The sequence below is a fragment of the Elephas maximus genome, chromosome 1 (assembly GCF_024166365.1).
Source record: "Elephas maximus indicus isolate mEleMax1 chromosome 1, mEleMax1 primary haplotype, whole genome shotgun sequence".
NCBI lineage: Eukaryota > Metazoa > Chordata > Mammalia > Proboscidea > Elephantidae > Elephas > Elephas maximus.
The window spans coordinates 118,443,593-118,587,771 of NC_064819.1; the positions used below are offsets into that span (position 1 = coordinate 118,443,593).

Genomic DNA, 144,179 nt, shown 5'->3' on the forward strand with positions numbered 1-144,179 from the left:
ATTATTTCTAACTAGTTGAACCATATCAGTCAGATTGCTTATATTTTTACTTTTTTTTTTAACTTACAAAAATGTCTAACTTTGTGTGTCCAACTTAATAAGATAGGGGTAACATAATCCTAGCATCCTTGTTTACCTGGGACATAAACTAAGGTAGCATTGTAAGGCTCTATTATTACACAGACTTGTGGAGAAATGAAAAGAAATTCTGCCTTTCCTTAGAAGTCTCTGAAATCATCCTATTCTTGGAGATCCTTAGAGTTGACTCAATCTTGGGACAGTCTTACTCCTAGTGTCTATATACCTCTCTGATATACTTTCAGAGGCCCTGGGAAGTTTTCTATACCTTTAACCCTTCCTTTGCCCACCCAGTAATGGGTAAATTTGCTGTTACAAAAATCAGAGCTTTCAATCTCATTTTAAGAGTTTTATAGCTGAACACTCCAGGAGGAGGGAAACAATTGACTTAAATTCAGCTTTAGCTATGTAAATGACTATAAATGACTGGTGTCAGACCCTATTCTAACAACAGGTTGTCACAGCAAGAAGGATGTCAGGGAACTTGAAACTGCAGGATTTGTGAAGGGGCAGGGTAGATGCAACAAGATGCCCAAGAGTTAGACAGATATTGACGACTACACAGTAAGGTCAGGAGACTTCATTGATGGCCAGGAGTGCGTTTAGGGAGTTACCAATACAAGGGTGATCAACAGATAATGGTTTTACAAGATTCTTTCTGTTTTGTGGAATCCTGTATGTACTTCATGAAATTATGAACGTCTTTTCAAGGTTTATATTGTTATGTAAATATGTTGTGAAAAGTTAAATAGTATAGGGTAATATTAATCATGATGAAATCAGTAACAAGAAATTGTTTCAACTTGGTTTTTGAACCCCTGTTCACCTAACTTGCTAAAAGCTGAACTAAAAAACCTCCACTTCGCAGGATTATTCTTTGTACTGCTGTTCTAAGCATACGCTTCCCATTTTAGGGCACTAATGCCGTACGAAGCATTAAAGAGAAGTTGTAAAATATCAAAATTCCAAATAAACAGATTAATATATGAATATTAGGAAATCCTAGTGTTATGTTTTGATGCTAAGGTGCACCTGACCCAAGCCTTGGTATTTTCAATCATCTCACAAACATGTGAAAGCTGGACAATGCATAAGGAAGACCGAAGAATTGATGCATTTAAATTGTGGTGTTGGCGAAGAATATTGAATATACTGTAGACTGCCAGAAGAATGAACAACTCTATCTTGGAAGAAGTACAACCAGAAGGCTCCTTAGAAGGGAGGATAGCGACACTTCATCTCACGTACTTTGGACGTGTTATCAGGAGAGACCAGTCCCCGGAGGACATCACGCTTGGTAAAGTAGAGGGTCAGCAAGAAAGAGGAAGACTTTGATGAGATGGGTTGACGCAGTGGCTGCAACAATGGGCTGAAACATAGCAACTATTGTGAGGATGGTGCAAGACAGGGCAGTGTTTTGTTCTGTTGTACACAGGATCACTATGAGTCAGAAACAACCTGATGACACTTAACAACAATGTTTTGATGGAAGAACACGAAAATAAAAACAGAATACTCAAACCAAATTTTTCTTAAACTGTAACTTTATTTGGAGCAGGAGAATTTGCCTTACGTAAAGTTAATTAATATTCTTAAACACCTTCAGACAAACTATTAAAAAAGCAACATTTTATTTCAGAAGGGTCTTGCTTAAGGATTTTCTGTCCTATCTTTTCATTATTATGAATATTTGCTTTATAGTCTCAGTTATTTACTTCTTTATAATCAAATCAAGTAACCGAGCTGAGATATCTGAAATCAGAAGACTTCGTTCAGGTCATTTTAAAGTCACATTAGCACAGTATCTATAAGAAACTGATAATACAGATTGTGATATTTGCCTCCAGTCTGTCTTCTTAATCGTTGCCATATGAAGGCCCTCATAATAAATTATATAAAATTACTGTACATTTGGTTAAAAAGTGTAAAAATCATTTTAAATCCTTCTAAAAATTAACATTTATTACACAAATAAGTCTCTACAGTATGCTTTAAATGATATAAACATTTGCATGTCAAACATTTTCTCATAAATGTAACTGTTTTTGGTCATACATTGAACTGTAACATATAGCCTGTATTCTCGTTTTTTTTCTCCCCTAAATGGCACAAAGCAATGACTTAAAAAAAAAAAAAAACCCACTGTCATTGAGTTGATTTCAACTCATAGCGACCCTATAGGACAGAGTAAAACTGCCCCATAGCATTTCCAAGGAGCGCCTGGCGGATTTGAACTGCCAGCCTCTTGGTTAGCAGCTGTAGCACTTAACCACTACACCACCAGGGTTTCCAGCAATGGCTTAATGGTAGGGAAATGCTACTTCATGAGAAAACTTGGTGTTCACTAACTCCCAGATTACCTGTATTTGCACTTGAAAACATAACATTTCTTGTTTTCTTTTAGATGTGTTGCCTTGATTCAATTTTTGCTAACTCCAGTAGAGGACATAGTATAACTTTATTAGATGTCTATAACCCTGTAGGCAAGAGATGTATCTAAGAAATTGTTTGAAAATCAATTTCTTCCAACATAAATCCTATTATATATAAGCTGGGTGAGGGCTTATGTACTTAATGGAATTTTATTGTAAAATGGACAAGCATCCCAAATATAGCTTTTATGTGAATGCAGCTTCCCTACTGTGCATGGTCTAGTAGGACCCGCCATTGTCACTGAACCTTTGGGCATGGAATGAGAGCCACCCCTGTACCATCTCCTGACATCCTAGAAAGCTTTCTGACGAAAAAGAGGTATGGTCATAAGTGGATACAGTTACAACTCATCATTCCTGTTGTCTTGCATTAGAAATAAACTCTAAAAATCTATGGAGCATTTTATTTTCACTTAACAGAAAATGGTCGTGATTCCCTCCTATAGTACATAGCTTGAATACACTACTTGTTCTGTTTCCTTTGGGGGAAAAAGAGTACTTTATGAGATGTTGCTAGCTCTTTAGAATTCAGATTGCTTTTTGGTCTTCTAGTTTTCTCAGCTGTACATCTGTTTTTTCACTTTTGTAGGAATAAGTGCATATGGCTTCCCAAGGGAAGGTGTTCGCTGGTAAACAAAGGAGAGGAAAATAGGAAGAAAAGTGAAATATTTTTCCAAAGTTAGGCTCTACGGAAGTATTAGAAAAACAATTCTATGGTATGTAATAACCAGACAACTAGGTTTGTCAATTCAAAAAATCTTAACATAAGCTAGAGTGCCAAGAATATGGTATTCACTGTCCATTTGCTCCTCTAGGGGATATTTACAATTTAAACCCAGCTTTCCAACAAGCTGAGTAAGGTTTCAGATAAACTTACTTTTTATACGTAACACAGAAAGGAAAAATAAATATTAACTTCATAGTAAAAGGCTCATCTCTGAAAACACATTTTCTGTTGCTTTAGATAATGAGTTGAGAATATAACACAGAAATGAATTCAGCTTCAAGTTGTGCTTGCATATACATATGTATTTTCTTAAGCTTTGCTGCCAGTTTGTTAACAGGAAAATATTACTTATCAAATCCACATCCATTATGTACTTTTCTCATGCCCAAGGACCATAGCTGTTTCCAAAAATCAAACCAAGGCCTGCTGCTGTACAGTCGATTCCTTAGTCAAGTATATTTTTGAACCAGATTCTTCAAAACATAACTTACTCCTTGATGATAGGTTAGGGCCCTTTGGAATCCATGCTAATTCATTCAGACTGCAGCACAGTATTCATACACCAAAGCAGTCATATACTGACTTATTGGGTCGAACCATACGCAAACGACAATATTTATCTTAACCTATCATACTAAAAAAAAAAAAAAAATTTTTTTTTTTTAATCATATTAACCTACAAAAATGATAATTTTATAGGGTTTGACTTGCTGTATCTTGGAATCTGTCAACCTCAAAGAGTAGCTTGAGCTCTAGGAAAGTATGAGTCAATATACTGTTGGAATAATATTGCGTTCCCTGGCAGTGATCTTCTCTCCTGCCTTTTGGGCCTTTCAAGTAACTGTGGGTGGAAACGAACGTAACATATAGAGATGGATGATAGTGGACTTTTTGTTTTTTTCTGTCTCCAAACTAGCTTTGTCATTTTCAAGACTGTTGTAAACATCCTTCTCAATGGATCAGCCTCTGCTCAATGTAATAGAGTTCTCCTCACTGCTGAAAGGAGCTACAAAAGGGTTAAGTGTGCAAATGTGGCACTATGAACACTAAGAAGGTGGCAATCGGGACTTCCCAGAGAAGTGGAACCTCTGCCATAAATCCCTGAGAATTTGACTAGGACAGAAACTTATTCATTGTCTGCTCCTAACCAGGTCTAGAGAACTGAGCTCAATGCACAATTCTATCAGTTATTATAATAAAAAATCTCCTGCTGCTCTGAAACTTAGCTTCTTGCTCATGCACCCTGGCAGGGACAGAAGTTTAATTGACTGTGTTAACCTTTATGCGGAGAACCTTTTGACTTGAAAAGCTCCCCTTTTGTGTGAACTTACTAATTTGATTTCAAAAATGAAGGAAGAACAAAAAAAAGAACGTAATGGCACAGTATGATTAAACTTGGCCTCGTTTGGATATCTCCAATCATCTTAATTTTTGCAATTGTTTTGTAAACATTTTAAAGAGTATTAGAGGTCCTTCATCTGAGAAATAAGAACAAACCAAATTACATAATAGCTGGTCCTTTTGGAACAGCACCATGGTGTCAAAAAAATCAATCTAATGACATGACATGGTGTCGAGAAAAACAGGTGATCACTTTTCTAATGCTAATGCCAGTCTAAGAAAGAATGAAGTACCAAGTGTGCCACATTGAAAATTCAACCACTTCACAAATATCCACACACACTGAGTAAATAACCCTTTATCATACAACCCTAAATTGCACCCCTATTGCAATACTGCATCAATTTCATCACATTTTTAAAAATCTGTATAAAATATTATCTGGAACCCCAAAGGAAAATCAATTAACCTTTAAAAAATTCATTACAAAGTTGACTGTATAAAATCCCAACATAATCCATATATACAAAATGCTGCTGTTTAAGAAAATAACAGGACCCAGTTTTAGAATAACTTTGTACAAAAAAAGGGTATTGCCTTCAAATCAATATTTAAAAAAAATAATAACTTAAAGAAAAAAAAAAAAGATTGAAATGTCTCCATTCAGAAAATAACTATAAAGTGTTCGTTTTCCATCGTCTGCACGTTTCTTGCAGGTAGAATACCACAGAGAGTCGAGGGAAAGTGTCCTGCTTTCCCTACAAGGGGCCTCTCCACAGTCACCGCCGAGACGCGTACTTGGAGGCCCAGTCCGTCCGGCCGTGCACCGGCTGGGCAGCCGGGGGCCGGGGCATCAGCCCAGGAGTACTTCGAGGTTGAGTGTGGAAAAAGGGCCGCCCAGGATGAGGTCTCACAGTCTTCAGAGACGAATAACCTGCACATGAAAGAAAAAGGATGGCCAGATTGATACAGGACTCATGCAAGCAAACTGCAGGTAAATGCATCTTGGTGACAAAAATGTCAGAATACAAAAAAAGTTCAACAGGAACATGTTGCCTCCCACTCAAAGTCTCAGAGTAGCTAATATTAGTTGATATACTGTACTTTGTTTTTATATCAATAATAAAAAACTACCGCTGTTTATTATATGGCTACTGTGTTGTTGGAGACTATATGCATGTTATTTCTAATCTTCACAATAACCTTGCAGCCCACAAGTAGACACATGAGACTAAATGGGCAGCTCCCGTCCTGAGGTGAGATGAGAAGTCAGAAAGGGACAGGATCTGATTGAATAAAAAAAAATTTTTTTTTGATTGAATGGACACGGGAAATACAAGGTGGAAAGGAGGAGTGTGCTGTCACAATATAGGGACAGCAACTAGAGTCACATAGCAAGGTGTGTATAAATTTTGTATGAAAAACTGACTTGAACTGTAAACTTTCACTTAAAGCACAATAAAAAATAATAATAATAAAAAGAAGCTGAGGCCCAGGGAGGGTGCCAGTGCAGTTTGGCTTAAGTTCGCTCAACTTACAAGTGTCAGAATTTGTCAATAAAAAGGAATATTATTTCTCCACATGGGAGACGTTGGAAGAAATTAGGAAGGCAAATTTTCAGTGAAAAGGAATTCTGAGGGGATTTCTCTGACAGAAAAAAGAATTTCATAGATCTAGCAGTGAGGAAGTTGAACATCATTCATTCATTCTTTCTGTCTTACATAGATGGTTTATAGTTACTGGGATCCCCAAAGCATACAGATCTCATACTAGATAGTGCTGTGGATTTCAGAAAGCCCCTGAGAAGTTTCTCCCCGTCAGGGCTCTTTATACAAGCTCCAGGACCCTGATAAGACCTCCCTCCATTCACCCCACATCTTCATCACTAACATTGGTAAGGTTGATGGCGGTGGCAAATTCAGGACATGTTTCATTTTGGGATGAGGGATTGTTAATCTATTTATAAATGTTCTAATGAGGCCACAGGGATTTGCCAGAGTGAATTTTTTTATCTTTAGGTCTTTATTTCATATGCAGATAGCTCAGAGAAAGAAATGGTAACATCGAGACAACAGGTCACTTTTGGTTTTGTGTTATGGTTAAACACAGCCCACTGTAGCCTCAGCCAGTTGCCAGGCAACTGTGAACTGATGCTGATCAAGGCTCCAAGCCCTCCTTTCACTAGAACCATTTGTGTCTTCCTTTCAGTGGGACTACCAGTCAGTTTAAGTCTGACAAATAGCCAAGGGCCACTGTTCTGCTCTTTTGTAGTCATTTGGGGAACTGGCTGGGCAGCAATGTCCACTTAGGCATCATCATTAATGATGAATATTACAACAGTCACTGTTGCATTCTGACCCACACTGCCTCATGAACAGGGGCTTGAGCTCAGGTATGCCTGAACTATAAACCGTGCTCTTTCCGCTTTAATCTCCTTCTTTCTCAGGAAGAAAGATGGTCTTCAAAACCTCTGCCTTGGCAGTTCCTCAAATAGTTAAACATAGAGCTACCATATGAACCAGCAATTCCACTCCCAGATATATCAAGGAAGTTGGAAGCAGCGATACCAAAAGACATATGTACATCAATGTTCATTGTAGCACTAGTCACAATTGCCAAAAGGTAGAAACAACCTAAATGTTCATCAACAGATGAATGGATAAACAAAACGTGGCATACATGCAATGAAATATTACTCAGTTATAAAGAGAAAATATCCCAACATGAAACCACCACTTGTCTGTTTGTTGTACTGTGGTGGCTTGCATGTTGCTGTGATGCTGGAAGCTTTGCCACCAGTATTTCAAATACCTGCAGAGTCATCCACAGTGGACAGGTTTTAGCAGAGCTTCCAGACTAGAAAGAAGGACTTGGCAATCTACGTCTAAAAAAAAGTGACCAGTGAAAACCTTATGAACAGCAGTCGAACACTGTCTGGTATAGTGACAGAAGATGAGCCCCTCAGGTTGGGGGAAGCACTCAAAACACAACTGGGGAAGAGCTGCCTCCTCAAAGTAGTCAGCCCTAATGACGTGGACGGAATCAAGCTTTCAGGGCCTTCATTTGCTAATGTGGCATAACTCAACATAAGAAGAAACATCCATTAATAATCGAAATGTGGAATGTACCAAGTATGGATCTAGGAAAATTGAAAGTCATCAAAAATGAAATGGAATGCATGAAGACCTAGTCCTAGGCATTAGTGAACTGGCCGTCTTGAATCAGACAATCATATGGTCTACTATGCAGGGAATGACAAATTGAAGAGGAATGATGTCACATTCATTGTCAAAAAGAACATTTCAAGATCTATCATGAAGTACAATACTGTCAGTGATAGGATAATATCCATACACCTACAAGGAAGATCAGTTAATATGACTATTATTCAAATTTATGCACCAATCACTAATGCCAAAGATGAAGAAATAGAGGATTTTTTTTTTTTATCAGCTGCTGCAGTCTGAAATTAATCAAACATTCAATCAAGAGGCATTGATAATTACTGGTGATTGAAATGTGAAGTTGGAAGCAAAGACGGATCAGTAGTTGGAAAACATGGCCTTGGTGATGATACAATGCCAGAGATCACATGATAGAATTTTGCAAGACCAACGACTTAATCATTGCAAATACCTTTTTTCAACAACATAAACTGTGACTATACACGCGGACCTCGACAGATGGAATACACAGTAATCAAATTAACTACACTGTGGAAAGAGACAATGGAGAAGCTCAATATCATCATTTAGGACAAGGCTAGGGGCCAACTATGGAACAGATTATCAATTGCTTATATGCAAGTAAAAAAAAAAAAGCTGAAGCTGAAGAAAATTAAAACAAGTCCATGAGAGTCAAAATATGGCCTTGAATATATCTCACCTGAATTTAGAGACCATTTCAAGAAGAGATTTGATGCACTGAATGCTAATGAGGGACTGAAGACCAGACAAGTTGTGGGATGACATCAAGGATATCATACATGAAGAAATCAAGAGGTCATTAAAAAAATAGGAAAGAAAGAAAAGATCAAAATGGATATCAGAAGAGACTCTGCAACTTGCTCTTGAACATAGAGTAGCTAAAGCAAATGGAAGAAATAATGAAGAAAAAGAGCTTAACAGAAGATTTAAAAAGGTGGCTTAAGAAGACAAAGCATTATAATGAAATGTGCAAAGACTTGGAATTAGAAAACCAAAAGGGAAGAACACACTTGGCATTTCTCAAGCTGAAAGAACTGAAGAAAAAATTCAAGCCTCGAGTTGCAATATTAAAGGATTCTATATTAATTTCAATATTAAAGGGGAAAATAATTGAACAATGCAGGATGCATGGAAGGAATACACAAAATCATTGTACCAAAAGAATTGGTCGATGTTCAACCACTTCAGGAGGTAGCATATGATCAAGAACTGATGGTATTTGTGATGGTTAAGATTGTGTGTCAACTTGGCTGGGCCATGATTCTCAGTTTTTATATGTGATCACCCACAGGATGGGATCTGCTGTGAGTAGCCAATTAGTTGAATGGGAGTTTCCTTGGGCATGTGGCCGGCATCTGAATATAAGTGGATGTTCTGCTGTTGCCTCCTCTGGATTCTGCAGCTGCCTCCTGTTCATCTGACCTCTGGTTCTTGGGTCTTGAGCTAGCAGCTTATCTGCTGATCTTGGGATTCATAGATCTTCGCAGCCTTTGAGCAGGAGCCCTACTCTCCTGCTGATCTTGGGTTTGCCACCCACTGTGGCTACGTGAATCAGGAGAAGCCGCTATCCTGATCCACGGACTTGGGACATTCCAGCCTCTACAATCCCATGAGCTGTTTCCTTGATATAAATCTTTCTCTCTATATATTTATACACTTTACTGGTTTTGCTTCTCTAGAGAACCCAGCCTAAAACAGTATCAAAGAAAGAAGGCCAGGCTGCATTGAAGACACTGGAGAAAAACAAGGCTCCAAGAATTGATGGAATATCAACTGAAATGTTCCAACAAACAGATGCTGAGCTGAAATCACTCAGTCATCTATGCCAAGAAATTTGGAAGACAGCTACCCGGTCAACCAACTGGAAGAGATTCATATTTATGTCCATCCCAAAGAAAGGTAATCCAGTAGATTGCAGAAATTATCAAATAATATCATTAATATTTCACACAAGTAAAACTTTGCCAAAGATAATTCAAAAATGGTTACAGCAGTACATTGACAGGGAACTGCCAGAAATTCAAGGCAGATTCAGAAGAGGACATGGAATGAGGGATATTACTGCCCGATGTCAGATGGATCTTGGTTGAAAGCAGAGAATACCAGAAAGAGGTTTACCTGTGTTTTATTGAGTATGCAAATGCATTTGACTGTGTGGATTATAACAAATTACAGGTAACATTGTGAAGAACGGGAATTTCAGAACACTTAATCGTGCTCATGAGGAACCTTTACCTATATCAAGAGGCAGTTGTTTGAACAGAACAAGGGGATACTATGTGGTTTAAAATCAGGAAAGGTATGAGTCAGGGTTGTATCCTTTCACCATACTTATTCAATCTCTATGCCGAGCAAATAATATGAGTAGCTGGAGCATATGAAGATGGATGTGGCAACAGGATTGGTAGAAGACTCATTAACAACTTATGTAACTGTTTATTTTGATATAGTTTAAAACTTATAAAACTGTTGCAAGAAGAATATAAGAAACTCTCATAAACTCTTACCATAGATTTATCAATTGTTTACATTTTCCCCCTTTACTTTTTCTATATATGCATTTTTTTTCCTAAATCATTTGAAAATAAATTGAAGGCACGATACCCTTTTCCCCCTTATACTTCAAGGTATATTTCTTAAGAAATTCATTCTCTTACACAACCATAGTACAGTTATCAAAATCAGGAAATTTAATATTGAGGTAAATCTATCTCATCCCACTGTTATTAATTGCCTCAATAGTGATATTCCCCAGTCCATGATCCAGTCATCTACTATATTTACTTGTCATGTCTCTTTAGTTTCCTTTAATCTGGAATAATTCCCCAGCTTTTCTTTGTGTTTCTTGATACTGGCATTTTTTTTGAGTGAATAGGCCAGTTCTTTTACAGATTATCCCTTTTGTTGAGTTTGTCTGTTTCCTCATGATGAGATTCAGGCCCTGTGGCTTTGGCAGGAATACTTCAGAAGGAAGGCTGCATCTTATTAGGAGGTACATGATGTTGGCTTGTCCCTGCATTGGGGATGTTTGGTTTGATCACCTGGTGAAGGTGGTATTCACCTGCTGTCACTACTGTAAAGTTACTATTTTTCCTTTTATAATTAATAAGTACCTATTCTTTCTTCAAGAAGCCCTGGTTTTGCAGTGGTTAAGCACTCAACCACTAACTGAAAGGTTGGAGGTTCGAACTCATTAGCTGCTCTGAGGGAGAAAGATGTGGCAATCTGCTTCCATAAAGATTTACAGCCTTGGAAATCCCACGGGGCAGTTCTATTCTATACTATAGGATCGCTATGAGTCGGAGTTGACCTGAATGGTAACGGGTTTTGGTTTATACTTTCTCTTTTTAAACCACTTTATTGAGCTATAATCTGCGTACCATAAATAAAATCCACCCATGTAAGAAGTGTACAATTCAATGGTTTTTAATACATACATATTCTCTTTTGAAGCCCCCGCCCATCAGTTTTATACTCTCTGAAACTTCTCTTGTCAAGAGCACAATGACTCCTCATTGCTAAATTCAGTGGTTACTTCTTGGTCCTCATCTTCTTTGGCTTCTCTGCAGCAACTGACACCCATGATCTCTCTCTCCGCCTTGAAGGACTTCACTTGGTTCCAGGACACCACTCTCTTGGTCTCCCTCCTACCTACAGATTGCCCTTTGCTTGTCCGTTTCTGGCTCCTTCTCATCACCTGAACCTCTTAATATTGTAGTGGTCCCAGGGTTCAATCCTTGGCCCTCCTCTCTTCTCCACCCACACTCATCTCCTTGGTACTTGCATCCAGACTCGTGGCTTTACTTCCCATCTATATATACTGGTGACTCCCACATTCATATTTCTAGCCCAGACTACTCCTCTGAGATCAAGAATCGCATACCCAAGTGCCTATTCAACATTTCCACTTGGATGTCTAACAGGTATCTCAACTAGGCATGCCCCAAACTGAGCCCCTGATCTTTCCTCCACAGTCTCCCCTATCTCAGTAAGGACAAGTCCGTTCTATAGTTGTCACTATACAACATGGACACAAAATATTAGTGTCATTCTTGAACCCTCTCTTTTTCTCACTTCCCACTTAGAATTTGTCAGCAAATCCTTCTGGCAAAATTTGATAATACTTTACCACCTCAACTATTACCACCCTGGCCCAAGCCAGTGTCATTTCTTGCCTGGGTAACTGCAACAGCTACCTAATTGGTTTCCTTGCTTCCCACCTTGCTCCCCTTCGGTCTAGTGAAAACCAGAGCCTGAGCGAGTCTGTTAATATGGAAATCAGATCACGTCACTCTCCTGCTCAAAACCCTCCAGTGGCTCTAATGTCACTCAGAGGAGATGATGGTGGCCTGCAGGGCCAACACCATCAGACCTTTTGGTACCTCGCTGACCTCTTCTTCCTGTGCCTCTGCCTGGTCCTCTCACTCATACCACTCTTACGTTCTAGCCTCCTTGCTATTCCTCAAAGCTCTTGCACTCACAATTCCCATGTCTGGAACTTTCTCACAGTACATGGCTCCCTCATACACCTCCTTCAGATCTTTACTCAACATCCCCTTTGCAGTCAGCTTCTCTGTCTACCCAATTGAAAATGGAAAACTGCACCCCACACTTTAACCCCCACATTCCCTACTTCCTGCCTACTTTATATTTCTCCTTAGCCCTTATGACCATCTGACATACTATATGCTATACTTATCCAGCTTACTGTTGTCTGTCTCTCTGTCCACAATTAACAGTGAAGCTCCACGAAGAGAGGGGCTTTTATCTCTCTCATTCACTGTGCACAGGCCTATAACATGCCTGGCACACAGCAGCTGTTCTATAACTATTTATTGAATGAATTCATGAATAATCTGAAATAGAACTTACCAGGGGAAGGATCTGGAATAGGTGCCAAGTGAACCCTTTGCATAGCAGAGCCGATTTCTTTTTTCAGAAAGGAAGGGATGTAGTTTCCAGTCAGTCCACTAGAACTTGTAGAGCTGGAACCAACTGATTTGCAAAAGCAAAAGCTTGTTATTACAAAGGCACGTATGCATGACACGAACAGGGATAAAGGAAAGCAGTGCAGAACAATCGTGAGTTAAGTTTTTCCTTTTAGGGGAAAAAGATGAATTCAGAGGAAAATGGTAGTGAATTCTGAGCAGCACATCCCACCATACCACACGGTCAGAAAGACGGCGGGGGGGGGAGCGGGCAAGACAGTGCTACGCCTGTAGGTTGCAACCAAACAGAAGTTGTTAATTTTGACATTTTTCTTTTTCCTTTTTTATAAAACTAGGTTTACTCTGCTTTGAAATTTCCTTTTTTTTTCACTCTATAATATAGACTGCTTATCCTTCCATGTCAGTACTTACAAACTCTAGAATACAGTTATTCTCTTATGGATCAACATACACATTCTCTTGACTACTTGGCTATTACAAATCTACACCAAATATTCTTGTCAACAAATCTTCGTGCATTATTTTTATAATCATAAAAATTACCCAGGATTAAGATAATTCACTTTTATGGCATTTACATACTGAGAGTGCTTTAATGGCCGGAACTGTATACTATGCGTCTTTGTATTCTAGGAGGTTAATGGAATGCCTTGCATATAGTAGATAATATATATTGGATAGATGGATGACTATATATAACCCTTGTTATTAAAGCTTAAAAGTACACATGGAATAATGAAGAATGTTATTCTTGGCCATTACATAAACAGAAGTTAAATCTGTTAGGAAAAGAGTTAATAAGAATTGCTTTCTGTCTTCACAACACAGTGTTCCTGGAAACTGCTTAAGGCAGAGTGGGAAGAATGGTCTGGGAGGAGTTGTGTTGGTCAGCTGGAACATGTTTTGCATTTTTGGTGAATAAATACATACAAAAATGGGTGCTGAAGCTGAACAAGCAAGTCACAAAAGGGAAGACACTTATGGTCAATAAACACCAGAAAAGATGCTCAATCTCATTAGTAAACAGGACATGCAAGTTTAAACCACAATAAGATAACCATTTCACACCCAGATTAGCACAAATTTGCAATCTTGACAGTACCAAGTGGTATCAAGGATGCAGCGTAACTCGCACACCCTGCTGGAGAGCAACTTGGCGATATCTGTAAAGTTGGAGATGAGCATATCCTTTAACCTAAAATAGTTACTCCTAGTTATTATACCCAGAGACACTCTCACACATAGGCACAACAAATGAGGTACAACAATGCCCATTTCAGCACTCTTTCTAATAGCAAAAATTATAAACAATCTACATGTTCATCAAGAAGAGAAGAGATAAATTATGGTGTAGTATAAATGTGGTATGGTATGGAATATACGTGTTTGTGTTTAACTGCTACACACACACACGTATTTATTCAAATGAGTGAACTGGAGATCCAGAATCACATTCATATAAATTTTAAAACATGCAAAACCATACTACATATTTCACGTATAGTAAAATAAATAAATGAACACATGTGTGGGGATAATAAACACCTAAATCAGGCCATTAGGGAGGGGGGAAGGGAGGAAAGAAAGGGCTAGATACTTCTCTTCATGAGTATTTGCAAAGTTTAATTTCTTAAGTTGGGTTGTGGGTGCCTGGATGTTGATGTATTATCTTCTTCTTTTTTGTATTTCTTAAAATAAATAAGCACATAGGACAAAGGCAGGGAGAAGTGAAGCCCACATGATTTACTTGGCAATATAGGTGCAGAAGCAGGGACTGCCACTGTTAGGAAAAAACCATGTGGACAACTGGTCTGCTGAGAGCAGGGTCAATCTGCCTGGAAGTCTTATGACATTCCTTCATCCATTCGAAAAAAACAAACAAAAGGCCTGCCAGTCCCCCTACCAATGTGAAGGGACATTGATGTCCTGGGCCTAAGGCTGGATCACAACGAGGGGAAGTGCTGGAACAAGGCAGGCAGAGACTGACTTCCATCTCAGGAGGTCAGCCTCTGCAGCCCAGGGCGTTGGCAGTCAGACTTTTTAAGTTATTTTTGTTTTTCCCTTGAGCAAGAGTAGACTATGCTCTACTGTCCAGCTACTCTCGAGGGGAGACCCCAGGGGGAGTTGGCTGAGTCCCCAGGGTCTGCTGCCAAGAGAAAAGAGGCCCTCTTGTCTCATGTCTCTCTGTACCCATCTTGCCACACCCAGATAATCTGCTTTTTGTCTTTAAAGAGTTAAGAATCATTGCTCACCTGAATTTATTTTGCTGATTACTGATACTGTCCCTGAAGATTTTCCAGACAAACCAGAACTAGACCACGGATTAGACGGAATAAAATCCTTGCCTGGATTTGGAAGTATGCCATTTCTTATATTTATTCCTAATAGAGAACAAATGATTTTAAAATGTAAAATACATATTTAATCTTGCACCCAACTTCAGAGATGAAATTCATGCAGAATCCAATTGATCAAAATTTCCTGTCATGCAACAATCAAAGCAAAATCAACTTGGATGGTGTCAGTGTGATAGATGGCAGAGGGAAGATGCTGCCTTTGGCAGCTGGGGTCGGGGGAGTAGTATGTTGTCTCACTTGTGGGTGGCCTGAGAGAGGTCTCCTAGGCTTCTACCAATGGATCTGTCTTGACTCTCTCTGGTGTTCACCTGGGCTTCAGTGCTCCCAGACATTCCTAATCGTCCCCCTTCACAGGCTACTACTTTTCTGCCACTTGTCCAAACTGTTCTCTACCCTCCACCTTTGCCTCCTAGCTCTGAGCCCTCTGCTCTTCTCTGTCTGCACTCTGTTCCTGAAGTCCCATCTTCTCACCTCACCTGGACTGTCACTGCCACCACGTACGTGCTGATGACTTGCGTCTGTACCAACAACCCTCACTGACTAGAACATGCCTGTTGAGTGAACGCGCCATCACTTCGACTGCAAGCCAAACCCTAACACCCCACTTTCCCTCCAGACCTGCTCACTTTCCCTCTTACATCAGGAGTGGCAGCTGCTTTTCAGAACAGAAGGATGGAATTCATCTTTTATCCTTTCCCTTTTCCCCTACAGCCATTTGGAAGTTGCTCTCCTACTCCCTTTTTGCCTGCTCCTCCCCTGCTCCGTTTTGCCTGTGGTCACTGTCCTTCGAGTCTTTGCCACTCACACTTGTATCATTGCTATACCCCGTCCTCTAGTCTCTCATCCTCGCGCCAATCTTCTTAAGGCCACATGCCAAGCCCGATAAAGTCTGGCAGTATTTAGAAGCGAAGAAGTTAACGCACCAGCAGGGCCTGCCATTCCCACCTCCATCCCTTCCTTCTGACTTCATTCCGGTCCAAGTCCATCCCCTCACCTGGACATGGCTACAGCTTGCCAAGCCTCACCCATTCTACACTCCAATTACAACCCTTCGAGAGCTTCCCACTGCTCATGAAAGAAAATCCAAATTTCTTACAAGACCCCAAAAGATAAGCCCCCTGCCCACCTCTCCAATATTGCCTTATATGACATTAACCAAACCAACCGCCATTGAGTTGACTCTGACTCATGGTGATCCCATGTGTGCCAGAGCTGAATTGTGCTCCATAGGATTTTCAATGGCTGATTTTTCAGAAGCAGATCACCAGGCCTTTCTTCCAAGGCACCTTTGGGTGGACTTGAACCTCCAGCCTTTAACAGCTGAACACATTAACAATCTGCACCACCCAGAGACTCCTCCTACTACAGCATCCTTCTCTTACTATGCTCTGGCCACACAGGCCTCTCTGCTGTTCTTCTCACAGGCCAAGCCCTTTCCTGCCTCAGAGCCTTTGCACTTGCTCTCTCCTCTGCCTGGTGTGCTCTTCCCTTGGCTCTCTGCATATTTGGCTCCTTCTCATTCTTCGGCACCCAGTTGACAGTCACTTACTCAGACAGTACTTTCCTGACGACTCTATCTAAAGCTGTGCCTCTTCCCCCATTCTATCAACCTTTATGTTATTTATCACCAATTATAATTACTGTGTTTGTCTATTTGTTTAATGTCTGCCTCCCCACCACTAGAAGATAAGCTGCACAAGGGTGAGGACATTGTCTGCAGGGCTGCTGTATAAAGCCATTCCATAGGCTATGATGTGGACGGAGCACCCTGGAGTTGTGCAATCAAGTGACTTTTGTTGGCTCTTTTGCTGACCAGATTTCCAGTGACCAGCACATAGTAGATGCTCAATAAGTATTTGTTAAGTGATTGAATTTGTGAATGAATGATGGGTTCATGCTTTAAAGCTTAGAATACGGAGAATCTAGAGAGAGGATTAGGAATTTATCAAACGATCATTTTAAACTTAACCCCTGTAGTACTGCCCAGATGGTGTGACCAAGCTTGTACCCTCTGGCTTCCTAAAACACACAAGACTGGCAGTTTCTCCTAATCCTTGGTCTGCTGGGAAGGCCTCAGATATGCTGTCTGGCTCTTGCCAGTTCCTCCTTTCTCAGAGGTTGGATCTGGTTTCCTGTGTCAAGTTTCTTATCTTAAGCACTATATAAGAAAAAAATATGAAGCTTGGGTTTCAGCAACTATTTCTCTGATGTTCTTACCAGTTCTGAAGAGATACCCCCAAATATCTGTCTCCCAAAACAGGATCTTTGTGAATATTTGATTCCAAGAAAATGATTTTTTATCAATGATCAAAGTAAAGACAAGGCATTTCTGTTACCAGGCAAGTATCGTGAGTGCTTCAAGTAATGCTGCTTGGCTGCAGATCTCAAGGTGGGCGTGTCTCGCCTCTGAGAGGAAGTCTGGGTGGGGGCACTATTTCCTGTACCCATGTGCTCAGAGGGCTTCAGGTCCAAAACACTCTCAAATCTGAATCAAGACAACATGTTTTAGGTCAGCATGAGCAAGTAAGCATCACCAGATATGTGAAAAATAATCTTACAAACCCCAGATCCTGTCTGCTTACACACATCAGCAGAACACTTGCCTGCAGAGAGTTTCGTCACTCTGTCTTTTCTTGTTCTTCAGGTCAATCCTGGTGAGGGCTGGACTGAAATCTAAGACATCCAAGTCAGCCCAATCATCCGAATCCTTTGTTGACCTGGAAACAAGACCCCACCTTCTCCTACTCTTTGGCTTGATCTCACCATTTTTGTGCTCCGGATCAGCTAGGATATTCTGTGTATGCAAGTAGAGAGACAAAAAAGCAATACCTGGCATTAATGGAGCTCACTCATGAGCAATTCTCATCTGAACTTCCTCTGTTATGCAAAGGAGGATCCTGGTCACATCATTCCCAAGATGCACTGCTTATCTGAAAGGGCAATCATGGAAAACACAACCCCAACCCTTCTATGTCTCATCTATCCTGACACATTTCATTGGTTTGCATCCAATGGGGCATGAAGTTGTATAAAACAAAGATTTTTTTAAAAGAAATTTAAGATACTTCTCATATATGAAGTGAGGAGGATGGCTGGATTCTTACTTAGGTCTCTCATTCTCATTCCCTGAAAAAGTGAACACGATGTACACTGTCGTAAGTACAGAGATAAGAGAATATGGTTAAGACGTCAGCCAATCTGCTGTTTTACAGAGAACAATGTAAATAATGTCTTCCTTGCCTTCACAGTAGACTACCCAGTAAGAACTGGCTATGTTCTCAACCACAAAATTAACAATAATAGGAAATTTCCTAACACACTATTTCCAGGTTGTAGGTTGGGATAAACTTAATAGCCTAGAGAGATCATCTCTGTAGCCTCTTTCAGTATCGCACACTGTGCTGGCTAGGAATCAACAGTCAGTGCATACTGTTGTTGTTGTTGGGTGCTGTCAATTCCACCTCATGGTGACCTCATGTAACAGAGCAGAACTGCCCCGTAGGGTTTTTTTGGGCTATAATCTTTACAGAAGCAGATCGCCAGGTCTTTCTCCTGTAAAGCTGCTAGGTGGATTTGAACCACTAACCTTTTGGTTAGCAGCTGAGTCCTTAACCATTGTGCTACCAGGGCTCCTTCAGTGAATACTAGTTGACAGAAAATGTGTGATTTTTACATAAAGGTGTTAGAAAACAGACTGTTCATACAGCATCACAAAGCTCATGGTAACAAGAATCCTTTGTCGGGTTATCACTTTACTGAATCTACTGAAAATCAGGCCAAAAGGAGGAGAAAGATCTGGGCTCAAAAAGAAATGCATTTGCATGAATAATAGTCTGTAAGTATTAGCACAGCATTTTATGATTTTCAAAACATTTTCACAAGCAGCATGACCCTTGATCCTCGTGATCAATCCCGCCTGGTGGGCAAGATATGCATTATGATCTTCCTTTTACAGATGGGGAAACTGAGCCCGTGGGGGTTAATAATAATGACTAACAATTCATCAGGTGCTAACTAGGCACCAGCTACTAGTTAAATTATTTTCTAGTATTAATTCACTTAGTCTTCAAAACAATTATATGAGGTAGGTACTAACATTATCCTTATTTTACAGGTGTGAAGACAAGAAGCAGGGAGGCCAAGTAACATGTCATCAAGCTTCTTAACTGCAGAGTGGGGATTTGAGACCGTAGCATTGCAGAGTCCAGCTCTCAACCACTACTGCACAGCTGTCCACGAAAGTGGCACTGTTATTAAGAGGCAGAGCCAGAACCTGAATTTAGATCTTCTCATTCTAAAGCCAAAGAGCGCTAGCAGAACAAAGTTTAAGCGTTCAGCTGCAAAATGTTGGCAGCTCAAACCCACTCAGCGGCTCTGTGGGAGAGAGACCTAGCAATCTGTTCCCATAGAGATTACAGCCAAAACCCCCCTATGGTGCAGTTCTACTCTATCGCATGGGGTCGCTGTCATTGAAAATCAACTTGACAGCACCTAACCATAACAACGATCAAAAGCCAAGGCTCTTTTCACAATTCCATGTGATTACAAAGACAAATCTACTATAATTAGACCTTACAAATTGAAAAATAAATACTTCACACAGTAAGTGGGGTGAGAAGAGGAATAAGCCAGACGCAAAGCCCACTGGTGACTCTCCATGGCTTACCGACTGAGGGTTCTTGTTGTGGAGGGATGGGAAAAGCAGCGGGCTTGGCTTGTCCTCCTGGAGATGGCTCAGGTGATCGGCCCTGGAGGCCTCTGCTTTGTAGGGGTACACGAGATGTGGAGGGGGCTGGCTGCCTTGATGTTGTCGTGAAGAAATCCGCGTGTGTGGCTTGATTGGGGGTTGGGCAGGAGGGACAGGTTTAATGTGAGGAGGTGGGCCTGCCTTTTCCAGAACGTCTTTCTGTGGTTTTCCTGAATTTTGGAGATTCTGGGTGGTGCTGCCCAGTGGGTGCCCGATCTGAAAGTAAGGATATCTAAGGGCCTGGAATGACAAATAAGGTTGCTTTAGGAGAAAAGTTTGGCCAGGAAGGCTAATACCGTCAGAATCACTGGGGTCTATTTCATGTGACCAGCTTACTACAGTTTCTTAGCCCCCCAAAACCAAAAACCCATTGCTATTGAGTTGGATCAATTCTGACTCATGATGACCCTGTATATTACACAGCAGAGCTGGTTCATAGGGTTTTCTCGGCTGTAGTCTTTATGGAAGAAGATTGCCAAGCCTTTCTTCCGTGGCACCACTGAGTGAAGTCAAACCTCCAACAATTACGCTCAAAGTTGAGCGCAAACCATTCGTGCCACCCAGGGGCTTTTCTTAGCCCAAGCCAACTATAAAATAGTATCATGAAAAAATGCTACAGTCTTAACTCAAAGATAATATATTTAAAAACATTCTCCAAATACAGATAGATACAGCTATTTATTGTGACGTACCATATGAATTATACTTTAATTTTCAAAGCAACTATACTGTTTAAATCTTAACTACTTTAACTACACACAATATGTTTCAAACTATTTTAAGTTTGTATATCTTATATGGTACACTTCTAGTGGTATTTGATACTACTTTCCACCCACACTATCAAATAAAATATTTCACATAAGACTTGTTGAAATTATTTAGTTTGGTATGAACTTCATAAGAAACATATCAAATGGAAGAAAACCTGACTAGCTGTTGGCCGTTTCTTCGGATCCCACTGAAGCATGTCTCTCATGAGCTGAATTGCTTCACTGCCAGCATTTGGAATCAGGGTCTTTAAATTATTGGGTACACACTGGGGCCAGCGGAAGTTCATAGCACTTGAAAGTTGGTAGCCCTCAGGCCAGTCGGTCTGAAAGAAGAAATGATGGAAGACCTCACTCAGCCAATCACTGTGACAGGAGTTTGTATCCAGGCATGAGTTCCCGTAATGGGGGGGCAATCATTCTGTTACCATACCCACATTCACTACTGTGGCACTGTGTGTGATGAAACAGAGGGGTATGCTGATAAAAGGTGAAAAAGAATATGAAGTCTGGGTAATAGTGTGAAAGATCATGAGTTTGCCACCAGCTTTATACCCTTTACACAAGAAAGTCCATCTCTTTGGGTTTAGGGTTGAACCAAATTAGTATTTCCCAACTGTGTTCCATGGGACAGAGCTTTTGGAAAATATTAATAGATATTTTCGGGAGGAAAACAAAATTCCTTGTTCCTGGTCAAACACATCTGTGAAAGCTTACATATTAATCCCCATCTTGATGATTCAACACATACATAAGGCTCTGAGAAGTCCTACAGTAGAGAAAGCTGCTTCACCCAGGCTTAAGCTCCCCAGTTTTTCAGGTGTCATACCTATGGGACCCTAAATACTAGAACAAATGATGGAAAACGCTGAACAAATGGTCTCTAGGGCTCCCTCTGGTTTTAACATTCTACTATTTTACAAGACACATCCTGATGTAATTGCTTCTCTCTTTTTTTTTTTTTTAAAGCAAAGTAGCTCTACGTATAGCAATCCCACTTATTCATTCACTTAGATATTTATTGAGTGCTTGCTACATGCTTAGTGCTGTTGGGTATCCAAAGAGAATCCAGTAAAAATCCTGCCCTTAAGGATATTACTGTTTAAGAGAAAAAACAAGACATTTATTGAAAAATACTGATACAGAGTAAAAGTTGAGAAAGGCCACCAGAGAGGTACAGATACAGGTATCCAGGAGAGGCAGAGCTTCCAGCAAGAGACTCTGGACATCTTGTTGAAGAGGTGGCCTTAGTGATTCCATTCAAATGATTAAAACATTTTCTGTGCCAGCAATGGAACTAGCATACATATAAACAAAGACAAATCCTTAACTGAATGAGCTTATGGCCCAGGAAAGAGATACGTACACAGATAATTGTATTAAAGACACAGGACACAGCATGCACAGAGTAACATGAAGGCCTAGAGCTTCTAAGATCCCAACGGGTTCTTGTGACACATAAGCTGAGTCTCAACATGGAGGGAGGCCTTCATACAGACCAAGGGGACAGACAATCCTGGCAACGAAAACAGTGTATGCAAACATACCAAGGCGTACCAGGCAGTTTACTTAAATAGTTGCGGGCGGTGGAAGGAAAGCAGAATGGCAAGAAAGGCTGGGCCAGGCAACTGGGGCCTTGCATGCCATGGCAAAGGCTTTGGACTTTAGGTGGTGCCTTTCATTCATTGATTCTTAAGCAAATATTTATTGAAGATTACTATGTGCTAAACATTGTTCTAGGCACAAGGGATAAGCAGTGAATAAAGCCGACAGAGTCCCCGCCCTCATGGAGCTTCTATTCTAGGGGTGGTCAAGTAATTACCAAATAAGTAAGTCTATAGAGCCCTGGTGGCACAGTGGTTAAGAGCTTGGCTGCTAACCAAAAGGTCAGCAGTTTGAACCCACCAGCTGCTCCCTGGAAACTTTATGGGGCAGTTCCATTCTGTACTATAAGGTTGCTATGAATTAGAATCAGCTCCACAACAACAGATTTGTTTGTTTTAAGTAAGTCTATAATATAATGAAGTGGCCCTGGTGGCACAGTGGTTAAGCACTCAGCTGCTAACTGAAAGGTCAGCAGTTTGAACTCACCAGCTGCTCCATGGGAGAAAGATGTGACAGTCAGCTTCCATAAAGATTACAGCCTTGGAAACCCTATCGGGCCGCTCTACTCTGTCCTATAGGGTTGATATGAGTCAGAATTGACTCACGGGCAGTGGGTTTATAATATAATGCCAGGCAGTAATACCAGCTATGCAGAAGAGTTTCTTAGGTGTGGAGGATGGACTGGAGAGTGTTAGATGGAGGCAGGAAGATCAGTGAGGAGGTGACAATGGCAAGTGAAAAACAGGGAGATCAGAGAAACAGTGAGAAGGTAGATTACAGAGGGGCCTTGGAAGAGAAGTAGAACTGGATCATGTGAGAGATGTTGACTCCAGGCAGAGGGTGTATTATGCAGAGGCCTGGAATGGAGAAATTCCAGGGCACATAGCCAACGAATACTTTAAGGAGGGGAGGACAGTACCAGAGCTGTTCTTTAGGAGGATTAGCAGGCCTCAGACTGAAAGACAAGCTGGAGGGAAAGGCCTTGAAGGCAGAAAGTTTGAGAAGATACTGCCCAGACACATGTGGGAGGTCATGACCCAGTCTGTGATGGCAGCAGTGGGTCTTGAAAGAATGAGACTCATGTGGGAAATGTTATGTAGGGAGTGTCAACAGGATTTAATGACTAGCTGCTTGTATTAGGGACAAGGGGGAGTTATGAATAAGAGAGAAGGTAAAGCAAACGCTCAACCTGAAAGGCTGGGGCCCTGGGTTTATGATGGAACCGGAGATGGAAATGGGGAATTAAAAGAAGGAAGCTAGTTTGGTGGCCGAAAAAAAGTAATCTTTTTTAGATGTGTTGAGTTTGAGGCGAGCATGAGAAAGTCAGGGAGAAAGCCCACAGATAATTCTAATCATGTGAATGGAGTAATCAAAGAAGGACTTGAGGGCTACAGATTACATTTAGGAGATTTAATAGGAGACTTCTGAACAGATATAAATGTTGTAGCCAAGAAGCTCTGCAAGAGAGGTGAGATGACACAGAGAAAAGCAGAGGCAAGCATCAATGAAGAAAAAAAAAAAAAAGAAGGGACAGGAGCTGGTTGGAGGGACATAGGAAACCCAGGGTAGAAAGGGGGAGTGTACTGTCACATTATAGGGATTGCAACTAGTGTCACATTACAATATGTGTGTAAATTTTTGTATGAGAAATGAACTTGAGCTGTAAACTTTCACCTAAAACACACACACACACACACACACACACAAAATTAAATAAAAAGAATTATTTGGGATTAAAAAAATAAAAAGCAGATACAACCATGACATAATATAGCATAATTAAGAGCAGAAGGAAGAAAGGAAGCCAGCAGTGTCAGAGAACATGGGCAGTGGAGAATTTATGAGGCCAAAAGGAAGACTCTAGAATGAGCAGGTGATCAGCAGTGCCCATGCTGCACAGGGGTTGAGGAGAGACAGCATAGGAAGCCACTGGCTTGTCTCGCAGGCCTTCTTTCATTCCACATCATTACCTTTTTTGGAGTCCCCAACACTTGGCAAATTTTGAATATGGTGTCAATTTCACTGGCCCCAGGGAAGAGTGGCCTCAGAGTGTACACTTCTGCCATGATGCAGCCCACAGCCCAGATGTCAATGGGGGAGCTGTAATTGGTAGACCTCAGGAGTACTTCTGGAGCCCTGTACCTGGGGGGACAAATGTTAACTGCTAGTGATTGCTTCCTCTGGTCAGAAATTAAATTAAATAGTATAGCCAAGTCTCAGCAAGAGAATTTATACATTTCTATTTTCTGTCTAGTTCAGTGTCATTCATAGACTCATGGAGGAGTTGGCAACTGCCATGGCTGCTATGGCAAAGTGGCAGTTCTCTACTTCATAGTATTTCCCTACAGGATTCTTTCAGCTGCCTTGTAGTATCTTTGAGAAACACACACATGAACAGAGAAAGAAACAGAGAGAACACAACTTGCTGAATGTAGGCTATTTCTTGGTCATGTCAAACTGCTTAAATCAAATTCCTAGGGGCTGAAAGTTTTTAAAATAGCAATTAGCTGGGTTTCCCCACAGGTTTATGGAGAGTGTGATTTTTTACATAACTCCTGGGAAACTGTCCTCAGGCAGGCCTATATACAAAACATTATTTTATATCATGAAAAAGCATAATGGGTTGCTTTTTCAAATTAATTACAGCACAAGCTTTTAACCTTGTATAATGCCAACCTACCAACAAATATGTGTTTCCAACTGCACTGCTTCTCCTACTGAAAAGTTAGTATCTGTGACTCTAATCTTACCCTCAGCATAATGGGAAAGTTTTTTTAAAAAAATGCAATTAAATAATTGTGAGAAAAACAGTATTCACCATCTGGTAGACACATAGTCTGTGTATGGAGGTCTTGATCGGATTTCTCGGGCCAATCCAAAGTCTGCAATTTTCACAAGTTCAGGTCCCATGCAGAGGAGGTTCTCGGGTTTTAAGTCTCGATGGAAGAAGCCTGTGGAGACAGTGGAGAAGGATCCAAAGGCAAGTTTGCTCCTTCATTACTCTTTGCAGCTGTATCATTCTTTTCATAACAACTATAATTTAAAAAGTAGCCTGGCATGACAGAGAAGGCTGTATGTAATCATCCCGCTGATAATGTAGAGCCCTTTGGGCCTCTCTACAGACTTCATTCATTTCCCTTTGATGAACTCAAAATGTAAAATCATTCAAAATTTGTAATTTTTTTCTGAGAGTAAAAACTTCTTTTAAAATATCCATACTCAATAGCCGATGGGGCTGCTTATGTGTGCAACCAAACACCTCATGGGATCTGGTTCCTTGGTTTAGAGGTTTAGGGGCATGGTTTCATGGGACATCCCATTTAATTGGCCTAATAATGCGTTTAGTCATTCTATTCCACCTCCTAATTTGTTGCATAGTTTCTGGGCATCTTAAAAAACTTTGCAAGTGGCCCTCCAAGGCATAACAGTTTATTCGCCTGGAGCAACAGAGGAAGGAGAGTCAGGAATAGGAGGATGAAAAGGAATGTGTGGCTAATTGCCTCCATGAACAACTACCTCCTTTGCCATGAAACCAGAAGAAATGGATGGTGCCTGGTTACCATTACTGAACATTTTGATCAAAGATTCTATAAAAGAATCCTCATCAAAAGGGGGAAAATGCAGTATAGAATTTCAAATTCTCATGGACTCCTGACTTTCTGGAGCCATGGAGGCTGGATGAACACCTGAAACTATTGCCCTGAGATAATCTTTAAAACTTAGACCAAAAAATATCCCTTGAAATCTTCTTAAAACAAGTAAAAAAAAAAAAAAAAGTCTGCTTTAAGCATTATGCCCTTTTAAGATCTACCTATATTCGTTCATATTGACAACAGCAACTCAAAAGATTAGACAGGAACCTTAGGGGGCAGTGAGTTTATGTTAATGGGGGAGGAACAACTCAGAAAAGGAGGGAGAATAGTTGTACAACTTGCAAAATGTAATCAATGTCACTGAATTGTACATGTAAAAACTGTTAAATTGGTGTATATTTTGCTGTGTATATTCTCAACAACAGCAAAATAAATAAAATTCTAAATAATATATCAATACTCAGTTACGGGGTGAGATAACTTTGCAAAAAGAAATTGTCATTCAAGGAAAAAATATCATTCCTACCCTGCTCAAGTCAGTCAGAAAGAATTTGAGATTAAAATCATTTCCTACAGATACTGAGACATGATACCACAGCAGAAACACACATCATTGTTGCTTAAAAAAAAGGATTTAGGAATATGGCCTACCTACTCATATCTGAGATTCCGGGGAGTGCTGCAACAAATGTGTAAATGTTAAATATTTACTACTTTGCCTAACAAAGAAACACAAAGGTACATCTGCAGCTCATGTCACGAACTACATCAGATGGGAAGCTTGCCTCAGCTATGGCAGAGCCCTGGAGGTTCATGTAGGAAATATTCAACATGGCAGTCTTGCAGGTGCACTGAAACACCCAATGATCAACAATATATGCCTCTGAAAATCCAAAATCTTCCACTTCTTGAGAGTATCACCAACACAGACAGACACCATTTTTTGTGACTCTAAATCTCCACGAGACACCAATATTGGAAAAACAACTCAGATAATACTGCTGATAGTGTTATTTGTAATGTGCTATCATCATCAATGTTGTGAAAGTTGGATTCCAATTAGCACATTATGGGAGAAATTAATAACCATCACTGAAGAGCTACACTATGCCTTAAAAACCTCTATCCTGATAATACTCAAATCTGTATCTCTAACGTGCCTTCTCTACCCTTCTCTAGACCGATGTCTCTAACAGGATATGAGTCGGATGTTACTGTCGTACCCCAGTCAATACGTCCAAGACCTTTTTCCTCCTCTCCCAAATCATCTCTTTTTCCTGAATCTTTTAATAAGATATCTTGGTGCCTTGTAGTTATCTTCGCTCCATCCTTCTCCAGTCATGGAACTGTGTTGAATTTCCATCAAAGTATCTCACATCTGTCCATCCCTGCTCTTTCTCACTGCTCCCTCCAAATCATTGCCTATCCCTGTGCTGTGCAATGGATCACTTTTATATGGCCTTTCTTGAAATGGTCTTATAACTTTCACCGAATGACTGGGTAGGGCTATCCAAATGAGGTGCTTGTGGCCCACCAAGGGGATTGGACAACTTGCTAATAATGCAAAAAAGGTGCATGACACCCTTGGGGGGTGGAACCATGCAAATAAGGTATATGAGACCCTAAAGAGGGGATTGGTCAGTTTTGCCATCCTGCTAGGCTTAAAATGAGCCATCCCAGAGGCAGACGGCTGTGGGATGAGGGGGGGACCTCACTACCACCAAGAATAGATGGGAGTGGAGCATGTCCTTTGGACCCTGGATCCCTGTGTTAAGAACCCAGGAGACAGAAAGAGAGCTGTAACACGGATGACAGGGAGAGGCGGTGGTGCAGCAGTAGTAAGAACAGTAGCAGCATGAGACAGCTGTGGTGGGGCTTGCTGACCCTTGGAGCTAGTAGCTTTGTAACAAATGCCTGAGCAGGGCAGAGCCAAGAGGCTGGAGAGAGGCCTGCCTTTGGGCACAATTAAGAAGAAACTGTCCTGATTGAAGAACAGTATCCTGAGCTGTTTCTGATCCCAAGTTGTTCCCTGTTACTTCCCTAATAAACCACTCAACTGTAAGTACAGTTCGTGAGTTCTACGAGGCATTGCAGCAAATTACAGAACCCAAAGGCCAGAGGAAGAGTACTGAGGGGAGGAGGAGGAGTTGATGTTAGAGATGATGGGGTGGTACAGCAATTTGGAAAAGCTGGACATTTGGGACATCTTTAACCTCTGCCTCATAAGAACCAGCTTTGTGCTGATCCTTATAAAAGAAATTATTCATTTACCCTGCATCACCACTCTCTAACAGGTTTTCCTTACACCAGCTTCTCCTAATTCTCACTCATCCTGATTTATTTAAACACTGTCTTTCTCTTGTCATTCTTCCATCCACACCAAAAAAGTCTTTAATGGCTCCTTTTAAAAGTTTTTAATAAGCCTGAACTTCTCTCATTCTACCCAAAAAGATACAATTTATTTCCAATACTTATCAATACATATAAACGGTGTTCCAGTCAGGTGAAATTTCTCATTTCTTCTAAGCTTATTGTACTTATTCCCATGTTGTACCCTAGTTCCTTTTTATCTATATCGACCCCAATCTTTGGATCCTTCAAGATCTGTTTTGAGTTTCCCCCCTTCGATGAGGCCATTCTAAGGTGCCAGCCACCTTCATTCATTCTTTCTACCAACAAATACTCACTGAGGGCCTGCTCCAGGGCAGGCACTGGGTAAGGCTTTGTGGATTCAAATGTAATCCAAATGGACCTGGTTCTTGCCCTCATGGATGTTATAGGTTCACCTCTCTGAACTTGAGTAGAGTTGAATCATTTTCACATATATTAACCTTCTCTCACTACTTAGATGGAATTACTATAAGGGTAGAGACCACATTAACATCTCTTCTGAATGCCTAGCATAGTGGCAGACACATGGTAGTCTCAAAATACATTCTTGTTGATGGATCAAAGGACTGGGATAATTTTGTAGGGAACATGAAGAAGCTTAATGGTGACAAATTTGCTTAAGCCTATCCAGGCAGGGGCCACAGACAGCAGACCAGAGCTGTTGGGAGGGTAGAAGGGAGGAAGCCCCACAAGAGTTCTACTGAGGACTGAGAGAAGAACAGCGACCCTGAAGTACTGTGTGTATGTGGGCGGGGGGGGGTGGTGGTGGTGGTGGTGGTGGTGGTGGTAGAGGGGTGGTGGGTAATGAGGCCTCAGAGCTAAAATTCCTCATCACAGAGAGTTCCAAAAGAACTACATTTATTAATCAAGAGTATTTTCCAAAGACTTTCTCTGCTCTAGGAAGGGGAAAGGGTGATTGTGGTGTGGCTATATGTGAAAATGTACTAACTGTCATATCTTATGGAAAAAAGTTCCAATTGGATAGCATTACGGCATAATGAGTCTGCAAGGTGAATGCCTGGTTAAGGTTGACAAAGTGAATATAATTACAAATCCTGGAACCCAGTGTACCTGGAAGAGGCTGAAGGTACAGAAGTGATCACATACATTCAAGAGGGCCACAAGGGAAAGAGGAAGTACTTCCTTCCTATCAACAAGACGGCTTCTACTTCTATTTTCCATATCCGGGGCATGGATGAGAAGCTCTGGTGGTGGAACAGTTAAGTGAAAGTTTTGTGATTCGAACCCACCCAGCAGCAATGTAGAAGAAAAGACCTAGCAATCTGCTCCCATTAAGCATTAAGATTACTGCCTTCCTGTTCTACTCTGCTACTTGGGCTCACTCTGAGTAGGAACCAATTCCATTGTACCAACAACCAGGAAAGGATTAGTACAAAGGAGCTAGACCTGGGTTAGATTAGAGATAAGCACACCATTTTGCTAGTTTTTTATAGCATTTTTTTTTTTTTTTTAATGTATATATGAAACCCTGGTGGTGTAGTGGTTAAGTGCTACAGCTGCTAACCAAAGGGTCGGCAGTTCAAATCTACCAGGCGCTCCTTGGAAACTCTATGGGGCAGTTCTACTCTGTCCTATAGGGTCGCTATGAGTTGGAATCAACTCGACGGCACTGGGTTTGGTTTTGGTTTATGTATATATGTGTTATGGATTTAATTGTGTCCTCCCAAAATATGTGTTGTAAATCCTAGCCTCTATATCTGTGATTATAATCCCATTTGGGAATGGGTTTTCTTTGTTATGTTAATAAGACAGGATTAATGTAGGGTGTAATTTGAGTCTTTCTATTTTGAGATATAAAAGAGATTAAACAAGCAAGCTAAAGAAGCAGAGATGAGGGGGAAGAGAGATGCCAAGCCACATGAAGACCGCCCAGGAGCCGAAGCTCAGGAGAGACGAGGACTTTTCTGCAAAGAAAGCCTTCCCCTAGAGCCAGCACCCTGAATTTGGACTTCTAGTCTCCTAAGCTGTGAGGAAATAAATTTTTGTTAAAGCCACCCACTTGGGGTATTTTTGTTATAGCAGCACTAGATAACTAACACGTACATATGTGTGTTTGTATGTATACATATATGTATGTATATGAAAAAATATATATATATATTTCATTGCTTCATTCTTTATTCTGCCCTTGTGTGTGTGTATGTGTACATGTAGATTGATAGATAGAGATAGACAGATATAGATATAACCAGCACCTAGCTGCCATCGAGTTGACTCTGACTCATGGTGGTCCCATGTGTGTCAGAGTAGAACTAAGCTCCACAGGGTCTCCAACTGCTGATTTTTTAGAAGTAGATCACCAGGCTTTTCTTCTGAGGTACCTCTGGGTGGACTTGAACCACTAATCTTTCAGTTAGTAGCTGAGTAAATTAACCAGTTGCACCACCCAGGGACTCCAGATATAGATACATAGACACAGCTAATGGCCTTCCACATACCAATTCCTTGAAGTATCTTAGATCAAATTAATAGTGAACTAAGTCTTAATTATACTAAGAACTTAACTTGAGGCTGTTAACAAATGCAAACAGTAATTCAGTATTAGTCAAAAATGGCCTTTAAAATGAAAGAAAAGAATTTATGATGTGGACAAAACTGGATGGCTTATTATCAGCCTAATTAAATAAAGATTATCAACACCCACCAGAGTGGGTGGTGTCTGCTCTATGACTTGGTATAACTGAGTCATTGTGTTTGGACACTCTGTTCTTCAGAGCTCCCTGCAGCTCCCAGAAGGCCTGACTGTATGTTCGCATCTTGGAATTGGCTTAAGAACGTGTAAAGATATAAGCAGTCAGAGTAATCTTTGTTAATGCATCTAGAAAGAATCTCACAAACCCTGAAAATATATGAACTGTGACATCATGGTCTCTCTTGGTAAAAACTCAAAGCATTAAAAACACTCCAGTGAAAAAAGAAATGGCAGATATCATATTCTTATTGAACAGATGGGAAAACTGAGTCAAGGGGTGGTGGTGGTAGTGGTGGATGAATAATTCACAATCCTACCAAGAAATGTGTCATAGCTGATACACTTTTAAGCTCTACCCTTTCCCTCTCAATCTGTATAACTGAATCTTGATTTGTGGTTTTGGTCCTCAAAGTCTAAATTTATTCTGTCTCTCCTTGCAGACTCCCTTTTTCTCCTTGTGTGCACAGCAGAACTGCTGTATGGGGTTTTCTTGGTTGTAATCTTAATGGAAGCAGATTGCCAGGCCTTTTCTTCCACAGTACCACTGTATGGGTTGGAACCACCAACCTTTAGATTAGCAGTCCAGTGCAAAATGTTTACACCACCGAGGGAACTTTTCATCTTCTAGCTGGGCTAAATTATTGTTTCTAAAGTTATGTGGCACTTCCAAATGGTACAACCATTTTGGAAAACCATATGGCACTTCCTTAGAAAGCTAGAAATAGAAATGCCATATGATCCAGCAATCCCACTCTTAGGAATATATTCTAGAGAAATAAGAGCTGTCACACGAATAGACATGTGCACATCTATGTTCACTGCAGCACTGCTCACAATAGCTAAAAGATGGAAACAACCTAGATGCCCATTGACAGATCAATGGATAAACTATGGTACAATGGAGTACTACGCAACGATAAAGAACAATGATGAATCTACAAAGCATCTCACAACATGGATGAATCTGGACGGCAGTATGCTGAGTGAAATAAGTCAATCACAAAAGGACAAATATTGTATGAGACCACTACCATAAAAACTCATGAAAAGGTTTGCACACCAAAAGGAACAATCTTTGATGGTTACAAGGGAGGGAAGAGGTAGGGATGGAAAAACACTAACTAGGCAATAGATAAGTGGTAACTTTGATGAAGAGTAGGACAGTGCACAATACTAGGGAAGCCAGCACAACTTGTACAAGGCAAGGTCATGGAAGCTCCACAGATACATCCAAACTCCCTGGAGGACCAAATTGCTGGGCTGAGGGCTGTGGGGACCATGGTCTCCAGGAACATCTAGCTCAATTGCCATAACATGGTTTATAATGAAAATGTTCTACATTCTACTTTGGCAAGTAGCATCTGGGGTCTTAACAGCTTGTGAGTAGCCATCTAAGATACTCCACTGGTCTCACCCCTTCTGGAGCAAGGGAGAATGAAGAAAACTAAAGACACAAGGGAAACGTTGTCCAAAAGACTAATGAACTACAGCTACCACAGTCTCCACCAGACTGAATCCAATACAACTAGATGGGGCCTGGCTACCATCACCGGCTGCTCTGACAGGGATGACAATAGTGGGTCCCAGGCAGAGCTGGAGGAAAATAGAGAACAAAATTCTGACTCACAAAACAAGATCAGACTTGCTGGCCTGACAGAGACTGGAGAAACCCTGAGAGTATGGCCCCTGTACGCCCATTTAGCTCAGGAATGAAGTCACTCCTGGGGTTCATCCTTCAGCTAAAGATTAGACAGGCCCATTAAGGAAAAGAAGACTAAAGGGGCACAACAGCCCAGGAGCAAGGACTAGAAGACAGGAGGGGACAGGAAAGCTGGTAAAAAGGAATCCAAGGTCGAAAAGGGGAGAGTGTTGACACGTCACAGGGTTGGTAGCCAATGTCACAAAATAGTATGTGTACTATTTAACAAGAGCTAGTTTGGTCTGTAAATCTTCATCTAAAGTACAATAACAAAAAATAATAGAGTTATGTGGCAATTCCCTTATAATGAGTCACCAGATTTCCAGCACCCACCCCCACTGCAGCTCCCTCTGCCCCATCTATAATACCCACCTCAACAAACTCAAGTCTTCCCCCATTCAGTTCATCCTACCACACTAACTTGTACTCAGACACAAGCAGCATTCCTGCACTCCAGTCCTGATGCTGTGCTTCCACCCTGGGTCACACCCCTGTAAACACCAACTACCTCCTCCCATAGGCCTAACTTTATCCTTTCCCTCACTACAAGCTTCTTTAATTCTATGAAATCCTTTAATTTGGATGAGATAAAGAGAATGACAATTCTGGTTGCCTATGTGTCCCTCTAAGTATCTTCCCTTTTATAGACAATACTTCAGGCCAAAAACAAACTGTCAGAGGGAAAATGGCTAGAAAAAAAAATTTAATTGCAGACTCTTAAAAACAGGAGATGAAAACTGTATCTGTCAGTTGACATATGCTAAATCTGTTATACTGTCTGAGAAGCCTTTACAAATAGGAAGCATTTGTGAAATGTCTGTAGGATATTTAGCCCTCTACTCTTTTCATTATTGAATAACAGCAATTACCTATTATTATCCTTATACCCACAAGTTCTATTCTTTGGTAAATAAAATACAAGACCTTGTCTCTATTTGCCTGGAGCAATAGAAGACGGAGAGTGTCTTGGTTATCTAGTGCTGCCATAACAGAAATATCACAAGTGGGTGGCTTTAACAAACGGAAATTTATCTTCTCACAGTTTAGGAGGCTAAAAGTCTGAATTCAGAGTGCCGGTTCTAAGGGAAGGCTTTCTCTGCCAGCTCTGGAGGAAGGTCCTTGTCTCTTCTGAACTTCTATTCCTGGGCAACCTTCAAGTGGCTTGCCATCTCTCTTTTCCCATCTCTGCTTCTAGCTTGTTTTTTTAAATTTCTTTGTATCTCAAAAGAAATTGAGTCAACATATACCATACACTAATCTTGTCTCATTAACGTAACAAACACAACCCATTCCCAAATGGGATTATAACCACAGGCACAGAGGTTGGGATTTACAATACACATTTTTAGGGAACACAATTCAATCCATAACAGTAGCTAAGCCTGTGAAATTATAGGACCCCATCCCACTAGGAGTATAAGACTCCTCTCTTCACACGCTTTGATCTCTGCCTGCCTGGACCTGGGACAGAGGAGTGCTGTCTGCACCTCTCAAGTTACCCTTCCTTCACCCCTAAAGATCTGTGAGTAATCAACTTCTTTGAATCTATTTTGTGTCTTGGTCTTGAAGCGCACCTAACAATATTGAATCTAACATTCTCTGGGAAGAGAAAGTTTCCCCTTGCCATAGGCTCCAGGAGGCATAGCCTCTCCTGGTGGGCCTATCTCTACTAACACAGTGGTTATTAGTTTACCTACTGATGTTGTCTTTACATTAAGGGAGCTCACCCTTAAGACTCTAGACTCAAAACAGAATGGCTGCACAACTGAAAGAATGTAATCAATGCCACTGAATTGTACAGGTAGAAATTGCTGAATTGGTGTATGCTTTACTATGTATATTCTCTACAACAACAACAAAAAAGTATGACTCCCCATATAATATACTATTTTAACAAAACATTACTGTTTACATACAAGAAGCAATACATCACAGTGATTAAGCGTGCAGACCAGCCAGGTTGCCTGATTTCAAATCCCAAGTCTGTTATGCACTTACTGGCAAATCACTTAACCTCTCTGTGCCTCGGTTTCTTCATCTGTGAAATGGGGACATAACAGCATCTACCTCGTGGCGTTATTTTGCAGGATTACATGGGTTAAGATTTGTAAAGCTGTGGGAGCAGTGCCTGGCACCTTGTTACTAGTAGTATGCATCTTCTCATTTCACTCTCGCAGCACCTGGTGACATGGACAGGCAGATATGGCCCTATTTTTTGCAGATAATAATTAAAGCTCATGAAGCTAGTAACATGCTCTGCCTACGAGGCGGTTGCGCTAGAACTCTGATCTGATTCCTGATGGGTACATGTTCTGCTCATGTGGGCAGTGCTGCTCCTAACAATGAGCTCGTGTCTTCCTCACAGCTTCTGATTCACAAAAGAACCCTTATAGCTGGTCATCTAGAGATCCTGCCACAGCAAAGTGCTGTTAGGATAAGAACTTTCCTGTTTAGAACTGTTTGGCTTCCAGAAGACAGGGGCAGTCCTTCAATTTAATTTCAAAGCACAGCACGCCAGATGAATAACGGAGGAGTTTTTTCTTTCATTCTGGCAGAAAATGTGTTATGCTTACTTTTTATGAACAACCCTCAGGCAAGGAAAACATCAAGCCACAAAGAAGGCTTTCTCCCCTCCATCACGTTCTGTTAGTGATGAATCTGATATGAATATGTGGAAACAACCAGAGAATACTGAAACACTATGCATTTATGGAGCACATCTTCCTGCTACGGAAGTTGTAGTTTCACAAATGTTACTGAATTTAAACCCACAGAGCTTTTTATCAAGAAGGCCACAGGCGCAATCTCTGAGTTAAAATATGAGAGGACAGCAACACACAGAAAGGCAAAGGACAGTCTCAAGGTCATGGGCAGCAAGTCTGTGGTCAAACACAGAAGCAGAGAACCACCTCTTAGGGCAAAACATTGTCCTCCAAGCCACCCAGTGCATTTTTGATTGCCTGTGTGGGTAAGTGTGACCTGGAAATTTGTTAGGGCAGGCCAAGGATACAATGTGCTTGTATTAATTACTTAATTTCTGCAAAGTACATATGCTTTGGCATTGCTCAACCAGAGTCATGCTTTAATTCCCTGTAGAGGGAAAAGGACTCAGTGACATGAACTATGGCCATAGCAACTACCTACAGCGCTGTTCTGCCCTCTCAAAGGAGCCTAGTCCCCAAGGGCAGAGTGTACCTCCTCACAGTGAGAATGAGCTACTAGAGAGAAGCCTGAAACTCACAAGGCAAATCTGTAAAATGCTTTAGATTATTTATCCCATTACTGGAGAAAAGGAATAATATGGAGTTAACTGTGCATTACCAAAGTCAAGTCAATGCCATATGAAAACCACTAAAGTTTCCAAAAATGATTTATCAGTGGAAATGGGATTAAACCAAAAAACCACACTGGGTGCTATCGAGTCAATTCCAACCCATAGTGGCCCTAGAGGACAGAGTAGAACTGTCCCATAGGGTTTCCAAGGAACAGCTGGTAGATTTGAACTGCTGACCTTTTGGTTAGAATCCATACCTCTTAACCACTGTACCACAGGGCCCCAAAAATGGGTTTAGGACCTATAAAATTAGTATCCATTCTACCCACAATTATTACTGCCATTTTTCTTCACCTTTTATTCTCTTGCTCTCTTTGAGAAAGACAGGTTTTTCTAGTGAAACGTGGCAAAATGGCAGAAAATCTGAGCTAATCTCTATCACTTCATTGCAGCGGGATTTTTGACAGTTCTTTAAACCTTTCTGAACTGCAGTTTCCTCTTCTTTGAAATGAATAGACATCATCTGTCCCTTCTATCTGAAAAGCTGTCAGGAAACAAATAAGGTAACAGATGAAACGTTATTAAGCTCAAACTAGAATTGGGAACTTAACAGTTGGAGAGAAGAATCAACAAGAATCTCTGTTAATGGCAACAGTGCTAGGGAGAATGTGGGTTATAAAAGCAGAGGTGGGCTGACCTCCATAAAATGAGCCTTCCCTCGCACTGCTTCCATATGCAATCCCAGTGTCTAAGACATGTGAGGGAAACTAATAGCTCAGAGTTTCAAGGAATTGTATGTGATGAATTATTGGATATAAAAATATATGCACCTAATGGGGGGCTGTATGTGGGAGAGAGAAGTGTATGTATGTGAGTATATATGTGTGCATGGGGGTATGTGTACATGTGGGTGTGTGCATGTGTATGCAAATATGTGCGGGTGCATGCATACACACCTGTGTGTATCTGTTTATGTGTGTGGGTCTGTATGTGTGTGCCTGTGTATATACATTTGATAGAATTAGGTAAACACCTAGATAAAAGGCAACAAGTTCTTTTGGGCAATATCAAGTCTTGTGAAAAGCAACAAAAAAAAAAAAGAGAGAAAGCCAAAGAATGTTAGCTTTCTCTTAGGTTCAGTACTAAACAAATAACCTGATTTACGAGACAATGATTGGTCGCTGTTTAAAAATGTGCTGGTTGAGTTTTCTCATCTGAGAGTCCCTTTGATTTCACATCATTTCTTTTTCTTAAGCTCTTAAATCTAATAAGTGACCCTTCTCCTTCTATCTGTCCCTAAGAAACCATACCAGAAGTTTTTAGTGTTGGGTAAACTCCCATTGCCCCGTGTGAATTCTTGTAAATAAAGGCTAAAGTGCTAATTCTATCAATGCCAGTGGAATCAGAGATACTTTTTACTATAATTGGTTCACAAGTTGACTCCGTCTTGCATATTACTCACTGATCACTCAGCATGTACCAAGGCTACCAAGGATGTGCGCAGAGAGCCATGTCTGTCTGTGGTTCATCTTTAACTAGGAGGGGTCACTTAAGGGTTAAAGAGCAGACTGGTAACCATCCCAGATGTGCTATGCCATATGCTGCCATACGTCAGGTCAAGGTCTTTTCTCGTCACTGTCAATTTGCATCAAATCTGAACAGACTATTGGCAAAGGGCTTCAACCTGGCCTCGTTAATGGGTAATGAAACACATTTGTCGGTGTATCTGCAATGGCAACACACCCCTAGACTGAAGGGTGAAAGGATTTCTGCCTGTGTAAAAACAGCTACTTCATCCATCTGTCTGTATGTTGAAGCAACCTCAAGTGACTGCCTGAAGTGAGTCCTGGCTCCACTTGCAGATATGTCCATTCAGGCAGCTCTCTGTGAACAAGAAAATATAAACCCACCCCAGCAGGGCCTGCATCCAGCTTGTAATGAAAACTAGAGATGCTCAAGGTGCTTGCTGGAGAATAGAATCACAAACTCATTGCTGCTCAGTACCTTTCAAAAGCTCAGCTGGTGATGTAGGACTTCCTGAATGGTATGCAGCCATCTGCTCCTCCAGGTACTCTAGATCTCTCCCTGGACTAACCAGACCATCCCTAGAGTGAATCATACCGGGCCCTAGTAGAACTGTTCTCTCTCATCCGGTAATGTCATTGGTTTATATGGAGAAAGATGACATGAAACTGCCCGATGTAACCTTTCACTGTGTTTACAATGTAGTCATGTTACATACTGGCTTCTTTATGAGGATCCATGGGAGAAAACATCTCTCTGGTCTCAGTATCAAGAGCAACTCTGCTTCTCTTGGGCAGCCGATTTGTTTTTACCTGGAGGGAATTCTGCATGTTGTAATTGGTCATGTTCCATATTTTGCATTGACTGATAGCAAGCTCGGAATAAATTTGTGGCTTGCATCTTGTGTTTAAATAAAACTTTCTGGCATGCATTTTGAGTATTAACCTCAATCCTGGCTATATCATGCCTTATTTTTCCTCTGCTGCTTCTCTATTTTTTCTTTTCTAATTTTACTCTTAACCACTGTGCCACTGGGGCTCCTACCTAACAGAATAAAAATCTGTAGCATGATAAATAATGAGGGAAATTCAGAAATCAAGTTACAGAAAATGACATATTCCAGAATCCACTGTTAGTCTCTCAACTCTTCAGTCTTTTCTGGGAGTCAGTTACAAAAGACAGTGATGCCTCCTACGTCTTCTACCCGACAATGCCATTTCACTGTCATTCAAAGGAACAATCCTCCACATCACCTACCGTGTTTGTGAATAAACGCGAGTCCTTGCAATATCTGGTACATGATATTCCTTATAGCAGACTCGGGGAACAACTTATTTCTGTATGTGACAGAAAAAAAAGTTACAAATCTGGGCTTACATATGAAAAAAAAATCCCCTTTTTTTAGTTTTTTTGATTATATGGAGTAAGAAAATAAGAAAACAGCTGTATACATACTAATCTTTTTACTTGATCCTTTGGTAGTAAAGAATAAAAAAAAAAAAACAATCATTTATCATTACAAGAGAGCTGCTTTGCAAACACTGAATACATTCATTTATGCTACAAGAAGAAAATATACATTTTATTGTAAACAAAAAGTTGCCTCAATATAAAAAAAAAAAAAATTATATCATACATAAATCTAAAAATCTCCTCTCCCCATAATATAAACTAAAACTTTTAAAAACATTCAGCGGGGAAAACTTGAGGTCTTCTAGATGAAGGTCTTATGAAATACAGTTAACAATAGCATTTTCCCCCTGTTGGGCAAATCACACAGCTTTATTGCTGTTATTGACAATAAAGATGATATTTGTTCACTGAAATCACTCAGTGAGATGCTATGAATGACATTCATTTTGCCACCAAGAAAACATGCCCAAGAGGCTTTACATGGTTCACTTTTAAAGTTCAAAATTACCATACCCGGTAAGTTTATTAGTCTTCTTCCCATGAGACAAGCCCCCAAGCATGGTAGAAAGAGAGGAACAGAAATAAACATGGAAGCCTTCAATGCCGGCTTTAGGAGAAATGAAGCTGTACACACCCGACTGTGGCTACTCTGCCCATATGTCCCTGTGTGAATGCAGAGCTGCAGTGTGTTAAATCTCTGAGCTGCTCTGGGTAAATATCCTGGTAAAACATGAAAATGGCTATGTTGAAACTATATAGTTAAACCTGTGAAAGCTGGAACTCCGCAAGGCTGCCTTGTTTTCTGGGGCCTTGCAAATTTTCTGCCTTTGACAGGGTACAGTCTTACTACTTTTCTATTGCTCATTTTAATGAAAAATACTTGAGTTTTCCTTCTCTGACAAGCTTATGCCTTCCACAGTTTCTGGCTTTTGCAGACTCTACTGTAGTTTTTATGAAGATATTGTAAGGCCACGGTAGTAGGAAGGTGGACCAGGCCCCTCATCTAATAGGCAACAACAAAGCCTAAGTAATATGTTAAGCAATTAGAGAAAGTCTTGCGAGACTGCAATAAGCATCCTTTGTGCAATATTTATTTCTAAGATCATGACCAAACTGTACCTTTCTTTAATGAGCTGGTAAAGGTTTTCCTTCATGTATTCGAAGATAAAATAAAGATGATCATTTTCCCTGATAACTTCTTTCAATTTTACGACATTGGCATGGTTGAGCTTCTTTAAAGACTGAAATACGAGGAAGAAACTCATGAGAGAAAATCTGTTGTTGAAAAAGAAAAGTAATCCCATATATGCTTCAGAAGAAATAAAGAAATATCTTAAGAAGAAATACTACTCACCTATGTCACAATTAGTATTTTATGGACAATTTAATAAACAGTATTTCTCTGAAATCAATAGTAAATGTACATAGAAAAACTATTGCGATTAACTGACTACAAGGTAAGTGCTTTGCCATTAACTGCTATTTACTGATTGTCCCAAGACCAGGCAATGCCCCAACGGGCTATGGTTGGCCTGCCCCTTCCCAAAGATGCAATTTATGCTATGACCGTGGCCAGAGAGGAGCCAATAAAGGGAGCTGAGCCTTTGAGTTTCCTGGCATTAGAGAAGGCAGCTGCTTCGGGCTGAGATCCCCAGCTAACAGTCTGCAGTCTCTGAACTGAAAATTGTTCAAAGAGACTGAGGCTGATGGCCTGATTCTCTCAATTTCCAACTTCCATCTGACTCATGTGTGTCCATGACCCATGCAGTGCTCCTCCTTACAAAACCAGTTGCCTTGGAGTCGATTTCGACTCATAGCGACCCTATAGGACACAGTAGAACTGCCCCATAGGGCTTCCAAGGAGCGGCTGGTGGATTCGAACCATCAACCTTTTGGTTAGCAGCTGAGCTCTTAACCACTGTGCCACCAGGGCCGCCCTCCTTACAAAGGGAGTTTTAATTACACAGGACATGTTCAAGAAGAAGTCTCACTGTAAAGATTCTGCAGTGAGATGAGAGAAATCCCCCAGATTCTAAGAAAAGCAAAGGCAAAGAGAGTCAGGCAGCAGACAAGGAACAAGAGGGTGACTGAAAATGGCTAATAATCTCTAATTACTCATCCTTCCTTCCACACAAGCAGTCTTCCTCCTCTTGGAACATAAATGTGAGTACAGCCATATGCGCATTATTTTCTGTTTGCATCACTAGTGCTATTGATGGTGAACAGATAGATTTTTGTATTAGTGAGCAGCAATCTAATTCATGTACAAGAGTCAGAGAAATCCACATGTTGGTTTGCTCACAAGACAAATTCTTTAATGATCAGATTTTAATAACTTGTTTTATGAGTCAAAATTAACTCAACAACAATGGGTTTGTTTTTTTTTTTAAGTTTTTCCTTCAAGGAAGTCTCAAAACTTTGTCCAGTGGAATGAGCTCTTCAATTCAAAAAGCCTTCTCCTCACAGAGAAGTGAGGCCAATAATAACAAATGGTAAAACTCTATCTTTGAATTTCATTTAAAAGAGCATCCTTTTTATGAAATAAACAAAAAAGGTTTGAAGATGAGAATTTTAAAATAAGTATCAAAATCTGGAAGAAAACTTCCAGGGATCAGAGTTTGGGAATGTGGAATAGGATCAAGCTACTTCAAGCAGCTGGGAAGAGAGAAGAAACACAGCAAACGAGAATAAAATAAGACTCTTCTTAAACCTCTTTGCTGGAAAGACAAGCTCCTGGCAAGACCCATCTCTGGCTGGGACTCCTCAGCTGTTCTGTCCAACTTGCCAGATCCTTCTAGAATGATCCAACCAGGCTGATTACTACTTTTAGTTGGGTTGGATTCTTGGCTCTCCATGGGTAATAAACACAAGCATTGCTACCTTGTAAGTACTCCTTGGACTTGAACGGACTACAGTCATCTTTTCTTCCTGTTTACTTAAAACGCATCACCAGCAATAGCTGAGATGTCCAGTGGATGAGCAGCTTCTGAGTAAATCCACTTAGAGTAAAATGAAGTTGGTTTAAAGCTTTTCAAGAAGAGATATCTAGGCAGGGAATGAGGTGCCTTCAGGTCTAAGCCTGAATCATTGGCCCCAGTCTAATGGATCGGCTCACAGCTCTTGCTTCTAAGTGAGGATCATGGTCGATAAAACCTTTATTTGTATAATATGAAAAGAATTAATTTTGTGTAGGAGACTTCATTTGACTCACTTTACAGAGGTATATTTCCAGGAAGAAGGTGTCTTGCTTTGACTCAGAAAAAGTTTGCAAAGGTGAGATGCAGGCTTTCTAAAAATATATATGTTTCTAATATAATAACATAGTAATCTACTTTCAGCTATTAGCTACATAATGCTATCATTTGCCCCTTTTGGGGGGCATTCGAACAAATTCAAACAGAATAAATGCATCAACTATAAACCTAAGCATGCATAAAGCTATTTTGATACATAAATTATTCCCAAGTGTATTAATAAATACCTTAACCTCCCGAAGGTTCATGCATTCCTCCCAGGAATAAAACTTTCTTTTCATTCTAAAAGAAAGAAACAGATAGCATGCTTACTTCCAATAAAAGCCTAAACTTTATATTTAAAAAATGTTTTAGTTCATACAAGTTCCCAGACGTGACCAACACCTTGATTGCAGCCTTATTGGAGATCCTGAAGCAGAGACCGAGCTAAGCCCTGCCCAGATTCCCAATCCACAGAAACTGTGAAATAATAAATTTATGTTGTTTTAAGCCACTAAGTTTTGGGGTAATTTGTTACGCAGCAACATATAACTAACTAATACACTGGGTCTGGTCCCAGGCTGCAAAGGGCAAGTGGGCCAGGGTAACAAATCAATAGCCACCAGACCACCACCCATGTGAATGGCCCCAAGTAAATCACTTAATTTCTCAGAGTATCAGTTCCCTCTCCTGTAAAATCAGGTTCATTATACCTGTCCATCACTACCTCACAACAGGAGAAAGCACTTTCAAAAAGTACATAGTGCTATATGCAAAGCAGTAAATCTAAAGTGAGAATGTTTTTAAGACAGCATCAACGTAGAACCAACCATCATCTAATTCATAGAGATCAGTATCTATAGTTCTTCTCCACTGCCTCCTCACCACTCCCTGTTAGAAATTTTTCAAAGACATGGGATGGAGAGAGTAGAGTTGAAACTCTGTTGATAATGTGTAGTTCAGGACCAATTCATGAGAGTAAAGATGAAACTTACTTTTTAATAGCAATCAGTTCCCCAGACTCGATGCTTCTCCCCAGCAGGACGGAACCGTAGGTTCCATCCCCAAGCTGCTTGATCGTTGTGTATCTATTCATGGTGTGCCTGCTCAGGCCGGTCACTCATCTCAGGGCTGGGGCGGTTCAGTCCTGCAGCGGTAGCAGGCCTCCCCGGCGTGTAACCAGACTTTTCGATGGCAGCACCAGCACAAGGGATTCAATACAACGCAACTGTCTCCCAAATACATATTTTCAAAGATCAGTCTTCTGCCTGCAGAGAACAACAAGACAAGGATAAATGCTAATGCCCATTTTGAGTTGTGGGTTATGTGCATTTTTATAGTCTGAATCAAGAGCCAGCAAACTACAACCCATGAGCCAAACAAGCCCACTGAGTGTTTTCTTTTTTAATAAAGCTTTTGGAACACACTTATGACATTCATTTGTATATTGTTTATGGTTACTTTTGCACTACAACAGGAGAACTGAGTAATTGCAACAAAGATTATATGGCCCACAAAGCTTAAAATATTTACTATCTGACCCTTTACAGAAAAATTTGTCAGCCCCTGATCTAAATAACACCGTTCTCCAATTTTCTATAAAACTAGAGATATCATGCTTGAAACGTGCATTTGTCACTTACTCCAAAATAAATCAGCTTTAATTCAATGCTTTTCTGCAGACTAACCATTCTGGGCAAACCCCTCATGATAACTATACTCAGTGCTTACAAATTGCTGAGCTCAGAGAAACTGTGCTAAATATAATTTGTTCTGTGCAATTTAGCTACGATTAACAATGTAAACAAAGAAAGACAAGAAATGCTAAAATTAAAGTTCCCCTAATAAAGAACTACACCTGCTCCACAAACTATTTGTGGTTAGGCGTCAGTAGTATTATTTTTACCACTAGACATTTACAAGCTAAACAAATAGCTACCAATTCAGGGCCTGCGTGTAGGGTGTGCCTCTTTAAAAGTCATTCAGTTATTTTTTCTTTTTTTTAATAAGTCACTGATTTTTTCATTTATAAAACTGAGAGAATCATCCAGTCTGCCTATAATAAAGGTAATGTAGTATTAACTTACTTAAGCGATTGTAATGCTTTTAGACAAACAATGTTGTTGAGTGCCATCAAGTCAATTCTGACTCAAAGCAACCTTAGAGGACAGAGTAAAACTGCCTCATAGGGTTTCCAAGGCTATAGTCCTATTTTTGTTTTATTGTGTTTTTGGTGAAGGTTTACACAGCAGTTTAGGTTTCCATTAAACAATTTCTACACAAATTAGTGACATTGGTTACATTCTCCACAATGCATGAACATTCTCACTATTTCCATTCTGGTTGTTCCATTTTCATTAGTCTAGTTTCCCTGCCCCTTTACCTTCTCATATTTATTTTAAATTACTGACCATTTGGTATCATGTAGAGCCCTGGTGGCACAGTGGTTAAAGTGCTCAGTTGTTAACAAGAAGTTCGGTGGTTCAAACCCACCAGCCGCTCTGTGGGAGAAAGATGTGGCAGTCTGTTTCCATAATGATTTACAGCCTTGGAAACCTGTGGGGCAGCTCTACTCATCCTATAGGGTCACTATGAGTCGGAACAGGCTCAAGGGCGATGGGTTTGCTTTGGTTTTGGTTGGTCTCATATAGATGATTTTTTAAAAGGAGCATATAGTACTCAAGTGCAATATTCTTTTATTTTATAAGCCAATCTGTTATTTAGCTCAAAGGTGACTTCAGGAGCTTATTTCGGTTCAAAGCTTAAAGAGTATTTCAGGGCAATAGTCTCAGTGAATACTCCAGTCCCCACTAGTCCAGTAAGTCTGGGTTTTTTTAAGAATTTGAGGTTCTGTTCCATGTTTTTCTCCCATTCGATCAGTGGTCACCATCTAGTTCTTAATGGTCTCGGGGTAGATAAGGCTGTGGTTTGTGTAGATGAGTTTCTTCTTTGAGTCTTAAGTTTTATTTTTTCTCTTTTGCTCCAGACGAGTAGAGACCAATAGTTGTTTGTATCTTAGATAGCTGCTCACAAGCTTTAAAGACCCCAAGGCTGTAATCTTTATGGAAGTAGGTTGCCGCATCTTTCTCCTGCGGAGCAGCTGGTAGGTCTGAACTATTGACCTTTGGGTTAAGCGCTTAACCACTGCACCACCAGGGTTCCTTAGACAAACATTAATGAGATGTAAATGCTTAACTAAGAATCAAGGCTTGCTTTTTAAGCATTTGGTTGTCAAGCTACTAATCCCAAGAATCAAAAGATCATAAAATAATGATTCAAAGTATGTGACATTCTGCATTTAAAACCATTCTATGCAGCTCCTCCTTCCAGAAGAATCCTAATCCTGTAAATGTGGAAAGAAAGAGGGAAGTAGAAACTCATTACTAGGCAAACACCACAGTAATATTGCAGACGATCCACTGATGAATGCTAAAATGAGTTGATGAAACTCTAAATAGAAACAGTCTCAAAGTGTTTCTAAGATGTTTATAAACTTCAAAGGTAAACTTGGTAACTTTATAGGGGAGAAATCCAGCAGAAACCACCTTAGCCAAGTGATCAAGTTGAACATCAGATGTAATAAGACATATTGATGCCATGAACCCACCCCTTGAAATGATGCACTGAGAAGGGAACGATATCACTTCCATGATATTCTTATAAAAAATATATAAACTCAATTTAATCATGAGAAAACATCTGACAAACCTCAAATGAGAGACATTTTACAAAATAACTGACCCAGTACACATCAAATGTATTAAGATCATGAGAGACAAGGACAGACTGAGGAACTGTCACAAATTAGAGGCAACTAAATGTAATGTGGGGTCCTGGATAGAATCCTGGAAGAGAAAAAGGCCATTAGTGCAAAGACCGGTGAAACTGGAATAAGGTCTGTAGTTTACTTAATAGTACGGTACAATGCTAATTTCCTGGTTTGGGTAATTGTAATGTGGTTATTTAAGATGCTAACATTAGGGGAAGCTGAATGAAGGGTGAAAGGGGTGGCAGTCTGCTTCTGTAAAGATTTACAGCCTTGAAAACCCCATGGGGCAGTTCTGCTCTGTCCTATAGGGTCACTATGAGTCGCAATCAACTTAATAGCAGTGGGTTTGGTTTTTTTGGGTTTTGGATGAAGGGTTTACAGAAATTCTCTGTACGACTTTTATAAGTACTATTTCTGTAAGTTTAAAATTAGTTCAAAGTGAAAAGTTAAAATTCATCTGCTCTATGCTCTTGTGAGGGCTGTGGATGAGCTTGAGAAACGTCAAGAAATGTGAGGGTTATGCCTGATTTTACCACATTCTTATAACTGGAAGAACTTTTAGAAATCAAGCTCCTCCCCACCTCATGCTCCTTTCCCCCCTAAGCATTCATTCATTTATTATTGTGGTAAGATACACATACAATAAACATTTCCATTTTAACCATTTTTTATTCTCCTTTAAAAATTTTATTTTGTTCTTACTGTTGAGAATATACATAGCAAAACGTACACCAATTCAACGTTTCTACATGTACAGTTTGGTGACATTGATTACACTCTTCGAGTTGTGCAACCATTCTCACCCTCCTTTTCTGAGTTGTTCCTCCCCCGTTAGCATAAACTCACTGCTCCCTAAGGTTCCTATCTAATCTTTCAAGTTGTTGTTGTCAATTTGATCCCATATAGTTCTTAAAAGGGCATAATGTTCAATGCTGAATTTTTTTACTAGTTAAGCTACGCTAAGCTATTGTTTGGTTTTAAGAAGACTTCAGGGGATATTTTCGGTTTAAGGTTTAAAGACTACCTCAGGTAGTAGTTTCAGGGATTCATTCAGCCTCCATGGCTTCAGAAATTCTGGAGTCCATGAGAATTTAAAATTCTGTTCAACATTTTCCCACTTTTGATCACAATTCTTCTACAGACTCTTGGTCAAAATGTTCAGTAATGGCAGCTGGGCACCATCTAGTGCTTCTGGTCTCATTGTAAAGGTGCCAGTTGTTCATGGAGGCAATTAGCCACATTTTAATCATTTTTTATTGTAAAATTAAATGGCATCCATTACATTCACCATGTTGTGCGACTATCACCACTAACCATTGCCAAATATTTTTCATCCTCCCAAACAGAAACTTAGTACCCCTTCCACAATAACTGGCATTCCCTCCTTTCTCCAATCCCTGTTGTTGTTAGGTGTCATCAAGTAGATTTTTGACTCATAGTGATCCTATGTGACAGAGTTAGAACTGCCTCATTGGGTTTTCTAGGCTTAATCTTTACGCGAGCAGACTGTCAGGTCTTTCTCCTGTGGAGTTGCTGGGTGGATTTGAACTACCTACCTTTTGGTTAGCAGCCAAACACTTAACTGTTATACTACCAGAGCTCCCTCCAACCCCTGGTAGCCACTAATAAACTTCTGTCTCTAACCCCCTAAGCATTTTAAGGACCGAGGTTAGAGAGGCATTTTCCTTCTTGAAGCTTTTCAGGGTCTGACTCCCTACAACTTCCTTCAGCAGCTCTTTACAATGATGCATCTAGTCCCTGATTAACAAATATGTATAAAGCACTTCCCACATGTCAGGCCCTAGGTTAAGCACTGGGGATACAAAGACCAACAAATGTGACTCCTTCTTTCAAAGAACCTAGAGTTTCACAAATGGGGATGAGAGTAGGATATAAAATGGGGACAGATACGTACTCATGAATACTCAATAAGACAAAAAAAAGACTCATAGTGACCCTACAGAATAAAGGAGAACTGCCCAATAGGGTTTACGAGAAATGGCTGGTGGATTTGAACCACTGATCTTTTGGTTAGCAGCCAAGTTTTTAACCACTCCACCACCAGGGCTCCAAATACTCAACAGGACGTTTTAAGTACATTTAGGGTAAGAATGTGGGGAGGAGTTAAAGAAAAAGTCCCCAGGCTTCCTTCCGGCTGTGCCAGTTCCACTTGGGCTGGTGGGGGGGGAGGGGGGAGTAAGAAAAGTCTTCATAAAAGAGATGACCCCAGCTGAGTCTTGAAAGAAAAAGAAAAGTAGGTGTTTTATCAGGTAAATGGGGTTTGGGAAGGTGGGGAGCTTGGAATTGGATAAAGATAACCCCTCAGTTTTGTTTGTAGAAAAGCCCCAAGTGCCATTTTTAAAAACATAGGCTTTGACTGGATCCTGTACTGGAGGGGAATAAAATGCTACAAAGGGCATTATTGGGTCAGTTGAAACAATAGGAATATGGACGGTCCATTAGATAAAAATATTGCATTTGTGTTAAATTCAGGGAAGTTGATGCCCATCTCGTGGATTTATAGGTAAAGGGCCTTAACGTATGCAATGTATTCTCAGATGGGTAGAACAGAAACTATACACCCATATGTTAAATATGTGCATATTTAATATATTTGTATATAAAGAGAGCATGCATGCAAGTGAGCAAGCACACACAAAAATCAACTGCCATAGAGTTGGTTACGACTCGACGGCACTGGGTTTGTGTTTCACAGCAACCCTATAGGACTGAGTAGAACTGCCCCATAGGGTTTCCAAGGTTGTAAATCTTTATGGAAGCAGATTGCTACATCTTTTTCCCAAGGAGCAGTTGGTGGGTTCTGGTGGGTTCAAACTATCAACCTTTCAGTTAGCAGCTGAGCATTTAACCACTGGGCCACCAGGGCTCCTTAAACACACATAAATGGGGTAAAATGTATACAGGTATTCTTTGTAATATTCTTGCAAGTTTCTTGTAAGTTTGAAATTATTTCTAAATAACATATTAAAATTTTTTTTTCCTTAAAATGGTAAAAGAAGGGAATCATTAAAAAAGACACATATTATTATATTATTATCCAGTCCCGTTGAGTTGATTCCGACTCATAATGACCCTACAGGACACAGTAGAACTGCCCCATAGAGTTTCTAAGGAGCACCTGGTGGATTCGAACTGCCGACTCTTTGGTTAGCAACCGCAGCACTTAACCACTATACCACCAGGGTTTCCACAAAAAAAAAAAAAAAAAAAGATACATACATATATTAAACATTTTGTTTTACCTTAAAACAAATGCAGATTTATTTAATCTAATACTAAAATTTGTCCAGAAGTCAAAACACTATCATCCAGCATGGCTCCTCCACTTTATAACTACCATATTGTGGACTGCTGTGGATTCAGACTGTGCTTCAACATAACAGCAAAAGACCCTATGGCCACAGTACAAGCAATTTTTGGCTCTGGGTTTGCTTTTCTCTCTTTTTCTTCTTCTTCATAATCATCTCCATCTATTTTTGATATCGCATATATGATTCCTGCATCATTCACAATTTCATTTTTCAACAAATATAACTCTTAAACCATTGCTGAATTTCATCTTCCTAAAAATCACTTGAACCTTTATCTGTCAAAGATCAGCTAGCTACTAAACTACATGTCTTATTAAAAAAAAAAAAAGTCAACTTTGACCCTAGAGGCAATGGGAAGTCAATTAAGGTTTTGTTTTTTATTTTTTCCCCAAGGAAATAACATGATCAGATTTGCCTTTTGTAATCCAATGCTTAGAATATTTTTCTTCATGTCCAACCAAAATTCACCTACTCTAATTTAATCTAATTTCTTCGTTCTTAGTTTTTTTGTGGAGATAAACCATCTCATAAAAATGTGGATGTATGGCCTGAGACCAGAAGAACTAGATGGTGTCCGGTTACCAAAAATGACTGCCCCTACAGCGAACACAACAGAAAGTCTCAGATGGTGCAGGAGAAAAGTGAGGTACAGAACTCAAATTTTAGTAAATAGACCAGATTTAATGGTCTGACTGAGACTGGAGGGACTCTGGAAGACATGGCCCTTGGACTTTCTGTTAGCTCAAAACTGAAACCATTCCTGAAGCTAGCTGTTTCAGACAGATTAGACTGGACCTTAAGACATAAAATGATGCTCATGAAGAGTGGGCTTCTTAGCTCGAGTAGATACATGAGACCAAATGGGCAGCTCTTGTCCAAAGGTGAGATGAGAAGGTAGAAAGGGACAGAAGGTGACTGAATGGACATGGGGAATCTGGGGTGGAAAAGAGGAGTGTACTGTCACATTATAGGGAGAGCAACTAGGGTCACATAACAATGTGTGTATAAATTTTTACATGAGAAACTAACTTGAACTGTGAACTTTCACTTAAAGTGCACACACACACACACAAAACTGTGATAAAGGAAAAAAAAAGTTCCAATTCCCACCCCACCCCACACACACAAAATGTGAATGTACATGCAATTAGTAACCAGATGTGCGGCCCAGGCTCCTACTGCCTTAACTATACAACTTTTCCTCATAGGACCTGTTTTAAATTTTCCATGCCTTTAATTATGTTTGGCATTTATCTCAAAATCCTCTCACATTTCTCTAACTCCTTGATGATTTGTGGTGACCAAATCTTAATAATGATCCAAGAAATTCATATCACAATCTTTTAATACCTTCCAGTAGTATCTGGAATCTTTTTTTTTTACAATGGTATTATACTACTGACTCATATCCACCAATTATTAATCATCGAAGTCTTTCTTTGAGAGTTAAGGTCCTACTACTTCCTCATACATATAAATTGTAGAGTTGGGACAATGCTTTTCCAGATTATCATTGAAAAGCCATTGGGAAGGAATTAAGAGCTTTATTGAAATCAAGACAGATTGGGTCACTCATTCAACAATTCTTCCTTGTTACAGCTTGTTGTGTTTACAAGGAATAAAATCAAATTATTTTGGCAAGCTTTGACTTTTCACAACGCCTTTGTTGCTTTGTAGTATTTTATGTTATTTCAGGACATTATATAATCATATATAATGATTATATGGCAGATCAGACTAGTGTCTCTTGTAAGTGTTGATGTCACGCTTTACTCAACCTTTATTGAGCACATACCATATGGCAGGTAGTATGCAAACCTTTGGCGACACATTATAGACAGGGTAAGGGCCCTTTCTTTAAATCACTCCAATCATTATGCACGTGAAAAATGTAGAAAATGCTATGAGAACATGGTAGAGAGAGCAAACAACTCCTGGGAGGAGAGAAGAGATCTGACAAAGCTTCAAAGGAAAGGCAATACTGAAGTATTGAAGAATGAATAAGGTTGCCGTTAAGTTGATTCTGACTCATAGTGACCTTATAGGACAGAGTAGAATTGCCCCATAGTTTCCAAGGACAGCCTCGTGATTCTAACCGATGACCTTTTAGTATCACTTAACCACTACATATTCCTGAATTACTGCCCAATTACGGATGCCAAACTTCAAGAGAAATCAAAGAACATAGGAGGGAACTAAACAAAAGCACAACAAGACTGTCTTAGTCATCTAGTGCTGCTATAACAGAAATACCACAAGTGGATGGCTTTAACAAAGAGAAATTTACTCTCTGACAGTCTAGTAGGCTAGAAGTCTGAATTCAGGGCACCAGCTCCAGGCAAAGGCTTTCTCTCTTTGTCAGCTCTGGGATAAGGTCCTTGTCATCAATCTTCCCCTGGTGTAGGAGCTTCTCAGTGTAGGGACCCTGAGTCCAAAGGATGCTCTGCACCCAGCACTACTTTCTTAGTGGTATGAGGGCCCCCTGTCTCTCTTGTTTCCTTCATATCTCAAGACAGTTTAAGACAAAACCTAATTTTGTAGATTGTGCCTTGCCTTATTAACATAACTGCCTCTAATCCTGCCTCATTAACATCATAGAGGTAGGATTTACAACACATAGGAAAATCACAGCAGATGACAAAATGTTGGACAATCACACAATACTGGCAACCATGGCCTAGCCAAGTTGACACATATTTTGGGGGGACACAATTCAATCCATGACAAAGAGTAATTGAAGAAACACCAGATTCTTAAAGCAAAAAAGAGTTGGGAAATCAAGATAATTGTTTCAAGTATACAAATAAATACCAGAAAAAGATTAAGTTACACTCTATGGATCCAGAAACACAGAACCACGGCCATGGTCTGAGCTTTCTACTTTCTAGTGAATTATTTCCCATGCTAAAAAAATGAAGTGGTATTAGCCAAATTAGTATTAGACAAGAAGCATCACTGAACCCATACTTATGTCTAACCATATCCCAGCAAGAAGTGGTTAAAGCGGTTGAGGTCAGTATTGTTCAGTTGTTCATCATTTTTGTGGTGGCCCCAATATGATGACTCATATCATAATCTGACTCATCATAATCTGAAAGTAAAGAATAAAAACTCACTCTTGCCCTGGGAAAACAACAGGGAGACGGACAATGCACTAGAAAAAAAGTGGGGAGGTGTGGCAGACGCCATGGCTGATCTACCCAAAGTACTGCTCCCCTTCTTCCTTAATTTACAGAACACTGATTTTATTCAGGATTTAACATACTCAGGGATGGTAGGCATATACTTCCAACCCCAAGTCATGAACTGAAATCAATCTAAGTCAACCAAAGTAATTCCACTCCCTACTAAAAACTGGTTTATGAGTGGGCCTGTGGCTCTGACTTCTGAGATGGAAAGGGGAGAAAGCTGGGGATGGAAGAGTAATGCTTCTCAAAAAGAATCTACTTACTGATAAAGACAGTTGACAAGGATGTCTGCTCCATCTTTCTGCCTTAAACATGATTGTGTGTAAAACTGTAGTAGTATGTAGGGATGAGGCAGCTTTCTTGTGATTATGAGAAGTCAAATCTATGGATGAGAATCCCATCTGCTGAAAATGGAAGGAAGGAAAAAAAGAAGGAAGGAAGAGGCTGAGTCTTTGATCTCAGAAAATGATATTTTCAGATGATATCACTGGGCTGCCACATGATCTCTGAAAATATCTGCCTTAGATTTCTTGTTACATAACAAAGGTCTTTGTTGCTAAAGCCACCGTTACCTATTCTATTAAGTACAGCTGAAAGCATTCCTGATACAGAGGACAAAAGATATACTGACATATTCTCTGTAGGAGGTGAGAGATAAATAGACCTTTTCTAGTTAGAATAGTTTTGAATACTGAAAAAGGTGTAGAGCTGGAGGGAAATTAGAAGTCTCTTAGTCTAAGGTTAATTTTCTATCCACCATTACCTCCTTCCATTTTGGAAGGACATAGGACTGCAAACCTATTGTGGTGTGAAAGGAGGGCTGTCTGAGAACAGTGCTGGGTATCACTTGGGGTTGCCTGGACAACACAACAGCTGGAACTGGGGGGTTCCCAGAGTGTATCCAAACCTAATTTTCTTTGGGCCTTGAGGATCCCCACATGCTGGGCAGAGAGCTTTCTCAGACAATTACTACCTTCAGCTGGCACCTTAACCCAGAGTCCACAGTTGTCTGATTATGTCCCTATCGGCAAGGCTGTTCTCACACCCAGACTGCATGCTCACGCAGAGCACCATGGTCCCAGCACAGCTCTCCATGGGGATGGTAGGAAACTGGGACACTCAGTGCATCTCTTCTCTTGCTATCCCTTGATTTGGAAGTTTCCGCAATCATCTATTTCTTAACTCATGCTGTGTGAGCCTGTTGAATTTTGTCCCGAGCCCTGTAGCATGGCAGGTGGCAATCATGAAAGGATCTTGCTGGACAAGTGAATCCCAAGGTGAAGCCCATTCTGCATGTCACTGATAATGAAACTTATCACTTGTGGCAACAGAGTTTAAATCACAGGCAACTAAGGAAATCACGGAACTCTCGATTTGAATTTTAGCTGGAAACGATTTTTTTTTCCTTGTACATTCTTCTTTGATACTTCATAGGAGACAGCTACATCTACAGATGTAGTTTCTTCCTTCAAAGAAAGAAGCAGACAAATGACAAAGATATTAAACGCATATGTGAAACAGCTATTCTTTTTTTTAAAGCTGGATACTTCAAAGTACCTTCTTTACTCAGTATTTTGGAATGCTATTTAGAACAATGGCTGCCAAGCTACTCTATGTCTTTAATTGTAGCTAACTCAGTATAGAAACAAATCAACATATCATTCTGTTTCCTCTCATGCACATCGCGTCTGCTTCTCGTCACAACATTTGACCTGTAAGTCATTCCGCTGAGACCTCGGTCCATAAGCAGAAGACAGTTTCTACTGCTGGGTTCTTTTTAACTTGGTATAAAAGCCAACTATCATCTTTTCTAGGGCTATGTGGTTTACCTACATTTAGCCTCCACAGTATAGAAATATGTGAAATATATATTTAAGTAACTATATATATATTTGAGATATACAGGTATCTGAAATAGGATCAAGAAGTTAAAGCATCAACAAAGTATCACTAGAGCGAAAAACTATGTGTACGACATTATGCTCAGTACTGAGACATGGTCCTGACTCTGGGAACTTCCAACCTAACTAGAGACATGGAACATACACAAATGACCAGGAGACATGGCTTGTTGACCCCATGTATGCTGGGGTGAATTGCTTCATAGGGTTTTCAGGACTATGACTCTTCAGAAGAAGATTGTCAAAACTGTCTTCCGAGGGTTCTCTGGGTGGGTTCAAATTGCCATCCTTTTGGCTAGTAATTAAGTGCTTAATCATTTGTGCCACCAGGGACATGGCAGTTGGGGTAAATTCCTAAAAGGAGTGGAGACAACAAGAGTGCTTCAGGTGCACAAGGAAGGAGAAGTCACTTTGATTGCTGGCTAGGAATTTCAGGAAGGCTCTGAGCCACGAATCTCTAAATAATAGCTAATTTCTCTTAGTAAGCATGGTCACTTATCCGTATGCTGATCCACGTACCATTGACAAAAAAATTATTCTAAAAAAGTTTAAAATGTTTTCTTACTGGCAGTATTCATTTCCTGTGGCTGCTGTAATGAATTACCACAAATTTAGTGGCTTAAAACAACAGAAATTTATTCTCTCACAGTTCCAGAGGCCAGAAGTCTGAAACTAGTATCAGTGGACTGAAATCAAAGTGTAAGCAGGGCTGTGGTCCCTTCCTTGCCTCTTCCAGCTTCTGGTGGATGCCAGCATTCCTTTACTTATGGCCACGTCACTCCAGTCTTGGCCTCCTTAGCCCCACTGTCTTCTCTTCTTCTGTCTGTCTTCAAATTTCCCTCTACCTCCCTCTTATAAGGGTACTTGTGATTACACAGAGCCCACCAGGATAATCCAGGCTAATCTCTCCATCTCAAAATCCTTAATTTAACCATATTTGCAAAGTCTATTTTGCCAGATAAGGTAACATCCATAGGTTCTAAGGATTAGGACATTATATCTTTGGGGGCCATTATTTTGCCTACCACACCGGCCAAAGAAAACTCCCCAAATTTTCATACACTCATCTGTAGTTTCCATCCATTCAAAATGGAATATTTTAGGAAGGAAGTCAGAAATCTATGCTTACTTACCCAATGAACCAGGGTACCTCAACAAATGTTAATTTTGCCCAGTGGAGAAGACTTCACAATTCTGGCTGATTCTCCAAGTATGTGACATTAGCATACAGAGATTCCAGACTTGTCAGGACCAGAAGCTGCAAACTGGTATCTTGGGGGCTGAATCCAGAGGTGTGCTTTGAGTCTATATTTAAAGATAGGAAATTTCATATTTAAAAAAAATCCAGATTTGGGGCTTCTATGGAAAACTGAAGAGCTAACAACACAGGGTCCTTAGCCCTCCATGGTAATAAAAAGCTAGAGAAGGCTCATCACTACCCCTTTAGACTGAGCGTGTGCTCTGTGGCTCATCACAGTCCCCACCCCTCCCTGATGTCCCCAGAACAGATGAGGTGTCAGCTGCCATTTATTTTTCTGTTTTCACGACTATTGTTTTACTAGAAGATATTTATCTGTTTCTGTGTTTCTATCAAAAGTCAGAAAGACAGCCTAAAAAAACCTCATGTTTAAAAAAAAATTGGAGAGAACTTGTTTTTAGAGGAGAGGAGCAATTCTGTTCTGTTTAACAAACACATACCCAGCTTCACTGTGTCTTTTACACTTTCTCCTACATCCCCAGAAAGCATTTGGATTAGAGCTCCTGCCATAGATGGTTGACAGTGACTGAGAAGTGAATAGAACGTAGCAGCCCATCCATCAAGTTGGGAATCAGTATCTTAGAACTGACAGCACTTCTAGATACTGCTCTGACTCTAGGAATTAACTTGGAGAAAACACTCACTATAACTAATCCATACTTAGCTTACTAATGTATCAAAAAAGCCAAATGTATAATAATAATAATAATAATAATAATAATAATAACTTTAGTGCTTAGTATGTTGTACACAGTGGGGACCCTGGGTGGTGCAAACAGCTGCTAACACACTTGGCTGCTAACTGAAAGGTTGGAGGCTCAAGTCTACCTAGACACACCTCAGAAGAAAGGCCTGATGATGTACTTCCAAAAAATCAGCCATTAAAGACTCCACGAAGCACAGTTCTACTCTGGTACACGTTGGATGTGTCAGGATCTACTTGACAGCGACTGGTTTTTATGTGCACAGAACTGCTGTAAGTGCTTTCTTTGCATATGTGAGTTCATTGATCCTCACAACTGTACAAAGTAGGTACTGTTATTATCCCTATTTTACAGATAAAAAAATAAAGGCACAAGTATCTTGCCCACTGTGCAATTATTACCATCCTTCTCATTTTATAGGTAAGGAAACTGGGACACAAGTTACTCATCCAAGGTCTTACAACTAACAAGTGGTGGAACTAAGACCTGAACCCAGGCAGGCTATACTAAGCTTAAAGAAAAGGTTGCAAAAGATCAAAATATCACAAGATCTTTAGAAGATCTGAGAATGAGAGGAATTAGAAGCACTTTGTATCTCAAAGGCCAAATGTGAAAACCAGTGATGTAACCATGCTAAATAGTTGGCCTCATTCTGCAATCAAACATCAGCAAACTCACTGGTGACTTTGCCTGCGGTGGAGGTGAAGTGAATGTAGACAAAGCAAAGTCCTGATTTTAACTCAGCACTGACCTGCTGTGACTCAAATCACCTCTTGGTCCTCAGGTTTGCTTTCTGTAAAATAAAGGCATTGGAGTTTATGACCTGAGATGGTGTCCTCCTCTAGCACTCTGTGATTCTGTGACTCTGTGTCAGGAATCAAGCTAGCATTTAGCTAAGAAAAAAATGGATAAATGTTTCCACTTTCCTTTTACATGCACAAAAGTAAGCAAAGAGAAGAGGGTGTCCCCAAGGGACCCTGCATGCTATGCAACATCTCTCTTTCAAGAGAGGAACAAGAACCTTGGTGCCTCAACCAAGCTCAAGGTTAAAAAATCTACTCCTTCCCTCTCCCTAAAGTCCAGCTCACACATCACCTCTTCAGAGCCTCCTGCCCCAACCCGCACAGGTAGACACAGATAACGACTCTCTCCAGGGTGGCACAGTGCCCTGTCCTCACCTTATTGCCCGCTCCTTCACCCATGGTGACATGCAGGCCTGCCTCCCACATCAGCTGGGACACTCCTCACACTCCGTTTGCACATAGCAGGTATTCAAAGATTCTGAGTGACTGTTATGGACTGAATTGTGTCCCCCCAAAAGATGTATTATAAATCCTCACCACTTGTCCATCAGTTTGTCACTGTGGTGGCTTGCATGTTGCTGTGATGCTGAAAGCTATGCCACTGCTATTTCAAATACCAGTAGGGTCATCCATGGTAGATAGGTTTCAGTGGAGCTTCCAGATTAAGACAGATTAGGAAGAAGGACCTGGCAATCTACTTCTTAAAAAATTGGCCAGTGAAAGCCTTATGAATAACAGTAGAACACAGTCTGATATGGTGCCAGATGAGGAGCCCCTCAGGTTGGAAGGCACTAAAAATAAGCCTGGGGAAGAGCTGCCTCCTCGAGTAGAAAACCAAAAAATCAAACCGTTTGCCGTCATGTCAATTCTCACTCATGGCAAATCTATAGGACAGAGTAGAACTGCCCCATAGGGTTTCCAAGGAGCGCTGGTGGATTTGAACTACTGACCTTTTGGCTGGCAGCCAAGCTCTTAATAACATGGATGGAGTCAAGCTTTAGGGAACTTCATTTGCTGATGTGGCACAACTCAAAAGGGGAAGAAACAGCTACAAACATCCATTAATAATTCAAACATGGAATGTATGAAGTATGAATCTAGGAAAATTGGAAGTTGTCAAAAATGAAGTGGAATGCATAAAGATCTACATCCTAGGCATTAGTGAGCTGAAATGGACTGGTACTGGACATTTTGAATCAGAGAATCATATAGTCTGCTACGCTGGGAATGACAAATTGAAGGAGGAATGGCATCACATTCATTGTCTAAAAGAAGATCCAGCCTGAAGTACAGTGCTGTCAGCGATAGGATAATACCCATACACCTACAAGGAAGGCCAATTAATATGACTATCATTCAAATTTACACACCAAACACTAAGGACAAAGATGAAGAAATTGAAGATTTTTACCAGCCTCTGCAGTCTGAAATTGATCAAACATGCAATCAAAATGCATTGCTAATTACTAGAGATTGGAATGTGAAAGTTGGAAACAAAGAAGGATCACTAGTTGGAAAATATGGCCTTGGTGATAGAAATGAAACCGGAGATCGCACAATAGAATTTTGCAAGACCAAGGACTTATTCACTGCAAATACCTTTTATCAACAACATAAATGATTACTATACACATGGACACCTCACCGGATGGAATAGATAGGAATCAAATCGACTATATATATAGAAAGACAATGGAGAAGTGCCCGGCTACTAATCAAAAGGTGGGCAGTTCAAATCCACTGGTCATTCCTTGGAAACCCTGTGGGGGCAGTTTTACTCTGTCCTGTAGGGTTGCTGTGAGTCAGAATGGGCTCAAGGGCATTGGATTTTTTAATAACAACAATACACCTGTGGTTGTAATCCAGTTTGGGAATAGGGTTTTATGTATTTATTTATTTTGGTTAATGAAGCCGTATCTGTGTAGGGTGTGTCTTAAACCAATTACTTTTGAAATATAAAAATGGCAGATTAGGCACAGAAGATAGATGATACCTGGAGATGACCAAAAGGAATGCCAAGAAGGATACTAGAGAAGCTGAGACAAGGATTTTCTCCAAGAGTAGACAGACAGCGCCTTTCCCCTAGAGCCGGTACCCTGAATTCAGACTTCTAATCTCCCAAACTGTTAAAATAAATTTCTGTTTGTTAAAACCACCCACCCACTTTTGGAACTTCTGTTATAGCAGCCCTAAGAAACTAAGACAATAGTCAAAATTTGAATTTTGGTCTTTGCTAGTTACTCTTGGTGCCACCTTCGGTGGTATCTCAAACTCTCTGTGCTTCTATTTCTTTATTTCTTCCTGTGCAAAGTAGAGATAATCAAATTGTTTAACCTACAGAAACGTTTTGAAGTGGAAGAATCCTAAGTACTATAGAATGGATTTAGCAGCCAGGCCACCTGGACAGTAATGCCGGACTTACCGAGCCTCAGAATCACGAAAGGCCCCGTCAAGGCTACCAGATCCTTTAGCCTCTGGGCACGGGATACCCTTTCTCTCTCTTTCAAAGATTTCCAGCAAATCTTTGAAACAAATGGTATGATTTTCCTGGCCTAGGTGGCTTTGGGGAAAACCTCTCTGCAATCTGCCCCAATTCTCTCCCCTCGGGCTCAATTCTCAGTGGAGGCAAAGAACATCTGCTAATGGCCAGCAGCTCGTGTCCGTGTCCGAAGCCCTGCTCATTCACAGCCTGGAAAACAGACCTGGGCAGGGAGTAATGTTGTAGTTGGTTCTTTAGTTTGAAACCTTGAGAGTCACTGAACTAAGAGCCACAATTACTCGTTTTTTAAGACAGAGAAATGTATGCAAACTTGTAATACACTTGGAGGTATGGTTAACCAGACACATTTATGCTTAATGACAAGTATGAATGAAAAATGAATTGGTAAATTCCCCTGGTGACGATAGGGGAAGCCCTGCCACCCTCCACTGCCTCCTTTAGAATTTACCTTAGATAACTTCTAAACTATTTGTCTTTCTAAAAAGTGTGTAAAAGTAAATTCAGGCAATTCTCCTCTCTCTACATTCCAGATTTTCCTGGAAGGAGATTAGCATCAATCGGGTGGCCCAACACTTTATCTTAAGGCCAGAAGGATTAGAAAATAATTATCTTGAAAATACAAATGTAATGATCGTAGCCCCTTACCTATATAATGGTTAAGATTTCTGCTTTTGCAATTTCTTAAGTGGATTGCCTGTGATGTATCACGTGCTGGTTTAATTTTCATTCAATAATAAAGCTTTTCTTTCTCTTCTATTTTTGCAGAGATGGTTTCTAGTTGGGAGTAGATTTCAGTACTAATAACTTTTCCCCAGCACCACCATTCAGACCTTTGTGAGGAACTTTTCTCCCTTACAGCCTTGATTGTTTCAAACTGAAAAAATTCCGTTATTTTCATCTGTTCTCATAGGAAACCCAGATTAATTGCAAAATCATTTAAATGACATGCTCATGACATTTCTGAGTTCTGTAAAGGACCCCAAAACTCTAGGTGCTTGGCTTAAGGAGGGGCTTCTGCCCAAGATGTAGGCCAGACTCCATTTTTCGCTGTTTACTACTCAGTCTGAGCTGACTCTCAAAAGTCAGTTAGCCATAATACCGCAGGAAGCTTGCGGGGGCGGGGGGGGCCCTCTCCATCCTCTCACAGCATGCTCCCAAGAAGAACACTTACTCAGGCTGGCCCCCAAAATAGCCACAGATTAACAAGATGTTAACTGACCCAAACTTTATGATTAACAAAACAATGTTTAAGGGATCTCGTAAATTGCCTTGTGTCTGTTAAACATGATTTTGTAAATGTCAAAAATGTCCTGCATTTTATGTACTTAAACTTCTCAAAAAATTCTTTTTTGCCTGGAATACTCTGGTGAATTCTCACGAAATATGGCCCGATGCAGAGCGCTTCACCTTCAATAAAAGTCTCTGCTTTAATTTTAACAGAGACTTCACTTTGCTCTTTGACAGACCCATTTTACCTTTACTAGAATGAAATTACACACCCTATTCTAGGATGGAAAAACTCAATATCATCAGTCAGAACAAAGCCAGGGCTGACTGCAGAACCAAACAATTGTTCATATGAAAGTTTAAGTTGAAGCTGAAGAAAATTAAAACTTCACAAGAACCAAAATACAACCTTCAGTATATCCCACCTGAACTTGGAGACCATCTCAAGAATAGATCTGACACACTGAACACTAATGACTGAAGACCAGACAAGTTGTAGTATGGCATCAAGGGTGTCACACATGAAGAAAGCAAGAGACCATTAAAAAGACAGGAAAGAAAAAGAAGGACAAAATGAATGTCAGAAGAGACTCTGAAACTTGATCTTGAACACAGAGTAGCAAAAAGCAAGTGGAAGAAATGATGAAGTAAAAGAACTAAACAGAAAATTTCAAAGGGCGGCTCAAGAAGACAAAGTAAAGTGTTATAACGAAATGTGCAAAGACCTGGAGTTAGAAAACCAAAAGGGAAGAACGCGCTTGGCATTTCTCAAGGTGAAAGAACTGAAGAAAAAATTCAAGCCTCAAGCTGCAATTTTGAAGGGTTCTATGGTCAAAATATTGAACGATGCAGGAAGCATCAAAAGACGATGGAAGGAATACACAGAGTCACTGTATCAAACTGAATTGGTTGGCATTCAGCCATTTCAGGAGGTAGTATATGATCAAGAACTGATGGTATTGAAGGAAGAGGTCCAAGCTGCACTGAAAGCACTGGCACAAAACAAGTCTCCAGGAATTGACAGAATACCAGCTGAGATGTTTCAACAAATGGATGTGGTGGTGGAGGTGCTCATTCATCTATGTCAAAAAATTTGAAAGATAGCTACCTGGCCAAATGACTGAAAGAGATCAGTATTTGTGCCCATTCCAAAAAAGATGCTCCAACAGAATGCAGAAACTATCAAATAATATCATTAATACCACACACGTAAGTAAAATTTTGCTGAAGATAATTAAAAAATGGTTGCAGCAGTACATCAACAGGGAACTGCCAGAAATTCAAGCTGGATTCAGAAGAGGTGGGATATCATTGCTGCCATCAGATGGATCTTGGCTGAAAGCAGAGAATACCAGAAATATGTTTACTTGTGTTTTACTGACTATGCAAAGGCATTCAACTGTGCTGATCATAACAAATTATGGATAGTACTGTGAAGAATGGGAATTCCAGAACAGTTAATTGTGCTCATTAGGAACCTGTACACAGACCAAGAGGCAGTCATTCGAACAGAACAAGGGGATACTGTGTGATTTAAAACCAGGAAAGGTGTGTGTCAGGGTTCTATCCTTTCACCACACTTATTCAATCTCTATGCGGAGCAAATAATCCAAGAAGGTGGACTATACGAAGAACATCGTGGAAACAAGATTGGTGGAAGACTCATTAACAACCTGTGATATGCAGATGACACAACCCTGCTTGCTGAAACTGAAGAGGACTTGAAGCACTTATTGATGAAGATCAAAGACTACCACCTTCGGTACCGATTATACCTCAACCTAACGGGGGAAAAAAAAAAAACCTCACAACTGGACCAATAAGCAACATTATGAAAAACTGAGAAAAGACTGAAGTTGTCCAGAATTTCATTTTACTCGGATCCACAATCAATGCCCATGGAAGTAGCAGTCAAGAAATCAAGTGATGTATTGCATTGAGCAAATCTGCTGCAAAAGATCTCTTTAAAGTGTTACTTTGAGGAGTAAGGTGTGCCTGACTCAAGCCATGATATTTTAATCACCTCATATGCATGGGAAGCTGGACAATGCATAAGGAAGAATGAAGAAGAATTGATGCCTTGGAATTATGGTGTTGGCGAAGAATATTGAATATACCACAGACTGTCAGAAGAATGAACAAGTCTGTCTTAGAAGAAGTACAGCCAGAAGTACAACTATCCATGTAAGTAAGGATGGCAAGACTTCGTCACATGTACTTTGAACATGTTATCAAGAGGGACTAGTCCTTGGAGAAGGACACCATGCTTGGTAAGGCAGAGGGTCAGCGAAAATGAGGAAGACCCTGGACAAGATTGATTGACACAGTGGCTGCAACAACGGGCTCAAACATAGCAAGGATTGTGAGGATGGCACAGGACCAGGCAGCGTTTTGTTCTGTTGTACACAGGGTCGTTATGAGTCAGAACCAACTTGATGCCATGTAACAACAACAATTTTAGGTTCAAACATCATAAATTTACAAGAGTAAGCTAATACTGTGTATTTCACTACCAAAAAAGAAGCACTACAAATACTATATTTGTGTTTCTATTTTTCTCTCTGGGGCCTATTTCTTCTGTACATACAGATTTTATGAAAAAAAAAAATGAAAAAACTTTTAAATGTTTTGTTTTTTAGAGATGCTTTTTTCTGCATTGAGGACAGCAGCTACAAAGCCAAAGAACTTTCTTCATATAGAACTTGCTTTGCTTTTATCTTAACAACAACAACAAAAAAAAGCTGTCAGTGGAGTCAATTCCGAGTCATGGTGACCAGAGTAGAACTGTGCTCCATAGGGTTTTCAATGGTTGATTTTTTGGAGGTATATTGCCAGGTCTTTCTGAGGTGCCTCTGGGTGCACTCAAACCTCCAAGCTTTTGGTTAGCAGCTGAGTGGTTTGACCATTTGCACTACCCAGGGACTCCTACTTTCACAAAGGGGGATACGTTAAAGATGCTTTCAGCTACTTGGATCAACTGGAGTAAAGGGTGAAGAAAATCAGTTATCTGCTGTGCCCTTTTCTATTCCCAAGAAATGGATTTATGCCTTTACCCCCTTCTCCTTTAACCTAGCTTCTAAGATCTCCACAGGCATCTGGGTCCTTAAACCCACGAGAAGGATTCACAAATTTCCATTGTTTCTCCTGCAATACCAAGGATGTTCATGCCTTAAACTTTAAAAACAAGTCTTCAATAACTTGCAGATTATTTTTAAACTAGGACACATCACTACGGACTGTGGAGAACTGGGGGAAAAGTGAAATGTTAAAGACCTAGATGAAGAATAACACAGCCCTGACTTGCGTGAAACTGTGGATAAGCTGGAGTGAGGGTTCCCTCGCTTAACGAAGGCTGTTGAGGGTGTCACTAGTCCTGGCCCCAGCTCAGAGCTTTGCCTGACTGCTATCTCATGTTCTAGGGGCAGGCAAGGTAGGAGGAGGCAAATATGGAGGAAGTGAATATGAACATAACCATAATCCATTGCCGTCAAGGTGATTTCGACTCATGGAGACCCTATAGGACAGAGTAGTACTGTGCCTCACAGGGTTTCCAAGGAATGGCTGGTAGATTCAAACCTACGATCTTTCGTTGGCAGCCAAGCTCTTAACCACTGCACCACCAGGGCTCCAAATATGAATATACCATAATTTAAAGCTCCACACAAGTATCACTGCACATTTAACTTTGGACGTGATCTCCCTTAGAGTAAGGTGCTTCACTATCATGTAGAGCAACAAACAATAAAATGTATTATGAGGCAAAGGCTTAATATAAAAATAAACTAGAACAGGGCTGGTACTTTTTTTCTGTTAGGGGCTGGAGAGTACATATTTTAGGCTTTGTGGGCCACATGGTGTCTGCTGAAACCACTCAGCTCTGCTGTTGCAGCACAAAAGCAGGTATAGACAATACCTAAAGGAATGGGCACGGCTGTTTTCTGTACAACTTTATTTACAAACACATGCAGAGGGCAGGATCTGGACAATAGCTTGCCGACTCCTGATAAACAAGAAATCCTGCAAATAAGTAGAAACAGCTCAGCACTCTCCACATAACCTTCATTGACCCCTGGGTTACAGGGTTATATACACAAACTGTGCTTATCCCTAGAATATAGCCCCTTCAAGGGCAGGAATTATGTAATCTTCACAACTGTACAAGCAGTCCCCGGATTATGAAAGAGTTCCATTCGTAAATCTGTCTTTAAGTCGAATTTATTCATAAATCAGAACAGTTAGGTACAGTTCCTATCTAACCTCAGTTAGTCAAATGTTTGTCTTAGTATGTAATATATGGCGTACCTTTCTATGCATAAAAAACATTAAGAGCTTCCAGATACACTAAAACATCTTTAACCTTATGATACAGTAACAATAATAAGTTACAAAGTAGCACTTATTTGTTATTATGAACCATTGTATGTACCTATTTTAATAAAATAGACTTTAAGGGAGTTGGTTCTTAACTACAAGTTGTACATAAGTCAGGCGTAACTCAGGGACTACCTGTATTCCTAGCATCCAGAAGGATACCTGGCCTACAGTTGCCATAACGGGTGCTCACAATAAAGATCTGTTGAATGAATGAATGAGCAACTTACAGATTTGTCAAGGGCACTTTCGGCCACATATGATTTTCCTGTACCACCAGCCCTACCCCACTGCCATCCCAGACCCTCACCCCTCACTTTTTTGCAAAGCTGGACAAAAACATTGTACCGTACTGAAACTAAAAAAAACCAAAACCAAACCCGTTGCCATAGAGTCAATTCTGACTCATAGCGACCCTATACTGAACTAAAAAAAATAATAAAAATTATAGCCCCCAAAATATGAATTCATCACTATTCCAAAAACATTTTTTATACCAATTTAGAAAAACATTTGCTTTTTAAGAGTCAGGATAACATGTAGGTGTGTGTATCTTACTTTTTGCTTGTCTCAGCTTTGTCAGAGCTAAATCAATCTCTAATAAATTCACTTTTAAAACAAAAGCAGCACCCAAGACGACAAAACCATTAACTGTTATCTTCAGGGAACGACAAGTTCCCTGTAACCAAGTTCAGTAACCAAGTTCATGCAGATAGTAACCTTTATGATATCGTCAAATATGCAGTTGGAGAATATACCTTAGCACTTTATCTTTTTGGTTCTGGGCCATTACCTTGTATGGTAATCATGAGGGCAGTCACATGTTATCAGAACGTTTTCACAGATCATACTACACCTATGGAAAGGTAAAAAATGACTTACACTGATCTTTCCTCAAAAATGTGTGGGTCTCTCAAGCTCTCAGCCACCATGGTAAATTTATCAAGCGGCTGCCAAGAATCCCCAGCACTGTGGGAAAAGTACCAAATGAAACGTAAGGCACTATTGTGGTCCTTCCAATTTTTAAAATTTGAGTTAGGTTGGTAAATATAAAATACAGGAAAAATCTAAAGTAAGACAGCATATAACCACATGCTAATTAGTGTGGGCTTAATTTTTTTTAAAGGCTAAGTTCAATAGGATGTAAATTCAACACGGGTATACCATTACGTTCAGGAAACTGCAGATGAAAAAAAAAATTAGAATTTTTGCCTGTAAGGGACCCTTGCTTTATAGATGAGGAAGCTGAGATCCAGAGACCTAACTAATAGTAATAGAATTCATGTGACCTTCAGTGTGGCATATTTTTCAAATGCGTAAATACAATAAATGTTTTAATTTTTTACTAAAAATGTATCAAATCCTTCCCACTCCCCCACTGATAAAAGGTATATGCATATATTGCTAATTCTGCACCCACAAAAAAAAAAGGCCAATCTTCAAAGGTGTGCTTTCTTCAAACTGAGACAACTTCACAAGTCAACACACAGAGGATTTGATTCCAGTCTGCACAGAGGAGCCTCACTGTAAGACACTCTTTCTACGCAGGTTTCAATTTTCCAAGTACGAAGGGCCAGGCATTTACTTCATATGCAAAGACATTTCTGTTTTCTTGGAAAGAAATCAGAAATGGAAACTTTCCACTTGTACTGAGTATTTTCCTAAGATCTGTCAACAGTTCACAAGAAGCAGAAAAACTTAGAGTGACTGCCCACATCAACCTTGGGGACCATCTCGGGTTGAACCTGCGCTGCTTTTTTTTTTTTTTACTTTTTTGGGCTGCAAGTAAAGACATCCTGGTTTGTTTTGTTTTCTTTCCCACCGTAACACTTCTTTAGCATTTTAGGGGTATTCACCCCAGGAAATACTTTGCTTTACCAAATTCTTTTTATAAAGCAACCTTCTAGAAGACATACATTTTGACAAGGAAATTAAAACTGTATTTCAAAAGTCAGCACAACTATAATCTAGGACACAGTTACACTATAACCCCAAGACAATATGTGTGTAAGTTATCAGCCACACCTCTGTTTATGCATTCCCCCAGTCAGCCACATCAACCACAAACACTGAGGTTCACAGAGAGGTTTCTGAGACTCTAGTCCGGGGCCCTTCCCACAACACTGTGGTTGTCAAAGACCACTGGTGGAAGAATCAACAGTGAAGTGAGACACCATTCACAAGATTAGAGATCAGCCTATACAGAAAGGTCAGTGTACTGAGGGGTCTGCCAAGAAATCACTAGAGAGGTAGCCCTGCCATGAGTACACACACACTTACACATACCCTACATACAGAAAAATGCATTTTATAAAGGCAGACATCAATAGAAGGGTTAGGTACAACTCCAACTCTGCAAGATTCTGCAAAATGAAATGGAGGAGCTTGACACAAGAGCAGCGCAGAAAAAGTAAAAATAAAGAGGCAGTAGTTTTCCTGGCAAGATTCAGATGGAAAAATAGCAACAGATTCCAGAAGCTGAGCTGTAGCCAGGAATAGCCTAAGCTCAAGCCATTTTAAGGAAGGGCAGGATAATACTAAAGATTCACTGCAATGTTGCCCCAGGTCTCTGGGTCTCCAGGCTGAGCCACCACTGTGGTCTACAAGTCAGGTCAACAAACATTTATCAAATACTGCATATGCTACATGTTCAGAACTCTGCTAGTCATTGTGGAGGAATAAGCAAATCTTTGTAAGGCATATACCAGGCACTGTGCAGACACTGTAAATCATCTTCACCCCACAATCAGTGGCGGGAGGCATCTCGCCTATTTTACATATCAGAGGACTGAGAATTCCACCTGGCCACACAACTAAGTGGAGCCCTGACCCCCATTCTGCTGACTCCAAAGTCCATAATATCACATTACCATGCATGGCTCCTGTCCTATAGAGGCTTAAAATGAACTAAACCAAGGAGAGATCAATGCAGCCAATACAATGAAAGGCTAACAAACAAGTATCTTAGGAATTAAAAGAAAAAAAAAAAAGGGAAATAAGTAGTTAGAGAAGATATTATGAACGTTTTAGGTTCCTTTTGGGAGGATGGGTAGGATTTGGGTAGGAGAATGGAGAGAAGGATTTTCTAGAAGAGCTACATGAGCAGTGACACCCAGTGGGAATGAGCCTGACCCCTTGGCAGGATAAGAGGAAGACCAACCTGCATAAAGCACAAGGCTCTAATGGCTGAACCGAAAATAGGATTTACTTAGAAAGGGTGAGGCCCAATAATTGAAAGCCTTGAAAAATCAGGCCAATTATTTTGGTCTTGAGATAGTAGACAATGGAGAGGAATTGAAGGTTACAAGGCAAGAGGAAACAAGATGATGAGATCATTTTAAAAAATTAGATGGGCAACAGCATGCTAACCAGATCAGAGAGTAATGCCATCTCATTCATTCATTCATTCATTCAGCAAATATTTAACTAGGTCTTACCAGGACCCAGGCTTGGGAGGCCAGGTCAGAGGCTGCTTCAGTATTGTAAAGAGGAAGGGCAAGGCCCTGGATTAGAACAGAGGGAGGGATCTATACGCAGCACATCTCAAAGGTCTTGATGACTCATTGATATAAAGGATGAAGGAAATGGAGAAAAGATGGCTAAAGTTAAATTCCAAAGTTTCAAGACGGATATTACTTCAACCTTTACTAAAACCAAAAAAACCAAACCCACTGCCGTCGAGCTGACGCCAACTCATAGTGATCCTATAGGACAGAGTAGGACTGCCCCATAGTTTCCGAGGAGTGCCTGGCGGATTTGAACTGCTGACCTGTTGGTTAGCAGCTATAGCACTTAACCACTATACCACCAGGGTTTCCACCTTTACTAGATCCCTCAGAAAGTAATATGAACAAAACACACAATGAAAAAGTACAAAAAGAGGTTTGATAATTTTTGCTTTAAAGGCAGCAGCTTTGATGATGCTGAATAATCCACAAATAAACGCCCAAGTGTCCCATTCATTATCCTGGTAGCTTATTTTGCACATAATCCGTAGGTGAGAGCCTTCAGTAAAAAAAAAAAAAAAAAAAAAAGACATTTCTTTGTGACTAAATGCTGAGTTCCCTTGGCAAGGATTACAGGGGTCTGCCTACTCAGACTAGCTCCTTCAACCCTCCAACATACCCTCCACCCTCTGACACGAGACCTGTCTCATTAAGATACGTGTCTGCCCCACTCCTGCCAAGCCACCAGTTCTGACCTTGGACAAGGCAATAAGGCAATGTGGGAAGAGGGAAACAAAAAGTGGGCAGGGTCACTGCAAGTTTTGCACAAGTGATGGTCCTCAAGTAAACAGAAAGGCCTTAAACACTCTTTATTGAATTACAGCACTTTGTTGAGAAACTATTTCAAATGTGCATATATATGCATACATTAACTTCTACCATAGATAACATGATTATGACACAAATTCTTAATAACTTATACGATGACTATGTAAGTTTAAAGCTCGTTTTAATTTTATATTTAGCAATGGTACAATTCACTATTGGGGTCACATCCTGAAAGCACACTCACTGGAAAATGTGAGAAATGAAAACTGTAACTCTTCCATTATTAGAAAAGAGTGCTCTGGGCCAAAATAAAAAAACACAAGCACCAGTACCTTAGAGCAATCAGCCCACACGCAAAACTCAAGGTGGTATTCTCTCAGCATAATCCAGCTTTGGCAAAAACTGATTTTCATTTTATTACAAGTGGAAATGAGTACTCTTTTGCATAGAATGATGCATTAAACTACCTTAAATATAAACCTGAAAATAGCCTTTAATGTTAGTGTCAAAGTCAAACTTTAAAAGGTATATTACAAAAGAAATGATCGTTCTGGAAAAATCCTTCAACATCCTTCCCATAACATCTACTCAGACTAGTAAGAAACCAGAGCAGAAAGAAATCCAGTGAAAAATGGTTGCACATAAGTGTGTGAGGATTCTTGCTCAGACCCCTTTTGGGACAGCTAAGGGCCTAGTCTGGAAAATTCCAAGAGCAACTCCTTAACAGCCCCCCAAAAGGGGCTTAAATCAGGCAAGGATCATCCCATTTTTTAAGTCTAAACGGTAAACACCCACCACAACCTTACAGGCTCCGAGAAACGGGAGTTTTCATGCCAGAAGGGAGAGATCCACAGGATCGCTAAAAGAACTACAGCCCCATTAACCTCTTCCTCCCCTCCGATCCCTCGCGGGGTCGCCAGATAGTGGTCCCTCCGCAGCTCCAGTCAGTTACCCCAAGTGACAGGTCGCCGAGCAGAAGCCCTTAAATTCCCGACCCCTACTTACAGGCGCCACGAACGCAGGCGGGGCCCGCCCGTGCGGTGAGCGCAGCTCCTCTGCCAGTGGGGCGCAGCAGCCCGTTCGAGACCTGGAAATGGGGACGATCCCTGCTAGGAGAGGTCGAGGGGTCCTTGCAGGGACGCCCGGGAAGTCCCGCGAGTCGCTCGGGCCGCGCGGCGCATGGCAGTGCAGCAGGAACTCGGCCGCTTTCCAGCCTCCGGCAGGAAAACAAACAAAAGGCAGGGTGGCTTCTAGTGGGGACGACCGGCCGCTTTCCCTGGGAAAGTTACCCTGCAGCTCCCCTCGCTGGCCCTGCGCGTCCCTGCACCGTGACCAGGCAGGCCGGGGGGCGCGGAGCCGCTCCGAACGCTCTGGGCAAAGGGCAGGACAGAGCCCGAGCTCCCCGCAGCGAGCCCACCCAAATGTGAGCTCCAACGATCGGCTGTAGCAAGTATAAAAATTCAGAAATGGAAGCTGTGGATGGATGCTCAGAGAACATTTAACCAAAGGTAATCATGGTGAGAACATTTTCCTGATTTTAAAAAACGCAACTCTTTGCCTGGTAGCATTCGTTTGAACTTTGAGGGTTTTTATTTAGTTAGCGGAAACCCTGGTGGTGTAGTGGTCAAGTGTTATGGCTGCTAACCAAAAGGTCAGCAGTTGGAAGGCACCAGGCGCTCCTTGGAAACTCTATGGGGGCAGTTCTACTCTGTCCTATAGGGTCGCTATGAGTCGGAATCGACTCGACAGCAGTGGGTTTGGTGTTTTGGTTATTTAGTTAGCAACTTTAGATTGGAACACTGGATTGTTTTCCAGGTGGGAAACTGACCAGATATCTTCTACACAATTGTCCTTCTGTGTGTAACTAGTTATATGAACACCACATGGTTTTAAAACACATTCATTTATGTCATAATTGCTAGTGGAGAGGAGACGTTACCTTAACTCATCCGTGTAATGCCTTCCTCAAAGCTTCGAGGAGACCAGGTTTAAATTTACATAATTGCTCTTAAACAATGGCTCTCAAATTTTATCCTTAGGCACCAGAATCACCTGGAGGTCTTTTAAAGCAGATTCCTGCGACCCATCCCTAGAGTTTCCGGTGCTGATGCTGCTGGCCAGGAAACCACACTTTGGGAACCAAAGCTACAAATTTTAATCAATAAGGCAGTAACCCTTTTCCAATGGAACTGACTCAATGGCAATGGGGGTAAACCCTTTAACAGGGAAGAAGGGGTTGGCAGTCTGCCCTTATTTCCAAAATATCAGCCAGCGAAAACCCTATGGATCACAATGGTCCAATCCAGCTGTTCACTGGGTCACCATGAGTCAGGGGCAGCCAACAACAACAACCCTTTAACACACTGTGGATCCTTCTCTGAGTTTAAATCTCCCAACTCATCACCATATCAATTTTTCTCTATTTTTAATTTTGAATTCTATGGCTAATGAAAAGAGAAAATTGTTATCAACGAAAAGATAGGGAAACAAGAAATCCCCAAATTCTTAAGGTCTAATACTAACTATGCAAATCCTGGTGGCTAGTGGCTAAGAGCTACAGCTGCTAACCAAAATGTGGCCAGTTCGAATCCACCAAGCACCCCTTGGGAACCTTATGGGGCAGTTCTACTGTGTCCTATAGGGTCACTATGAGTCAGAATCCACTTGATGGCAACAGGTTTTAATACTGTTCCCTTAAAAGGAAATCCTGGTGGTGCAGTGGTTAAGAGTAATGGCTGCTAACCAAGAGGTCAGCAGTTCCAATCCACCAGGCGCTCCTTGGAAACCCTGTGGGGCAGTTCTTCTCTGTCCTATAGGGTCGCTTTGAGTCGGAATCAACTGGACTCCAAGTTTTTTTTTTTTTAATCCAAAAGGTGGATCCTACTATTAAAACACGGCATTTATAGCTTCTTTATTATAGCTCACCATTCTATCCCTTTATCTTTTTTTCTTTTGCATCCATTTCTCCAGCGAGAATCTACTGCTTCTAAACTTTCCAAAATAATAGATTAGAGATTCAAAAGCTGTGAGCTTGTTGAACATAGCATTTTCGAATCCTGTTGACTATTATTAGTCCCTGGCACCTAGAAGAAACTTTAGACATTCAGTATATGTTTATTGAATAAAGGTAAGAGGCTATGACGACTATGGGTTTTCATATAACATGCAAACTTCCGTATTTAAAAGTATTTTAAGTGTGGACAAATAAAATATCGTCGGATCAATAAGAGGACCTTCAGCTGCATTAAATGCGGCACTTGTGCGTTTGGATTTTAAAAGGTGGGGCGAGGAGCGTGTGTAAATTCCCGCACGCAACGCAGGCCATGAGACTACAAATCCCGGAGTGCCTTGCGAGCTCCGTTCCCGCAGGACTGGGTTTTCAGGCCCTGCAGGTCCCACCAGTTACTCTTTGGGATTTGTAGTGACATAAGCTTTGCCTTAGGCTCAGTGCAGCCTCTGACGCTCTCCTAAGCGCATCGTTTTATCAACCCCACAGACCCCACCTGTGTTCTCGAACAGTTTAATTGTCTATAGCAGTCTTTAACTATTACAGAGGCTCACTGTTTCCCAGCATTCGTGGCGCCAAACTTTAATCAGAGTCGCAGAGGACAACGCGGCGACTGTCTCGAGCGCCCAGTTCGATGCTCCTTAGGGCGGCCCGCAGCACGAAATTTGGGTTACGAATATTTTTAGAGATAATGCGTGTCCAAGTTTGCGTAAGCCGTCTCCACTGAGCTGAATACGTGGGCTGAGTTTGGGGTCCGGAAAGTGGTACCCTCACCCCCGGATCTGGCTCGCGCACACAGTAGGCCTACGCCACTTCACACGCCACTAGGCGGCGCGCGCGGGGCTGGGACCCGAGCCGCGCAGGCGGACGGGCGGCGGCGACACTGCGCATGCTGGGTGCGCCGGCGCAGTTTTCCGCAGCAGAGGGGCAGCTCCCCGGCGGTGTCTGGAGTCCCTATTAGGGCCGACGCTCTAGTACTCCCACAGTTCTCGGCCTCGGCTGGCAGCGGGTGCCCCTTCGCTCCCCGAGTCCCCCGGCCGCCGCCAGCGCGCCCCAGTCTGGCCCCTTGCCCCGCGAAAATGGCTGCCGTACGCCGGGCCCGCAGTTACTGCCGCTGCCTGGTGCGCTTCTCCGACCGAGAACTCTGCTAAGCCCCGCTGCAGCAGACAGGCAGGAGTAGACACCCGGACACCCAGCACCCCTCACTAGAGGGGGCGGTGCAGAGGGGGCGCGGAGAGCCCCTCGACCGCGGGCGACCGCCCCGCCAGCATGGTAACCTGGAGAGGAGGCACGGGAGTACACTGGGTGGAGGGGGCGGTGTACGGGGTAGGGCAGGCCTGGGGAGACCCACGAGAGAACAGGAAGTGGAGACTGGGAGGAGTGGGAGATGCACGGCCGCCCCCCATCACAGGAGCCCCTGGCACGAGAGGGAGTGGAGGAGGTGCCCAGCTCTGACCGGTCCTCAGGGTTCCTTCCTGCTGACTCCCCCTCAAGCCGGGAGGAGGGAACAGGGTTTGCTAGACAGCCGAGAAAACGCTTCTTTTAGACCCACTGAGGATACTGAGCCAGTGAGCATTGAAAGGAGCTGTCGTAGCGTCTGAAACGGGGGAAGAACCTTGGCATGCGGAGACACTTGTTGATTGCTCCCCCTAGGGAAAGCTGTGCCCACAGAGAAGCCGTTCTAGCCACTTAAGGAGGCCTGGGTTTAGGACGCACCTGCCCCGTGAGGCGTCAGTGCCTTGGGGAGGTGTTGGCAGGCGTTCTTGGCAGCGTGAAGTTGGAGGTACTGTGTCTCACTCAACAAACAGCAGTGAGGGCCTGAGCAGCGTCATTGCCATCCAAATGAGGAGACTGAGCTAAGCTCCAGAGTTTGGCAGCACAAATTCCCTAGGACTGTTGCATGTTGAAATATGTAGTCTTTGCTCTATGCAGTCTGATTTGTGCAAGTTAGATGCCTCTCTTTGACTTCGAAATTTGGGATACTGACCTATGGCCAGGGTTAAACATCAAGAATGAAATGATCCAGGGACAGATTAACCGGTAAGCAAGGTACTGCCTTGATGGCTCAGTGGTTAAAGTGCTCGGTTGCTAACCTAAAGGTCAGCAATTGGAACCCACCAGCTGCTCCATGAGAGAAAGGTGTGGCATTCTGCTTCCTTAAATATTTAGAGCCATGGAAATCCTGTGGGGTAGTTCTGTTATGCTCTGTTCTGTATGGTCACTATGAGTTGGAATTGACTGCACGCTGTGAGTTTTTGTTTTTTTTTAAGGGGCTTTAAGATATCCACAGGCTTACTTGTGTTTACTTACTAATTTGTAGTGCACAATTTCACATGGTTTTCACCACATCAGTAGAAACAGGAGAAGCTGTGCACTACAGATTAGTAAGTAAGCCCGTGTGCACCCCTGCTTATTGGGTAACCTGTCCATATCTGATATCAAACTGATTAGTTCATAGTGGACAGCCAAATATTTATTGAATAAATGAATGGTTGACTGAATTTTTTAATTAATCTGTGTGGTGCCCTGAATTACTTAATATGGCTCGTCTAGCCATAGTCTTTGTAACTCCCACCAAGTGACTGGGTGGGACTATGCAAATGAGTGCTTGTGGGGGTGGGACCATGTAAATAAGGTGTATAGAACCCTAACAAGGGAATTGCTCAGTTTTGCCATCCCACTAGGCTTAAAGACAGACACAGAGAGAGAGAGGAGCTGTACGCATAAGACAGAAAGGTAGCAGAACCAGGACAGAGAGGGAGCGGTGTAACACCAGAGACAGCAAGAGATGGTGGCAGCAGATTGGGAGCAAGAAAGCTGAGTGTCTTTGGGCAGGAGCCATCCTGGTGGAGTAGGGTGCCTCTGGGCACTTATTGGCGGAGCTGAAAGAGCTTTGTAACACTTGCCCGAGGTGCCAAGGGCCAGAGAGAGTCCTGCTTGTAGCACTGCTGAGAAGAGTCTGCCCTGATGAAAAAACCGTACCCCGAGCTGAGCATTCCTGAACCTGAATTGTAACCAGTACTTCCATCATAAACCCCATAACTGCGTGTATGGTCTGCGAGTTCTGTGTGGCTGTTGCAGTCAATTATCGAACCCAGCAGAGAAGTAGAGTGTGCCCTGGGAGGGATGGTAGGTGTCAGAATTGGTGAAAAGGCTGGAGGGTGGCGTCAACGTCTGACATCTGCCTCGTAGGTATCGGCTTTGGGCTGTTGATGCTGATGATGATTGTTCCCCTTGTGAAGTTAGGGGAGATGTGACGCTGCCACCATGCCTTTTTTACAACCTGGAAATAGAAAAAGCACTGATTGACTTTGCTCCTAAACTTTCAGAAGTAATTCTAGTGACTGGATGAAGCACGTAATCTTATAATTAACCCCATCTGTGAAACAGGAGTAAGTGATGAATACAGGAGTTACTCAAGTGAAAGATGATGATTAGGTCAAACTCTTATGAAAAAATAAATGATACAGTTATAATCTTTGGATGACAGCTGAGTTCTCATTTCAAGTGGTACTTGATTTGATAAAGTGTAATAAAACCCCACATTTGATAGTTTCTTAGTGTTTTTGTGGTTATATTTAAACTGTCAAAAATCAAAGTAATAATGAAGTAGAGCTCTTATAACAGGGAGCTCAGAGGAGAAGAAAGGTGAATAGAAATAGCAAAGTGAGGAAGAAGGAAAAGGCATTCCATATGGAGAGAACTAAAGCCGTTTAGTATGACTGCTAGCAAGAGTTAGAAGGCTAAATAAGAGCCTTGAAAGTTATCCTGGGGAACTCAGGTCTTGTCTTATTAACTGTACTTATAGATAACAATAATAAATTAGACTCATATTTGAGAAGAAAGAGATACACTTTTCAGTGGGATCTGTAAGTTCTGAGTCTTTTATTACTGTAAAACCTACGAAAGACGAAACGTGTAAGATGGAAACCTGTCAGAGAAGGAAAACTCAAATATTTTCCACTGATAGAGATACAAGAATGTAAGACTGCATCCTGTTGAAGGCGGAATACTTGTGAGATCCAGAAAAACAAGGGAGTTCCAACTCCCACAGGTTTCGCTATGTATATTTTGACTATTAGTGATGTTCCTAGTAAGAAAACTTTCCAGCGTAAAAATATTGTACTTGACAGTATTTTAAGAGATTACATTTTCTGTTAAGTTTCAATTTTCTGGAAATTCTTACAAGTTCTTAGCCTCATTTATTTATTCACTGATTTAGCCTTTACAGTGTGCCAAGCACTGTACCATGTCCTAACTAGTGTAAGCTGTAAAGGCAATTCTGCTTTGAGCCTGGTTGCCAGAGATAAGATAGGAAGGAAGACTGACTGACTTTGAGCTGTAAAATAGCGGAAGTATGTGTGGTTGCTGCATTCAAAAGATATCATTAATATGAACTGTTTTGCCCTGGAAATGAACTTACTCAACTAAAATTTGCAGCTCACCATCAATTTGTGGCTTACCATCTTTAGAACTAACAAAGTTAAATAGGCTTTATTATTTTCTGGTTTCTTCCAAGGTCATTTCCCTGATTGCCACATTTCTTCATAGGACTGAATACATTTAAATATTGAGCAAGTTCAGCTTGCTAATAAGACTATTAGCTAACAGACTTACTAAAGAAACATTTTGTTTTCACTGGGTGGTTGGATTCTGTTTAATTTAGTAAACATTTATTGAAAATGAAGGATAAAATGAAGAAGTCTGACCTGAGAACTCTTTTAAGCCCCAAGCCATGCACAGTAATTCCAGTCCCACTTTATACCACTTTAAGCCAGTCTAATATATAAAAATCTGGATTTATAAAACAGATCAAACAGAAGGGCTTCTTTACAAAAGCATTTGCTAATGCATGTCTTTGACTAAAGAGCTTTCCTAGGGTGTTTAAAATATTAATAAACAGACAAAAGTCATATATTGACATGGAACACATTTAACAGCACGCCAGTTTTGTAAAAGGGGCTACACCTGTATCTGGATTATAGTCGGTAAGTGATCAGTGAAGTAAAATCCATGTGCTGAACTCTGTGCCATAACTAAATGTTTTGGGTTTTTTTCTGGAGCAAATTTTTTTTTTTTTTTTAAATCAAACTACCAAAACATTTCAAACTGGAGCCTAGTGTATCAGATTTTATCTGACTGGAGTCACTAAATTTATCTGCTGAGAAGGTATCTAGAGAGAAGCAACCATACACTTCATTGGCATGAAACCTACAGTATTTTCTGTTTTGGTAATTGCTGAAATTTATGAACACTAAAATTATTTGGGATTGGTTTTTTGTTTTGTTTTTACCTCAGTTGGACTCAAACAGTTACATTTGGAGCCTCTGCCATACCACTCTGACAACTTACTGCATTTCAAAACATTTCCTGATGGGAAACATAACATTCCCTCTGAGGTAGTCTTGCCCCCCCCCCAAAAAAAACAAATAAACAACCTATATCTCCTTATCTAATCAAACCTTTCTAGATCCAGCTACAATTTACAGGAAATAACTCAAAAGGAACATATTTACTAACACCTCAACAAAATCCAGATAGTGGAAGAGTATAGAAAAAAATGACTTGGCTTGTCAGCAAATAAATTGCAAGAAAAAAGCAAGTGAGAGGAGAGGAAACATTTAAATTATAATAGAGTTAAGAGACATATCACCCAATTGCACTATGTGAAACTTACTTGAATCTTGATTGCACATACTGTAAAATATATGTATTTTATACATATGACATTTTGAGACATTGGTAATATGAATACTGTGGGTATTTGATAGCAAAGCATTATTTTTTACACTGGTATTATTCAAGTTGAGTCATGGGTACTTGAGGGTTAATTTACTATTCTTTTTAATAGGTCTAAATGTTTTTCTTATTAAAAGTTATAAAATTCACACTTCTTTTGTGGTAGAACTAAAAAAGAAAACCAAAGACCAAAATCCTTTTTTTCTGTATTTTAGTGTTGGGGGAAAAAATATAATCTTCAGCAACTGATAATGAATTTTTATTTTCTTAGAGATTTACTTTGATAATGCATTGCACTGCTCTGAGCAGTCAAAAATGTATTCAACCAGTTAAAAATTGGTGTATGTAGTAGACAAGAATCAATTTCAGTGAAGGGAAGGACAACACACAATACAAGGGAAGTCAGCACAGTTAGACCAGAGCAAAAGCTATGAAGTTTCCTGAACATACCCAAACACTTTGAGAGACAGAAAAGCAGGGGCCTGGGGACCATAGTTTCAGGGTATATCTTGGTCAATTGGCATAACAAAGTTTATTAAGAAAACGTTCTACGTCCCACTTTGGCGAGTGGCATCTGAGGTCTTAAAAGCTTGTGAATGGCCATCTGAGATACAGCAATTGGTCCCTTCCCACTTGGAGCAAAGGAAAATGAAGAAAGCCAAAGACACAAGGAAAATATTAGCCCAAAGGACTAAAGGACCACATGAACCAGAGACTCCACCAGCCTGAAACCAGAAGAACTAGATGGTGGCCAGCTACTACCAATGACAGCCTCTACAGGAAACACAACAGAGAGTCCTGGACAGAGCAGGAGAAAAACAGAACAGAGCTCAAATTCAAGTAAAAAGACCAGACTTGAGGGTGTGAAAGAGACTGGAGGAATCCCCGGAACTGTGGCACTTGGACACGCTGTTAACCCAGAGTTGAAACCATTCCTGAAGCTTACTCTTCAGACAAAGATTAGACAGGACTGTAAAACAAGAAATAATACACGTGAGGAATGTGCTTCTTAGTTCGGCCAGATACATGAGACCAAATGGGCAACTCCTGTCCAAAAGCAGGATGAGAAGGCAGGACGGGACAGGAGCTGATCGAATGGACATAGGGAAACTGGGATGGAAAGGGGGAGTGTGCTGGCATATTGTGGGATTGCAGCTAATGTCACAAAACAATATGTAAATTTTTGAGAAATTAACTTAATCTGTATACTTTCATCTAAAGCACAATAGAAAAAAAAAAATTGGTCTAAGCCTTGCTGTGTGTTATTCTCAACAGCAATAAAATAAATAAAATTTAGGAAAAAAAAAACCCAGGAGAAAGTGGGCTCCTGGAATCCAAAGGAGAATTTCAGGAAGGAGAGAATGGCTGAAGGAGTCAATAGCACACAGAAAAGGGTACCTCAGATCCAGCAGCTGGAAGGTAACTGTTGACCTTAGCAAGAAGGGGTGCTGGGTCAAGAGCCATGTTACAACTGGTTGAGAAATGAATGGGAGGGAGGGAAAGGGAGACAAGGCCAGTAGGTCCCAACCTAGGGTCTGCCAACAGGTGCTGGGCTGGCTTACCTGGGAAGCTTGTCAATAATACAGATCCTTGGAGGCAGCAGACCTGGGTTTGAGACCTAGCTCTGCATTTTATTAGCTATATAAACTAGGGCAAATTTCTTATAGTTTCATTAAACGTTAACTATTTTTTTTATAAGTCATACTACTTACAGGGTTCCTGAAAAGATTGAACTAGTTAACAAAGCATTAAAAAAAAATGCATTAAACTAGAAGAAAACCTGAAAATAATGTTTATTATAGATTATCAGTAGTTACATGATGTGTATTGATGAAGGAGTTGGTTTCATTTACACCATTACATTAATCATATATCAAATGATTTGTGAATAGTAATGAACTTGGGATGATATATATAATTACATTGATTTTTGGATGAACAATACTGATGTTAAATTTTGGGGTGAATGTTGAGGTTCACAGACATTAATCCTGTATTTTGGAATAGAGGATATGCTTTTGACTCATTTTCCTCTAGAAATAAATACCCAAAAGAAACCAAACCCGTTGCTCTCAAGTCGTTTCTGACTTATAGTAACTCTATAGGACAGAGTAGAACTACCCCATAGGGTTTCCACAGAGCACCTGGTAGATTTGAACTGCCAGCCTTTTGGTGAGCAGCATAGCTCTTAACCGCTGTGCCATCAGGGTTTCCTAGCAACAGGAAGGCCTCAGATCCAATCTAGAGCCTTGTTACTCATGGTGAGGTGCTGAAAGTGTTGACATTATGGTCCTAAATAGCAGGTAGCTGATAGGAGGTATAGGTTACAAAAGGAAACTGGCGATTGCATATTCTTGATCATTATTGTGGTTTTCTTTTCTTTAGGCAGAAGCTGAGGAAGACTGTCATTCTGATTCTGTCAGAGCAGATGATGATGATGAAAATGAAAGCCCAGCTGAAACAGATCTGCAGGCATGTCTCTGAACTTGTGTCCTTGTTCCATGCTTTCCACACGTAAACAGAGATCGGTCATAATTATGAAGATTTGTGGGTTCTTGTTTGTGTTGAATTAACTTTATTTTCTTACCAGTTTATAGAATACTTTATAACTATGTTTTAGATTTCTTTTTCTGTAAAAAGAAGTATAAATCATTGCTGTCTTGTAGCTTGGTATATGGGGTTAAAGTATTCAAACCAAAGCTTAAATATGACTCAAGCCCATAGCCTTAAAGAAAAAGATTGAGACTTGACACCTAAAAGTTGAAGACTTCTGTATATGGCAAGAGATAAAAACTTAAGAGAAATGGTCGCCCAGAAAAATGGCCCACAACATTTGTTCAGAGGATTGATATCTTCAATATGCAGAGCTGTCTTACGAATTAGTAAGAGGAACACAGAATAGAAAGATAGGAATGGACAGTTAATGGAAAAAATAATGCAAATGACTATTAAACATTTGAGAAGATCAGTCTCATTAGTAATGAAAAAAAGCTGTGGTTGTACAGCGGGTAAGTACTCAGCTGTTAACCACGCAGCCGTTAACTGAAAGGTTGGCAGTTCAGACCCACTGGCTGCTCTGCAGGAGAAAGACCTGTCAATGTGTTCCCATAAAGATTACAGTCAAGAAAATCATATAGGACAGTTCTACTCTGCCACATGGGGTGCCTATGATTTGGAAATCAATTTGACAGTACCTGACAACTACAGTGATGAAAAAAATACAAATTAAGTATACAATAAGATATTTTTTAAAAATAATCAGGTTAGCGAATAATGCTCATTGTTCTCCAGGTTTTAAGGACCTTATGCAGTATACATGAAAACGTAAATTGCTGTAATTTTTCTGGAGGGCAGACTGGCAATATGTGTCAAAACGAAAAACATATGTTCCCTTTTATCCAGCAATTTTGTTTCTGAGAAATTGATTCTAAATGGGGAAAGTGAGTAAATTCGCATGTATAAAGATGTTTATTGTGGCATTGCTTATATGGAAAAATGAAATACAACCTATGTATCGCTTGTGTTAAGTAATGGGAGCCCTGGTGGTGCAGTAGTTAAGAGTTTGGCTGCTAACCAAGAAGTTGGCAGTTCAAATCCACCAGCTGCTCCTTGGAATCCATATAGCACAGTTCTATTCTGTCCTATAGGGTCACTAAGAGTCGGAATCGACTTGACAGCAACGTGTTTGGTTTGGGTTTTCTTGTTAACTAATGATGCATTCATACAGTGAAATGCACTGGAGCCACTTAAAACAGTGAGGTAAATTTTTATACATTGAAAAATATTCTCTAATTAGTTCAATGTGTCTCACTTATTTAAGAAGAAAAATCAGCTGTCTTCAGATCAACTTCTGGTGACCCCATGTGTTGCAGAGTAGACTGCATAGGGTTTTCATGGCGGTGATCTTTCGGAAACAGATCACCAGGCCTTACTTCCAAGGAGACTCTGGTTGGTTTCGAATTGCCAGCCTTTCGGTTAGAAACTGAACAGTTAACCATTTGCACCACCTGGGGACTTAATTAACTTATAAGCTTTCTCATATTTTTTTATTTGGAATACATCATGTAGTAGATGGGAAGAGTGCTGCTGAAGATTCTGAGATCAGAAGTGTGTGTGTTGTGTGTCGGAAGAGAGAGGGTGTGAACGCTGTACAGAATGTATTGACAAGTTACTTCTAAAATTTTATACCTATGTATCTTTTATATGTGCTCCACTTTTTTTAAGCCAAGAATAATACACATATTACTGTTAGCAGTGGCCCTCTTTGGGAAGAAGGCTGTCCTGAATTTTCTGGGAAGGTAACTCTGAGGTGGAGATTATCGTGCAGGAGGTTTATTAGGGTGTCGTCAACTCAGTCCAGGTTTTCCAGTGAGATATATAAATATATTTATAGATTAAAAAAAAAAACCATACGCATTCCCGTTGAGTTGATTCCGACTCATAGCAACCCTATAGGACAGAGGAGAACTGCCCTATAGGGTTTCCAAGGAGTGGCTACTGGATTTGAACTGCCAGCCTTTTGGTTAGCAGCCATAGCTCTTAACCACTGTGCTGCCAGGTCTCCTTATTTATAGATAGATACCATATTTTTGTGTACATAATGCATACCTTCTACCTTTGTTTGCCAACCACGCCCTCCCCCTCCCCAGAGAAGTATTTTTTTAAGCGCCGCTGTGCCAATTTTTTTTTACACATTGCTGTAAAAATATTAGCATAGCATGCTTACAGAAATACCTTGTGGGGAGAGGATGCAGTCGGCAAACAAGCATAGAAGGTGTGTGTTATTTGCGTAAAAATACAGTAAATATATAGATATAAAGATACATATATAGAGAGAGATTGCTTTACTTCAAGGAATTGACTCACGCAGTTGTGAGGGGCTACCGAGGTCAGACAACAGTCTGGAGACTACTGCAGGCTTACATCCTGAGCTCTGTAGGTCAGGTGACAGGAAGAGTGAGGTGAGAGTGCCGCCAAAATATACTTTATACTCTAGAGGCAGAACACATCCCAGGGAAACTCTTTTTGCTCTTAAAGGCCTTCAACTAATTGACCATATTACTTGTGATTACACTAGATTAGATATAAAGTTACTACATTACAGTGTTGAAGGTGATCTGCTTTACTTAAGGTGAACTGATTTAATCACATGTAACTTAACTCAGCAATAGCAACTAGACTAGTGTTTGGCCAAACAACTGGAAGCGTGCTCTTGGAATCAACACCTGTGGAAGGAAGGAAAGGAAGCAGGAGTGGGCAGAGGGAGAGGTTAAGTTGGGATGCAGTCTAAATGGAATGCTTTAGCCGATGGCTGTGGGGAGTTCAAAGATGGAATAACATTTCAGAGTTGGCCTGACTTACAGCAAGGAGGCAACAGCCAAAGGGGGTGACCACTGAGGGCTGTTATTCATTAGTACTCCCAGCAGTTGGGGTGATAAGTTCTTATTCCTGAAGGGAGACGTGGGCAGCACATCAGAGTTTACCACACAGTTTTTCTGTGTTTTAATATTTTTAAATGATATGTCCTAGAAAAATACTCCTTTTTTAGTAAAAGAATGTTTGTTAAAAGACTTCAGACAGAGAATCCCTGATGGAGCAGGAGAACAGTAGGATGCAGATCTCAAAATTCTGATAAAAAGACCAGACTTAATCGTCTGACTGATACTAGAGGGACCCCGGAGGTCATGGTCCCTGGACCCTTTGTTAGCCCAAGACTGGAGCCACTCCCGAAGCCAACTTTTCAGACAGGGATTGGACTGGACTATAAGACAGAAAATGATACTGGTGAGGAGTGAGCTTCTTGGCTCAAGTAGACACAGGAGACTATGTAGGCAGCTCCTGTCTGGATGGGAGATGAGAAGGCAAAGGGGGTCAGAAGCTGGCTGAATGGACAGAGGGAATACAGGGTGGAGAGGAGGAGTGTGCTGTCTCATTAGGGGGAGAGCAGCTAGGAGTACATAGCAAGGTGTGTGTAAGTTTTGATATGAAAGACTGACTTGATTTGTAAACTTTGACTTAAAGCACAATAAAAAAAAAAAAACTTCAGGCACACCTACAGAATTTTTAGCAACACTGGTAGTGTTTACTAGATGATTCATTCCAAGTAAATATTTAAAAGCTGGTAAGTTCATCCCTAAATGATAGCTTATATTTTAATTGTAATTAAAATTTGATGCACCAATACCATTAGCCCTTTGAGGTATGTTGTTGTCGTGTGTTGTCAAGTCGATTCTGACTCATAGTGACCCCATTGACAGAGTAGTGCTGCCCCATAGGATTTCCAAGGCTGTAATCTTTACGGGAGCAGATTGCTAGGTCTTTTGTTCCACTGAGCTGCTGGTGGGTTCAAACTCCCAACCTTTTGGTTAGCAGCCAAGCACTTAACCATTGCACCACCAGGGCTCCTTTTTTGAAGTATAGACAAACTTACTTTAGGCTTTGGCTTTTAGGCAAATTTTTATTATTTCTTTAAAGTTTTAAGCAAAAAATTATTTTGAAAGGTAATAGGTGTTTAAAGAGTTTTGATTTAGTGATTTAAAAATAGTGTTTTTTGATCTTAGAATTTCTAATAAGTATATAAATGGAAATAGATGTCAGACATATTGATAAATTGCTCCAGAGTCGAGCTACCCCTCATTGAGCCCTAAAATACTTTTCTCCCCTTAGGCACAACTCCAGATGTTCCGAGCTCAGTGGATGTTTGAGCTTGCCCCCGGCGTAGGCTCTAGCAGTTTAGAAACTCGACCTTGCAGAGGCTCAGCAAGAGGCTCTGTACTGAAAGCAGATACCAAAGGAAAGCAAGAACTGGCTAAAGAGGAAAAGTTAAGTATGATGGACGTTGCTTCCTCCAAAGTACATCTACTGAAAGGGACAGCTGATGACAGCTCATGCTGCCTCGGCAGCTTCAGAATTATCAGGGAGTCTGTATAACCATAGCCTCCCTTGTAATCAATTTTATCCCCCACATAAAAATTTTAATTGCCGTAAATAAGGAACCGTTATTTGGTTGTTGTTCTCTGGTAATATGAGTATGTAACTTGTAAAATAAATCTTTTTCTCATGTGGAAGAATTTTAACAAGTATGTCAGTTTGTACACCTCTCCCTCATTCCAGCTACTTCAGATGCTACCGCTCCTCTGCATGGCTTCTTCCCTGGGGGTGCGCTATTTTCCAGCTCTTCGTCACACTGTCTTCTGTTAATTTATAGACCCTTGAGATTCACCTGGTCTCTAAAAGATGGATGCCACTGCATTTATTAACCGAAGCCCAAAAGGTGGGAGGGAAAAAGTTCAGATGTTAGTACCTTTTCCAGCAGTTTTAACTTAACGCGATATTTTGTTGTATTTTGAGTCAAACACATCTATAATGATTCATTAATGTGTTACATTTCCTAATTTTGGAAAATTTTGAAAGTTCTGACAGTGAAAAAATTTTGAATGCTGTCTTCCTCATCACCTCTTTCCTAGTACTTCTTCACGTGAAATAGGCACAAGACATTTTCGCTTTTTATTGTTCTATTCCTTAGAGACTGTCATCCTCATATCATCAGATCTCGGTTTTTGTTTACGAATAATTTGCCATTAAATAAGTGGCATTACTGTGATGAGTAGAAACTTCTACAGTTTTAACTTTTTCTTTTGAAATAATCACAGATTCACAGGTACAGAGAAGTCCCCTTTACCCAGCCTTTCCCCACGGTAATATCTTGCATAACTGTAGTATAATATCAAAACCAGGAAATAGAGATTTTTACAATCCATGGAGCTTATTCAGATTTCCCCAGTCTTACAAGTACTCATTTTTGTGTATGTGTGTATATAGTTCTATGCAGTTTTATCGCACATGCAACTTTGTGTAACCACAGCCACAATCAAGATACAAAACTGTTGCATTGCCACAAAGCTCCCTCATGCTACTGTACCTTTAGACTTAGACTCAGCCCTCTCCCCCTCCTAGTTCCTGATCGTGGCAACCATGAATCTGTTCTCCATCTCTGTAATTTTGATATTCCAAGACTATTGTATAAATGAAATCATATATAACCTTTTGAGGTTGACTTTTTTCACTCAGCATAATTTGAGTCTGTCCCAGGTGTGTATATCGATAGTTTGTTCCTTTTTATTGGCCGAATAGTTTCCCATGATATGAATGTACCCCAGTTTGTTTATCCATTAACTTGTTGAAGGACATTTGGGTTGTTCCAGTTTTTGGCTATTACAAAAAGAGCTGCTATGAACATCAATGTATAGGTTTTTGCGTGAACGTAAGTTCACGTTTCTCTGGGATAAATGCCCAAGAGCGCGATTGCTGGGTTGTATCGTAAAAGTGCATGTTTGGTTTTAAAAGGAGCTGCCAAACTGTCTTCTAAAGTGGCCATACCATTTCACATTCCCACCAGCAATGTATGAGTGACCTGCACCTGGTTTTATCATTACTTCTTAATTTTAGCCATTCTGGTAGGTGTGTGGTGATATCTCATTGTAGTTTTAATTTGCATTTCCCTAATGGCTGATGATGTTAATCATGTGCTTATTTACCATTTATATGGTGTTTTGGGGTATTTCTTCTTTGTAATATATCAGTTTACGTCTTTTCTAATTGAATTGCTTGTTTTTTACTGTTGAGGGTTCTTAATATATTTAGATAAAATATTTTGAATATATGATATTTTAGATATTTGGTTTGCAGGTATTTTCTCCCAGTGTGTAGCTTGTCTTTTACTTCTCTTAACCAGGTCTTTTGCAAAGCAAGTTTTTAATCTTCATGAGGTCCAATTTATCAGTTTTCCTTTTATAGATCATCCTTTTGTTGTCAAGTATAAGAACACTGCCTAGTCCTAGTTCCCAAAGGTTTTCTTCTGTTTTTTCTAAAAGCTTTATAGGTTTTACATTTAAGTCCTGATTCATTTTGAGTTGATTTTTGTGTAAGATGAGATGCTTAAGTCAAGGCTCGTGTTTTTGCCTGTGAATGCCTGATCATTCCAGCACCATTTGTTGGAAAGTGTATCCTTTTGCCATCCGTAACCGTTTTTAATACAGATCTCCAGATTATTTTTCATGGTTTATTTTTGTAGGCCCGAGAACTCTTCCTAAAAGCAGTAGAAGAGGAACAAAATGGAGCTCTCTATGAAGGTAAAAACTCAGGGCCCAGGATCATAGTATATTTCTGAATAACAGCTCTTTGTTGCTGAATTTTTTTTTTTTTAACCACAACATATTTGGTATGTTCAGTCTCCCTATTTTTGAAAAAAAAAACATTTTTTTTAATAAAAACTAAAAATTATATTTCTGTATAACCTGTCTCTTTCCAAAAAAATATGCTTGGAAAACATCATCATCTTGGTAGGATGAATAAAAAACCTTTTCTCTCAGTTTTAGTATTTAGTAATTCTTCATTAATAAAGCTTTAAAAATGTTGTTACTCATTGTAAAATAGGATATGACCCTTTTACAGGCGAAAATTACTTGAGAGGAAAGGAATATAAAGGAAAGGTTGAGGAACACATAGTTTTTTTTTTTTTTTAAGTTCTAATTTAGTTTCTACTAAAAGGAATACCCTTTAGCTTTATCTCTTTTATTGACCCGGTAGAAACAGATGGCAGAGCCATGGGACCGTTGACTGTATTAGGTTTGTAATTATGCTTTCATTATGTGACAGTACAGTTAATAATTAGGGCGTGAGAAAATGCTTGTACTTGAAAATGCCCCCCAGGCTAACATTATTCAGAATTATTTATTTATAAGTGTCTCATAGGAATATTTTTACTCTCAGATTTTAAAAGTGCCCAACTGGTCAAGTCCCTTTGCAATCTTTATTAATTTTTGAGATTCCCATCTCCATTTAGTGTACAGTGAGTTACCCTGAGTAGTAGAACATGGCAGAATGTATTGAATAGACTCCATCCAAGGGAAAAAGAACTAGTCGGCTTTTATAGCCCAAGTTCTACTGGTGTATCTCTGTAGGAGAGATTATTAAATATTATTGCTCTGAACCACCTGACCAGGAGATTGATTTAAAAAAAAAAAAAGTTTTAAACGGGAGGTAAATAAGAGGTAGATGGGCTAAAGGGAGTTGAATTTGAACCATAAATTCAAGAAAAAAAAAACCTCTTTATTCCACCCAGTAGGAAGCATTTGATTTTCCTCAAGTCTCCATCCTAAAAAGAAAAGTTTACTTAGAAGTGTTTTTGTTGGGGCTGCAGCAGCTGCATTTTCAGAGTCCGAAAAAGGACAACCACATAATTTCAGTTCCGAAAATACATAAGCGGGTGAGGAAAAACACAGGGAGGGCTAAAAGAGTGAAAATACAACATCTTAAGTTTCTATACATTAGCTTTAGAAAAAAGAAAATTCTGAGCAATAAGGTTTAGAAATAAGTTTGTTTACTGAACTGTTGTTGCACGTAAAAAAGGGCATTTGGCTGTTTGTAAAGAAAGTTACCAAATTAACCACAGTTAAAGGTAGTCAAAGGAAATGACAAAAACATGGGTCACAGACTTGCTGGCCTGACAGAGACTGGAGAAACCCTCAGAGGATGGCCCCCAGACACCCTTTCAGCTCCATAATGAAGTCACTCCTGAGGTTCACCCTTCAGCCAGAGATTGCACAGGCCCATAAAACAAAACGAGACTAAAGGGGCATACCAGCCCAGGGGCAAGGACTAGAAGGCAGGAGGGAACAGGAAAGCTGGTAACAGGGAACCCAAGGTTGAGAAGGGAGAGTGTTGACAGGTTATAGCATTGTTAACCAACATCATAAAACAATATGTGTACTAACTGTTTAATGAGAAACTAGTTTTTTCTGTAAACCTTCACATCAAGTACAAATTAAAAAAATGTGGGTCACAGCTAATTTAGCTTTATTTCTTCTTTTAGCCATCAAGTTTTATCGTAGGGCTATGCAACTTGTACCTGATATAGAGTTCAAGATTACTTACACCCGGTCTCCAGAAGGTGATGGCATTGGAAACAGGTAGTGATATATTATTTGATAGACATTAATGCATGTTGTTGTTGTTGTTGTTAGGTGCCGTCGAGTCAGTTCCGACTCATAGCGACCCCTGTGCACAACAGAACAAAACACTGCCCAGTCCTGCACCATCGTTACAGTCATTGTTATACTTGAGCTCATTGTTGCAGCCACTGTGTTAATCCACCTCATTGAGGGTCTTCCTCTTTTCCACTGACCCTGTACTTCGCCAAGCATGATGTCCTTCTCCAGGGACTGATCCCTTCTGACAACATGTCCAAAGTATGTAAGATACAGTCTCGCCATCCTTGCTTCCAAGGAGCATCCTGGCTGTACTTCCTCCAAAACAGATCTGTTCGTTCTTTTAATCCATCGAGTGTGTTAAAGTTAAGCATCTTTTCCCTGTTGACTCTTAACAGGATAGTTCAAAGATGGTGCTAGTTCTGTTAAGTTTTTCAGTGTTTAGTAACTCCTTGTGTATAAAGTTGTAGAAATTTTTTAATTAGGGAAATTTTAAGATTAAAAGGTAGGAGTACAAGTTTTAAGCCGACACAACAAAAAATAAGGTGATGAAGGGGTTTGTAATAAAAGCAATGATGATTAGAAAGAAATAAAGGACCCATCTCAACTTTCTGAAACCTTTTTGAAATAGAAAGTATTAAAATGTAATTAAGCCAAAGTTAATAAAAGTTGAAATTGGGTAATGGGTACATGGGGTTTCATTACACTAGTGTCTATTCAAGTATGTTTGAGATTTTACATATAGAAGGAGCTGTTAATTTTTTTTTAGGGAAATGTTCAACTATAACAGGACTTTGTTGATTAAGGTACGTAGGCAACGGTTTACGGGAGGTAGGATGGTATTAAAACTATAGCACTTGATTAAAAGCACAGGTGCAGGATATAAATATTACTAAGAGAAATCACTGGTTTCATCATATAGATGCCACTTGCATCAAAGTCATAAATAACATTGATGATTCTCTGTGTATAAAGATTAAAAGAACATATTTTTAAGCCAATCCTTTTGAAGCTATTTGCAGGACAATTATAAAATTGTTTTGGCTTTATCTCTGTATCCCCAAAAGCCTGATTTGCTGATATTAGAAAGGAAGGGAGTCTGTACCCATGAGAGAATGCCAGGTTTGAAATGCGCAATACATAGGAAAATAGTTTCGGTAATGAAATACTAGCTGTTATATATTACTATATTGCCTTAAGGGGCCCTGGTGGCACAGTGGCTAAGCACTTGGCTGTTAACCAAGAGGTCACCAGTTCGAACCCTCTAGCCACTGCACGGGAGAAATATGTGGCAGTCTGCTTCAGTGAAGATTACAGCCTTGGAAACCCTATGGGGCAGTTTTACTCTGTCCTGTAGGGTTGCTGTGACTCAGAATCGACTCTTTGGCAATGGGTAATACTACCTTAGTCATGAAGTAATTAAGAAGTTACCTTTACTGATAATTTATGCTTGTTGCTGATATTTTCTAACTGCGTATAGTATTAACACTTAAGTTTTAGATAAGCCATATTAAAAAATATCCCAACAAAGTCAGTTTTAATTGCCTGTTTGAACTTCTCAGATAATTATATTGTTCACCAAATTAGATTTAACACTGTGAGGTAGGTCATACTCAAATCATTTGGGCTTTTGCTAAACCTTGTTTAATTTTGGGTAGTCATGTAGAGCTACCTCTTAGCCAGTTTCGTAAATAGATGCCAGGTGCTGTTAAGATTGGTTGTAGCAAAACATTAAAGAAGCTTTTTTTTTTTTTTTTTTCTCTACTATCCCTTTATAGAAACCCAAATGCTATAAAAATTCTTGGAAGATACAATGATTTTTTTCTTACCAGATTTGGTAAACCTTAAAAGTTTCTCTGCCTTCTTCTGTAGAATGTTTGTAGAATGCCATTGAGTCCATCTAGCATCAACAAAAATTGCCCTTTGTTGTATCATAAAAAGTTCTTCCTGGTTTTCTAGCTATTATTCTCATCCAAACGTAAATCTGATCATCTTTAAAGTTAATTCCAGCAAAAATAGAATGTGAGAACATTTCCTAGGACTTACACTTTTGTTTATATTGGTAGATGATTTGTGGACCCTGTTAAGATTTTCTAAATTATGTACTTTTCTCTCTGAAGATAATGAGCTAAGGGACATCTATTAGAAAATCCCTGGTGTATAAATACTTCAGATGACACATACATCTTTGCTGCGTATCCAACTAGAATGAATTAAGTTCACTTAAAAAGATTTATCTACATACAGTTATCCACATTTGAAATTACCTTTTCCACTAACTTATGAAATTTCTACTTTACAATAAAACTAAGTCTCAACACCTAATTCTTTCTAGGAAACCCTGGTGAATTTAAGAGCTACGGCTGCTAACCAAAAGGTCAGCAGTTCGAATCCACCAGACACTCCTTGGAAACCCTGTGGCGCAGTTCTACTCTGTCCTAAATTTCTGAAGCTTTTTTCTTTAAAAAACCTGGCATCACACTTTCTTGCAAGGCAGAATAAACTTACCACTTCAAATAATAATAGTAAAGTTGTAAGAAAGTTTGCTTTTAGATCACTTTTTTCCCAAAGCACTTGGAAGTTTCTAAGCTGTGTATTTGTAGACTGAGGCACTTAATTTACTCACCTTCCATCTTTTTTCAGCATTGAAGATAATGATGATAGCAAGATGGCAGATCTCTTGTCCTACTTCCAGCAGCAGCTCACATTTCAGGAGTCTGTGCTCAAACTGTGTCAGCCTGAACTTGAGAGCAGTCAGACTCACATATCAGGTTTGAATTCTTGGTTATTATAACTCAGTGAGACGTATTTTAACCTTAGATTTAAAATTTTCAGTTATCAGGTCAGATTATGTGCTAGATAATTTCTGCTGTACTTCAAAATGTGGTGGGAGGGGTAGTTATATTTACAGATTGTATAAATGAATAAGCTTTTTAAAATCTGAAGGAGAGCAGAGTTTGTAGTGCAGTTCTTCAAGGATGCCGTACTTTTTCAGTGAAGATCTAAGATGGCAAGTCCGAGTTGCTAAGGCAGACCTAAGAAATTTGGAGAAATACTGATATCAACCGGTGTTTCAGGCACATTGGACAGTAAGTCCTGAAATGGCTGAATGTTTAAAAAAAGTGAATGTATTTTCTTTTCATATGTTAAATATTATTTAATTAGCTATCGGATTTTTAAGAACTGGAGGACAATTGACAATTTTCAAGGAGATGAAAAGTTTTTAGTGTTAATAAATGCAATATGGATCACACAAATATGTAGTAGGTTATTCTCTAAATTTTATTTTAATATATCTTGATAGTAAAATGATCTTCAGAGTATAAAGAGTTCTTTATAAAAATAGCTTCAGAGCTGTTCTGTACTTAAAAAAAAGCTGTTTATGTCTTCGTGTTAGGAACCATTAATACTACTGGGTAGTTAAATACATTCATGCTGTAGCTCAGGGCAGTGCTGAGGATGTGATTTATAAATTTCTAGAAAAGCATAAAGACATCTTCACTGGAGAATGTGGCTGTTAAACGGTATAGTACCTTATAGGAGGGAGAGTTATTGGAAGGATGGTTTTCTTTTGCAGTGCTGCCGATGGAGGTCCTGATGTACATCTTCCGATGGGTGGTATCTAGTGACTTAGACCTCAGATCGTTAGAGCAGCTGTCACTGGTGTGCAGAGGATTCTATATCTGTGCCAGGTACTTAACTTTTTTTAAACAACCCAGACAGTGGTGAAAAAAACGATTCCGGTCTTTTGCCATCAGTTCATTTTGATAAAAGAACTTGATTGATGTTCTGGATAAAAGCTTAGAACGAACAAGTTTTGCTAAGTTGTACTTAATGTCATTTTCTTGAACAGCTTAGCATTTAAAGGCTAGAATGCACTAGATTTACAGGATAATAGAATAAAAGGAACTTAAATTATTTTTATCTAGAACTGATTTAGCCATCTATTCTACTTCCATAGGGTAGTTTGCATGCTGGCATCTCTGATTTGGGAAATTAGCTTAGAAAAATGTGTATTCAAGTCATTTTTATAGTAACTGTAAATCCATTAAGTGGTAATGATTTAAATTTAGATTGGATCCTGGAACACCCTTCTAACTCAGACCTGAAGCCATTCCCGAAGTTCCGCTTTCAGCCAAAGATTAGACAGGCCAGTAAAACAACCAATAACATGTGAGGAATGTGCTTCTTAGATCAATCAAGTATACAAGACAAAATGGGCAACACCTGCCCAAAAGTAAAAATGAGAAGGCAGTAAGGGTCAGGAAAACTGGACGAATGGAAATGGGGAACTGGGGATGGTTAAAAAGCTACAGCTGCTAACCAAAAGGTCGGCAGTTCAAATCCACCAGGCACTCCTTGGAAACCCTATGGGTCAGTTCTACACTGTCCTTTAGGGTTGCTATGGGTGGGAATCAACTTGACGGCAATGGAGTTTTTTTGGGACTTGAGAATAATCATAGCTTGGCATAAAATCATTGGAGGCTAGCAATCTTTCGTGGGTATCTTATATAAAATATATAGTCTTTAGTATCTGAAATTTTTTTATAGCTATAATTTTAAAAATTCAGATGCATTATTTTAGATAATTACAGGGTTGCTATGAGTCGGAATTGACGGCAGTGGGTTTTTTTGGTTTAATTTTATTTGGAGTCTTATATTTGGGGTAACATTTGAATTGCTGGAGGTTGAACCCTTTGTTTTTGGTGATTCTGTGTATTATTTTATTTAACAAATGCCTATTAGGCCCTGAGTGGATGGCCACCAACCTATTGAAATAACGGTTTCTAGCGCTGTTAATCCTTTAACTTCTTAAATTATACATGAGAAACATTATAAGGACAGAATTAAGAAAGCAAATTTTCAGTGATAAAACTTCTTATCATAAAATCAGTTATTAAAAAAATTTACTCATGCCATATAAATTTGGGGTGGAGTTACGTTTTTTTGCAGCCTAGCATTCATGTAAGTAGTTTTCACTTCTGTAAAACTGACTGTTTTAAGTTGTAGATGGAGTTAAAAAAATTTTTTTAGCTATACCAGAATCAGGAGCCCTGGTGATGCAGTGGTTAAGAGCTTGTCTGCTAACCAAAAGGTCAGCAGTTCGAATCCACCAGCTGCTCCTTGGAAACCCAGCGAGGCAGTTCCACCCTGTTCTATAGGGTTGCTGTGAGTCGGAATCGACTCGATGACAATGGGTTTGTGTCAGAATCATGTCAATTTTCAGTACATTTTTTACTTAGATTTTTGCACTAATCTCATAACAAAGTCTTGCCAGTGCTTCCTTTAAAAGACATCTCCAGTCTGAACATTTCACCACTTCTGCTACTACCATCCTGGTCCAGCCACCCTTATGTCTGACCTGGATTACTACAGTGCTGTCTTACATGGTCTCTTGCTTCCACTCTTAATACCCCTAGAACATATTCTCTGTAAACCACTAGGGTGGTCTTTTCAAAAGGTAAATCAGATTATATCACTCTGTCTTAGTTATCTAGTACTGCTGTAACAGAAATACCATAAATGGATGGCTTTGACAAACAAATTATTTTCTCACAGTTTAGGCGGCTGGAAGTACGAATTCAGAGCACTAGCTTTAAGGGAAGGCATTCTCTCTCTGTTGGCACTGGAGGAAGGTCCTTGCCTCTTCAGCTTCTTCTGGTTCCTTGGAGATCTCCATGTGTCTTGGCATCTATCTTACCCCATCTCTCCTCTGTTCTCTTGTTTAATCTCTTTTATATCTGAAGAGAGTTTGACTTAAGACACACCCTAAACTGATTCTGTCTCATTAATCTAACAAAGACAACCCATTCCCAAATGGAATTGTAACCACAGGCACAGAGATTAGTATTTACAACACATACTTTGGGAGGACACAATTCAATCCGTAACACACTCTCATGCTCAAAACCCTCCAACAGCATCCATCCCCTCAAAGTAATAGCCACTCCTACCAGTGGCCCACAAGATGCTACCTCTTCTGTTCTTACTGTCTCTCAGATCCCATTGTCTACACGTCATCTTTCTCACTTTGCTGCATCCTGTGATCCTTCTTGCTCTTTGTCGTGCACACTAGACACACTTCTGCCTAAGGGCCTTGGACTGCTGTGGCTTCTGCCCATCACCATGGTTACTTTCCCAAAGAGCCTTTTTCTGGCCACCCTATCTGAAATAGCCTATTTACCCATCACCATCATCACTGTCCCCTTACCCTACTTTGTGTGTCTGTGTGTTTATTTTTGCACTGAACACACCACCCAAAACTTCTGTCTCTTTGTTGTCTTGTTTCTGTTTGCTTTCTGTTTAGTAACAGCCGGGCCTTTGCCTTATTCATCAGTGTGTTTCCCCAGTGCCCTAAACAGTGACTGGCAAGTGCTCAACAAATATGTGCTGAATAAAAGATGACGGATAGCAAAAATATTTCTTATGTATGCATATAAGAACTTAGCCTCTTGTGTACATATTGATGTACTTTTATTACCTAGAGACCCTGAAATATGGCGTTTGGCCTGCTTGAAAGTTTGGGGCAGAAGCTGTATTAAACTTATTCCATATACATCGTGGAGAGAGATGTTTTTAGAAAGGCCTCGTGTTCGATTTGATGGTAAGTTGAGAAATATGATTTATAATGCTGATTTTGATAAATACACAGTTTTAATTTTTTTCATGGACTTAAGTAATAACACATTGAAGGGAAACCACAATAAAAGTAAAGTTGGAAACGTGTGATCGCCATTTTAAAATTTATTTTTTATGATTTTACTTAAAATCATTCCTTTTTTACAGGGGTGTATATCAGCAAAACGACATACATTCGCCAAGGAGAACAGTCTCTTGATGGTTTTTATAGAGCCTGGCACCAAGTGGAATATTACAGGTACAACTGTAGTAAACTGAGTGAGTGAAAAATTCTCTCTCTCCAAGTATTAGTTAACATTTGTTCTTTGTTCTTTTGCATTTATGTATGAAATGGCCCTTAGTATTTTTATTATAGGAACTGTACTCAGAGAACTAACAGATTAATGTAAATTATTTTATTCCTCCTAGCCTCTAAATTAAAAAAAAAAAAATTTCCATTTTAAAGTTCTCCTTTAGTGTACTCATTTACCTTTTCCAATAACCTCTAAGCTTTTCTTCAGCTTTATTCATTAGATATTATTGTCATTGAGAAACAAGCAGACCTTTTTTTTTAACCACTGTGTTATTATTAGAGCTCACTTTTGTTTGACATTAATTAGTGCTTTAGGGAAAACACCCAGAGCTTTAATAGAGCAATATTTAATCTAATTTATTTTTATTCAGTGAATGAAACTAAAAGTTCAATGGTTCCCTCTAAGGAAGACAATGAAATGTCCTTATTGCCAACCTCACAGCCTGTCAGCCACATTTACAGTTACATGCCGCTTAATGACCACAATACATTCTATGAAATAGGACGTTCTGTGATTTAGACATTGTGCAGACACCATATTATATACAGGCAGTCTCCAGGTTACAAACATCCAACTTTTTGTTGGATACCATAGTTGAGAACTAACCCCCGTAAAGCCTATCATATTAAAAATTCAAAATACATACAATGATTTGTAATAACAAACGGGCACCTGGCAGCACAATCGCTTTGTATACAGGAGATGTGAGATACACATGTTGCTTGTGGGAGGCTGTTGCGTTCACTAAGTCTGGTTACACTCGCTGCATTCCTGTTCTCCAAACAGGATTTCTGAATTTGTGGGACCGCGGATGTGTATGTGGTTGGACACTGCCTCAGTAGATGTTATGTTGCACATGACTATATTTTAATGATGTTTCGCTAGTTTTTAGATCCATGGTATTTCCATTTCGATTTCATAGCTATGAATAGGTTTAGGGATTGATAAATGAGGACATGTTTTATACTTTATGTGTGTGTGGTGTCTTTTGGTGTTGTCTTTCTTTTTACACAGGTATATAAGATTCTTTTCTGATGGCCATGTGATGATGTTAACAACCCCTGAGGAGCCCCAGTCCATTGTTCCTCGTTTAAGAACTAGGAATACCAGGTATTATTCTTCCGTACCTTCCTATTCTACCCATATTTTAGATAGTTAGCTCGACACTCCCCTGGTTTAATACTGAATGACTGCGAGAGCAATTGGGGGCACTTGTTAAAAATAAAGATTCATGGGCTTCTGCATAGAGAGTCTACTTTGGTAGGTCTTTGCAGCCTTGGAATCTGTGTGTTGTTTACTTACATCCTAGCTAATTATTTTTTAGGAGAGTCGAGTAACACTCTTATAGCCCATTACTTCCTGGGTTACTTAAATCCATATCATAACTGGTCAATAGATTTAAAGTGTATTTTTTCTTTTTTAGAACTGATGCAATTCTGCTGGGCCATTATCGCTTGTCACAAGATACAGACAATCAGACCAAAGTATTTGCTGTGATAACTAAGAAAAAAGAAGAAGTGAGTATGCCATTCCCTTGTTAGTTTAAGACAATTCATTTAAGCATTCTTGATTAGAAGAGTTAAAAAAATACTGCTTCATTGTTTATACTATTACGAAAAATGTATGTTGACTTATCTGTGAAGAGAGCTCTGGGAGATTTTCTAAACTGTGGTTATTTTTATTGCATTAGTTTGTTTATTTTTCTCTAAATCATTTTCTTTACTGTTTGTTTTTTTATCCATGAAAATATAAGACCAAAATTTCCTCTAAATAACCAGTAAAATTATACCTGATTTTTTTTTTCTCCTTTTGTTTTGAATCATAGAGGGTTTCCCTCCTAAATTAGCTCATGTAAATAATTCTTCCACAAGTATATTCTTATAGAGAACTTCAGTTTCTCCAGGAAATAAGCTAAAGTAAGATTTTTTTTTTCCTTCCTGGTCTTGCCAGGAAGAAAATACAATTACTGGTATTATTACATTCTAGAGTGCATTAAATCCTCTTAACAGATTGAGAGCTGTATTTTTTTCCACAACCTTTCACCATGTGTATTTTTTCAGTCCTGGTTAAAAGCTATCATATATATACCCAATAAGTCAGTTGTGAGGGAGGTGACATAAATACTTGCCTGTTGCTTTTAAAATTACCTTTATAGCAGAGTTTTTAAAAAGATATTTCCCTTGTATTAAACCCCCCTCTCTTCCCTAACATCATGTGTATTGAGATAGTTAGGGCAGGGTTTCATCTATGAGTGGCATCACCCTGAGACATCTGTTGCTGGCTTCCTGGGCTCTCTGGCAGGTTCTTGGAACCTGGGCTGCAATCTCATTTGGCAGAGATAGTCACTATGAGTGTGACCTTGGCCCTGCATTTCCTGAGATGACAATTGGGTAAATTGTGAGGCCCTAGCTGTGTAGGTTTTATCTTATAAAGCAGAGTTTAGGAACTCCCGTGTAGGCTACCAGTTTCCTCTTCTGAATAAGATACAATGAAACCAGTGATAGTATTTACATTTTTCTATTTTCAGTAGTAGTACTTGCAGAAGTGTGACACTGATGACCTTTTCACATCTTGTTCTGCCTGTTGCCTGTTTTATTGTTATTGCAAAAGATAAATTATACTCTGCTTTTTCTGCAGCCTCTGCCAGTTTATCACTTTTACTCTTTAAAAAAAAAAAAAAAGACTGTTTTCTAATAAAAAGAAAGTACTAGGCTTAGAGATAGGAGACAGAAGTTTTAGTTCCCATCTCTGATACCAACTGCTGTGTAACTTTGGTTAACTCATTTGACCTCCTTGGGTCTTAAATGGGAAAGAGTGTGATCATAGTTAACACATGAGTGGTTGTGATGATTAATTGAGATGATAATGATGGGGGAAAGCCTGACATTTGTATAGTATTTAACATTTTTCAAGGCACTATCGTGTGCCTTCTCATGTGATATCCAAAGCACTTGACTGTGTAAATATGTTACTGTTAGTGTCACTCTTATGTTAGTGAGGGTTCATGATAGCTTATGAACCTTTTCTTTCACAGAAACCACTTGACTACAAATACAGATATTTTCGTCGTGTCCCTGTACAAGAAGCGGATCAGAGTTTTCATGTGGGGCTACAGCTGTGTTCTAGTGGCCACCAGAGGTTCAACAAACTCATCTGGATACATCATTCTTGTCACATTACCTACAAGTAGGTGAATAGGCTAAAAATACCAAGGTTACAGAATAAATGTATGTACTTCATTCATTTCAGGCTTAGGAAAATCTCAAGTATGATTTGAATTCCTTGGTCAACATTACATTACAGAGCAAAGCCACAGTGTAATGCTACTACAAACCAAGAAAATGGCCAAAGTGAAAAAGACTAAGCATGGGTTAGGAAGTGAAACAGCTGGAGCTCACACAGCTCCAAAGGGAATGTGAATTGGTGTAACCACTTTGGAAATGAAAATAGCATTCCATGAGTAGAATGGTACTCAGTCAACTTAAGCTGTCTGTGCATTACTTACTCAAGGCAGTTTTAAAATACCAGCTCATTTTTCCTCTCTAATGTTTCAGTCTTATCATTTTGCGCTTTACTTCCACTTGGTATAGCCTCAGGGATTGCATACTGATTTTAATAAATTTGTAGTTGGGAAAGTGAATATGGTAAAAATGTAATCTCATTTATTCCAAAACCAAATATATTAGATAAAAAAAAAAAAATTAGATAGCTCCTTTTTAAAACTCTTTGGCCTCATAGATATCCCATAGATAGGATTTAGCTGCATGAAATAATTAATTAATAATGAATGAACTGAGCAATGTGTGTGAGAAAGGAGCAGTACAGAAATAAGTAACATAAAAAATGAACTTAGGAAGTGAAGTATCAGTTAGCGTGGATATTGCAGTTAGCTGTTCTAACTAATAGGTTTGAAAGAATATTGGTGTTTGACTTTGAGCTCTTTGTTCCAGTTGAACCAAGAATTTTGAGAGACAGGTTTCGAGGTCTGCTTCCATTAAACTACTTTACAACCTTGAACACATTGTTGACAACTTTCTTGGTCACATTTCTACCTTTTTAAAGAAAGAAACCAAACTCAGAAGTAGAACAAAGCAAACAGATAATACCTATAGTCACACGTAACCCATTAGAAAAGCATCACGTTCTAGGAGGAAAAAAGGTCATTATGGCAGGCGTCGTTTGTAGCTGCTGGTGATTGCATTGACTTCTGGTGATACTCATAAAGTCATATGAATTTTCTGCATTTGTTTATTTCTCATTATTTGGGGAAAAGATTAAATAAAGGCTTTTTTTTTTTTTGATAGTATAATTTGTCACCTTCTCCACTGCTTATAATAATGCTATTGATCATGAGATTATGAAATTATTAAACTCTATTCTAGGAATAGAATAAGCTCTGTTGGTGCAGTGGTTAAGGTCGGCTGCTAACCGAAAGGTTGGCAGTTTGAACCCACCAGCCTCTCCATGGGAGAAAGATGTGGCAGTCTGCTTCTGTAAACATTACAGCCTTGGAAACTCTATGGGGGAGTTCTACTCTGTCCAGTTCTATTCTAACCTATAGGGTCACTAAGAGTTGAAATTGACTTCAAAAGCAGTGGGGTTTTTATAACATAGGAGTATAATTGGTATAGTTTTTCTGAAACACATTTCGACAAGGGTCTTAAAACTATAAATTTTTACTTAGAAATTCTACTTTTAGGGATCTGTTTGGAAGGCATAATAAAAACAATCACAGCATTATTTTTAATTGCTAAGTATTAGAAGCAACCTAAATCTCCAAAAAGGGGGGAATAATTAAGTAGATTTTGGTACAAGCAGACAGTGATATATTTTTCTTCATGTCTGAAGAGGATTTAATGATGTGGGGAAATGCATATGCCATAATGAGAAATGAAAAAAGCAGGGTTACTGGTAGAGTATGATCTCAGTAGTAAAGTTGGATAAGAAGAGATTGAGGTGTTTGGAAAGAAGAGTAAAAGAAGGTGCTTCATATGGCTATATGGTGATGGAATTACGAATGACTTTTCTTTCTAAGGAGTTCCTGGGTGACACAGACAGTTAAGTGCTTGGCTGCTAACCGAAAGGTTGGAGGCTCGAGTCCACCCAAATGTACCTTGTAAGAAAGCCCTGGCAACATACTTCTGGAAAATTAGCTATTAAAAACCCTATGGAGCACAGTTCTGTTCTGACACAAATAGGGCCACCATGAATTGGAATAGAGTCAATGACATCTGGTTTGGTTTTCTTGTTTGTTTATATCTTTATAAATTTTCTAAATTTTACATATTTTTTTTTTTTACAAACATGCCTGTATTATTTAGGATTTACTAAGATTAGTTAAAAATAAAAAAGACTGAAGCATAAAAAACATGCCCCCCAAAAGAAGCAATGCAGGGACTTTCAGTGAGTAGAAATTTCCATGTAGTTAGTACTTCTGTTTTGTTTCAGATCAACTGGTGAGACTGCAGTCACTGCTTTTGAGATTGACAAGATGTACACCCCCTTGTTCTTCGCCAGAGTGAGGAGCTACACTGCCTTCTCAGAAAGGCCTCTGTAGGGCTTCACGTCCAGTCCTCTGTTACTGTTGCATGAATAAAAGCATATAGAGCAAAAAGCGCCTAAGTTATAAACGTACAGCTATATGTATATATATGGAATTGGAGCTTATTTTAAATTGTTGAGGTTCTTTTAAGAAAAGTATAAATTGATTATTTTTTTTATTTAAAGGGATAGTTCATTCTTGGGGTGTTTTGTTTTAAAATTAAGGTTATAAGTTAAGTACATTTTTGTTGGGAAAATCTTAATATGAGGTGTAAATCATGTCCTTTTTCAAGCAGATTTCCATCAAGTAAGTCTTCTTCTACCTGATCACCCTCATATTTAACACATCAGTGAAGGGCTCCACTGGATAGACAATTATCTCACGCATGACACTGCACTCAAGGCTCAAAATGTGAAAACCTGTTCTGCATTTGTTTGAAACTGTTTGACCAATAAAGATCATAAATAAATGTTTTCTTTCAAGAAAATATATTTGGGTAGCCTTTTAAAAATGTCAGAATAGTTCAAAGATAACCAGCCTAGAGTAGCCAGTAAAGGTTTAATAATCATTGTGTCATTTCATCGTTGGTCCTCGTGTGCAGCCACACACTATAGATACCTACACTCCAGCTGCATCTAGGCATCTTGCAAAGTGTGTGGCATTAAGTGGGAAAGAGTCAATCACTGAGGACTGGAACTCTACAGCAAGATCAACCAACTGAATAGGTCATCTGTGTTAATAAAAGAACAACAGAGGATGGTGTAAACCATGGCCCAGCTCTCATTCCAGGATGAAAGCTGGGAGAGAGAGAACCAGTCACCTGGTAAACTGCATCCTAACCTTTTCTCTTAAAGGAGCTCCATCCCCGTTAGTAACAATATGATTATGCAGTATTTAATTTCAAAGCTTGTGTCTGGCAAACCTCTACCAAATTCAGGTTTATGTTTGGTGATTCAAATAACAGCAGGACGGGGCAGTGTTTTGTTCTGTTGTACACAGGGTCTCAGTGAGTCAGAAACAACTCAGTGGCACCTGTCTTAGTTATCTAGTGCTGCTATAACAAATACCCCAAGTGGATGACTTTAACAAAGAGAAATTTATTTCCTCACAGTGAAGTAGGCTAAAAGTCCAAATTCAGGGCATCAGCTCCAGGGGAAGCCTTTCTCTCTCTTGTTGGCTTTGGAGGAAGCCTTGTCCTCAATCTTCCCCTGGTTGAGGAGCTTCTCAGGCGCAGGGACCCCAGGTCCAAAAGGCATCTGCTCCTGGTGCTGCTTTCTTAGTGGTATGAGGTCCCTCTGTCTCTGCTCATTTCTCTCTTTTATATCTCAAGAGATTGCCTCAAGATACAATGCAATCTTGTAGATTGAGTCCTGCCTCACTAACACAACTGCTGCCCATCCTCTCTCATTAACATCATAGAGGCAGGATTTACAACATGCAGGAAAATAACACAATACTGGGAATCATGGCCCAGCCAAATTGATACATTTTGGGGGGGATGTAATTCAATCCATGACAGCACCTGACAACAACAAATACAGCCAGAGTCAAGTACTCATGTACTTTGAGAAATCAACATCTGCAGCTGCTGTTGCTTTCAAGTTCGAATTGACATTAAAAGACTGTAAGTTCCCACAACTCACTATGGGATTAAAAAAGCCAAATCCATTGCCATCAAGTTGATTCTAACTCATGATACGGGATAAGCTTTTTAAAAAGCAAATACCTGTGACTCTGTTAAAGATGAAACCCACACATCCAGTGCTTGTTCACAAAGAAGAGTTTTAACTTACGTTGGCATTTTGCAGCAAACTGAGAAATGACGATGTGTTTCTCAAGTTGGAAAAAAAGGAGAAAGAAGCAACATACTTAAAATAAGGCAGCTCTTTGTGGCATGACTTTATTATTTGTGAAACACAAATTAATAAAACATCTGGTTAGAATGTGGAAACCCTGATGGTGTAGTGGTTAAGAGCTACTGCTGCTAACCAAAAGGCTGGTAGTTCAAATCCACCAGGTGCTCCTTGGAAACCTTATGGGGCGGTTCTACTCAGCTATAGGGTCACCATGAGTTAGAATTAACTCAATAGCAATGGCTTTGGTTTTGGGGGGTTTTGGTTAGAACATAAATATAGCTAGAAAGGTATATGCTTAAAGAAAGTAGAATTTGAGGATTCTCTTTTGTCTTGCCACTCATCCCTAAAGTAGGTGATTTTGTTACAGACAGCCAGGAGATACCAAGTTCAAATTTACAGGCTCCTTTGGGACCACCGAAGCAACTTTCACTTAAGTTTATCCTGGACCTAGAAATAATAAATTTTCCCAGATTATATTTTCTGTATGTTTTAAAACACTTTTTTTTAATACAAAAGCAATATACATTTATTATAAGAGAATTAGAATATACAGAGAAACAAAAATGATAAAAATAATCCTAATACCCAGGGATAACTATCCAGAAGTTTTTTGCTGTGCAACATTTTCCCCATAATGTTCTCTGTAAACCCTGCCACAAAAACTTTCTAACTTCAGAAATGTCCCTCACTTCTATTTGGACATGACAGATACCAATACTATTGATAGCTGACAGGGTGGTATCTAGGGTAACGGTTAAACAAAAAAATTTCCACCTCTCCTTGGAATATATCCTAGAGAAATAAGAGCCTTTACACGAACAGATACATGCACACCCATGTTTATTGCAACTCTGTTTACAAAAAACATGGAAGCAACCAAGGTGCCCATCAATGGATGAATGGATAAATAAATTATGGTATATTCACACAATGGAATACTACGCATCGATAAAGAACAGTGAGGAATCTGTGAAACATTTCATAACATGGAGGAACCTGGAAGGCATTATGCTGAGTGAAATTCGTTGCAAAAGGACAAATATTGTATAAGACCGCTATTATAAGAACTTGAGAATTAGTTTAAACTGAGAAGAAAACATTCTTTTGTGGTTACGAGAAGGGGGAGGGGTGGAGAATGGGAGAGGGGTATTCACTAATTAGATAGTAGATAAGAACTACTTTAGGTGAAGGGAAAGACAGCACAGAACACAGGGGAGGTCAGCACAATTGGACTAAACCAAAAGCAAAGAAGTTTCCTGAATAAACTGCTTTGAAGGCCAGTGTAGCAGGGGCAAGGGTCGGGACCATGGTTTCAGGGCACATCTAAGTCAAATGGCATAATAAAATCTATTAAGAAAACATTCTGCATCCCACTTTGAAGAGTGGTGTCTGGGGTCTTAAGCGCTAGCAAGCAGCCAGCCATCTAAGATGCATCAATTGGTCTCAATCCACCTGGATCAAAGGAGAATGAAGAACACCAAGGACACAAGGCAATAAAGAGCCCAAGAGACAGGGCCACATGAACCAGTGATTACATCATCCTGAGACCAGAAGAATTAGATGGTGCCTGGCTACAACCGATGACTGCCCTGACAGGGAACACAACAGAGAACCCCTGAGGGACCAGGAGAGCAGTGGGATGCAGACCCCAAATTCTCATAAGACCAGACTTAATGGTCTGACTGAGACTAAAAGGACCCTGGTGGTCATGGCCCCCAGACCTTCTGTTGGCCCAGGACAGAAACCATTCCCGAAGCCATCTCTTCAGACATGGATTGGACTGGACAATGGGTCGGAGAGGGATGGTGGTGAGGAGTGAACTTCCTGGATCAGGTGGACACTTGAGACTATGTCGGCAACTCCTGCCTGGAGGGGAGATGAGAGGGTGGAGGGTGTTAGAAGCTGGTGAAATAGACATGAAAAGAGAGAGTGAAGGGAGAGAGCGGGCTGTCTCATTGGGGGGAGAGTAATTGGGAGTGTGTAGCAAGGTACATATAGGTTTTTTGTGAGAGACTGACTTGATTTGTAAACTTTCACTTAAAGCACAATAAAAATTATTAAAAAAAAAAAAATTTCCAGAAATTGCATTTCATATCCTGCTTGAACTGCCTGTGACCAAAACGTTCTCACAGTCAATCTGGCGTAAGCACCAACACATGGAATCACCACCTTAGCCTTTATCAGGTGATCCCCAAAAGGTTAGCATATTGTATGTAAAACCTCAATAAACTGTTAACACTAAAATAATAATTTATGTGTTAAATGCAGGGCAAAAGGCTTTGTTGATAGGGATTATTTCGTTTAATGCTCACAATATATAGATATTATTGTCCTCATTTTATAAATAAGACAATTGCGGTAAGAGAGGTAAAATAAACTTGCCCACGGTCACTCTGGTTAGTGGTAAAGCAAGGCTGACTTCAAAACCCTCCCTCATAGCCAGAGGTAGGAATGAAGGCCAGTTATAAAGGACTTCATATCAAAACTCCAGTACAATTGCTGTGACAGGGATCACAGTAGAGGGTCCCCGGGGCAGATCAGGAGAAAAGTGTAGAACACAATTCAAATTCACACACACACAAAAAAAGACCAGACTTTCTGGTCTGACAGTGACTGAAGGAATTCCAGAGACCATGGCCACTGGACACCCTTCTAACTCAGAACTGAAGCCTCTCCCGAAGTCTACCTTTCAGCCAAAGATTAGACCAAAAAAAAAAAAAAAAAAAAAACCCATTGCTGTCAAGTAAATTCCAACTAATAGCGACAGAAAGAATATCACCCGTGAGTAATGCACTCCTTGTAAAAAATGATCTATATGAGACCAAAAGGTCAAAAACTAAAGATGAGAAAGTAAGGGGAGAGAAACTAGATTACTGGAAATAGTACAACTAGAATAGAATGAATGAGAATGATAACACATTGTGGAAAATATAACAAATATCACTGAATAATTTGTGTAGAAATTGTTCAATGGAAACCTGATTTGCTGCATAAACTTTCACCTTCAGCACAATAAGATGTTATTAAAAAGAAAAACTCAAGTATATTACTTTACAGAAATAGAAAAACCAATTCTCAACTTTATATGGAATGGTAAGAGGCCTCAAAGCAGTGTTAAAAGAGAAGAACAAAGTAGGAGGACTTACATTTCCTGATTTTAAAACATGTTATACAGCTGCAGCAGCCAAAACAGCCTGGTACTGGTATAATAATAGACACATAGACCGATGGAATTGTCTGATACAGTGCCAGAAGACGAGCCCTTCAGGTTGAAAGTCACTCAAAGTACGACGGGAAAAGCTACCTCCTCAAAGTAGAGCCGACCTTAATGATGTGAATGGAGTCAACCTTCTTTTGCTGATGTGGCACAACTCAAAATGAGAAGAAACAACTGCAAACATCCATTAATAATTGGAACATGGAATATGCAGAGAAAAAATCTAGGAAAATTGTCAAAAATGAAGCGGAATGCATAAAGATCTATATCCTAGGCATTAGAGAGCTGAAATGGACTGGTATTGGCCACTTTGAATCAGACAATCATAGTCTGCTATGCCGAGAATGACAACTTGAAGAGGAATGGCATTGCATTCATTGTCTAAAAGAACACTTCAAGATCTATCCTGAAGTACAATGCTGTCAGTGATAGGATAATATCCGTACGCCTTACAAGGAAGACCAGTTCATATGACTATTATTCAAATTTATGCACCAACGACTAAGGCCAAAGATGAAGCAATTGAAGATTTTTACCAACTTCTGCAGTATGAAATTGATCAAACATGCAATCAAGATGCATTCATAATTATCAGTGATTGGAATTTGAAAGTAGGAAACAAAGAAGGATCTATAGTTGAAAAATATGGCCTTGGTGATAGAAATGAAGCCGGAGATCACATGATAGAATTTTGCAAGACCAAGGACTTACTCATTACAAATACCTTTCTCAACAACATAAATGGCAACTATACACATGGACCTCACTGGATGGAACACACAGGAATCAAATCAACTACATCTGTGGAAAGAGATGATGGAGAAGCTCAATATCATCAGCCAGAGAAAGGCCAAGGGCTGACTACAGAACAGGCCGTCAATTGCTCATATGCAAGTTCAAGTTGAAGCTGAAGAAAATTAAAACAAGTCGTTGAGAGCCCAAGTACAACCTTGAGTATATCCCAGCTAAATTTAGAGACTATCTCAAGAACAGATTTGACACATTGCACACTAATGACTGAAGACCAGATGAGTTGTGGGATGACATCATCCATGAAGAAAGCAAAGGGTCATTAAAAAGACAGTAAAAAAAAGAAAAGACCAAAATGGATGTCAGAAGAGACTGAAACTTGCTTTTGAACATAGAGCAGCTAAAGTGAATGGAAGAAATGATGAAGTAAAAGAGCTGAACAGAAAATTTCCAAGGGCAACTTGAGAAGATAAAGTATTATAATGAAATGTGCAAAGACCTGGAGATAGAAAACCAAAAGGGAAGAACAGGCTCAGCATTTCTCAACCTGAAAGAACTGAAGAAAAAATTCAAGCTTCAAGTTGCAACGTTGAAGGATTCTATGGGCAAAATACTGAACACGCAAGAAGCATCAAAAGAAGATGGAAGGATGAAAAAAACCAAAGACACAAGGAAAATATTAGTCCAAAGGACAAATGGACCATAAATTACAGCTTCTACCAGCCTGAGCCCAGAAGAATTAGATGGTGCCCAGCTACCACCACCCACCGCTCTCACAGGGATCACAATTGAGGGTCCTGGGACAGAACAGGAGAAAAATGCAGAACAAAATTCAAATTCACAAAAAGAGACCAGATTTACTGGTGTGACAGACTAAGGGAACCCCCAAGACTATGGCCACCAGACACCCTGCTAACTCAGAACAGAAGCCATCCCAAGTTCACCTTTCAGCCAAAGATCAGATGGACCAATAAAACAAACAATAACACACATGAGGAACATGCTTCTCAGTTCAATCAAGTATATGAAACCAAATGGGCAATACCGGACCCAAAGCAAAGATGACCATGCAGGAAGGGACAGAAAAACTGGGCAAATGGACGTGAGGAACCCAGGGTGGAAAGGGAAAGGGGGAGAGTGCTGACACATTGTGAGGATTGCAACTGATGTCACAAAACATTTTGTGTATAAATTTTTGAATGAAATACTAGTTTGCACTGTAAACTTTCACCTAAAACACAATAAAATTTTTAAAAGACGAAGAGTTTTTTTTTACAGAATTCATGCAACTTTCTACTTGGTTGAAATTAATTTTACTTGGTCTGCATATTTCTCAAAAAGAAAGTCCAATGATTTGCCATTTTATGAAACAAAGCTGTTTGTATTTCCAAATGCACACAAAAGCAAAAACAACCGTTATACTTCATTAGTGAAGAAGTCTATCAATATGTGGAGTACTAACAACCATTCATTTGTATAATTAAAAACACAGACAGATGAAATAAAATGTCTCTAATTTCCAGAAAGTTGTTTCTGCAGCCAAATGTATTTAAGGAAACACTATTGATATTTGGTAAATATAAATGAATATGATACAGTTATTTCAACTTTAAAAATGTAATTACTCTGTTGGAAGTAGAAGCTCAAGTACTTTTTATCTTAGTCAATAGAATCATTGATTTGGATTGAAATACATTTTTGTGCTGACATTAAATTGAATATAACTTCTTTAAATATATCCATTTGATTCCTATTTTACCAAAATAAAATGCTTTCTGTGTCATTGTTCAAACACCATAATTAACATGTTGAAACATGTTGAATCAATAGATAATAAAATTAAAAAAAATAAAAGAAGATGGAAGGAATACACAGAATCACTGTACTAAAAAGAATTGGTCAGCGTTCAGCCATTTCAGGAGGTGGCATACGATCAAGAACCAATGGTACTGAAGGAAGAAGGCCAAGCTGCACTGAAGGCATTGGTGAAAAACAAGGATCCAGGAATTGATGGAATACCAACTGAGATATTTCAACAAATGGATGCAGCACTAGAAGTGCTCACTCGCCTATGCCAAAAATTTTGAAGACAGCTACCTGGCCAACTGACTGGAAGAGATCTATATTTGCACCCATTCAGAAAGGTGATCCAACAGATTGCAGAAATTAGCAAACACTATCATTAATATCACACACAAGTAAAATTTTGCTGAAGATAATTCAAAAGCAGTTGCATCGGTACATCAATAGGGAACTTCGAGAAATTGAAGCTGGATTCAGAAGAGGATGTGGGATGAAGGATATCATTGCTGATGTCAGATGGATCTTGGCTGAAAGCAGAGAATACCAGAAAGATGTTTACCTGTGTTTTATGGACTATGCAAAGGCATTTGACTATTTAGATCATATCAAATTATAGATAATGTTGCAAAGAATGGGAATTCCAAAATATTTGATTATACTCATGTGGAACCTCTACACAGATCAAAGGGCAATCTTTTGAACAGAACAAGGGGGTACCGTTTGGTTTAAAATCAGGAAAGGTGTGCGTATCCTTTCACCATATTTATTCAATCTGTATGCTGAGTAAATAATCCAAGAAGCTGGACTATATGAAGAAAAATGCGGCATCAGGGTTGGAGTAAGCCTCATTAACAACCTATGATATATGGGTGACGACGCAACCTTGCCTGCTGAAAGTGAAGATGACTTGAAGCACTTACCAGTGAAGATCAAAGATTATACAGCCTTCAGTATGGATTACACCTCAACATAAAACAAAAATCCTTACAACTGGCCAATAAGCAACATCATGAAAAACAGAGAAAAGATAGAAATTGTCAAAGTTTTCATTTTACTTGGATCCAAATGAACACCCATGGAAGCAGCAGTTAAGAAATCAAACTCCCAAAACCATGGACCCTGGATGCTCTATTAACCCAGAACTGACACCATTTCTGAAGTCTACTTTTCAGACAAAGGTTAGACAGGCCTACAAAACAAAAAAATAACACACGTGAAGAACGTGCTTCTGAGTTCAATCAAATATATGAGGCCAAATGGGCAGCTCCTGTCCAAAAGCAGGACAAGAAGGCAGGAAGGGACAGGAACTGGACGAATGGACATAGGGAACCCAGATGAAAAGGGGAACATGCTGTCACATTGTGGGGATTGCAACCAGTGTCACAAAATAATATATGTATAAATTTTTGAATGGGAAATTAACTTGAGCTGTAAACTTTCACCTAAAGCACACACACACACACACACACACACACACACACACAAAAAAAAACTCAATTCCAGAAAAAAAAGAAGAAATCAAAAGACACATGCATTGGGCATATTTGCTGCAAAGACCTAACAATTTAAAGTGTTAAAAAGCAAAGATGTCACTTTGAGAACTAAGGTGTGCCTGGCCCAAGCCATGGTATTTTCAATTGCCTCATATGGGAAAGCTGAACAATGAATAAGGAAGACCAAAGAAGAATTGATGCATTTGAATTACAGTGTTTGTAAAGAATATTGAATATACTATGGACTGCAAGAAGAACGAACAAATCTGTCTCGGAAGAAGTACAGTCAGAATGCTCCTTAGAAGCCAGGATGGTGAGACTTTGTCTCACATACTTTGGACATGTTATCAGGAGGGACCAGTCCCTGGAGAAGGACATGATGCATGGTAAAGTAGAGAGTCAGCAAAAGAGAGGAAGACCCTCAACGTGATGAATTCACACAGTAGTTTCAATGATGGGCTCAAGCATAACAATGATTGTGAGGATGGTGCAGGACTGGGCAGTGTTTCATTCTCTTGTACCTAGGGTCACAATGAGTTGGAACCGACTCGACAGCACCTAAACAACAGACCAATGGAATAGAATTGAGAGTCCAAAAACAAACCCACACATCTGTGGTCAACTGATTTTGACAGAGTGCTAAGTCCATTCAATGGAGAAAAAAGAGTGTCTTCAATAAGTGGTCCTGGGAAAACTGGATTTCCACACGCAGAAAAATGAAAAAGGATCCATGTCTCACACCATACACACAAAAAAATTCCAAATGGATTAAGGACCTAAACGTGCAAACTAAAACCATAAAATTCTGAGAAGAAAAAGCAAGGGCAACGCTGTCAGGCCTAGCTTTTAACAACGGATTATCTAATATAATAACAAAAGCACAAACAACAAAAGACAAAATAAATAGATGGGACAAAAAAAAAAAAATTTTTTTTTTTTTCCTAAAATTGAAAACTTGTTCATGAAAAGATTTTACCAAATATGTGAAAAGACAAGCTACTGACTGGGAGAATACCTTCAGAAATCATATATCTGACAAGAATCTAATAACCATAATACATATAAAACTTCGACAACTTAACAACAAAAGATAAATAAGCCAATCATAAAAAGAGCAAAGGAGTAGACTTTCACCAAAGAGGACATTCAAATGGACATCAAACACATGAAAAGATGCTCAGTGTCGTTAGGCATCAGAGAGATGCAAATCAAAACCATAATGAGATATCATTTCACTCCCACTAAGATGGCTAAGATTGAAAAAAAAGAAAAGTGTAAATGTTGGGGAGAATGTGGGGAAATTGGAATCCTTATCCATCGCTGGTACAGCAGAATGGTACAGCCATTGTGGAACACAGTGGCAGATCCTCAAAAACCTAAAAACAGAACTACCATACCTGTTGCCGTCGAGTTGAGTCCGACTCATAGGGACCCTATAGGACAGAGTACAACTGCCCCACAGGGTTTCTAAGGAGCTCCTGGTGGATTTGAACTGCCGACCTTTCTGCTAGCAGCTAAACTCTTAACCACTATGCCACCAGGGTTTCCAGAACTACCATAAACCAAATCAAAACCAAACCCACTGCCATCGAGTTGATTCCGACTCAGAGAGAACTACCATATGACCCAGTAATTCCACTCCTAGGTAAATACCCAAAAGACTTGAAAGCAAAGACCTAAACAGAGGCTTATACACCAGTGTTCATTGCAGCACAATTCACAACAGCCAAAAGGTGGAAGCAAACCTAAATGCCCATAAACAGAAGAACAAATAAACAAAATGTGGTACATACAATGGAATACTCCTTAGCCAGTAGGAGAAATGAAGTCTTGATACATGATACAACGTGGATGGAGCTGGAAGACGTTGTTGTTAGGTGCTATCGAGTGGGTTCCTACTCAGCGATCCCATGCACAACAGAATGAAACGCTACCCGGTCCTACGTCATTCTCACAATCATTGTTATGCTTGAGCCCATTGTTGCAGCCGCTGTGCCAATCCATCTTGTTGAGGGTTTTCCTCTTTTTCGCTGACCCTCTCCTTTACCAAGCATGATGTCGTTCTCCAGGGACTGATGCCTCCTGAAAATACGTCCAAAGTATGTGAGACATAGTCTCGCCGTCCTTGCTTCTAAGGAGCATTCTGGCTGTACTTCTTCCAAGACAGATTTGTTTGTTCTTTTGGCAGTCCGTGGTATATTCAGTATTCTTCACCAACACCCCAATTCAAAGGTGTCAATTCTTCTTCGTTCTTCCTAATTTATCATCCAGCTTTCAAATGCACATGAGACAAATGAAAATACCATGGCTTGGGTCAGGTGAACCTTAGTCTTCAAGGTGACATCTTTGCTTTTCCACACTTTAAAGAGGAAGACATTATGCTGAGTGAAATAAGCCAATCACAAAAGTACAAACATTGTATGACCTCACTTAAACAAAAAGACAAAAAAAGGCAAATGTATAGAGAACAAAACTTAGAGGTTACTGGGGTAGAAGGTGGAAACCCTGGTGGTGTAGTAGTTAAATGCTACCGCTGCGATCCAAAGGGTCGGCAGTTTGAATCCGCCAGGCGCTTCTTGGAAACTGTATGGGGCAGTTCTACTCTGTCCTACAGGGTCTCTATGAGTCGGAATCGACTCGACAGCACTGGGTTGTTTTTTTTGGGGGGGGGTGGAAGGGGGGGAAGAGGGTGGGTTAACGGTGATGGTAACATGGCATTGATTAAGGGTAGGGTTGGACGCCCGATTATTGTAGTTGCTGTTAATAAATTCTACACCTGAAAAATGTTTAAAAAAAAAAAACCTCAAATATGTTATAATATCCAGTGGAGTGGAAATATAATCTGAGCCACATAAGCAATATTAAAATTTCTAGAGACACACTGCCAAAAATAAAAACAGGTGGAATTAATTTTAATAGATTTTATCTAATCTTTTTTTTTAATATATCTAAAATATTTTAACGTGTAATGGATATTAAAATTTATTGAGTTTTACTCTCTTTTTTCATTCTGAGCCTTTGACATCCGATGGGTTCTTTACACTTACAGCACGTCTTAGTTTGGACTAGCTACATTTCAAATGCTCATTAGCCACATGTGGCAAGCAACCGCCCTAGTGGGACAGTATAACCTTAGACCACAGGCACATCCCAAGGAAGTGAGAGTAGGTAGAAGGCTTGTGCCAAACCCAACCCTCACCGTTTTTCTCCTTGTGTTACTGAGCACAGGAGTAAGTAAATGGTATTCTTAGGCTCAGCTCCTCGGTAATACTTTCCCTGACTTCACCAGGTGTGTCTTGTCTGTGTTTCCAAACTACCCTGCACTACCCTAGGAGTTATCACAATATACTCTAATTTTGTTTTTATATGTTGATATCCCTTCATCAAACTCTGGGTTCTCTGAGGACAGAGACCATTTCTTTTTACTCAGTCATTGTAAAGGGCCTCTGTACTGTGAGCATTAAAGAAGACAATCCCCATAAAGCCCTTGACATATTCCACGAATTCTCAATACGATCTTTATTGAAAGAAATGAATGAAAGCAGGCTTTTGCAGCTAGGTGGCACTCTTGACCCAGGCTTTTTTTTGTTTGTTTTTATTATTTGTGGTGGTCAGTGCTAGAAGTAATTTTTTGCTTGTAGGAGAAAAAAAAAACCCTGTTGCAGTCAACTGGATCCTAACTCATAGCGACCCTACAGAACAGAGTAGAACTGGCACTTAGAGTTTCCAAAGAGTACCTGGTGGATTCGAACTGCCTTTGGTTAGCAGCCATAGCACTTAACCACTACACCACCAGAGTTTCTTAGGAGAAAATAGGAGTACTCCAAATCCTCCTGAATGGCCTGCAAAACTGCAAATGATGGGATTTAAGAATTAAAGGTGTGTTTTTTGAGTATCGATGGACTAAACCAAAAGCAAAGAATTTTCTGGATAAACCGAACACTTCCAAGGCCAGAGTAGCAGGGACCTGGAGACCATGGTTTCAGAGGACATCTAGGTCAATTAGCATAATAAAATCTATTAAGAAAACATTCTGCACCCCACTTTGGTGACTACACCTGGGGGTCTTAAATGCTAGCAAGCGGCCATCCAAAATGCATCAATTGGTCTCAACCCATCTAGGAGAATGAAGCACACCAAAGACAGAGGTAATTATGAGCCCAAAAGACAGAAAGGGCCACATAAATCAGAGACTACATCAGCCTGAGACCAGAAGAACTAGATGGCTGGATGGCTGCCCTGACAGGGAATGCAACAGAGAATCCCTGATGGAGCAGGAGAACAGTGGGATGCAGACCTCAAATTCTATATGTGTGTGTGTGTGTGTGTGTCTTTAGAAAACTGAAGGGGTTAGTATGGAAGTTTCAGCAGCAGCACAGACTTCTTTCTGACAAAATGGCATTTCTGTGCCGGAAATACATCCAACCTAATTTTTTTTCTTTTAGTTACAATATACATATATATACACATATGTAAAATATAAAACAAAACATTACCATTTCAACCAATTCAGTGACATTAATTATGTTCACCGTACTGTGCAACCAACACCAGTACTGTCTGTTCTCAGACCTTTTTTATCACCCTTAATGGAAGTTCAGTGCCCCTTAAGAAATGACTTCCCCTTTCCTCCCCCATCTGTTGCTATTATGGAGGATTATCTAAAAGAGCAGTAACGCTTAGGGTTGGCAGGGAAGATACCTCCATACTAAAGAGGGACCAATGACTGCAAGCCTCCAGAAAGATTATAAAATCATGATCTGTGGGGGAAAAAAACTAAGATTGTGCTTGTCACCTACATCAACTGACTAGTTTATACCAGAAATTTCTTTATCCTGTGGCAAGTGAGCTTTAACTTATGTTAAATCAGTGATCGGATTTGATCAATTGGTACTGTTTTTCTGAAGTGCAGTTGAGAAGGGTTATAATGCCAAGTATGGACTCAGTGGGGAAACATGCCATGATGATTGGTGATGCCTGCTCTGGGCACAGGATTGGGGGCAGAGATATGTGTGGTACATATTTACCCTCTGCTTCTCACCAACCAATGGATGAAACTACACTTAATATAGGCAAAAATCTGGAAGTATAGAGCAGCACTCAGATTTTGGGTAGCTTAGGGGAAATAAATGGATGGCAGTGATGCCCCAGAGGCTGATGTAGAATGAAATCTGTAGAAGAACATGGGAAAGCCTAGATAGTATGTCGGGCAAATTTCAAGGATTTCCCAACTCTACCCAGGAGCAGCCCATAGTGGGGGGCAGTTGGAAGGGCCCGAGCAATTGGCTCGGAAGAGTCAAGAGAAAATTAGAAATATTGAGAAACCCTGAGAAGTCCACAAAACACAAGTTACAGACCAGGAGGGAAAGGGAGGCCCAAAAGAGTACAAAATAAAATTAAAGCAAATGGCCAAACTTTTCTTTGGAAACATTAATTCAAAAAGCACTAGCTTTATGGTGTTTCTTGCTTTTTGCCTACGGTTGTTTCAGGCAGAACAGACTCTCTGTTCAGCTGTTCCAGACCTTTCTAATTTAGTTTTAAAATGGAGAAATAAAATCAGTATTTGAAAAAAAAAAAAACCCCAACAGTTTATAAACAGCCAACACAGCAAGTGCAAGACAGTCTTGAATGTCCCTAAATTTCATGCCCCTTCCAAAATCCTAATGGCTTTGCTCTAATTGCGGGATGATGTCTCAATAGAACTATTCTGAAGACTCTAATCTTGAGAAGAATTGAGTAAGAAAGCATGCAGCCTGGTTCTTTCTTAATAATAGAGTACAGAAGGCAACCTTTCCAAAGGTCATGGAGACTGTACATAGCAAATCTCTTTCTCTAGCCCTGCCTGCTTCTTGCCCCAACTCAACAAGAAATAGCAGTGTTTAGAGCAGAAGTAGTGGTTTCAAAGCCTACCTTAGGAGTTAGGAATAACATTCCTGAAGAACCTGAAGACTTGGGAGAAATGCAAAGATCAAGGAATTTTGTTTTAAGAAGAAACAAGTTTTGGAGCAGGCTTTTATTCTTCTCCTACTGAGGCTGTCATGAAGCAGGTTTCCCTGAGAGTAAGGACAGTTGCTCATGTGGCTGCCATGTTGCTTGCACCCTCGAAGGTCAGCTACGGAGAGGGAACATAGTACAGCTCTCTCCCCAATTTTTCTGAGACGAACAATATTCCTTTGCCTTTTATTCCCACATTTGCTTATAGAACAGCAGACTTGAAGCCTCTGTAAATTTTTTCCAAGCTTTTTGACAAATATTACTAAAAAATAAAGTTTAGAGAGTCTGACTCAGTTTGAAAATATTTAGGTTCTAGACTCACTTTTTTCCTACTGTATTTTTTAGGGAATATATATTTCAAGACTTTTTTTTCTGATTGTAGGATTAATATAGAACATTTAGGAAAATGTAGAAAGGCCTTAAGAAGAAACAAGTGATTACCCATAAAGCCAACCACCAGAAATGACCACATTCCTATTTGCCAGCCTAATGTCTATCGTCGATCAATGAGTATCCTGGGTCATCCTTGTTCATATATGCTGAGGGACACTAGTATGTTAGGAAGATGTTCTTGGTGTCTCTTCATCAGTTTTTCACAATAGCTGTACTGGTGGGGTTTGAAGCAGAGGGAGGTGAAAGGGGCAACAGTGGCAGTCACCATAGTAATGAGAAGTGGGATAATGGAAGGTGAGTGTTGGTGTGCCTGGTGTAAATTTCATGCATTACGACTATAGATGTAGTTGGGCTGGAGAATAATTTGATGAAGACTAGTCTTCTCTGATGTGTCCTGGCAGGTAGACAGGTGTGTCACCAGGTAGAACCACTGCCTTTTACGGTTTGGGAAACATTTTCTTTTAAAGCCTAGTTTCCTCATTTGTTAGATGGAAGGACCTCTGTTTGCACCTAATCTATATATATATATAGAGAGAGAGATTTATACTAAGGAAATGGCTTATGCAATTGTAAAGGCTGGAACATGAGTCAGGATAGAGGCTACTCCTGATTCACACAGCCACAGGGGCTGGCGAACCCAAGATCAGCAGGTCAGACAGCAGAGCTCACATTCACAGGCTGTAAAGATCAAGGAATTCCCAAGATCGGCAGGCAAGATGGCAGGTAAGCTGCTAGCTCAAGTTACAAGAACTGGAGGTCAGAAAAACAAGAGCCAGCTGTAGGATCCAGAGTGAGCAAAAACCCCCAAGCCTTGCCAGAGAGTCCACTTATATTCGATGCAGGCCACATCCCCAAGAAATCTCCTTTTCAACTGATTGGCTACTCTTGGCAGATCCCATCATAGAGGTGATCGCATGATATCAGATCTCATCATGGAAGTGATCACATCATCATACCACTGCCAAACTATGTCATAACTGCTAAACCACTGAGAATCATGGCCCAGACAAGCTGACACCCAACCTTATTGATTACACACAATTATTTCAAAGCCTAATTATTTCAGTACACACAGCAAGGTTTTGCTGATAGGCGATGTCTTTAAGTCTTAATACTTTAAACCTTTAATTGCACCCCTGTACCCTGCTGGTGGATCAAGCTACTCAGTAGGCGGAGAGATGGTTTCAGGCAACAGACTCTTTTTGGGGTCACAAATAACAACTCAAGCTCACTAAATGCTCAAGGCCCAGCTAAAACTTGGAACCAGTAACCAGTTGCCATTGAGTCAATTCTGACTCATGGCGACACCGTGTATGTCAGCGTAGAACTGTGTTCCATAGGGTTTTCAACTGCTGGTATGTCAAAAGCAGATCGCTAGGCCTTTCTTCTGAGGAGCCTCTGGGTAGATGCAAAGCTCCAACTTTTTTGTTAACAGCTGAACTCTTAAAACCGTTTATGCTGCCTAGGGACTCAAAACTTGGATCACTTTTCCTTGAATGTATTATTACCTTAAGCTTGACCTCTAACTTCATTGAGAAGTTCTTTCACAATTGGTCTGACCAAAACGCTTAGATCTTCCAAAATCTTCTGTGCCACTTTCCTGACTTCTTCAGCCTTAGGAAAGTCTTCTGCATCTTCGTCTGTCATCTGCAGACATGGTGCTAGCCATGTGTGCACCTGCTCCATTGGGTTGTTGAAATGTTAAAGATGAATTCCAGTCCAAACCTAAGCCTTCTCACCATTTCAATTCTTCTACATCCACAAGTATTCCTGTTGATGACTATTCCTTGCATCCTGGTCATTTCCACCGTCAGCAATTGTATTAGTTTTCTATTACTATTGTATCAAATTGGTAGTTTAAAACAACACAATTTATTTTCTTACACTTCTGGAGCGCAGAAGTCTAACATGGGCCTCACTGGGCTAAACTCAAAGCATTAGCAGGGCTTTGTTCCTTTCTGGAGGCTCTAGGGGAAATTCCATTTCCTTGCCTTTTCCAGTTTCCAGAGGTTGTCTGCATTCTTTAGCTCATGGCCTTCTTTCTCCATCTTCAAAGCCAGTGTCATTGCATCTCTCTGACCATTTTTCTATAGTTACATCTCCCTCTTTCTGACCACAGCTAGAAAAGTTTCTGTACTTTTATGGGCCCATATGATTACACTGGGCCCACCCAGATAATCCAGGTTAATCTCCCATTTTAAGATTCTTAACATAATCACAGCTGCAAAGTCCCTTTTGCCACATAAGGTAACATATTCACAGGCTGTGGGGATTACTATGTGGGACATCTTCAGGGACCATTATTCTGCTGATCATGCCATAAAAACTGCCCGGGCTATATCAGCACTGCTCAAACACAATGCCTCCATCCAATGTTCGGTCCTAGGGATCTGAATTCAGGTTATGAACTCAGAGTTTTTAAAAGACAGCACAATACCAGCAGTCAGCATCACCCATTTAGGCTACTTTCTACAGGCCTCTGAAAATATTTGAGTTTTGTTACTTCTACCAGCCCTCAATGCCTTTTCTCTGACTGGTGCAGAAATATGCAATCCCAGGCCTGACCCCCTTGGAAGAGAGTCTAAGACAACGTCATCCACATCTCATCCCTCTCTCCCCACTACCAGTAACAGCCCAGATGGCTCAGGAGCAACAAGCATCTCCTTCTGTTGGCAAACACAGTGTAGGGCTGGTCCTGCCAATCTTCGTGGTATCTCCTACCAGGTGTCCACACCCATGTCTCCCCCACCCTATTCTCTACTCATCACAAGACACTCAGGGATGTATAGTTGGCAAATAAGCACAAGAAAAGATGCTCAAGGTCATTAGCCATTAACCGGATGCAAATTAAAACCATAATGAGATACTACTACAGACCTATCAGAATGGCTAAAACCTAAAATTAAAAAAGGTGACTATCCTTGGGCAGGAATATGAAGCAATTGGAGCTCTCATGCACTGCTGGGGGCAATGTAAATTTGTACAACAACTTTAGAAAAAACATTGGCAGTTTCTTAAAAATTTAAGCATACCCTTACACGTGACCCAGTCATTCTACTCCTAGGTATTTACCAAGAGAAATAAAAGCATATACTTATACACGGGTGGTGCAAACGGTTAAGCCCTAGACTACTAGCCAAAAGGTTAATGGTTGGAATCCATCCAGAATCACCTAGGAAGACAGGCCTGGCAATCTTCTTCCAAAAGGTCACAGTCTTGAAAACCCTATGGAGCAGTTATACTATGCATACGTGCGGTTGCCATGTATCGGAATCAACTTGACAGCAACTAATAACAACAAATACAAAGTCTTATACACAGATGGTTCATGTCAGCTTTATGTGCAATATCTCAAAACTAGGTAACAACCCAAATGTTCATCACTAGGTGAATAGATAAATGATTGTGACACATCCATACAATGAAATACCACTCAGCAATTAAAAGGAATCTACTATGGATATAAAACAACATGGATGAAACTCAAAATAATTTTACAGAGTGAAAAAAGCCAGACAATAAAGAATATATACTGCATGGCTCCATTTATAGAAAATTCTAGAAAATAAAAACTAATCTATAGTGACAGAGGGCAGATCAGTGGTTACCTGGGGATGGGGAGGGAGGGAATAATTACAAAGGGCCACAGGGAAACTTTTAGGGGTGATGGATATGTTCATTGTCTTGATCGTGGTAATGATTTCATAGGCGTATACATTTGAAAAAACTTATTAAATTGTATACTTTGCATTTGGGCAGCTTATTGTTGATAGGGCAGTGGTTATGAGCTCAGTTGCTAACCAAAATGTCAGTAGGTCAAATCCACCAGTCGCTCCTTGGAAACCCTATGAGGGCAATTTTACTATAGGGTCACTGTGAGTCAGAATTGACTGACGGCAATGAGTTTGGTTTTTTTTTTTTTTTTTTTTAATCTTATTGATATCAATTACATCTCAATAAAGCTGTTAAAAAAACTTCTATCGAAAGCAATCTACAAACACAATGCAAATCCGATCCAAATACCAACAGCATTCTTCAAAGAGATGGAAAAACTAATCATTAACTTTATGGAAAGGGAAGAAGCCCCAAAGTAAAGCACTACTGAAGGAGAATAAAGTAGGAGGACTCATGCTGTCTGACCTCAGAACCTACTCTATCTACAGTTATGGTAGTCAGAACAGCCTGGTACTGGTACAATGACAGATACATTGACTGGTGGAACAGAATTGAAAACACAGATGTAAATCCATCCACTTATGGTCCTCTGATCTTTGACAAGGGCCCAAAGTCCATCAAATGGGGAAAAGACAGTATTTTTAACAACCATTTTAACAAATGGTGCTGGCAAAACTGGATGTCCATCTGTAAAAAAAATGAAACAAGACCCATACCTCATACCATACACAAAAACTAATCCAAAATGGAACAAAGACCTAAGTATAAAACAAAAAAACTGTAAAAATCATAGAAGAAAAAATAGAATCAAAGCTAGAGGCCCCAGTACACAGCATTAATAGGATACAAACCATAACTAACAACACACAAACTCTAGAAGATAAGCTAGATAGCTGGGATCTTCTAAAAATTAAACACTTAATGCTCATCAAGAGACTTCACCAAAAAAGTGAAAAGGGAACCTACAGACTAGGAAAAAAATTTTAACTATGGCAAATTTGACAAAGGTCTAATCTCTAAAATCTACAAGAAAATCCAACCCCTCTACAACAAAAAGACAAATAATCCAATTAAAAAACAGGCAAGGGAAACGAACAGACACTTCACCAGAGAAGACATTCAAGCAGCTAACAGACACATGAGGAAATGCTCATGATCCCTAGCCATTAAAAAAACTAGAAATGCAAATCAAAACCACAATGAGATATCATCACACCCCGACATTACTGGCATGGATCAAAAAAAAAGAACAGAAAGTAACAAATGTTGAAGAGGCTTCCAGGAGATTGACGGGAGATTGGAACTCTTATGTACTACTGGTGGGAATGCAAAATGGTACAACTATTTTGGGAAACGATATAGTGCTTCGTTAGAAAGCTAGAAATAGAAATACCATATGATCCAGCAATCCCACTCCTAGGAATATATCCTAGAGAAATAAGAGTCATCACACAAATAGACATATGCACACCCATGTTCATTGTAGCATTGTTCACAATAGCAAAAAGATGGAAACAATCTGGATGCCCATCAACAGATGAATGGATAAACAAACTACTGTACATACACACAATGGAGTACTATGCAATGATAAAGAACAATGACGAATCTGTGAAGCATCTCACAACATGGATGAATCTGGAGGGCATTATGCTGAGTGAAATAAGTCAATTACAAAAGGACAAATATTATATGAGACCACTACTATAAAAACTCATGAAAAGAAACAACCTTTGATGGTTATGAGGGACGGGAGGGGTAGGGATGGAAAAACACTAGACAATAGATAAGTGGTAATTTTGGTGAAAGGTAAGATAGTACACAATACTGGGGAAGCCAGCACAACTTGTCCAAGGCAAGGTAATGGAAGATCCATAGACACATCCAAACTCGCTGTGGGGACCAAATTACCAGGCTGAGGGATCTGGGGACCATGGTCTCAGGGAACATCTAGCTCAATTGGCATAACATAGTTTATAAAGAAAATGCTCTACATTCTACTTTGGTGAGTAGCTTCTGGAGTCTTAAAAGCCTGTGAGCAACCATCTAAGATACTCCACTGGTCTCACCTCTTTGGGAGCAAGGGAGAAGGAAGAAAATCAAAGACACAAGGAAAAGATTAGTCCAAAGGACTAAAGGACCACAACTACCACAGCCTCCACAAGACCTTGTCCAGTACAACTAGACGGTGCCCAGCAACAACCACTGACTGTTTTGACAGGGATCACAATAGCGGGCCCTGGATAGAGCTAGAGAAAAATGCAGAACAAAATTCTAACTCACAAAAAAAGACCGGACTTACTGGCCTGACAGAGACTGGAGAAACCCCAAGAGTATGGCTCCTGGACACCCTTTTAGTTCAGTAATGAAGTCGCTCCTGAGGTTCACCTTTCAGCCAAAGATTGGACAGGCCTTTTAAACAAAATGAGACTAAAGGGGCATACCAGCCCAGGGGCAAGGACTAGAAGGCAGGAGAGGACAGGAAAGCTGGTAATAGGGAACCCAAGGTTGAGAAGGGAGAATGTTGACATGTCGTGGGGTTGGTAACTAATGTCACAAAACAATTTGTGTACTAATTGTTTAATGAGAAGCTAGTTTGTTCTGTAACCTTCATCTAAAGTACAATAAAAATAAAAAGCTGTTAAAAGAATAAGACACTCAGGGCTGTAGACTGGTTTAGGAAAAATGTAGATAACAACAACAAACACTCATACAGCATTTTCTATGTACTGAGCACATCATGGGGTCTCTGGTTGATGCAAACAGTTCACACACTCAGCTGCTGTTATGGATTGAATTATGACCCCCCAAAATATGTGTTGTAAATCCTAACCTCAGTGCCTGTGGTTATAATCCCATTTAGGAATAGGTTATCTTAGTTACATTAACGAGGCAGGTTTAGTGTAGAGTATATCTTGAGCCAATCTCTTCTGAGATATAAAAGAGATTAAACAAGAGAGCAGAGAAGAGATCAGGTAAGATAGACTCCAAGACACATAGAGATCTCTAAGGAACCAGGAAGCAGAAGCTGAAGTGACAAGGACCTTTCTTTAGAGCCGACAGAGAAAGACTTCCCCAAGAGCTGGGGCTCTGAATTCAGACTTCTAACCCCCTAAGCTGTGAGAAAATAAATTTGTTTGCTCAAGTCATCCATTTATGGTATTTCTGTTATACTGGCCTGACAGAGACTGGAGAAACCCCAAAAGCATGGCCCCGGACACCCTTTTAGCTCAGTAATGTCTTAGCTAACTAAGACAGCTGCTAACTGAAAGGTTCTTGGTTCAAGTTCACCCAGAGGGGCCTCAGAAAAAAGACCTGGTGACCTACTTCTGAAAAATCAGCCACTGAGAACTCTATGGAGCACAGATCTACTCTGACACCTATGGGGCAGCCATGAGTTGGAATCAACTCAACCACAACTTTTTTTTTTTAGCACATTACACGTATTAACTCACTGAGTCCTCACAACCTGTGAGTGACTTAAATGCTGTTGTCCTTTTCTTGCAGGTGAGGAAATGTTTGGTAACTTGCCCTAGGTCCCCCAATCAGTGAGTGGTTGAGAGAGGAGTCACATCCAGGTAGGCTGACTTCAGAGTCTTTGATTTGTCCCCTATGCTACAGTGCAAGACCCTCCAAACTGAAGACAACTGAAGGGAACAAGTGACATTCTCTTTCAGTGCTCCTCTCACAGAAAACTCCAACCAAATATATTTGATGACAAAATCCATACTATTATTGGGAATCAAAGTATTTTCTCTTACTAGCTGGTTTCAAACCCACCTTGGAAGACAGGCCTGGAGATCTGCTTCTGAGAGGTCATAGCCTTGAAAATCCTATGAAACAGTTCTCTGCACACATGGGGTTGCCATGAGTCGGAATCAATGCAATGGCATCGAACAACAATGACAAGCTGGATTTGCACTTTCTCGGAACATGAGAAGAGGGCCTTGGGCAACGCAGGGGAATGCATCCCAACCAAAGAGGTGGGTTCTGTGGGTTCTGGGATAAGTGACCATCTCTGAGCCTCATTCGTAAAATGGATGTGACACTAACCACACCAAGCTTAGAGTTGTGGTGACGATCAAACGAGATAAGGAATGTGAAAGGACCTGGTAGAAGTGTTAAGCACTACCCACACTTGAGATATTAGTATTGTTCAAGCATGGAATTCATACTTACTGAGAATGGATTTGGGACAGGGACTTTGCTGCCCCTCAAATCATATCACTAGGCAGCAGCTCTTCCTCCTGCATGCAAGGCCACCCCTTTCTTTTCATTTCATTGTCACCGCCTAGGTCAGGGCCTTACCACCTCTTGCTTCAATCTATGCGACAGTCTCTTATTAGGCACCCTGTCTCTCTTTTCACCCCTGTCCAGTCAAAACACCACCCCTAGGTTTGTCTTACTGAGGCATAACCTTGTTCATTATTCCCAAGTTGCAACTAACATAAAAAAAAAAAAATTTTTTTTTTTTTTTATAGTCTACGGCTGCTAACTAAAGGGTCGGCAGTTCAAATCCGCCAGGCACTCCTTGGAAACTACGGAGCAGTTCTACTCTGTCCTATTGGGTCTCTATGAGTTGGAATTGACTCTACTGCACTGGGTTTGGTTTTTGGTTTGGATAGTCTTGCTGGAAACCCTGGTGGCGTAGTGGTTAAGAGTTCAGCTGCTAACCAAAAGGTTGGCAGTTCGAATCCACCAGCCACCCCTTGGAAACCCTATGGGGCAGTTCTACTCTGTCCTGTAGGGTCACCGTAAGTAGGAATTGACTTGACAGCAATGAGTTTGGTTTGGTGTTTTGTGTAGTCTTGCTATGAGGTCCCTGAGTGGCCAAACAATTAAGCACTCAACTACAAACTGAAAGGCTGGCAATTCTAAGCCACACAGAGGTGCCACAGATAAAAGGCCTGACCATTTCCTTCCAAAAGGTGACAGTTTTAAAAACCCTATGGAGCATAGCTCCACTCTGCAACACATAGGATTATCATGAGCTAGAATCCACTCCACAGCAACTGGTGTGGTATAGCCTTGCAATCCCTGGCAGGGGTCCTAAACTCAAATGCTTACGGAGCCAAATGAGCCAAGAGGGTCAGACAGGGGAGAGCTGACCCTGTATGCCTCATCTGAAAGGGAAGCTGCCACTATTCAGTTCTTGCTGATTATCTCCAGGAGGCCATACCTTCTCATTTTTAAAGGAAATCTGGATATCTGGGTGAAACGTCCACATATTTTTTGGTTGGCACAAATTAAAAAACAAAACAACCACCATCACCACAATGCAGGCCAAAAACAGCCATCTTCAGGATGGATGGAACCAGCCAGTTCTTGACCTTTGGTCTGTAGGCTAAATCCAAAATCATGAGCATGCATTCCAGGCCCAAAATAATTTGACACCGGCCCACACTTGCAGTCTTACCTCCCACTCATCCTCGGGGTCCTCTCCAGCCAAGGGTAGCTCTCCTTCCCGGGGGGGACACCTGCACCACCCTGGACCTGCACCTTTGCTTTGCTTGGACTCTTGGAATGCCCTTTCTTCCAACTTTCCAGCCCTCCAGCTCTACCGTGTAAAGTTCTACTCTTCCTCCTTGAAGTCTGCCCTGATTTATCCATATCCAATGAATAACTAAATAATTACATATAATCCACTCCCTCTGGGCTTTCACAGCACTGTCAGGGTTATAGTTCATCTCTGTCATGCTTCTCATGGGAGTCCCTGGGTGGTACAAACAGTTAAAGTGCTCAGCTGCTAACTGAAAGTTTGAAGGTTTAAATCACCCAGACGTGCCTCTGATGGAAGTCCTGGTGATCTACTTCGAAGAAATCAGCCACTGAAAACCCTATGGAGTACCCCTAAAACTATTGCCCTGAGATAATCTTTAAACCTTAAACCAAAAATATCCCCGGAAGCCTTGCTTAAAACCAAACAATAGTTTAGCTTTACCAGTAAAAAAGGTCTGCTTGAGCATTATGCTCTTTTAGGAACTATCTATACGGGATCAAATTGACTGCAGCAACTCGAAAGATTAGATAGGAACCTAGGGGGCAATGAGTTTATGTTAATGGGGAGGAACAACGCAGAAAAAGAGGGCAAGAATGTTGCACAACTTGAAGAATGTAATCAATGCCACTAAATTATATATGTAGAAACGGTTGAATTGGTATGTTTTGCTGTGTATATTCTCAACAATGACAAAATAAAAAAGATTTTCCAAGAAAAGGAAAGATAATACTTGTGAAGAGCATGCTTCTTAGCTTGAGTAGATATATGAGACCAGGTGGGCAGCTGCTGTCCAGAGATGAGATGAGAAGGCAGAGGAAGACAGGAGCTGTTGAATGGGCACAGGAAATACAGGGTGGAAAGGAGTGTGCTGTCACATTATAGGGAGAGCAACGAGGGCCACATAAAAATGTGTGTATAAAATTTTTGTATGAGAAACTAATTTGAACTGTAAACTTCCACTTAAAGCACAATTAAAAAAAGGAAACCCTGTGGAGTATAGCTCTACTCTGACACACATGGTGTCTCCCCACATCAGAATTGACTGACAGATGGCCAATTCAGTAGGTTTTTCTGTTTGTTTTGTTTTGTTTTTGGTACTTCTCACCATATCCTGGCATGTATCACACATCAGAAGGCTTAGAGAAAAATTGTGAATGACTAAATTGTTTTCCTCTTCTCTACGACAAGAAGAACTCAGCAACTTCCCAATCCCCTCCCCCTCCACTACTGAGCCCCACGTTGGTGCCTTGTAGGTTCTGGATAAAGGTCAAGACTTCTTACGCAGTAAGTTTTCCAGCCAAGCATTTTGTCTGGCTTTAGATATGACTGTTGTCAGGTGATGCTGAATTGATTTTGACTCACAGCAACCCCATGTGGCAGAGTAGAACTGTTCCCATAGGGTTTTCTAGGCTGTAATCTTTACAGGAGCAGATCACCAGGTTTTTCTCCCATGGAGCCACTGGGTGGGCTCAAACCACCAATCTCAATTAGCAGCTGAGTTCTTAACCTTTGGGGTACCAGACTTCCTTTCAAGATTTCTTGAAAGCTTCTTTAGTCACTTGAAAGACTCAGCTTTCAAGTGACTAAATTGAGTTTATCCCAGCCAAAACTGTAAGGCTGTGGCTGATTAACTCACCAGGTTTAAATGGAATTCTTGGCCTGCTGCAAGCAGAGCAAAACTGCCCCCTCTGTCTGCAGCCCCTCTGCAAGGCTCCACTCTTCCCAAGGGCACACCCAATGGCTTTGGACTGCATCTGTGGTCACTTGAGGTCTCGGACCAGGGGAGCTGGTTGAACACACAGCTTCACCCCCTGGGGGAATGGATCCAGGAGCTTGCTCTGTTGACTGGTGGGAGGATGCCATCATCATCAAGGAACAGGAAGAGATACCTATCTTAGTCATCTAGTGCTGCTATAACAGAAATACCACAAGAGGATGGCTTTAACAAAGAGAAATTTATTTTCTCACAGTCTAGTAAGTTACAAGTCCAAATTCAGGGCACTGGCTCCAGGGGAAGGCTTTCTCTCTCTGTTGGCTCTAGAGAAAGGTCCTTGTCCTCAATCTTCCTCTGGTCAAGGAGCTTCTCAGGCACAGGGACCCCACGTCCAAAGCTCCTGGTGCTGCTTTCTTGGTGGTATGAGGTCCCCAACTCTCTGCTTGCTTCCCTTTCCTTTTATCTCTTTAGAGATAAAAGGTGGTGCAGGCCACACCCCAGGGAAACTGAGTAAGGGTGGTGTTACAATCCCACCCTAATCCTCTCAACATAAAATTGCAGTCACAAAATGGAGGAGAATCACACATGGCCTAATCAAGTTGATATGCACATTTTTGGGGAGACGTAATTCAATCCATTACAATACCCCAGGGAGCGGCTCCTGGATTCGACGAGTCCAAATTAGTGCTCATATTACAATCTTCAAACTTTAGAGCCTTATTGGCATTTAGACTAAGGAAACTGAGGCCCAGAGAAGACTGACTTGCCCAAGGACAAAGCAGAGTGTGCCCTGGATGGAATCTGGGACATCTATTTCCAACGTTGAGACTTTTCCCCACTAACCCATGGATTTGTCACCATCATTTGAGAAGTTCTGATAACTACATAAGTGAGATATCTCAAGGCCACAATTTTTTCAAAAACCCCATTCTGCAGCTGTACAAAAAATGGGCTTCTGATTTTTCTTGCCCTTCCTGCCTTTGTGAATGTAGCATTCGGAGTGTAAGAGTAACCTGTGCTGCTCTAGCAAGTTCTATTTCCTCGCCTGGATAGTGCTTATACAGGTGTTTGCATTCTAATTCTTTGTTTTTTTTTTAATAACATTTTATTGTTTTTCAGTGAAGGTTTACACAGCAGTTTAGGTTCCCATTCAACAATTTCTGTACAAATTGTTCAGTGACATTGGTTACATTCTTCACAATTCGTGAACATTTTCAGTATTTCTGTACTGGTTCTTTTTCCATTAATCTAGTTTCCCTGCCCCTTTACATTCTTATCTTTGTTTTAAAATACTTGTTCACTGTTTGGTCTCATATAGATGATTTTTTTTAATGGAGCATAGTACTCATAGATGATATTCTTTATTTTGTAAGCCAATTTGTTATTTAGCTAAAATGTGACCTCAGGTAATAGTTTCAGTTCAAGGTTTACCTAAGGGCAACAGTCTCAGGCAGCCTTCCAGTCTCAACCAGTCCAGTAAGTCTGTTTTATTTTTTTAGGAATTTGAGATCTCGTTTCACATTTTTCTCCCATTCTGTCAGGGTCCATCTATTGTGGCCCTGATCAGAATTGTTGGTAGTCATAGCTAGACATGATCTCAGGTAGTTCTTCTGGTCTCAGAATAGATAAGACTGTGGTTCCTGCATACCGTTAGTCCTATACTCTAGTTTCTTCTTTGAGTCTTTGGTTTCCTTCTTTCTCTTTTGCTCCAGATGAGTAGAGATCAATAGTTACATCTTAGATGGCCACTCACAAGCTTTTAAGACCCCACACACTACTCACCAAAATAGGACATAGAACATAAACTTTATGAACTATATTATGCCGATTTACCAAGATGTCCCACAACACTATGGTCCTAATCCTTCAAACACAGGAAACCAGTCCCACGGGGTGTTTGGTTACATCTAAGAAGTATCCGTAAATGTGATAAAAAAAATACCCAAGTCTTAATCCATAATTTCTCTATTGTTTAGTTTTGCCTTTTTTGATCTTTCTGTATATTTAATTATAACTGTGTCTGGGTTCTCCTGTGACTTGTTTTCCTCAGAATGCTTTTGAGTTTCATACATGTTAATGTTTGTAGTCTACCCATGTTGCTAAGTACGCCTGCTACCTTTGTATGTGTCATGAATTGAATTGTGTCCCCCAAAAATATGTGTCAATTTCTTAGGCCATGATTCCCAGTATTGTGTGGCTGTCCTTCATTTTGTGATTTTCCTACGTATAAATAACCACAATCTCTGCCCAGGGTTAAAGAGGATTAGGGTGGGATGCAACCCTGATCCAATGTAAAGGGAGTTTCCCTGGGGTGTGGTCTACACCACATTTTATTTTACAAGAGATAAAAGGAAAGGGAAGCAAGCGAGAGTTGGGGACCTCAGACCACCAAGAAAGCAGTGCCAGGAGCAGAGCGTGTGCTTTGAACCCAGGGTTCGTGCATGGAGAAGCTCCTAGTCCAGGGGAAGATTGAGAAGAAGGACCTTCCTCCAGAGCCGAGAGAGAAGGAAAGACTTCCCCTGGAGCTGACGACGCCCTGAATTTGGACTTCTAGCCTACTAAAAAAAAGGGTGAGGAAATAAGTTTCTCTTTGTTAAAGTCAAAGTCATCCACTTGTGGTATTTCTGTTACAGCAGCACTAGATGACTCAAACAGTACGGATGGGTCAGAATTTACCTACCCATAGTAAAGTTTACAGGATTTGGGGGGTTCAAGTGTAACTTTTGCTCTTGTGAATATTGCTGCTCTTGTTCTTTTTCCAACTCCAGGTGCTCTTGCACAATCACTCTCTAGTGAGGGGCAATTGCTGAGTTGCATATCATAGCCAAGTTCTAATTGACTAAAAGAGCTGATGCATTTTACAAATTTTCCCTCCCACAAAATACACATATATATTTTTTATTTGTTCCATCTGCTTATCTAATGAAGTAATTTTTGCTCTGGTAATCAGTTTATAAAATGATCTTACTTTGGTTTTATTATTCAAATCCCTTACACTACTCGTTACTGAAAAGGCTGTGCATATTTTCCCACTGTCAATTTATCTCTGACCTTTTAGGGCTTCTTTATAAACTTTGGAAATTTTTCTCATAATATTTAGCTTATCTTCTCACTCATTTTTGCTTCCTTTTGATGAATTGTTATGAGTTTTAATATAGTTGAATTTTTGCCTTTTCCCTTATGCCTTATTCTTTTAATTTTATTTTGTTGTTGAGAATATACACAGCAAAACACACACCAGTTCAACTGTTTTTACATGTACCATTTAGTAACGTTGATTATGGTCTTCGAGTTGTGCAACCTTTCTCACCCTCCTTTTCTGAGTTATTTTTCCATTAACATAGATTCACTGCCCCCTCAGGTTCCTATCTAATCTTTCAAGTTGCTGTTGTCAATTTGATCCCATATAGATAGTTCTTAAAAGAGCGTAATGCTCAAGGCAGACATTTTTTACTAGTTAAACTATTGTTTGCTTTTGACTTCAGGGGATATTTTTAGCTTAATGTTTAAAGATTATCTCAGGGCAATAGTTTCAGTGGTTCACCCAACTTTCATGGCTCCAGGAAGTCTGGAGTCCATGAGAATTTGAAATTCTGTTCTGCATTTTCCCCTTGTGTTGTAACTCTTTACTAAACTGAATATATGTCTTATGCACTTAGACAAAAAATTTTAGTAGATTTGAGCCAATCTAAGTGTCTATCATTTTTTTTATTTTAAGTGTCTATCAATAGGGGACTATTTAAGTAAATTATAATACAGGCATGTAATATGTAGTTGTTGTGTGCTGTTGAGTTCATTTCAACTCATAGAGGCACTATGTGACAGAGTAGAACTGCCCCTTAAGGTTTTCTAAGCTATAATCATTATGGGAGCAGATCGCAATATCTTTTCTACCACTGAGTGACTGGTGGGTCCAAAAGCTGGCCTCTCGGTTAGCAGCCAAGCACTTAACCACTGCGCCACTACAGCTGCTTTGTAGTGTATCACACACCACTAAAAATAAGGCAGGTTGTCTGTGAGCGGCCATCTAAGATACTAAAATAGTCTCACCCCTTCGGGAGCAAGGAAGAATGAAGAAAACTAAACATACAAGGGAAAGATTAGTCCACAGGACTAGTGGACAACATCCACAATGGTCTCCACCAGACTGAGTCCAGCACAGCTAGATGGTGCCTGGCTACCACCACTGACTGCTCTGACAGGGATCACAAGAGAGGGTCCCAGACAGAGCTGGAGAAAAATGTAGAACAAAACTCTAACTCTCAAAAAATGACCAGACTTAACTGGCCTGACTGAGGCTGGAGAAACCCCAAGAGTAATGAAGTCACTCCTGAGACTCACCCTTCAGCCAAAGATCAGACATAAAATAAAACGAGACTAAAGGGGTACAGCAGCCCAGGGGCAAGGACTGGAAGGCAGGAGGGGAAAGGAAAGCTAACAGGGAACCCAAGGTTGAAAAGGGAGAGTGTTGACATGTTGTGGGGTTGTTAGCTAATGTCATAAAACAAAACATGTACTAACTGTTTAATGATAAATTAATTTTTTCTGTAAACCTTCATCTGAAGTATGGTTTTAAAAAAAGAAAGAAAAAAAAAAGGCAGGTTGTAATCCTACACTCATATTATGGACCTGATGTCCAAATTGTTTCGAAATGAACCTGGTATGGGGCCATTTATATCTCTTTAAACACACAAACATACATACACAGTCAATCCTCATTATTCACAGATTCCACATTCGTGATTTCACCTATTCCTAAAAATACTTGAGGTGCTTTCTGGATCATTCATAGAGCTGCGAAAAATTCCCAGTTAAAGTTGAGCAAGGCTGGTTCAGTGTTTGCATTTGTAGGGACTTCATAGAACGTAAGTAACTACCGCAAATAACAAATAATGAGAATAGACTGTGTGTGTCTGTGTATATTTATATATTCATACACAAACACACACATACATACATATACACACATACAGAGAATACCTCCCATCTCTGGACGAATACACAAGAAACTGGTCATACACAAACACACACATACGTACATATACACACATACAGAGAATACCTCCCATCTCTGGACGAATACACAAGTACCTCAGGGAGGAAACCAGAACCAGGAGACTGCTTTTTCAGTTTTGAAATTTGTATCATGTGTATTACCATTCAAATAGGAAAGAAAATCATTTTTTTAATAAATATTTATTTATTGCTTGGTTCTTTTCAGATTTGACATCCAGGCTCACATTTATTGTAAAGTACTTCAGGTCACAAGAGGAACTGGCATTCATAATGTGGCTGGCTGATGACAGCCATGTTCATTAAGCAAACGTTTTATCAAGCACATATTATGAACCTGGCACTGAGTCAGGTGCTATAAAGAATAAAGATGAACTGGACAAAATGTAAGCCTTCACGGACAGGGAAGACAGTGAAGAAGAAGAAGGAAGGATAGACATAGGAGACCATTTGCCGCCACCAGAATTTCCCTTCGTGTTGCCATTTAATTTTGCTGTTCTTTATTAAATTGAGTTAGGTCATATTCCTTGTTTGGTAAGTCTTAGAAATCAATTGGAAAACACAACTAGACAAAGTTTTAAATATTTCGGGTATAAGCTCAACTCTCTACATTCCTACAGCTCTGTAACCCTCTCTGCTGGTTCCTTCCTTCTCACAGTCCCCAAGAAGGTGTCATGTGATTCTAGGTGTTGTTGTTTGTTGTTGTCCAGTCGGCTCCACCTTATGGCGATCTTATGTATAATAGAATGAAATGTTGCTCAGTCCTGAGCCATCTTCTTGATAGCTGGCACGTTTGAGTCAATTCTTTCAGCTATCTTGTCTATCCATCTCATTGAGGGTTACCCTCATTTTTTCTGACCCTCCACATTACCAAACATAATACCCTTTTCTAATGATTGGTCTTTCCTGATGATGTGTCCAAAGTAAATAAGCCAAAGTCTCACCATCTTCATTTCTAAAGAGAATTCTGGTCGTATTTCTTCTAAGGCTGACTTGTTTGTTTTTCTGGCAGTCCACAATATATTCAATATTCTTCATCACTACCACAATTTGAATGCAGTGATCCTAGGTAGGTGAGTTTTTTACATCTCTGCTGTTTGATATGCATCAGGGACAACGGAAAGCCGACAGATAATGCAACCGAGGTGCTGAGAGCCACAAACAATGCGAGAATAAGCAGAAAGCATTTCACTTCACAGATGGGCAAGTTTTCATTCCTTGCTAAGAATGGGAGTCCAAGAGTGGAGAAGGACAGGCCCAAAATGTTGCTTTTTGTGTGAAGAAAGACATCTTGCCCTCAGCTTGTCACAGGATTCCGATTTCTCTCTATTGGAATCGACTCAATGGCAAAGGGTTTGGTTTATTTTTTGAAAACTGCTTCCAAAAAAAAAAAAATCCTTTCAGCTATTTCCCAAAACACCATTTTTGGGGAGGGGAAGGGCGGATTGTGAAAGACGTGAGTCATCTTAAAGGACAGAGATTCAGAAGCATTTCATTGTTGCAGTGTTCTAAACCCATGCATCTCATTTCTTCATCAAAATCCCATTTGCTGCTCTTACCTGGCAGGGAATATTGATGGTGAGGGTGAGAGGCGTAGGTGAGGAGAAAAGGGTCCTCCTGGGGTGAATGGTATGTGGTGGAAGGGAAGTAGCTGTTAAAATCCACATGTACCTTCTCTTCATAAAGATCACCCCCTGGATTTGGCCATAATGGGTGACAGCTAGTTTTGGCTGCAGGTGGTTCCACAGGAATCTGCTGGAAACAGGGTTCTGAGGAGTTCAGGGAAGGGGAGAAGTCGTAAGGCCAGCTGGCCAGAGGAAAAGGATAACTGGGGCAACATTTGTCATTAAGAGGATTTCTTCCCAAAGCCACATTTTTATTCCATGCTTGCAGATCCTCGTAATCCGAATAAATTCCAGAGACAGAAGGCTGAAGCAGGTCTGCACTATTGTAGATCCTACTATTGGACAATTTGCATTTCTCATAGAGCTTAGTGGGGCCCAAGCTGGCCGGGGGATCAGCCAGATCAGTGGTCCCCCCAAAACCATAACTCTTGGAGAAGGATAAGCAACCATTTAGTGACCTCTGCTGGGGACTGTTAGAAATTAAAGGTCCACTGTAACTACCAGGCAATTGGACACCTTCTTGGAAAGACCAAGTTAAAGGTAAACTTTCCCGATTCTGTGTTTCACCTGGAAGACACTGGAAAGGAATATGAAAGGCTCATGTTAATAAGTGAAGCACGTTGACACAGCTACCACAGGCAGCCACAAGTTATTCTGTACAAGTAAGCGTTCCATCAGATTTTCCTCATTCCTGACATACTTGAAGCTCAAACAAGAGAGCAGCTTTACCACAACCGCCCAAGACTTGAAAGAAGCAAACGTTGCTTCCATTTCAGTCTTCAAGCTACTAACTAGTAGGAGCTGAATTTCCCTTTACTCCGAGGAGACATGAATTGTGTTTTAGATGTTTCATCCTCAAACGCAAATCTGCTATCTTAGTTGTCTTTGTGAAAAATCTATAAGGACCTATTGAAGAAAAATCAAAATGCAGCTTCGAAGATTTATATTATGCCCAGTGAAGCTCTTGGGGATTTTTCTCCTCCCTCACCCTTTTTTAAAATAATTTTCCCTCCTTGACTTTTCTATGATGTTTTAGTGCTGGCTGGAGTCTGAGAGACTGGGGTTGTTGGTTTTTTGTTTTGTTTTGTTTTGTTTTCCCAAGAGACTTTCTGCACTTATGGGAATTTAGTTAAATCATAAATAGGGCCTCTAGAATAAAAAAGCGGTCAACTAATTGCTTTCTTTTTCTTTCTTCCTTCCTTCCTCCCTCCCTTCCTCTCTTCTTTCCCTGCCTGTTCCCCTCCCTTCCTTCTCCCTTCCCCCTTCCCTCTGTCCCTCCTTTCTTCTTCCTTTTTTTTTTTTATTGTGGTAAAAATGTATAAAGAAAAGCATTTGCCAATTCAACACTTTTTACATGTCCAACTCAGTGACATTACTTCCATTCATTGTGTTATACAATGATCACAAAGTGGTAAATTTATTTTTATAAGTAAAGGAAGTATGTTGTCCTCTGGCTATCACATCTCATTTAATCAGGCTCTCCCTTTGTCTTAAAGGAGATGATGAAGTAAAAAAGAGACAGTAAAATAAAGACTAGATTGGATTTCATGGTGCGTAAAAGAATCTGGTTAAGAATTAAGGTATACACGCATTTACGTAAAACTATCAGGCCAATAAGAGGAATGGCTTGGCGGGGGTGAAGAGAAGGGGTAATGACCTGGTGGAATGGGAGAAAATGCCCTTTGATTGTCCCGCTACTGAGAAAAGGAATGACTGACGGACCAGCTATTTAGGCTCAGGGGCTCACATGTCCCTACAACAGACTCAAATGACAATTTCTTCTGTAAGGTGTTTAGAGACTTCCATAAGGAATGTTAGAGCCTCCAGGGATGGACCAGCTCCATCTCTGTTCTCCAGAAAAGCATGGAGTACAACTGAATAGTAGAAAAAGTATAGGAATTACTATCACACTTAAACAGACAAACATACAAAGTTATGACAATGTGTTCATATTGTTGCATTCATATGCAACAATATGTTGCATCCACTTTGTTTGCAGGAAACAGCCCTGGATGAGCATCATTTTCAGAAACTATTCAGTTATTCACCTTGGTAGATGATTAACTCTTGGTAGAGTTTGCTAAGGGAATCATCTGTTTGGGTGGGAATAGAAATTTGGGGTGGTGGGAAGCACGAGGCTAAGATATTGTGTTGGTCATTTCAGTCAGTTCAAAATATAAAGTGCCAAATATAGGTACCATTTCAAGTTTCTTTTTAAAATTCTAGTAGGGAAGACTGTACTAAAATTATATGGAATTTATGATTGGGAACACGCTACAAAAATGATAGAAATAAAGAGTAAATATTTTTGGTAAGATGCTTGTTTGTAGACCAGCCTGATGGTGTATGATATTTAGTTTTCATTCAGATAAGGAGTCAGGGAAATCTCTGCCCCCCACCGTAGGGTGGCAAGCTGCTGTATATTCTGGACGTACATAATGAAAGCTTACCTTTGTCTCTGAGCCCCGCTTCAGCTTCAGAGAGGCGGAGGAAGACGCCGTGTGCACTTTCTTCATCGCTCTTCTTGCCTCTGCTTCTACTTTGGTTTCCGGTTTTGGATGATCGTGCTCTCCCTTTGACTTAAATAGAAAATAAAGACTAGATTGTACTGCATGGCATGTTAATTTTTACTCAATGCCCTACCACTTTGACTGGGTGGTGTTGTATGGAACTATATTGACAAGATAGGATAATCCTTGTAAGTATCTCCCAAGGCCACCATGCTTTTTCCTGCCTCCACCGTTTTGCTTAGGGTGCTCCCTCTTCTGTGATGATGCCTTTCACCAACTTGGCAAAGTCACGGTCAGAGTAAGAATAAGTAATGTTTACTAAATGCTTGCAGGACACTGTAATAAACACACAATGCGTCTGATTTGATCTTCAGCACAACCCTAGGAGGTATGTGTTATTATTATCAACCCCGGTTTACAGAATAGGAAACTGAGGCAGGGAAAGATGATATCACTTGGGTAACCTCCCACAGTAAGTAGGGGAGGTAACATTCAAAATGCAGCTGGAGCTGACCCAGCTGAGAGCTGATTGTAAAATAACTAGGAATTTTTTGAGCAGGGTTTTGAAAATTGGACATGGTAGGAATACTTAGATGATGGAAATTGACAAACTCTACAAATCAGGACTTTTGGGGGAAGGCCAGTTTACTAGCACCTCAATGATTCCAACCAAGGCAGTCTGATGTCAGAGTCTACCCTTCCACCCTTATCTAAACCACTACCCCCATTTGGGGGAAAAAAAATTGTCGCTGTAGAGTCAATTCTGGGTCATGGCGACTTCACACGTTACAGGCTGCTCCATAGAGTTTCTTGTCTGTAATGTCCATAGAAGCAGTTCACCAGGCCTTTCTTACATGGTGCAGCTGAGTGGGTTCAAACCATTAACCTTTAGGTTAGTAGTCGAGTACAAACCATTTGTACCAACCAGTGACCTTCCACCCCCTCTGGTAGTTCTTAATATCCACATTTTACAGAAAATTGGGGCTTAGGGAAATAAAGTGATTTTTTCAGGGTTACAGGCTACTTAAAAGTCAAAGCAGGTATTCAGACTCAGTTTTATTGAAGGCACCCTATGCTCCCGAGCACTGAGCTAGACTGTGATCAGATGATCAAAGCCTCCTTTGCTCCCCTCCTGGGGCTCCCCCAGGGACATATTACCCAATGAACAAGTTACACACAGGCTTAATTGTGTTTACTTATTAATCTGTAGTGCACAATTTCAAATGGGTTTCACCACATCTGCCCCCAAGTGCCTCTTCCCAAGCACTCTGTATTTCTGTCGGAGTGGAGTGCACAGATATTTGCTCTCATCAGCCTGCCTCCTCGCCCAGAGCGTGAGCCCTCCAAGCCTGGGGCAGACTCTCAGGCCCCTGTGCATTTTCAGCCTCTGGCGAAGCTTCTTGTACTTAGTAAACGTTTGTTGAATTAAAGAGAAACTGAATCACAGGTCTCTAACTCAAATCCAACCTGGAAAAAGATGAAGGGTCCGTCGTGCCTCCAGAAGTTGGTGACCGGGAAGCCCCCGTGACCTCGGCAAGGAATTAGCTTCAAAGGCCCATCGCAGTTGGGACAGCGTTTCCCTACAAAAGAGCAGATGGAGGTGACCACTTTGCTGAGATATGTCAGGTAGCTCCTAAGTCTGGGCTGCCCTTCTGATTTGGCCTTGACTCCAGGATGACAGAGAATAAACCTGTGCTCAGTTTTAAGGGCTTCCATCCACCAGGCATTACCTTCTGACCCCTGGAGGCCTGGCCACAATAACAGCCCAGGCCAGTCTCCCATAGGACAGAGTAAGCAGTTGCTTACCCAGTGGAATATTTCACAGGTGAGGTAAGAGCTTTTCTAAGCAGAAAGCCCCTCCCGACCTATTTACCGATACTTGAAATTCTTCATAAAGAAAAGGAAAAAATTCTTTCATTTCACAATTGGAACTAAGGGTCAAAATGGCAAAGCCACATGAAAGAAATAACACAGCTACTTCAGCTTTTACTAAGGTGTAAATGACTGATACCAGATCCTGCCTTGAGAGCAAGTTTTGAAGACAGACAACAAAGAAAGAACATGAAGTAACTTGAGGACTGAAGTGGGCAAGAAACAATGAGAGTATCCATTTCACAATTCAGTGAGTATGGTTTAAAAATAAATAAAATGAACAAGTATCTCAGCATGTGATTATGGCAAGTACGTCAATGGGACGGAATTCAGTCCAACTCAAATTTAATCCCATCACTCCTACTCCTGATCAAAACAGGCATCAAGATCACTTAGGGACCCACTTCCCAAGACGTCAGGGGGCAAATCTGATGAACTACTTTCTTCTGAACTTTGCATGAGTGTGCTGATGAATTAATAAGTACACATTAATTAACAGGACACATCTTCCTTTTAATAAGGACCTTGAGTCAAATGCCTTATTAACCCAGAGGAGTGGTTTTAATGGCGGGAGCTCTGGGCATGGCAGATCAGTGGGACAGATACTGGGAGTCCAGGGGTCTGGTTGGCTCCTTTCGTATGCTTTACGTAGGAACAGCTTTTGTTTTCCCCACCCTTGGTGGTATGAAGCGGGATGTGTGGGCCTATAGCAGCCAGTTGGGGCAGGAGCATCTGAGTCAATACCAGCTTCCCTGCCAGTCCCACTGAGCCCCACTCACTCTGCTGCTTCTGCCGGGCTTTGTCACAGATGGCAGGGCGCAGGTAGACCTTGCGACCCTCCTCAGCAGAGCAGTCACGGCTGCACACCACCACGCCCAGGCAGGACTTCTTGAGGATGCGGGAGTTGTGGTTGTTGGTGTTGCGCATGGCCCAGCTGCTCAGGTGCCTCTGTGCGCTCCTGTCCTCTGAGCTGTAGATGTGCTTTGCGTAGGAATCTGGCCACTCCTGGAACCAGTCAGTTTTTTTTACATTCTGATAGAAACACAAAGAATATCATTATTATAACTAGAAAGCATTATCATCAATCACCGTGAAGTCAATAAACATACAGGATGGCTTGGCCTTTGAGAGACCTTTGGAAAAGATCTGTTGTTGTTAGCTGCCCTCAAGTCAGCCCGCAACTCATGGTGACCCCATGAACAATAGAACAAAATGCTGCCTGGTCCTACACCGCCCCAGGATCAGTAGCAGGTCAGACCACTGTGATCTGTAGGATTTTCATTATGATCCATAGGATTTTCACTGACTGATTTTCAGAAGTGGATGGTCAAGCCTTTCTTCCTAGTCTTTCTTATTCCGGAAGCTCTGCTGAAACCTGTTCAGTGTCAAGGGAGCACTCAAGCCTCCACTACCAGACAGGTGATAGCCGTGCATGAGGTGCACTGGCTGGGAATCAAAGCTGGGTCTCCCACGTGGAAGCTGAGAATTCTACCACTGAACAACCACTGCCCTTGGAAAAGACCTGTTGTTATTATTGGGTGCTCTTGGGTCAATTCCGAATCACAGTGACCCCATGCGACAGAGTAGAACTGCCCGATAGTGTTTTCTAGACTGTAATCTTTATGGGAGCAGATGGCCAGGCCTTTCTCCCATGAAGCTACTGGGTGGGTTCAAACAGCCAACCTTTCGGTTAGCAGCCGAGCACTTAAGAGTTTGTGCCAGCAGGGGCTCTCTGGAAAAGGCTTACGTAGATTTAATCCTGACTGTGGGGCCTGAGAGCACAGCACAGCCGTGGCAACATGATTGCTGTGTCTATTCAGTCCCTGACCCAAATGAATTGTAATCTAGCCCTTCTGAGTTCTATCCAGTTGGTATTTCTCTAACACCTGTTGATAAAGTTATGATCATTTCTCACTAAGAATTTATGAGGGTGAAGCAATGTTATTGTGCTCTTATGCAATTACTGTGGAAAAATTATTGCAGGATCACATGTGATATTGCCTCATATCACACTGTGGTTGCCTGCTTGGGAATCCTATGGGCTTATGTAAAGGCACCAGAGACAAGTAGTGGGAAGACTGGAAAGCCCTGGTTAAGGTGGATTCCAAGAGCCACTTCTTCCCTCTATGGAGCTTTTCTTCCTTTATCTACTCCCTGTAACTCATGTGCCTCAAACATAAGTAAGAAAGGGCTCATTTTGACTGAAAACTTCTATGTTCCTGCCCAGTATTGGTACAATTCATCATAAAATGGATATCTGACTAAACTCTCCTTTAAAAGGTAAGGCACACTGGCTACCATTACTGAACATTTTGATCAAAGATTCTAGAGAAGAATCTTCATCAAAAGGGGGGGAAATGCAGAATAGAATTTTAATTCTCATGGCATTCAGAACTTTCTGAAGCCATTGAGGCTGTATGAGCCCCCAAAACTATTGCCCTGAAAAAATTTTTAACCCTGAAACCATAAACCAAAAATATCCCCTGAAGCCTTCGTTAAACCAAGTAACAGTCTAGTTTAACTAGTAAAGAATGTCTGCTGTGAGCCTTGTACTCTTCTAAAAAACTTACTATATGGGATCAATCTGTTAACAACTTGAAAGGTTAGGTAGGAAACTTAGGGGGAAGAGAGTTTATATTAATAGGGGAGGAACAAATTGGAAAAGGAAGGTGAGAATGGCTGCACAATTTGGAGAATGTAATCAATGTCACTGTATTATATATGTAGAAATTGTTGAATTGGTGTATGTTTTGCTGTGTATATTGTCAACAACAATTAAAGTAGAAGGTAAGGGGTACAGGATGCTCAAACCTTATAGCATAATTATCTGGCTTCCTGTGCCTCTCTTTCTGCATCTGTAAAATAGGGATAATTCATCAACCAAGAGTTGTTCTGAGGATTAAACTATACATATATCACTTAGCCAGCACCTGGTGAGTTCTAAATAAATGTTAATCACTGATGTGGTGACTTATATTCCTAGGCCTTATATTGGTATACAGACCAATCGCTGCATCAGACAGATCCTGTCTAGTTCTTAAAGTGGGAATCAGTGAGCAGTCTCAGCAGCTAAACTCAGGCTATGCCCACCCCATGGCTTCCAGAGAGCTTATGTGGTGTGGGAACGTTTTTCATCTAGAAGATTCTAGAAGGTCAGAATGGAAAGTCTACCTCAGGCCCCTCTTCTTTGTTACCCCAACAAGAAAGCACAGCAAAAATATGAGAAAGGAAAGACAGAAGATTTTTGAAAAAAAAAGAAAGCAAATACCAAAGTCGGGATGGATGGGCAGCAAGAGGAAGTTGGTGTTTATTGAGTTAGGCTTCAAGTTTAGAGCTTTATAACATGAGACTCTGGGCAAGTGACTTTGCCTCTGAAGGCTAGTTTCCTCTTCTGTAAAATGGGGGCATTGATAAAACCTGCCTTACAAGAGTGCCGTGAAGAGTAGATAAACTGTAAACTGTAAGTCCTATATAATGATAGTTGTTTGAATTTCTGTGAAGAGAAGGCAGGTCTGAGGAAATGTAAATGAGAGATTTTATGTACATGAGAGGACTCCCTGGGTAATGCAAACAGTTAACATCCTTGGCTGCTAAGCGTAAAGGTTGCAGGTTCAAATCCACCCAGAGGAACCTTGGGAAAAAAGCCCTGGTGATCTACTTCTGAGAAGTCAGCATTGAAAACTCTATGGAGCTCAGTTCTACTCTGACACACACAGGGTCACCATGAGTTGAAATTCACTAGACAGCAACTGGTATGGTTTTGGTCTTTGGTCAAGACAGCAGAGACAAGGGCAAAGAGCAAAGCAGATTTTCTTGTTTTCAAGGTGGGTAGTCCCTGTGGACTGGCCAGCGCCACAAATCCCATGAACCAGGAAGAAGGAAAAACATTTGTGACAGATTTTCAGGTGTTCTGATTAAGGCGAAGACTCCCTGCCTATGGAGGAAGAAATGATCTCTATTGTGTCTTAAGCTTTTTCTTAAGCAGCCTCTCCACCTGGCACCCTAGTTATCCAGTGCCCTTAATATGATAATGAGACATAATGTTGACACTGGTAAAATGGACTGAGAAAATTACTAGGAGTAAATGTGTTCACATCAAGCTAGTTTCTTGGCTGGTTGGTTATTCTATATCTAGTTTTTTGACCTGGATACTTAGTTGGTGTTTGACATTTGACATCTTTTTATACTGAAATTGAGAGAAAACCCAGATTCCAATAATGCGAAGGAACCCAAGTGTCAAATGGACGATAGCAAGTTCTGAAAGTCTTTTAAATTTAAAGGCAACGGAGAGGTAAAATTTAAAAAGAGAGAATAATCATTTCTTAATCTTGTTTAGCAAATCCCCACCGAGTATTCTTTTTATATTCTTTGTTTATTTTAATTTCTAACTTTTCATGAGTAACTTTGTTTTTGCTCTTGGTTAAGAAGTTTATAATTTAAAGGGAAAATCCCCAAGGCTTCCAACATGTAAATCTAACTAATTTCTATTTTATAATCTCATGGGTAACCCATCATTGGGGGGTTTAATTAATATTTCTATGACTTCTGTGTATAATTTGCCCACTAAGGGATTTAATTCTCTAACTCAGTCAAAATCTTTGAAACTCTATGCAATCATAGAGTCCTTCATTCTCCCCTCATTCTAACTTATCGTAACTACTTGAAATTTTAATAGAGTAACTTAAGGATCAAATAAGAAATCCTGGTGGCATAGTGGTTAAGTGCTCGGCTGCTAACCAAAAGGTCAGTGGTTAGAACCTACCAGCCTCTCCTCAGGAGAAAGATGTGGCAGTCTGCTCCCATAAAACTCCTAGCCTTAGAAACACTATGGGGTAGCTCTACTCTGTCCTTTAGGGTCGCTATGAGAGTGGCGTCACTAGGGTTGGTATTACCCAGTGCAGTAACTCATGGTATCCTCCTTCCATGCTAATACTGCAATATTGTAGCTAAAACACCAGAAAATTTGACAAAATAAGCGACTATAAAAACACAGGCAGCAAACAAAAACAATAGCAAGTGCTTGTAGCACGTGCAGACAAAACCATATGTTTCGAAGCTCATTGTAACAGGGTAATAATGACAATTCTGACCAGAGTGCATTAGAAAGTGCAAAAAGTAAATTAGCATTGAGTTTTAGCCTTGTAGGTATATTGATACATGTTAAAAAATTAGCTGGG

The 144,179-nt window shown here is 40.3% G+C and overlaps 3 protein-coding genes across 8 annotated transcripts in view; 1 reads left to right on the forward strand and 2 right to left on the reverse strand.

Moving 5' to 3' along the window:
- Window positions 1-1,635: 1,635 nt before the first annotated feature.
- On the reverse strand, window positions 1,636-70,624 carry CILK1 (ciliogenesis associated kinase 1). Of its 4 annotated transcripts, none has more exons than XM_049894365.1 (16): window positions 70,385-70,624; window positions 55,376-55,547; window positions 52,605-52,742; window positions 43,048-43,320; window positions 42,301-42,355; window positions 39,939-40,060; window positions 38,664-38,743; window positions 25,031-25,163; window positions 24,183-24,354; window positions 20,766-20,933; window positions 19,757-20,077; window positions 17,694-17,884; window positions 17,427-17,575; window positions 14,986-15,114; window positions 12,657-12,779; window positions 1,636-5,512 (listed from the first exon to the last, which is right to left on the reverse strand). In XM_049894365.1, exons 4-16 carry the CDS (start codon window positions 43,146-43,148, stop codon window positions 5,358-5,360), a joined length of 1,899 nt encoding a protein of 632 aa, XP_049750322.1. In that variant the 5' UTR covers window positions 43,149-43,320; window positions 52,605-52,742; window positions 55,376-55,547; window positions 70,385-70,624; the 3' UTR covers window positions 1,636-5,357. The 4 variants fall into 4 exon arrangements, with proteins under 4 accessions (XP_049750322.1, XP_049750303.1, XP_049750311.1 ...); XM_049894346.1 differs by having other exon boundaries at window positions 52,605-52,745; XM_049894354.1 differs by lacking the exon at window positions 52,605-52,742.
- A 103-nt stretch (window positions 70,625-70,727) lies between these two features.
- FBXO9 (F-box protein 9) lies at window positions 70,728-102,068 on the forward strand. 3 transcript variants are annotated; one of them, XM_049894394.1, is made up of 13 exons: window positions 70,728-70,896; window positions 80,511-80,597; window positions 84,792-84,945; window positions 87,197-87,256; window positions 88,999-89,095; window positions 91,757-91,884; window positions 92,691-92,805; window positions 95,599-95,717; window positions 95,900-95,990; window positions 97,060-97,155; window positions 97,469-97,562; window positions 99,080-99,231; window positions 101,494-102,068. In XM_049894394.1, the coding sequence occupies exons 1-13, from the start codon at window positions 70,894-70,896 to the stop codon at window positions 101,600-101,602; spliced, it is 1,305 nt and encodes a 434-aa protein (XP_049750351.1). In that variant the 5' UTR covers window positions 70,728-70,893; the 3' UTR covers window positions 101,603-102,068. The 3 variants fall into 3 exon arrangements, with proteins under 3 accessions (XP_049750351.1, XP_049750362.1, XP_049750346.1); XM_049894405.1 differs by having other exon boundaries at window positions 70,728-70,887; XM_049894389.1 differs by lacking the exon at window positions 70,728-70,896 and adding an exon at window positions 73,334-73,658.
- A 32,350-nt stretch (window positions 102,069-134,418) lies between these two features.
- The window catches only part of GCM1 (glial cells missing transcription factor 1), a 17,864-nt gene continuing 8,103 nt past the window's right edge, over window positions 134,419-144,179 (reverse strand). The window contains exons 2-5 of the mRNA XM_049875404.1: window positions 139,782-140,034; window positions 138,598-138,710; window positions 137,071-137,199; window positions 134,419-135,197 (exon numbers count right to left, since the gene is read on the reverse strand). Coding sequence (XP_049731361.1) covers window positions 134,457-135,197; window positions 137,071-137,199; window positions 138,598-138,710; window positions 139,782-140,034 — 1,236 coding nt within the window. The 3' untranslated portion in view covers window positions 134,419-134,456. The remainder of the gene's footprint in view (window positions 135,198-137,070; window positions 137,200-138,597; window positions 138,711-139,781; window positions 140,035-144,179) is intronic.

What these genes read in the sequence shown, in the direction of transcription:
- CILK1 (XM_049894375.1), bottom strand. Translation starts at nt 43,148, where the DNA reads ATGAATAGATACACAACGATCAAGCAGCTTGGGGATGGAACCTACGGT. An exon ending in GAACTGATTGCTATTAAAAA is followed by an intron (nt 42,356 to 43,047) that starts GTAAGTTTCATC and finishes TCTTTCTTTTAG; the next exon opens with AATGAAAAGAAAGTTTTATT. An exon ending in ACAACAAGAACCCTCAGTCG is followed by an intron (nt 17,885 to 19,756) that starts GTAAGCCATGGA and finishes TTGCATACACAG; the next exon opens with AATATCCTAGCTGATCCGGA.
- FBXO9 (XM_049894394.1), top strand. An exon ending in AAATGGAGCTCTCTATGAAG is followed by an intron (nt 87,257 to 88,998) that starts GTAAAAACTCAG and finishes TTCTTCTTTTAG; the next exon opens with CCATCAAGTTTTATCGTAGG. An exon ending in CAGTCAGACTCACATATCAG is followed by an intron (nt 91,885 to 92,690) that starts GTTTGAATTCTT and finishes TTTCTTTTGCAG; the next exon opens with TGCTGCCGATGGAGGTCCTG.